Source organism: Sminthopsis crassicaudata, chromosome 3, assembly GCF_048593235.1.
Source record: "Sminthopsis crassicaudata isolate SCR6 chromosome 3, ASM4859323v1, whole genome shotgun sequence".
Taxonomy (NCBI): Eukaryota; Metazoa; Chordata; class Mammalia; order Dasyuromorphia; family Dasyuridae; genus Sminthopsis; species Sminthopsis crassicaudata.
The window spans coordinates 526931396-527075574 of record NC_133619.1 but is presented as its reverse complement, the minus strand read 5'-3'; the positions used below and the strand labels follow the sequence as shown (position 1 = coordinate 527075574).

Below are 144179 nucleotides of genomic sequence, written 5' to 3'. Positions count from 1 at the left end.
ATTCACCTTTTACTTAAAGACCTTAATTGAAAGGTCCTCATTGTCTCTTGAGGCAAAGCATTCTACCTCTGAACAATTTTAATTAGAAATTGGAAAGATTTCCTTCTATCAAACCTACATTTATCTGCTTGATGTTCCTTGATGCCCTCTAGGGCAGGTTTCTGTCTAGATCCTATTCCACTTAAACATCTTCCAAATACTTGAAGATAGCTGTTTGTATCCTCCCCCTTGCCCCTTAGCACATTTTAAAATACATTGCCTCAAAATTTGCTCAAAAATTTTCAGTGGTTTGTTGCTAATTGACTGAAAGGTTATTACAGCAGGGTTTTGTGATATTACAACGGGGCTCCTTATTATTCATTAATGATGCTGCTTTTTGCAATGACAAAGTGTGGAAGGGTGTTATCTGTGCATAAAAGAGTCTTCTGGGGAGAAGGCTCAACAGGATAGGGAGAAAGCAATGGAATGGGGAGGAAAGGAAATGAGCTAAAAGCAAGGCCAGCCTCCTTACAAACTGAGATACTATCATTGATCCAAGATAGGCCTAAGGTCCATGCTATACATGATGCAAGAATTATTCTAGAAACAAAAGTAAGAAAGTGAAAAACCCAGTGAATTACTATCTTGATTCAAGAATCAAGGTTCATGAGACAATGAAAAATGGGCCTAAGGAAAAGGGTTGTGCTAACTAAAGAAAAATTAAAGAAATGAATTCCAACGTGTCTCCCTGGCCTTTAATGGAAGGCCCTCTTAGATCATTTTGGTCTCTGGGAGAAAATCCCATTCATTTGCTTATGTCTAAAGAGAGTTAAAAGTTCATATCTAAAAAAAGAACTCCAGTCACCTATAAAGTGCAATCTATATCAGTCATCTGCTAAAGGTCAAGGGTTTTTATTCTGCTGTAGGATCTTAGTTTTGTTTTGTGTGCATGATATAGAAGTAGAGTAGCTAGGTGACACAGTAGATAGAGCACTGAGTCTAGAGTCAGGTAGATTCATTTTCCTGAGCTCAAATTCAGCCTCAGATACTTACTACCTGTGTGACTCTGGAAAACTCACCTAACCCTGTTTACCTCATTTTCGTCATCTATAAAATGAATTGGAGAAGGAAGTGGAAAACCATTCCAGGATCTCTATCAAGAAAATCCCAAATGGGGAAAAAAGTCAGCAAGACTGAAAATGACTAAACTTCAATAAGGTATAGAGATAGGTAAGGAATTTCCAGGAGAATACCAAATATTCCTGTTTATATGAGACATATAATTTTATCATCTGACATCCCCCCCCCAGGGGACGTCAGAGAGACAGGAAGTAGTTGAGCATAGGCTGCAACATAAAATAAAAGGGAAATTTTGAAGAAGAAAAAATAAAGGATGTTATCAAAAATATATATTCAAGTTATCAAAATAATGCTCCATATGTGTACCATGTGTTCCCTATTCAACTCCATTGACTTCCTTTCACTTCTAGAATAAAATATAAACTCTTCTTTTAGCTTTCAAAGCTCTGCACAATCTGGCTGCAACTTTTCCTTGGGCACTACTCAGTGCACACTATTCCTCCTATTCCTCCTCTCATATTCTGTAGTCCAGTCACACTATCTTCTCTCTTCCTCAGTACAACTTCAACTCTTATGTCTAATATCTTTGCACTGCAATTGCCTCCCATACTTGAAGTGCATTCTCTCCCTATCTCATAGAGTCCTTTTCTTCATCTAAGACCATGTTGAGTGGAGGTCTGGTAGAGGTTTGGTGGGAGTCTTCCAGAACCCCCATACACATGAATAATAGCAGCAGCATCTTCTGGACCTCTTAATCCAGAGATGTTGAGAGGGTAAGACAACAGCTCAAAGAAAGATTACAGGGAAACCTTTCACTAGCAAAAAAAAAAAAAAAAAAAAAAAAAAAAAAGTTGGAAGCAAGAAAAAGCTTAGAATAGTGGCAGAGCCTAACTTTAATATAAAGTTCAATGTCAAGAAATAGAATGAAAAGGTGAGGGGAAAAACAAGGAAACTTACCATAAAAAGCCATGAAAAGCAGGGAAGAACAAGAGATAAACTCAAAAGACAACAATATGAAAACAGCTACAAAGCCTCAAAAACATATTTCAATTGGACCCAAGCCTAACAAGAATTCCTGGATGAGTTTATAAAAGAGATAAGTGTAGAAGAGGGGAAAAAATGGGAAAGGAAATGAGAATGATACAAGAAAATTATGAAAAGAGAATTATAGTTTTTTTTAAGGCACAAGAAAGTACTGAAGAAAATAACACCTTAGAAACAGAATTGGCTTAATAGTAAACACACACACACACACACACACACACACACAAATATTCAGTGAAGAAAAAAAAAAGAATTTATTAAAGAGAAAAGGAGGAACAAAAGTTTACTCAAGAAAATAACTCCTTAAAAATTGGAATTGGACAAATGAAAACTAATTACTTTGTGACATCAAGAAACAATAAAACATGCTTTAAAATATTTTTATTTTTGAATTATTCATAATAAATTTATTGTTTATTATTTATAATAAATACATTATATTGTATTATTTATATAATAAATATATTTATTATTTATAATATTTATTAATAATAAATAAAAATAATAATAAGTTTAAAAATGAAAAAGAATATGATATATGTCATGACAAAAATAAGTGACCTGGAAAATAGATCAAGTAGGGTTAATTTAAGAATTATTAGGCTACTTGAAAGATATGGTCAAAAAAAGAGCAAAGACATTATATTTCAAGAAATTATCAAGGAAAATTGATTTGGTATCTTAGGACCAGAAAACAAAATAGAAATCAAAAGAATCCCACAATCCCCTCCTGAAATAATCCTAAAATTCTGAAATGATCCTAAAATGAAAACTCCCAGAAATATTAAAGCCAAAGTCCAGAAATCCCAGTTCAAAGTGAAAATATTTCAAGCAACTTAGAAAGAAGTAGTTCCAATATTGTGGAGCCATGGTCAGGATCAGCCAAGATTTAATGGCTTCTATGTAAAAGGAGTAGAGGGCTCAGAATATAATACTACAGTGGCCAAAAGAGTTCAGATTACAACCAAGAATCATTTACACAGCAAAACGATATATAATCTTTCAAGGGAAAAATGGAAATTTAATGAAATAGAGGAATTTTAAACATTCCTGATTTTTTTAAAAAAGGAACTGAATTAAAAATCTGATATTCAAATACATGACACAAAAGAAGCATAAAAGGTCTCAATAAAGTTAAACTGTTTATATTCCCATGTGGGAAGATGATATGTGTACCTCCTAAAAAGTTTATCATTATTGGGGCACTTAGAGAAATTTTACATAGATACAAGGCATGGCTATAAGTTATTTATGTTGGAATAATCTCCAAAAACAAAACAAAACAAAACAAAACAAACAAAAAAAAAAAAAAAACAGTTGGAGAGGGGAGAAAGAGGGATGTACTCAAGAAGGGAGAAGAGAATGGCAGAATTTTTTCCCATATAAAAGCACCACTCAAGAACATTTACAATGGAGGGGAAAATGGTAGGGTGTCAGGTGATGCTTGAATTTCACTCTCATAAGAATTGGTTCAATAAAGGAAGACTATGTATACCCACACAGTTGTAGGGACACCTAGGTTCAACCAGGAGTTCACTGTAACTTTTGGTTAGTCATTTACCTTTTCCCTGTTTCGTATTCCTCTCAGGAAAGAAAAACACCTCCTGTTTTATCAAGTATATAGTATAAAATATTTCACTTGCACATCCATTTTCTTCCATTTTGCATTTCTCCTCACCCTAGTGCCCAAGATCACATAGCTAGTAAGTGGCAGAGTGGACCCTGAGCCACACCTCTGAATCCAAGTTCATGTTCTTTGCACTCCATGACAGACAGTTATCACCAGAAATTCTGGCAGTTATCCAAGTTTTCTCTTATGGGGTCGGAGGCATGTTGCCACCTTGGCAGCCATGGAACATTTGCTTCTGTCAGTGTTGGCAATTTTCTCTAGGCAATCAGAGCTGAGGATAGCGTTCCTTGTAGTTGCTTAAGTTGGCTCTGAGGAAATTCAGAAATACCACTCTTGGCAGCCAGGAGTAATTTTCTCTCATAATTCTTCTACATTTATTCCTCTATAGCAATAGAGGGTTTAAAAAAAAAGTGCAGAAGACTGGTAAATAGAGTAATATAAGTAAACATTCTGAGCAAAGAAAAGTGTGGAACATTATTAGTAGTAATGATTAGTAGTAATCATACTTCTGGTCTGTTATAAAACACGATAATAAGATGCAGATAGGTAAGCAAGCAACATGTACCAGGTTATCAATCAAAGTAAGCTGAGGCCAGAATTTTAAGCTCTTGTGAGTATGGCGGGGAGGAGAATGATCTATAGAGTCATTGCAGAACAAGGAGGAAGGAGCAAGGGGTACTTTATGCAATGTACAGGACATTCACCAGGCCACTCCCTGAGCCCCAGAGCCACTTTGGAGAATTACCACTTCACCAGTGCAGATGGTCCATGGGCAAACATTGTGAATTCCATGCTGCCTTTCAGAGGAATGGATGGATCTTAGGCAAACTGACTAGCTGCACCGCTAGTATTTAAATCAGGTTGGGTTTTTAAAAGACAGTAGTTAATGAGCTACTCAAATGACTAATCAGTTTACTTTCTGGAAAGACCTAATGATAATCTGGTCAAATCTTCTATATAATTTACTAATTACTCTCTGACATCTGCTTAAAAACTGTAGGATGGAAAAGAAGTCCTCTTATGGTATCATCTATCATCTGTGAGTCTCTGAAAGATCCCATAAAAAGATAAAACAATAGTTTCATTTGAAAAAGATCTGGAGGCTTTAGAGATTTGAAAGCTCAATATGAGTTAACAAGTGACCTGAGAACCCTAAAAGCTAATACAAGTGTTAGGCTGGCCTTAATAGAGATACTGTACTCAGAACAAGATAAGCCACTGTATTCTGCCATCTTGAGAACTGTATTCAGCTTTAAAGAAGAGCATTGACAAGCTGGCAAGCATCCAGAGGAAAGCAAACAGCTTGCTGACAGTACTGAAAAATCCTACCATAGAAGGATTGGTTGAAGTGCCTGCCCCCAAACTGAAATTACTTTGCATTAATTTTCTATTTCATAGTCACTCCCTGTACAGGATAACAGATCAAGAGATGAAAGAAACTTTACACACCATCTCATCCAAGTCCCTCATTTTAGAGAAAAGATAACTAGTCCAGCAAAAATCTGACATTTTTTTCTGTAATGATTTAATCCCAGAACTTCATAGTCATCCAGAAGCCCACAAGCATAAGAAGAGGGGCTACCACCAGTAAAGATGACAGCACAGGTAGACAAGCCAAAAGCCTCCAAGATCAGAGGTACATATATCCTGCAGAAAACTGTGCCCATAGCACAAAAAAAAAAAAAAAAAAAAAAAAAAAGTGGAGAAATGATGTGGCAAATGTCAGAAAATAGTCTTTGGAAGCCCAGGTGAATAGCAACATTCAGTGTAGCATGACAGCATTCACATCAGCACAGCTCAGGATTCTAGGAACTCCAACATACACAGTATTCTCTCTGGAGATGCCCAAGAAGGCCCTGAAGGCCAGCTTTCAGAACTAAAAGATCCAGAAAAGCTTAATCTTATGAGGTACAAGATAAGAAACCACAGGACCCTAAGTAAAACAATCAGGGCCAACCATGCTAAACAAAATCACAAAAGGAAGCGAAGCTGGCCCTGGCACAAAGCCTCAACTTCAGAAATGAGTGAAAGAAACAACCAAATGAAAGAAAATACTAATCAGAATAAAAAAATATTGTAGATGCAAAGACCTCCTAATGTCCAACTTAGAAAGAGAAAATAGCAAATTATAAGCAGAGATTCAAGGGCCGGGGTAGGGGGAGGGTAAAATGGATATTCTGCAAGAATTTAATAAATACCTAGAAGAAATAAATCAAGATCTTTAAAGTAAATAAAAACTCTAAAGGAAAGAATTTGAAGATGAATTAAGGCTTAGAATATAAAGTAGTAAATTTTCTTTAAGTAATGAGCTCACTGAAAACTAGCCTAGACCAAACATAAATCAATAACTTCATGAGATAACCAAGAAATATTAGAACAAAATCAAAAGGCTGAAAAATAAAAGAACTTAATATCAAAAACAACTGACCTGGAAAATAGATCAAGAAGTCATCATTAGGATCATTGGACTTTCTGAAAACTATGAGTTTCTTTTTTGTTTGTTTGTTTTTTTAAGTTTAGTTACTAGATCTAAATAATAGATGAAAACAAATGAAGGAAACTGAGACCAAAGAGATCATTTGATTTAGCCAAAGTGGCACTGGTAATAAGTGGCAGAAGTGCTGTCACTACCAATAGGATGTAAGCTCCTTGAGGGCAAGCGCTTGTTTATTTTTATCTTTGTTTCATCTATACTCAGGCAGTACACAGAATGCACCTAATAAACACTTATTAAATTGAACGAAATGAGGGTATTTTATTTGGAGGAAAGAAGTCTTAGGAAGAATATTCTTTAGATCCTTTTTTAAATATTGGGACAGCTGATACATGAAATTGAGAGATATGACTTGTCCAGCTTGTTTGGTCACAGGAAACAAAAGTAGGAGCAAAGAGCATAATTTGCAGAGAGGCAGGAAGGAGTAGACTGATTTTCCTTCCAGTCTTCAAGCAAAAGGTTCATGAGTGCTTATTTATTGTAGATGATTTGGGGAAAATACATATTTAATATATAATACATATTTAATAGTAATACATATTTAAGTATGAATTGTCCTTGGTAAGTAGGTGAAGATAACTACCTTCCCAAGACAGCTAGCTGGTACATTAAGTGGTACAAGTGACCTAGAGCTGGGAAGATCTGAGTTCAGATTCTGCTTCAATCACTTACTAGCTATGAGACTCTGGACAAATCCCTTAATTACAGTCTGCCTCAGTTTCCTCAATTATAAAAAATAATGATAATAGTAGCACCTGGGGTGTATTCCAGAGTGGTTGTGAAAATCAAAGTTTTTAGCACTTGGCACATAGTAGATGCTTACTAAATAATTTCTTCCTTCCTCTCCATTCAGACCTAAGATCTTATGAATCCTTCTTTTATATTTTACATCTAACCATGTAAAATATAAAAAAGCTAATTTTTCTCTTTCTTCATCTATTTTATCTACTGCTTCTGTTGGTATCATTTTACAAGGACTTATAGGGCCAATAACTTAGTTTCATAATTCATAGTTCTAATAATGGTAGTTGACCAATCATCAAGAATTCATTCAGATTAATAACAAGTATGACAGAATTTCTTCACTCTGGTATTCTAAAATTGTCATTAACATCTTTAATTTTTCCAACTAAACTGTATCTACTATTTCCCTATAACTATTAACATAAATCTAATTCTATTGAATTACTTGCTGTTTAAATCAATAGCATTTCAACAAACCTTTAGTAAATGTTACTATTTGCAAGTCATTCTACTATATTAGGGAAAGAGGTGGGATGATATATACACCCTGCTCTCAAGGGGTTTACAGTCAAAAAGGTGGTCAGAAGAGAATGAGTGGAGATTAGATAGGCAGAGACATGATTCTTTGATATGGAAGAATAAAATAAATACAAATGACTGGCCCAGGCAATAGTGCTATGAGAAATTTGAGGAAGAACTACTTGCTTTATACCTAGATCATGGGGTAAGGTGAAAGGTTATGGAAGAGTCAGAACCAGGAAATCAACAGAAAATTAGGAGACCAAATGCAAAGCGAAATCAAGATATCTATCTAATTCAGTGTAACTTCCCATCATTTCAGTCCTTTTTTCTTTTAAAACCAAAAAAATAAAAAATAAAAAAATTCCTCATGCTACATTTCTAGACAAGTTGAAGAGACGTAGACCAGATGGATTCCAAACTAGTCAAATGACCAGATTCAAATGTGTAACTATATCAAGTTCAAGAGATCTTCAGTGAAGTAACCCAAGGATTTGTGTCGTTTTAAAAATTTTAATCAGTCTTAGATAAAAAACATAGATCACATGCTAATTTCATTTTTATATAATAAAGTTAGAAGGAATAGCTAACACAATGGATGATGAATTAAGGATGAAAAAAATCTGTCAGACCAATCAGCAGCATTTATGAAGCCCTTGCTACATGCCAGGAACCATGCTAAGTACTACAAATATAAAGAAAAAGCAAAAACTACATTAGAACATCAAACCAAATAGATTAAAATGACATTCAAGTCCTTATCTATTTATCCTACCAGGGATAAATATGAAGTTTAGTTATGGATTCATTTTTAAAATCAACTTAAGTATAAGATTAGGAAGGCAATCTAAGTAGCTGTTTATTTAGGAAAAGACCTAAAGTTTTAGTGGCCTTCAAGTTTGATCTAAGTCAATACTTTGATATAATAGCCAAGGAAACTAACATACCTTAGTCTACATTAGACAACCATAGATCCAAGAAATGAGAGACAATTCCCTGATTTACCTTGTGAGTTATAACACAAGTGGAATATTATGTTCAATTCTGAAAACCACATTTTAGAGGTGGACCATGATAAGCCAGAGAGAAAAATAGCCTGACATAGTATATAGGGCCCAGCCTTGCAACTCAAAAGACATGGTTTGTCTGAGTGACCAGTGACATGATACTTAATCTCTCAAGGTCCCTATCTAAGCTAAGTCAATAAGCTACTGAAGAATTGCCTATCTACATTAGAAGAGAACATTTCAATAATAGGAATTCTCCATACTGATGAAAACACATTTGTACCCCAAAACAAAAAATTACAAGCTGAAAGAGCATCCAGAGAACAACAATCACATTAGTAAGTGGTCTCTAGTTAATGCCATATGAGGATTGTGGTCCATCAATTTAAGGGGAGAGAGAATCCAGACTGATGAAAGTATAGATCCTTAAACTATTAAAATAACAAAATCAAAGAACTTGAGTAACTATGGGATCTGAAGGTTGAGAAAAAGGAACAGTCAAAAGTTACAGATTTGGGTAACAATTTAATAGTTTAGCACTTCCTTCACAAGGTTGTTACAAGAACAAATGAAATAACATGCAAAGTGTTTTTATAAAATTTAAAGTACTGAGTAAATGTTAGCTATTAGGTGAAAAATATGACATCCTCTATTATGATAGACATACCATTTAAATAAAAGAATAGTAAAAATAATAGGTCAATGTCAACTTGAAGGAATATCATTAGTGTAGTTCCCCAGAAATCTGCCCTTGATCTGATTCTATTTCATCAATGATTTATATCTAACATAGTGTAGTGAATATAATAGATATTTAGCAAACATTGGTTGAATGAATTCATAGGTATGGGATTAAACTTCAGGAGTTACACAATGACAAGAAAATGACAGAATAGGACAATAAAATAAGCAGTAGCTGGCTCAGATCTGGACCTTTCTTATTAAAGAAAGTATTGTTAAAACCATGTAATCTCAAAGATACAAATAGGATGCAATTGACAGTATAACAAAGGAAGACAACCACAAGAAAACCACAAGAATGCTAAATTAATAGTAACCAGGTCAAGATAAACTGACACATAGTTATTGCATGTTTAAGTGCACACTAATCATATTATAAATGAAAGTTAACAACAATGAATACGGGAAATCTATCACCAATGCTTGTACTACATTTGAAGAATTGTAACTACAATAGTGAACATCACAGGAGATGAGAGGGACATCTTTTTAAAGATAAAGTATTATGGGAGCAGCTAGGTGGTACTGTAGATAGAACACCAGCACTCAAGTCAGGAGGACCTGAGTTCAAATCTGTCCTCAGACTCTTAATACTTCCTAGCTGTGTGACCCTGGGCAAGTCATTTAACCCCAATTACCTCAGCTAAAAAAGTGTTGTGGGGTTTTTTTGTTTGTTTGTTTTGTTTTGTTTTTTAATATTACTGGGGAAGGGGTAAATTAACTATACAAGTCTAGCAAGAGCCATTAGCCAGATCTATGTAAACTCAAGACTTTGGATAAAAGAATCACAATCTCCATAGATAGGCTAAAATGGTGGACCAAATATAATGGGACAAAAATGAATAGAAAACAATATAAATTCTTAAACAGAGTTTTAGGAACTTTAAATTTTAAGTTTAGCCCAACCTAAACTTTGGTTGAAAAAAATCTATTCTACAAATTCGGAACGAGGAAACATTGCTGGGGAGAAGTTCATGTGAAAAGACCTGGAACTACATGCTCAGTATAAGTCCATTGTGTAACCAAAGGCGGTAAGATCTTAGGCTGCATTAATGGAGACATGTTGACCAAAGTGATAGAGATAACAGCCCTTCTGCACACTGTCCTGAATATCATGTTCCCTTCTCAGAGTCACTTTCAGAAGAATGTTGACTGATTAGAAAAGGTATAGAAGATAATGAACAGGATCATGAGAGTACTGGAAGTTATACCAGGAATAGGTTAAAAGAATAGAGAACCTAAAACACAGAAGATTTTGAAGGAGGAATATCAATTGCTTAAAGTTTTTTCATGGAGAATGAAAGCTGAAATCATTTTTCCTTGGCCCCACAAGGCAAAAATAAGAATAGTAGATTCAAGTTGCATAAAGACAGATTTGAACTCTATATAAGGAGAAAACTCCCTATAATTCAAATTAAGAATGATCTTATTCTCTGTAAGAAATGACCAACAGGAGGAATACAGAGAGTCTTGGAGAGATTTATATCAACTGATGCTGAGTGAAATGAGCAGAACTAGGGGATCATTATACACTTCAACAATGATACTGTACGAGGATGTATTCTGATGGAAGTGGATATCTTCAACATAGAGAAGAGCTAATCCAATTCCAATTGACCAATGATGGACAGAATCAGCTACACCCAGAAAAGGAACATTGGGAAATGAGTGTAAACTGTGAGCATTGGGTTTTTTTTTGTTTTGTTTTTGTTTTGTTTTGTTTTGTTTTGTTTCTCTTCTCAGATTATTTTTACCTTCCAAATACAATCCTTCCTTTGCAACAACACAACAACAAAATTCGGTTCTGCACATATATATTGTACCTAGGATATACTATAAGATATTTAATATGTATGGGAATGCCTGCCATCTAGGGAAGGGGGTGAAGGGAAGGAGGGGAAAAACTCGGAACAGAAGGGAGTACAAGGGATAATGTTGTAAAAAAAAATGTACCTATACATATGTACTGTCAAAGAAAATGTTATAATTATAAAAATTAATAAAAAAATTTTTTAACTAAAATAAATAAATTAATTTAAAAAAAAAGAATGCTCTTATTCAGGAGGCAATAATTTTCCTTGCTGAACATTCTCAAGACAAAACAGAGAATGGTCAAGGGGATGGCTCTTTAGATAACTGACCCCACAGGTTCTGAGATCATTATTTTTGTTGTGGTAGTGGTGGTTGTTTTTATTCTATGAATGATTGCAAGTTCAATCTAAGTAAGCAGTTGTGGTAGCCAATACAATTCATGTAATTGATTTTCTAACTAAATATTTGGTGTAGAACTGAATATTTAGTAAACATCTACTGCATCTATAATGTAGATATAGCTATACTATATCATTGTAAACATCTACATTGGAAATTGTAATACTTACAAAAATATTTTAATAATTGAACAGCTCCTGGCCTCAAGGAAGTTACATTTTACTGGGGATGAAGATCAGGAGACTATGTACACAGATTCACTTGCACAAGGTAGGGACTGAAGGGAGCAGTGCTATGTGACATTTAAAGAGAGAAAGAGAGGGAGATTTACAATAACTGAGAGAATTAAGAAAGCATTCATAGAAGAGGTAACATTTTAGTTAAACCTAAACAGGAAGATAAAGAATCCAAAAAAAGATGATAAGGAAGGAATAAATTCTAGACGTGGGGGACCCAACCACCTGTGCAAATGTATCAAGATGGAAGATAGAATATCAAGTTTAAATAAGTTAGTAATCTGATTTGCCAAGAGATAAGAGAAATCAGCAGATTTTTTTTGGCAATAGTCCCACTGTACACTGACCTTTTCAAAACACATCTATAATATATTTTTTAGTGCTGAATTCTACATTTTAGACATGATAACACTTTAGAAAAGAAAATGATGAAAAGATTCGAAATCATAGGATTACCTGTTGAAAGAATTAGGGATGTTTAGGCTAGAGAAGGGAAGATTTGAGGGCACAGCATATCCTTCTTCAAATATTTAAAAAGTTGTCATGTGAATGGCAAAAAGATTTGTTCTTCTTGGTCCCAGAACTCATAACTGGAAAATGAGTTCAATATAATTTTTTACAATTAAAATTAGCCCAAAATGAACTTGAAGGGGGAGGAGTTAAGTACCCAGCATTAGAAATCTTCAAGGGACTATATAGTGTAGGTGAGATTCATGCTTTTTGTATAAGAGGTTGATCTAGTTTCCTTTTCAAATCAGAACTTTAATAAAGAATGAAAGAAGGCAGAGAATGGACTAGAAAGAGGATGTGGCATGGAGTCACAGGATGTAAGTTCAAATCTTACCTCAGGCATTTACCACTTTAAGTAAATTAAACCTCCCTGAGTCTCAAATTACTCATCTAAAAAATGAGGAGGTTTAGCTAGATGACCTGTAAATTCCCTCCTAGCTCTAGATTCATAATCATAAGATTTCATGATTCTAATAGACTATGTAAGGCAACATACCAGGTTTTATTTAAACTTATAGGGCAACACGTTCTATTGTGGTTGTGATTCACATATGCTTCTATACAGTTTAACAGAGGACTTCACATATAGTATCTCATTTAATCCTCACAAAGGATTTTGTAAGTAGACTAAATATTGTTATCCCCATTTTACAGATGGAGAAACTAAAACATATTATTACCCACAATAATATAGCTCTTAAGTAGTGCTCCTGTAAAAAGATAATGTACTTACTCAGTTCCTTGTCACTTAATGTGACATAATAAATCACTCTCCTAAGTCTTAGATTAAGTGTGGGGTGGGGAGGGAAGGAGGATTGCACAAAAATTATATTTGCATAGACAAAAAAGACTGATCATGTCACAGAGCTCATCTATAAATTATCATTCTATTTGAGAAGAAATGGATTCAAGACCCTGGAAAAAGAATGGAATTCCAGCATATCCCTGAAGAGCAAAATCAAAACCAATCTGTGGCAGAGAATATATTGAGATATTGAGGAAGAGTTATTGGCCCTAGAAGCATCACAGAAAGAAGATCCAAGGAAGATTGAAGAAGAAAAAGTCTCCTTTTCCCCACTTTCTTCTTCTGATTCCTGTTCACTTACAGATACTATAATATAATCTACTATTTTGTTACACAAACATTTCCAGTAAAGTGAATTTTACCTCAACCACAAAGAGTCCAGGGCTTACCCAGAAATAGATGTAAATGTGAAGTTAGGCAGAGAACCTAACCTCAGCTCAAAATTTTTTCTAACTGGAACTTAGATTGTAACTCAACTCACAACTTTTCAACAAAGATAAACTCCCCAAAGTGAAAAAGAAGGAAACACATAAATACTAAGGACCAACATATTGCCACTTAGACTTAAAATGAGGTAATTATTGTTACATATGATATACTCCTATTTTTGACCTCCATGGCCAAGAAGGAAAGTTTAATCCTTTCCCCACATAACAACCTTAAACTTGTTAATCAGTTAATAAGCATTTATTAAGCCCCACTATGTTTCAGGCACTGTGGTAAGCCCTGGAGATGCAAAGGAAAGTAAAAGACCATAACTGTTTTCAGGGAACTCACAATCTAATAATCACAAAAGTCCATTAGCCCATCCACCTGAGTTTTTTTTTTCCTTTCTAGGTTCAACATATTTATTCCTTGAACTGAACCTTGTATTTTCTGAGCCCTAGTCCCTTCACCTAAAACCTTTAGTAGGGTTTGCTATGTTGGGTAGCAAAAGTCCTTCCTTTCATGTCAAATGAAGCCAGAGTAATTGTTGAACATATCTTATCTAAATTACCCATCATTCTCAGTGCTAGGGCATAATATTTTGTTCTACCACAAGGCCTGGAATATTTTCAATTGAATTTAACTCTATGACTTTGTGACATCACTCCTTTTCTACAATATTTTAACTTTTTCAGAAAAGATAACAGGAAAATAAGAAGACAAAATAAAGGCATAGTGGAGTGAAAAGAGCCCTAGACAAGCATCTAGGAACCAGTTTTTCAGTTTACTAGCTATCTGACCTTTGCCAAATCACCTCACCACTCTGGGTTTCTATTCCTTCATTTGTGAAAATGAGAATTTGGAATAAATCATGTCTCCTTTTTGCTTAAAAGAGCATGAAAATGTCTCTAATATGAAAGAGATAAAAAGCCAACCAAAAGACAAAGGAGTATCTATGCCAGGAGTCTCTGACAACTCAATTTTCTGGGCTTCTCCACTTTTGTCTTTATATATCCCTAGCTTCCCAAAAAAAAAAAAAAAAAAAAAAAAACAGAAATTCTCTCTTAGTTCCCTGCCATCTTACCATTCTTCTCTACTCTCTCTTTTTTTCTGCCTTGTTAATCTTTGTGCCTTACTTTCTCCTCATTTTTTTCTTTTTTCTTCCTTTCAGATATTTCTTAGTATAGTAAGCATTTTGCTTTAAAGATTGTCTTCAGCTTGTCTCATCTATTATTTTCCATGCTCTCAATGAAACTGGACAGTCCTTGATTGCAATAGAAATGAGGCTCAGATTCTCAATTAATTTTATAACTCATTCAGGACCCATACTGATTATCTATAATATAAACAGTTTAACTTCATCTTTTGGGAACAAAGTTATATTCATTGCCTACAAATTAGTGTTATGCTCTATTCCTTAGCTATGTAATGCCCAAAAGGCCCTATTAAATGTTAATATTCTTCTCTAATTTTGTCTACGGTAGGTGGTAATTCATTTGTAAATGTTTATTTGGCCTTTTCAAAGTGCTTGGTTACTATCAAGAAAAGAACAAATGATTATAGAAAGCAACCAATCAGCAGAAGAAAAGCCAATAACCATAATTATACAGCTACACTGGTCATCCTATAGAGATTTGCATAGCATCACATAGCTAGTAAGTATCTGAGGCCAGATTTGAATTCATGGAAATGAGTTTTCCAGTGCTCTATCCACTGTGCCACCTAGCTGCCCAATGTCAAATGAAGCCCAGACAATTGTTTGCGTAAAGTTTTTTTGACAAAATGCATTTTAATTAGTCAGAATCATTCCTGGGCAACAGAATCTGTGAGATAAGGAGGTAAGTCAGATAACCTCTGGCCCAATACTAACATTCTATGATATCATGAGAACCTATGATTCTATGATACTTTAACACTTAAAATTGAAGTCATTTTCTGTTTCCTCCCACATTCTTTCATCAAGTCACAGTAAAACTTGAGTTAGTCAGAAAATTTGAGGAAATGAGATATTCTGGTCAATTTCACTTTCTAATTAAGTTAAATATAAGCAGAAAATCTTTATGTCATTGCTTTCCACTAGACATCTTACTGAATTACTATAATTCTTTAAAAAATTAAATAAAAATAATCTGTTAACTTTCCTCTCCAAGGCAAAATCTTGGTAAAGATGATGATGATTGGGGATCTTTGAGTGTGTTATGGTGAATATTGTGAACATTAAGTGTCATGGAACAGTATGACAAATACAAAGGTTTAGTTTGAATTTGCACTGGGTAAGGCAGAAAACAGTGGAGGTTTTTAAAGTCCTTGTCAATTTGTTTTATTTTCATTTGTTTTTTTTTTCCTTTAACAATACAAAAAAAGAAAAATAAAAACAAAAAATTCAAGCAATAGTTTTATTGAGGATTTGTGGGGAAGTAAAACCTCCATAACCAAGCATATAGTTACCATTACTCTGAGTTTCTCTCCTCTTAGTATGCACGCGTAATTCAGCATTTTCCTGAGTATAGATGATTTCCTAATTTAGCATACTGGGAGCTACTCTCCAGCAAAGATTTGATGGAATAGTATCATTCTTTAATGCTTATACTTTTGCTTTCATGATGTCAGTGGAGGAAAAATATTCACCCAATTTGAAATTCATGTGCATTCTTTTTCCTAAGCAGTGATGAAAGGGTTTACTTTTAGTCGTATAGTTTTAGTAATAATGTATAAGGAAAGTGGATGGAGAGGCAGAAAGACTATGGTTCACTGTCACTTCTGACATACGTTAGCCCTGGGCAAGGTACTGGCCTTTCAAGACTCTAGTCAACTCCCCCAAGCTTTCAGTTACAAAGAAGGTTTTGATCTGCATTGGTAGAGGGATTTTCTGTCCTTGGAATTCTCTATTTTGATGAAAATACAGATTTGGCTAAAATGGAAAAAAAGAAGTGGATGAATGATATTCCCACTCTGAAATCCTATTAAAATGAAATGAATACTCTGGAATTATTCTCCCATTATCTTCTGGCCCTCTACCTCAAGGCCTTCTGGATAGCCCTGTGTTGGTATTGTTTTTTTGTTGTTTTTTTTTTTAATTTAATGTTCACAAGTTTCCAAGTGGTTTACTTCCCTCACTGAGAATAGTGATATCAAATTGTCTAACTTAATTAGATTTTTAAATGGATTTTAAAAATATCTATATTAGCCCTGTTGCAAAAGAAACACACACAGTCACATGCAAAAATAAAAATGTTTTTTAAAGTATGATTGAACATGAACTGATGATGAAGTGAGCAGAATCATGAGAGCACTGCATAAATGTAATGTTCTTCTCTAAAATATATTGTTCTCTGGGAGCAGGTTTCTTGGGGGGGCTTCTGGAGGTAGCCTTAGTTTCAGTTCAGTGTAATTATAAGGGCAGCCAAGAGTTAAAGTCCAAATCTTTTATTTTCTCTTTCCAAGTATTGTCTCCTTCCTTGGGCCCGGTTAGCTTTCTTAGAGGCCTACCTCTCTCCTTGGTTCAGAGAGCTCTTGCCTCTAGTCCTTTGTCTCTGCCAGCTTCTGTCTCTGGCTCCCTCTGAATGTCTCCAGCCAGCACAAAGGTGGAAGATGAATCTGTCTCTTCCTCCGAGAGGGGCTTGTCCTTTAGTGGGCTTGTCTTCTCTCACTTCTGAATGTCCTAGACTGAATCCTGATTGAGGCCCCCAGCTTATATATTCTCTCTTAAAAGTGTGAATCTTCTAGAATTCTAATAAGTACTAAGTACATTAGTGAACTAGAGAACTGCTAAGTACTATGCTAAATTAGATAACTGACTTAACACCTTGTAAGAATCCTAACACATATAGTGTAACAACAAGATTATGTGATGTTTAGCTGTGATGGACTTGGATCTTCTTAACAAAACTGATTCAAGACAATTGCAATAGGCTTGGGATGGAAAACGCCATCTGCATCCAGAAAGAGAACTGTAGAGATTGAATGTGGATAGAAGTATTACATTTTTACCTTTTTCTTTTTTCTTTCTTTCCTTCTTTCTATCCTTTCTTCCTTACTTTCTTTCCTGTGTTTTTTCTCCCTTTTGGTCTGATTTTTTTTCTTGGACAACATGAAAAATATGGAAATGTATTTAAAAGACTTGCACATATTTAACCTATTAAAAAAGTATGCTTGAATCTGTATTCAGCACTTATCAGTTCTCTCTCTGGAGATGAATAGCGTTTTTCATCATGGATCCTTTAGAATTGATTTAGATCATTGTCTTGATCAGAGAAAATAAGTCTTTGACAAGTGATCATCTTACTGTGTACAAAGTTCTCTTGGTTCTGATCATTTAACTTAGTTCATATATGTCATCCCAGTTTTTTCTTGAAACCATCCTGCTCATCATTTCTTTTAGCACAACAATATTTCATTACAATCTCCCCAATTGATAAGCATCCCTTCAATTTCTAATTCTTTGTCATTACAAAAAAGAGCTGCCATTAATAATGGGTCCTTTTTTCCCTTTTTAAAAAAACCTCTTTAGGATGCATACATAGTTGTGATATTGCTGGGTCAAAGATTTTGCACAGTTTCTTTTAATTTATTTTTATTGAAGCTTTTTTATTGGGGAAGCTAGGTGGTGCAGTGGATAGAGCAACTGCCCTGTGAAGTCAGGAGACCTGAGTTCAAATATGAAAAAAAAACTTTTTTTATTTTTAAAACATATGCATGGATAATTTTTCAATATTGATCCTTGCAAAATATTGTGTTCCAATTTTCCTCCCTTCTCCCCACTTTCTTTTCTAGATGGTAAGTAATCCAACATATGTTAAACATGGTAAAATATATATCTATATATGTTAAATATAATATATGCATACATATTTATACAATTATCTTACTGCCCAAGAAAAATCAGATCAAAAAAGGAAAAAAATGAGAAAGAAAATAAAATGCAAGCAAACAATAACAAAAAGAGTTGAAAATGCTATGTTGTGATCTATACTCATTTCCCACAGTCCTTTCTCTGTGTATAGATGGCTCTCTTCATCACAAGATCATTGGAACTGGCCTGAATCATCCCATTGTTTAAAAAAAACATATCCATCAGAATTAATCATTGTATAAACTTATTATTTATGCACAGTTCTATAATCCTTTCCAATAAAGTTAGAAATTGTTCTCCAAAATGGTTGAATTAGTTCACAACTCTGTTAATATGTTAGTGTCCACATTTTCCCACATTTCCTCCAGAATTTATATTTCCTTTCTGTCATGCTAGCCAATCAGAGGTGAGAGGTAATATTTCAGAGCTGCTTTAATTTATATTTCTCTAATCAATGGTTATTTATATAATTTTTTCATGTGATATTGATAATTTTGATTGCTTCTTTTGAAAACTGCCTATTTTCTTCAAGTTCACGTAAGTTAGTAGTAGGACTGTTAGGAAAAAACTCACAGAATTCAAATTTTAACAAAATTTCCATTTGTCTGCAGTACCACTTGATACACTGCTACCTACACATTTCATTCAGTGCTTCAAAAATCCATTAGTTTACTGGCATCAATATTCATGATAAAATGAGCCAAGAAGATATGAGTTCAAATCCTGCATTTGATACTTAACTGTGTAACTATGGGCAAGTCACTTAATTTCTCTGAGCCTCAATGTCCTCAATTGCAAATTGGTACTTGTATGGTCTATCTCACAGCAAGTAGCCTGATAGTGGAAAGAAAGCTGTCCTAGAAATGAATTTAAGTTCTTGCTCTGACATATCCCAGGTGTGTGAAGTGAACAAATGACTTTACTCTTCAAATTTTAGGTAGCTTTCTAGAACTAAAAGTTTGTTTCTTACTGAAATAACTAATTCTTTATGACAATAAAATCATGTCATTATTATACCCTTTGTTATTGTTCAGTTGTATCAGTCCTATCATGATCCCATGGACCATTATACACTTTCCAAGGGGTTTTCTTGGCAAAGATGCTGTAATGGATTATCATTTCCTTCTTCAGTGAATTAAGGCAAAGTTAAGTGACTGGCACATAGTCACACAGCTAGGAAGTGTCTGGGGTCAGATTTTAATTCAGTAAGATGAGACTTCCTAACTCCAGGCTCAGTACTCTATCCAATGAACCACCTAGCTACCTCCTATTATCCCCTATCCCACCCCAGTCCTTTGTCTCATACAATTTTTGTCAATTCACATGAGGTAACATGTAAAGTACTTCACAAAGTATCATATAAATGTCAGTCAATGCCTGCTATGTGCCAGACACTGTGATGAGCACAAGAGATACCAAGCAAATGTCAATTATTTTACTATTACTTCCACCATTCCTTCCATCTCTTTGCATACCTTAGTAAATGGTATTCATGGGTTGCTATGACAAAAAAAAAAAAGTCAACTGGCAGCTAAACTTTTGTTAATGAATTTCTGTGAACTTAACTAGGTTAACTTAGACATCAGAAATATGATTCATTGCCCAGCCCATTATCAAATCCCTTCCAGTTTAATATGAATTGGAGCTTCACTGACATTTTTCTTAAGAAGGAAAAAATAGAATTTATCCACACAATAATATGCAATTTAATTTTTACAGCTGCTTAAAATTATATAAAATATAAAACATAACTATTGGTTATATAAACAAGTTTTTAAATATCAGAAAAAATATTATGTTACAGATACATATCTTTTAGAAAATGGACTCAAATGACATATCTTGCAGTACCCGAAGCTATTTGGAAATTCCTGAGGAATGTTTGTTGAAAGTAATTCTAAAGGCAGAAGAAATTTTAACATGATTTTTGACTGCATGTTATACAATAGAGTCAAACTCATTCAAAATCTTTGGAATCAAGGCATCCAGGAAAGAATCAGAGAAAAGAAGAAAAAGTTTATATACAAGAAAGACTTCATTTACCTATATGAATTTGATTTAAAACAATTGTCTTTCCTCTTTCACAAATTCAGTTCCCTTTAAAAAATAAATTTGTTATTCTAATCTTGGCAAATACCAGGAAATGAGAATTCCATATACAAAGAACAGTAAAAAAAAAAAAAAGTGGATCATACGTGAAACCATGAATCTCTATTAAAAACAACTTTTTTCATAGATATAAATACATTGAGGATGTTAGTACCAAAGTTGTCTTGCTTGCTTGCTTTTCTCTGGGAACTTCCACTTTCAAAAAAATACTTTATCAATGTTTCTATAATTAATTTTTTTGTATCACCATCATTCCCCATTCCTATATTTTTAAAACCATTTCCTTTCATCTAATGAGCATGGTCAATTGATCAATTCTAAAAATGTATGTCTTATTCTTTACCATTAGCTTATCAATTCTATGAAAACAAGCTTCCTCATTAATCTTCTGAGGTTATGGCTGATCAATGCATTGACCAATCTTTCAAAGTAGTTTTTCTTCTTAATTTTTAGTCTTTGTGTAAATCATTCTCCTATTCTGTTCTTCTCACTCTGCAACAATTCATAGAAGTGAATCTCTCCATTTTTTTTCTGAATCAATTTCATTATTTACTATGTCACAGTAATATTCCATTACATAATTTTATTACCAGAGTTTGTTTAGTCATTAACCACTGACATTATTTTTTTTGCTGGGGCAATTGGGCTTAAGTGACTTGCCCAGAGACACTACTGACATTATTTTTAAGTTTTATTTTAAAAGTTTTAAGTCACTACCACAAATCAATGAAGTATAAGAATAAAACTTTGGTAGAAGCTACATACATGTGTTTCTATTTTTCTGAGATTAATTAGATAAATACTAAATGTTTATTAAATAATTTAAGATACAGGACACCCTATGATGATATGTCACTAGCAGATAATATTTGAATATGCATCCTTTAGATAATATGTCGTCCTGCCAAGGCAGCTTCATAGAGTTAAGGAAGAAATAATACCAAGAGCACTTACTATAGAATTGAGGGGGCAATAGCTGACTATTGATAAAGTAATAGTGTCAAACTCTGAAATAATTTTCATGTTAAATATTTCCCCAGATACAGTTGGCAGAGTTGTCAATTAGCCTGATCATTCTGGAAAACAATTTGGAATTATGCTTACGGAGTGATTAAAATATCCAGACTTTTGACCCAGAGATTCTATTCTTAGATATATACTAGAAGAAATTCAAAATTAGAAAGGTCCACTTATGTACCAGAATAGTTTATAGTACCCAAAACACTAGGAAAAAAACAGATGCCCACTAATTAGGGAATGGTCAAACAAATAATGGTACATAAATTTAATAAAGTATCATTGTCCATCATGGCAGAGTAGATAAAGAGCTGACCCCCAAACCATGAAGATCTTAATTCAAGGTCTTGCCTGTGACATGTACTAGCTATATGCCCCTGGGTAAGATACTTAACTTCTTAGTCCTCTGGACAAAACCATAAGCTGTAAGACAAAATATGGACTTTCAATAAAAAAATTAATTTCCTCATCTAATAATTCCTGATATTGATGAAATCATAGGTCCAGTCCACATCCCTATAGTTATTGTTCCACAAAAAAACAATGAATATGAAGAATGAATAAAATCATGGGAAGATATATGTTTATGTGTGTTATTTAAACTGATGCAAATTAAGGTAAACAGGACTAGGAAAACAATATATATGATTAAAATAATGTAAAAGGAAAGAACACCACCTACAAAAATGAAACTGAATTCTCTATAATTTTAATGAATAAAGTTTGCCTCTCTCATCTATCATTGCTGCCAGTCTCAGCAGATTTTGCCAAATTGCTTTATTATCTCTCTTCCTTCCTTTTTTCCTGTTCTTTTCTTTGTTGCTGTTATTTTTGTTGTTGTTCTTCTTCTTCTTTGGTAAATTAAATGACTCTCTGGATAAGGAAGGAAGAAAAGATATACTTAGAGGTAAAGATTATGTAAAACAATATACAGCGACAAATCCTTTAATTATAAAATAAATTCCCATTTCTCATGTTTTCCTTCTAACACATATAGAAAGGAATAAAATTCCTTTGGAGAAGATAAAGTCACTTGGCAACTAACATCCCTAGAATTTTGACCACAATAATGACATTCTTATCTTCCCTGTTTTTTAATATGCATCTTTAATTTGTTTCTGCAAGAAATCAAAATTAATTTCTTGTCTCAAAGGAGGAATTGAGCAGACTAATGATCATCACTCTTAAATTGCATTGACAACTTTCTATAATAATCCTGAGGTAAAGGACAAATTACTGTTAAAAAAATAAATAAATAAAATTAAAGCAATGACCCACATTACATTTTTACATTACTGAAAACCTCATTAGCAATTTCATTTGAATAGAGCAAGATTCTTCCTGTAATCACCAGAAAATAACCCATTGTAATCAGTCAGGTTTTCTTCCTATTTTTAGGGCATAAATTTTAAAAAGCTTTGTTTGGAATAAAAAAAAATATGTTTCCACCCAACCCTTAAAAAACCAATTCACCAAAAAAGGTACATTCATAGTCAAAAAGCCTTCTATACCAGCCTATTCAGCAGAATCAAGAATAAAGGCAGAAAGTTGGCAGGTTAACAAATATATTTTAAAGATTTTCTCCAATAGCTAGCTAAGATTTCAGACCATAATATACAGTGAAATAATAGCAATATACAAGCTAATTACGGTGAGAAAGAAAATAAGAAAATGTCTAAAGGGACCAGTGTGAATGCACAGGTTACTCATTGACAGACTTAGGTTTTTAAAAGCATATACAGAAGATGAGATTAGAGGCTGCTAATGAGAGATTATTAAAAAATAACAACAACAACAACATAAAATTATAGGTATTAAGACTGGAAGCAGGAACAGTAAAGCTCAGAAGGAGTTGAAACTGGGTATGAGTATTAAAGCCTACAAAAAAGAAGGTTGATGGAGCTTCTTCTAGCTATTGGGAGAAAGGGATAAACCAAAAAGACAGAATCTGGCTGAGGTTGGATTAGACAATGAAAACAGAAAAGGCGAAGAAATTTTGAGTTTTTATGTAGCTTTTTTAGGAAGGCTGAAATCTTAAGAGGCTATTTACCTGCCACCTAACCATTAAAAAAGACAGGACTTTAAGACAAAGGACTGATTTAGATACTGGTGCTTCAATGGGGCTCCACTACGGGTTTTTTGTTCTTACCTCCATCTCCCTTTCATTTCCTTGTCTGTCACAAAGGATCTTGAGGGTTGAGAAAAATTTGCAACTTCAGATCTAGACATCCTTGGCAAATTATTGAAAAGTATTACAAATTCCTAAAAATTATTTTGAAAAGGGAGTCAGTTGACAATGGAGCTGATTGAAACTAAAGGAGATTTTCTAAGTCATATAGTGATTTGGGACAGAACTATTGCAGAACAGAAGGAAACTAGTTCAAAGAAAGATTAAATTCTGTCTTGTTCTACTTAGCTAGATGTCTATTCTGTGACCCAAAAGAGCTTGACCTTTAGAAGCAAAGATTCTCTTTCTAGACAAGAAATTTGAATACAAAGTCATCTCCCAGCTACCTGGAAATCTGCAAATTCCTTTCTTTGTTGAGAACAGGTGCTAAATCTATCCTTACTCTAATGACTGAGAGTAGGAAGTACTACTTTTCTCACTAAAAGAGATTAATCAGTTTTCAATAAATAACTACGCTAAAAAGATGGCAGTGCTTACTCTTCCTCTTGTGGGAAAATGATAGTACCTCTGCTGAGAGTTTCAGCTACCAAAAACAGATAGTAAAGAGAGGCCCTGCAACAATGTGGAAAGGCAGCAATCATAAAATCAAACAACACCAAATAAATTTCACACACCACCAGATCACCACTAAGCAGAGGCCACATGACAGAGACCACAGGGATATCAGATCCTGAGTCACACTAGATCAGTTGAAGAGATATAAAGATACCACTTAGACACACCAGGAGCCTTATACCTTTGCAGGCACTAACTGTTCTTTCACACATGTCCCTTTACCATCCATTTTCCTACTATGTACTCCTTCCTTCATAATCTTCCCACTAATGGTCTATGCATAACTGGGACTTTGTGGCCCAGGCAAATGGGAAATGTTCTTAGGATATTTTTCTTATTACAATATTTCATTAAAATCTTAGCCTCAAATTAAAATATAGGAGCATTAGAATATTAAAACAAAAATATGGAGTTGGATGAAACCTTAGAGAACATCTTGCCCAATTATCTCATTATATAGACTAGGAAGTTTAAATCCAAAAAAGGAGATATACCCTGTCCAAACTCATCTGGATTGTAAGTGGCAAAACTGAGACTCACATCCAAGACCTCTGGCTTTAAAGTTCAGTCCATTTCTTCTTTTATAGAAAAGGGGAGGTATTTTTGTTAGTCATAGCCTCCTCTTAATAAAAGTAACCACATTAGTGACAGCTTACAAACTATGTTTTTGTTTTTTGTTTGTTTGTTTGTTTGTTTTTAAGTGGATGCAGAACCAAAGAAGACCTTGAACTTGAAGTAAATTTTCTGGAGGTCCAATATGCAGGAAAGGGGTAGGGAGAATGCCTTTACATACTACACTTTTCTCTGTTGAAGAAGGGTGAATAAGATAATTAAAAGATCTAAAAATCTTATCTGACAAGAATCAATTGAAACAAGTAGGAATGTTTAGCATAGGAAAAAATAAAATGTGGAAAGGACCAGTTTGATCAATTAACAAGCATTTATTAGGCTCAAATTAGCATCTCAGGCATTGTTCTGGAGATACAAAAATAAAAAAGCAAGATAGTATCTCCCTTCAAAGAGTAGACATGTTAATAGGAGAAGACAACATATATATATATATATATATATATATATATATATATATATATATATATATATATATATATATATATATATATAGGCTAAGGACAGTAGTTGTTTCCCATTGTTTGAAGGGTTATTTTGTAGAGAGATTTTATTTGTTTTGGTTAGCCAAAATTGAGAACATAGGTGAAAGTCACAAAGAGTTAGATTTAGGTTACTGTATAAGGGAAAACTTTCTAACAATTAGAGCTATCCAAAAGTGGAATGGGCTGCTTTGGGAGGTAATGAGTTATTCTTGATTGTAGGAAGCAAGTATATTCATTCAAAGGTTAAAGGAACATATTGGTTTATATTGTAGATATGATTCTTACTTTTAGATTTAAAGTTAATGGGGATCTCAGAGTTTATCTAGTTTTATTTTCTGGACTGAGAAAGGGTGATCAGAATAAGAATAGATCTCAAAATGTTACCAAAAACATAATTTGTACAAAAAAATTTTGTACCAAAAAAAATAATTTGTACAAGGTTACACAGGAAATAAGTAGCAGAACTGGAATGTGAACCTAGTTCCTTTGACTATAAATAAAACAGTTTTTCTCTGTACCATGTTTCAGGTATATATTAAGATAGATAATCTTGGATTTTCTGAGATTCTGTGATTTTAGGATTTTAGGGCTCTGTGCCCTAGGAATTAATTTTGTTTTTTCACTAGTACTATTCTGAGCATTGGGCAGTGGGAAGATTTGAGGGAAAAGTAAAAGGAAAGTAACAGAATTTTTCAAAGCTCTTGAGAAAAACAGAGGCTATAATTTGTCCCTTTGTGTCAAAAAAAAGAAAAGAAAAGAAAAGAAAAGAAAAAAAAAGAAATCAATCATGAGTCAAACTTCAAAGAAAATAAAGCTATTTTGGTGTCTATTTCCTCCTTAAAACATATATATTGCTCAATTATTATACTATGGATGGTACAAAAAAAACATCAATATCTTAATGCACATAAAACTTTAAACCAATGATTCCCAACTCATTTCATGACAATCCAAAGAGTGTTACAGAAGTGATAAGATGAAATAAATCCATTTAATTTTAAATTCAAATTCAATAAGCATTTATTAAGTATTTACTGTGTACAAAACAATGAAATAGTAAGAACTCAAGATTTGGAAATTAGAAAGGATGATGAGAAGCATCATAAAATAAGAATTTCAATTATTCCTGACTCCTTGAGGAGTAAACTTCATTTACAATGAGTCTATTTGTTATTCCTCTAAATATGGTTTAATCTGTAATCTGACTTAATTTACCTGTAGTTTGATTATCAAAATTTGCTTTTTGTTTAACTTTATAACATTGAAGGAAGCATGGAACTATCTTCTCTTTAATTTTTATGATCTGAAAGGAATACATTAGATTGCAATATGTAGGTGTGTTATTTCTCTATCACTCTGATATATTGTTTTGTATAAGAAGCTTTGTCAGAATCTTTATGAATGTTCAGGTTTTCTATGAAGTCTGATGGCTTTTACCTCCACAATTTCTGTGTTGTGATAAATATGTATTTGGTAGCAGTCATCCAACACATGAACTTAGAGAGAAGATATTTCTCCCATGACAAATTAAGTGAACCATGAAGGAACAGGCAGTGAAATGGGAAAGACTGGAGCTTCCACTTCAGAAATTCTTCAGTGTGCACAAAGGTGCATTCACCTTGGAGAATTCTGAAAGGAAAAAGTCAGTCAAGCCATAAAAACAGATATTCAAAAAGGCAAAAAATAGCATAAAGAGAGGTAAGTCAGTCCTCTATGTGTGTCCTGTGTATTTCTATGTATAGTTCCATATTTTGTTTCTGTTTTCTGTTTCTTGCATTTGAATAATCAGTTTATTGAAACTTTGGGAGCACTCCTCTTTCTCATGAGGATACCATGACTCAGGTCTAAAGCAAGGGCTGGACTGAGAAAGTCTTGGTTTTAACAAACAGGACAAGGTAATTTTCTCCAAAACCTTATGTTTTTCAAACCTCATTTTTGTAGGTAGATAAGCAAAAGACTTCTGTACATGTTATAACTATTGTGTCTGAAACAGCCTGGATTATAATTTAGCAGTAGTTTCTGACCATAGTCCTGGTTCAATGGCTCTAATCTGTTAGATAGTATTGCAGTGGGCTATTAGGGGCTCCCTTTTTTGTCTGATTTTGCGTCATAATTTGTTTGTGATCCTGTAAGAATGCCCTTTTAACATACAGCTCAGTAAATATTGAGGGTTGTCAAAAATCATCTGGGGATCTTGTTTTTTTTCCCATTTACTGCCTCAGTTCTCTATTTTGCAGTGTTGTCATCAACAACAAACAGCAAAGCTTAGACTAATATATAAATATTTATTTTTAGAGTTTTTCAGTGATTGTAGTAAAATGGTTTCAGTGAAGTGGCTTTGGTGACTGCAATTTGATAGAAAAATATGATTATAAAATCATTCTTCTTTTAGGTCTTTTAAATTCTGGTTCTGTTTGTGCTAACAGTACTTGAAGGGCTTGAAAGTAAAGGAATTAGAATTTTAGATAGGTGTTTTTTTTTTCTTTTTAAAATCTCATTGAAAAAAAGAATAATTTAAAAACTCTTTGGAGAAATGCCTGTTAATAATTTGAGATTGCCAATAATCTATCAAATTACTTTTGTAAATAGAAGCCATAGTGATAAATTTGTAATATGGTATTATTTGAGTAAAACAAAATAAAATTCTATCTTTGAAGGATGATTAGAAAGGTGTGCTCCAATTTATGTAGGGAATATAAAATAATAATATCATTATATATAATTTGTATATAATTTCCATATTTTAATAGACCTAAATGGGCCCCAAAAACAGAAAGTTAAGAATATGAAACTGCTACTATAAATCTTTGAAAATGAGCTAACTGAAAAATAGACCCTTTAATTTGGGGTACTGAAAGCTGATGGCCCTTGGAAAAATTGATAATGAATAATACAATTTGTAACTATAGTAATTCCAGATTTTATTTGATTTTTTCCACATAAAACTAAATTATACTGTGGTATCATTTAAAGTGAGCTGTATAGTACTATTTATCTAGTTGAGATACTTGATCCTTCATTATGCAAAATACACTTAATATATGACATTAAGAAACATTTAGAAACTTCATGACTAAGAAGAAAAAAAGAAAAAAAAAGAAATTAATTAGATTGTATTGCTCTTTAAATATGATTAATATGAAATTCCAAACTGATAGCTGATGAAGTGATTTTCTATGTAGATATGTAGATAAATTTCCATATAGATATAAAAATTATAAAATTATATCTGAGTATTTATTGAAATTGCAACTTTGAGTCAACTGGGTCTCAACAGACCCCCCCCCCAATTTACTTTTTTTTTTTTTTTTTTTTTTTTGAAGCTGGGGTTAAGTGACTTGCCCAGGGTCACACAGCTAGGAAGTGTTAAGTGTCTGAGACCAGATTTGAGCTTGGGTCCTCCTGAATTCAAGGCTGGTGCTCTATCCACTGCTCCACCTAGCTACCCCCCCCCCATTTTAAATATTTATTTTTGACTTAGGGATTAAGAAATAAATTTGAATGAACTAATGTTATTTGGCAGACAATATTTACTTATTTTATATATTTTTATTTTATGTTTTAAAAATCCATACCACTATTTATATCATTATCAGGTTTCAATTTTTTTTCTTTTATTGTGATTTTTTGGGAAATCACATAAAGAATTCTATGATTTTGAAAAATAATACCTAAAAGGTGATGTAATCATTTCCTTTTAAAATTGACATCTCTTTTTTAATCTGAATATTGTTAAATTATGAATTAAACTATCAGACAATGTGGTCATAATGTTTAAAACAATAATATTTAATTGGTTATTTTCAGCATTAAAATTGCTAATAATAATTACTTAGTGTTTAAGAAAAATGTAAGAGTTTTTTCTGCAAAGGTTTTTTGAGGCTTGCCATATTCTTCAGCCTTAGTAAGATCATAATATCTTATGAACTTTGTGAAAGAAGTTTCTGAAAGAATGTTTTGAAATTCTAAAATAATGAAGTGATCCAATGAGAAAATAGGATCTCTCACAACTGAATAAGTGCATACAAGTTTGATTCATAAGAAAGGATGCTTATCTAATAAATTATTGGGCTATCGCTCATGAAAATTATAAAATTATATCTGGAGTACTTATTGAAGTTACAACTTTGAGTCAACTGGGTCTCAACAGTCCCCCCATTTTAAATATTTATTTTTGACTTAGGGATTAATATGAAATTACTTAATATATGGATATTGGTCAGCATGGATACTTATAGCAACCAGTGTTCTAGGTTTTGAGTGAACTATCATGTGTTCACTATATTATGGAATTAGAGAATATCATTAATTTATAATGATTAATTGCTGCTCCAGAATGGATTTAAACTGGAAAAGAGAATAAGATAAGTCTTTGTGAGTTCTCATTGCTAACTAATTATTACAACTACATAAGAGAAAAAAATAATGACTAGTCTTAAACTGTGATTACTGAAGCTTGCTGTTTTAGGCACATAGTCTTGGGACCACATTTTGATATTGTTTTGAATTTTGATTTTAGATGTGATTGTCTCAATAGTTTATTTAAACCAATAAATCATTATTTATAGGAAAAATGGCATGTGCTGGTCAATGGGAGTGCAATCTGAGAGGTTCTACAGATGGTATCCAGATATCTGGGCTTGAGAAGGTTGACTTTTGCAAATGTAATGATAGGATTCTCTTGATTCAGTTTCTCCATTGTGCTATTTTCTTTTGGAAACTTTCCACCTAATTAATCCTAAACCTGGCTAGAATACCCTGTGAATAATGTAAAATTTTGCTATGATTGACAATTCAAAATAATAACACAAGAAAAAAAAAAAAAAAGAAAAAGAAAAAGAAAAAGAAAAAGAGGCCTTCGAACCTTCCCTGGAATCAAGACTGATAAAGCTTTTTTTTTTTCTGTTATGCCAATGTCAAGTTGGTCTGTGCCCTTGAAGGAACAGTCTTTATTTTGCTATAATCATATCCCTCCTTCCTTTCAAAGTAAACTATTATCACTAGGTCAGATGAACTATAAAAGCTTGTTGTTGGTTTTTTTTAATGATGGATTTTATTATTTCAATATTCAAAGTAATTCTCTGAGTTACTATATTAGGTTACAATTATGAAAAACTTTATTTTAAAAAAAATTTTATTATAGCTTTTTGTTTAGAAGATATATGCATAGATAATTTTTCAGCATTGACAATTGCAAAACCTTTTGTTCCAACTTTTCCCCTTCTTCCCCCACACCCCTTACCCCAGATGGCAGGTTGATCAATCCATGTTAAATATGTTAAAGTATAAGTTAAATACAACATATGTATACATGTCCAAACAGTTATTTTGCTGAACAAAAAGAATCGGACTTTGAAATAGTGTACAATTAGCCTGTGAAGTATAAAGGGCTAGAATTGAGCAAATGCACTTGGATAATGGAGCACATGAGACTAATTTCCAATTGGACAATTCTCTATTAACATGTTTGAAGGATGACCCTCCCCAACTATTCCGTGCTGGCTGGAATTTGTAAGAATTGACCATATAGGTATCAAGACATTATCTGAGCCATTAAAGAAATTTTGTAAGATTCCTTTAACTTTTTAAAAAATTTTTATAGTATTGTAATTAATTTGCTCATAATTTGTCCCTGTCCAAGTTCACAGAACTATTAATTCTATCCTTAGACTCCTTGGAAATACATAAACCCCAGGTCAATAACCATTGTTTTATTGCAATTCATTGCCTTCTAGACTACCTTCCTGCCTTCCTAGTCCAAGCCTTTCTTTTTTTACAAATGAGGAAAAAAATTAACAATTTAGAGGTAGCATGAGGTAATATACACATAATTGGTATTTAGGATATCAGTGATATTGTGGGGAGGGAAAGGTTCAAGGACTCAGCATTTAATACTCACACTATCTAATTAAAACTTGTCAAGGGGCTGGAACTTGGAGATCCAGTGGGCAGTGTTTCCAGTGCCTGGCTGCAAGGAAGAAGCCTTGGATAGTAAGGGTGGGGGTGAGAGGAAGTCTTCACCAGTTAGGGGGCAATACTCTGAAACTTCCACCATCACCCTAATGTCTCAGTGGTTGGGGTTCCCCCTGCCCTGAAGTAGTCCTTTGCAGCAAGTGGAAGATGCTGTAAAGAGGAGCCTGATCTGTTTAGCCCAAATGGACTTGGCTTCTAGTGTCTTCAAAGAGTCCCTCTGTGCCAGTCAGAGGGGGGCAACTCCAAAGAGGTGCAGCTGAAAGTGGGGTGGGAAAAGAGGCAAGTTCAGGTCACAAGTGATACAAATGATTAGCAGTGAGGAGAGCTTGAGTTGTGGGTGATCAGAGGGTGATCAGAGGTTCATATTATAATACGACTAAACAAGTGCAGACATTTCTAAATAATGCAAAATCCTTTTCTAGAAAGGAGTCCTTTTCCACCTTAGGCTATAAGTGATGGTCCAGAGTTAGGGCAGCTTCCCACCCACTCAGACATTCTTGCTGGAAGGACCATGCAGACCAAATGAACATGGTGGAGGAAGTGGAGATCCCAGAAGCAACGAGAGCAGTATTTTCCCAGACTCCAAATCAAAAGTCCCAGGTGGAACCAGATTGGGTACAAAGCAATTCAAGACCAAGATCAAATGGCAAAGGTGGGGAGGGGTTAAATTGCAGTCAAGTGAGGCTTCCCTACAATTGAAGAATATATGTGGTATGAAGAAGTGTGGCATGTACACAAGGTCATCTGGGCTCATAAAAGCTTTGGGGGGGGGAGGGGAGCGGAGCAGCTAGATGGCACAATGGATAGAGCACTAGCCCTGAAGTCAGGAGGACCTAGGTTCAAATCTGGCCTCAAACACTTACCACATATCCATACTTAATACAGAGTCACACATCCAGGAAGATGTGTGATGCAAAAAAAGAAAGAAAGAGAGTAAGAGAGAAAGGAAGAAAAAGAAAAAAAAAAAAAAAAGAAAGAAAGAGGAAGAAAAGCTTTATCAAGTTGTTCCAAGGTCCTCTTCTCCCTACCCCCCTATTCAGGCGTTCACGGAAGTGTATACTTTTGTCCACAAGACCGCTGTGTCCAAGGAGAGTTGGAGAAAAGGCAGAAAATAGTTCAGATTTCAGTCAAAGGATGGCTATGACCTGATGGATCAATTTTATCAAGTGGAAAGAGGGTCCAAAGGGCTCAAGTAAAGGAGTATTATGACAGCCAAGAGGTGGAGGGAAAACATTAGAGGCTAGAGGATAACATAAAGTTGAATTTATTAACTCTAAAGTGTAGTTTCTAAAGAAAAAAAAAAAAAAAAAAAAAAAACAGAAGCCATAATAGAGAGTAATGAACTGGGAAACCAAGAATATATTAACTATAAGTCAAGATTATAAAGAATAAGTTTGGGATGACATGATGGTATACTTAGAGAACCCCAAAGACTCTGCTAAAAAGCTACTAGAAATAATTCAAAATTTCAGCAAAGTGGCAGGATACAAAATAAATCCACATAAATCCTCGGCATTTTTATATATCACTAACAAAATGCAACAGCAAGAGATACAAAGAGAAATTCCATTCCAAACAAATGTTGAGAGTATAAAATATTTGGGAATCCATCTACCAAAGAAAAGTCAGGAATTATATGAGAAAAATTACAAAACACTTGCCACAAAAATAAAATCAGATTTAAATAATTGGAAAGACATTCAGTGCTCTTGGATAGGCCGAGCGAATATAATAAAGATGACAATACTCCCCAAACTAATCTATTTATTTAGTGCTATACCAATCAGACTCCCAAGAAACTATTTCAATGACCTAGAAAAAATAACAACAAAATTCATATGGAAGAATAAAAGGTCGAGAATTGCAAGGGAACTAATGAAAAAAAACTCAGAGGAAGGTGGTCTAAGTGTACCTGATTTAAAGATATATTACAAAGCAACAGTCACCAAAACCATTTGGTATTGGCTAAGAAATAGACCGGTAGATCAGTGGAACAGATTAGATACAAAGGACAAAAAAAGGGCACATCTATAGCAATCTAATCTTTGACAAACCCAAAGATACCAACATTAGGGATAAAAATTCATTATTCGGAAAAAACTGTTGGGAAAACTGGAAATTAGTATGGCAGAAATTAGATATGGATCCACACTTAACACCATATACCAAGATAAGATCAAAATGGGTCCATGATTTAGGCATAAAGAGGGAGATAATAAATAGATTAGAGGAACAGAGGATAGTCTACCTCTCAGACCTGTGGAGGAGGAAGGAATTTATGACCAGAGGAGAACTAGAGATCATTGTTGATCACAAAATAGAAGATTTTGATTACATCAAACTAAAAAGTTTCTGTACAAATAATACTAATGCAAACAAGATTAGAAGGGAAGTAACAAATTGGGAAAATATTTTTAAAAACAAAGGTTCTGACAAAGGTCTCATTTCCAAAATATATAGAGAACTGACCCTAATTTATAAGAAACCGAACCATTCTCCAATTGATAAATGGTCAAAGGATATGAACAGACAATTCTCAGAGGAAGAAATTGAAACTATATCCACTCACATGAAAGAGTGTTCCACTGATCAGAGAAATGCAAATTAAGACAACTCTGAGATACCACTGCACACCTGTCAGATTGGCTAAGATGACAGGAACAAATAATGATGAATGTTGGAGGGGATGTGGGGAAACTGGGACACTGATACATTGCTGGTGGAGTTGCGAAAGAATCCAGCCATTCTGGAGAGCAATCTGGAATTATGCCCAAAAAGTTATCAAAATGTGCATACCCTTTGACCCAGCAGCGCTACTACTGGGCTTATATCCCAAAGAAATACTAAAGAGCGGAAAGAGACATATATGTGCCAAAATGTTTGTGGCAGCTCTTTTTGTTGTAGCTAGAAACTGGAAGATGAATGGATGTCCATCAGTTGGAGAATGGTTGGGTAAATTGTGGTATATGAAGGTTATGGAATATTATTGCTCGGTAAGAAATGACCAGCAGGAGGAATACAGAGAGGCCTGGAGAGACTTAAACCAACTGATGCTAAGTGAAACGAGCAGAACCAGAAGATCGCTATACACTTCAACAACAATACTGTATGAGGATGTATTCTGATGGAAGTGGAAATCTTCAACATAAAGAAAAACCAACTCACTTCCAGTTGATCAATGATGGACAGAGGTAGATACACCCAGAGAAGAAACACTGGGAGGAGAATGTAAATTGTTAGCACTAATATCTGTCTGCCCAGGTTGCATGTACCTTCGGAATCTAATGTTTATTGTGCAACAAGAAAATGATATTCACACACATGTATTGTATCTAGACTATATTGTAACACATGTAAAATGTATGGGATTGTCTGTCATCGGGGGGAGGGAATAGAGGGTGGGGGGATAATTTGGAAAAATGAATATAAGGGATAATATTATAAAAAATATATATATAATAAAAAATTATTAAGTAAAAAAAAAAAAAAGAATAAGTTTGGGAAGAATGAATTTTCATTTTCTTTCATAGAAAATTGATCAGTAAAGCTTGGTCAACTACCACGGTTATATCTGCTCAATAAATATGCCATCCCCATGAAACATGTCTTTGATGAGGATAGGTAGTAGTGTAGGACTTAGTGTGAAAATGACACTGATAATGCTTACTGGATAGGTAGTCATTCTCTTGAGGTGGTTAAGCCTGACACACCATGGATTGATTAAGCTTAGGACTCTGATTGTACTTCCTTAACTGGTAGAAAGTTCCAAATGCATGATTGATGGGAAATCCTAAAGTACCAAGAGATTAGAACACTATCAAGTGGAAGAGGCTGTCCTTAGCATTCTTCTAACCTATTTAGATAATTACCATCCAATATATCAGGGTCTATTGCTAGGGTCCAAACCAGGGATTCTTAAGTTGCACTCAGGAAACTTTTTTCAAAAATTCTTTTAGAACTTGTATCTCAGTGCAATTTGTTTTCTTTATAATTTCATGTACCTTATTTATTTATGCATTTAAAAAACATTATTCTGAGAGGTCCAGGATACCAAAAAAAAAAAAAAAAAAAAAAAAAAAAAGGTTAAAAACCCCTGAGCTAGACAATATAGCTTTATTTCATTCAGGCATCTAAGAAGTCATGATACTGTGGAAAAGACAAACAATATTGTTAGGAAGATTTTTAGTTATTTCAATCAATGATCAACAGCAAACAAGAGAAACATCTTTAGTAGCTTGCTAAAGGCTCTGCTTTTAGTCTCAGCTAGCTGAAGATCTTTACACAATAATTTGTTAAAACCAATATTATACACTTATCTAATTTGCAAATGGCATAGAGATGGGATAGCTGGGCATCATGTTGTAGCATAGACTCAGAGACTCAGGATTTTAAAAGACCTTCACAGGCTGGAATAATGAACTAAATGTAACCAAATGAAAGTTATTATGGATAAATGTGAACTCTTACATTTGAATTCACAGTGTCAAGTACACAATTACAAGATAAAGAAAAAATGGAAAAAAGAAATTAACATGATAATTGTTGTATATTGGGAGGGAATAGCAAGTTGTACATGGTAAATTTATAGTTTCAGATGCAATCATCTTTTCTATTGTACTGTGGAATGGAAATGATTGTTTTTGTTCCATGAAATGAAAAAATAAATTCTAAAAATTACAAGATAGGATGATACTGAGAAATAACAATTTGTGTGAAAAAATACTTAAGTACTTTGTGATTTACTGAAAGTTCAATATATATCAGCAGTATTATGTGGCAACCAAAAAACTAATGAAATCTTAAACTATATTAATAAGAATCTAGAGGACAAAAAGAGACAGACTGTCATGTAACATTGGGGGCATTGTGTGCAGTCCCAAGCAATATGTTTTAAAAGATATTAAAAAGCACAAATATATGCTGAAGAGGATGACTAAAAATGTAAGAGTATTCAAAATTATGCTGTCCTCTACTTTATGAAGAGCTCTCATGAAGAAGACATTCAATGATTCTCTACGATCTCAAAGGACAAAGTTAGGAACAAAGGGACAAAATTCTATTCAGTAAAAGGAAAAGCTCTAAATGTAATGTGCTTCCTTATGAGCTTCCACATGGATTTAGAGTCAAAAGGGATTTTAGAGGCCATCAAAAGAAGAACTAAAGTTGAAGATTAAATTACTTGCCAAGGATTACACAAGTAACAAGTAGCAAAGGCAAAATTTAAATCCAACTCCTCTGAATCCAAAGCCAGTATTTTCCCACTTCCTTATCATATCACCAATATTAAAATACAAAGGCTGACTGACCATTTAAGAATAATATAGAAGCAAACAGATGGAGGTTATACTATACTAGATTAGAGAATGGACTATATGACTTTTTAAGTTCTTTTCCACTTTAAGATTCTGTGATGATGTAGCTTCCTTATCCTATCATTGTCTTTTTCCTACATTCTTCTTTCTTCCAATCATTGCTATCCCTACTAGGCTAAAAACTGCTTGAAAGTCAAAGATGTTTCTGTTTAATGTTCTTTGTGTAGCAGTTCTTTGTAGACTTTTAAAATAATGGTAATGGAAATGGAAATGATTAGGTCCAGCCAGAAGCAAAGACAGAGTTGGCAATATCCTTTATGTTATTATTTGAAGGGCACAAGAAGGTCTTCATGCCCTAAAATAGTTTTCCTACCAGCCTATCACACTTCCTGGAATTCCAATATGAGAGGGTTATTTCCTTCTAGCAAAGAAGCATCCTCATATTGCAAATACCCCTGAGAGACATATCTGAATTTGCCATCATATCTTAGTGCAGATAAATTTAATCAGATTCTTTCTCTGCAACATCAACCCAAGATGAACATACAGAGAGAGAGACAGACAGAGACAGACACAGACAGAGAAAGAGACAGAGAAAGAGGCAGAGACAGAAAGAGAGAGACAAAGACTGAGACAGAGAGAGACAGAGTAAGAGTAGGGAGAGAGAGAGGAGACTTTTGGAACACACTATATAGAAAGGTTAAACAACACAATAATGAGCTGGTGGATGAAGAGGTGGGGAGCTCTGGAAAATTGAAGGATTTCATTTTCTAAATCTTCCTTAAGCACTGTATATAGTCTAAGTATACTATAGTATAAGTATACTATAGTATAAGACTTCTAAATAGTCTGGTGAAAAGTCCAAAAGCATTTATGATTATGATCAGGAAAGAGTTTTAAGTGTGGCATGATAATCCCTGAGTAGTTTGGGTTTTTTTAGAATTACATCAGGAAAATAGAGTTTAGGAAGTCAGAATGATATAAAGTAACATTGAATTTTAAAATCATTTGTTTAGTGCCTTTATATGCAAAGCACTATATTAACACTAATAGGATATCAAATTTAACTAAGATATGGTTCCATGCGTCTTACATTTTAGGAGAATAAATCACATGCGTAGATTAAGGGGAGGGGATGAGTGGAATATTTTTGGATTAATTATTTCATTTGTGATGGGCATTGATGTGGAAATTCCCTCCAAGGGTAAAGATTGACTATCTTTAGTCTTACTGAGTACTGAGAGTTACCCATGATCATTTAAATTATGTGTATCAGAGGAAAGATTTGAACATAGTACTTCTTTACTCTAATGCCCGTCTTGTGCCCCTTACTGTATCTCAAAATACACTAATACTATTGCATCACCATTTTGGTGTAAATTATAATATATATGGACACATTAAGTACAGTAAAGTGATATGAAGCAAAACTCTACAGAGGGCAGCTAGGTGTACAATGGACTGGAGTCAAGAGGACCTCAGAAATTTGACACTGTGTGACCTTTGAACAAGTCACTTATTCCTTATTGCCTTAAAAAAAAACCCATTATGGAAATGTAATATAAAGAACACTGGACTGGATTTTAGTTGCCCTTTGACCCCTTTGCAATCAAATCTTGAACTATAGTTTCTACATCTGTAAAATGAAACAATTGAGTCAAAATTGCTTCTTAGTTCTTCAGTTATATGCTTTTAATGAAAAAAGAAAAAAAAAAACCTGTCCAAACTCCCTAATTAATTCTTAGATACCCAACTACAAATTGATTTAAGAGGACATAGTACAATATAGCTTCAGGAGGCAGGTGAATCATTGCCCAGAACTGAAGTTTTAAAAATTTACAAGGTCACCTTTTGATCTAGTTAGCCCTAAATTCCTTATTCCCTGATGCCCATTAACATACCCCAAAAGCATAGGTTCAAATTTCATTCCTGTCTATAGGACTGCTTCCATGAAGGGAAAAAAAAAAAGGGAAATATAACATATTTTTATGTACAGCATATGTACAACCAGCTGATGGTAACAATGTGTGCAAACGGAGTGTCTTAATTTGGCAAGTTCTAGGAAGTAGTGAGGGAGTTTTAAGGCAATACCCTGTATTTTATTGTAAAGAGCATTCACCAGGGAAGCTCCTGATCAATTTGATAAATCTTTGCAATCATTTTGATGAAATTTCACGTCCTTTTACCTCTCATAGAGGTAAAACTAAGAGTAACTAGGGTTTACTACCAAGATAGTTATCCAGTAAGTCCCAGGCCAAACCCCACTTGGTCATTGTTTGGGTCCAGATTGACTCAGTTTGAATGTAAATAGCAGTCATTTCTGCTTTGGCCAAAAACCCTGAGGATCTTCCCCTCAGAGATTCATTTTATTTATTTATTTTGATTTTTTTTTTTTGGGGGGGGGGAATCATGTGAAAGAGGAGATTGTTTGCTTTAATTGCTATCTATCCTAAATCATTGAATGGGGGCAGCCTCAGTCACCTGAGACCTATTGAAGACCTTAGCTTTCATCCAGGGCCATTGCCAGTCCTGATCTATATCTGGCCACTAGACCCAGAAAGCTCTGGAGGAGAAAGTGAGACAGGTAGCCTTGCACAATCCTCCCTCACTTAAATCCAATTCATTTGCATGTCATGGCATCCCCTTTCTGATGTCATGGTCCTTGGAGAAGGGCAAACAACAACAACAATTTCTTCCAAGATACTTCCTCCTCAAAACTACTGAGAGTGAAAACTACTGAAGGATGAAATAGGGGCTATGCACTCTTGGAAATATTTCTTTCTCCTTGGTCTAGAAATTCAAAAGGCTCAGTCCTTCTTTACCACCTTTCTTTCCCTCGAGGTTCTCTACTTGGATGGCTCCAATAAATGTGAGAGAATTTCTTCCTTCACACCTCATCTGACAGAAGCAGAAAATGGCAACTTGCAGGAAAACCCATGATGAAGGAGCTATAATTGGCTGCTTTCTCCCTCCTTTTAGTTACATTTTTTGGACTTGAATCAGAAGTGAAAGTTCCTGAGAATGGATTTTAACAGACTTGGAGATGACTTCATGAGTAACCCCAAATTCAAGAGTTCCCAAGTTCTAGAATTTCTGAGGGGAAAAAAAAGATTTTGGGCCAAAAATTCAAAAAGGGAAAAGATTTTCTATATACATCATCTCCCCAAATAGATTGTGAGTTCCCTGAAAGGAGGAACTGTCTTACTTTTCTATTAGCATTCCCAGGGCTCAGAGTTTTCTAAAATGATAGGCACTTAATAAATGTTCTTTTATCCTTAGTTCATTCTTCAATAGCATGAGCCCAGGAAACAAAAGTGAACTCCTAAGAAAGAAGATTGCCAACAGACTACCCTACAGCAGATGTATTAAAGTCATGGAACAGAAGGTAGTAAATGAGGAAGAGGGATAGGAGATCAGGCTTTTTCTAATTTGTCAAGCTATTTCTATTAGTTGTCCAAACAATGGCATTCTCAGGTGAATGCTGAGTTTTTGTTAGCAGCCCCCAATGGGTCTTTATTTTGGGGGGAGTTTAATGGGCTACTGGGTGCTATATATATATATACATATATATATATATATATACATATATATATATATATATATATTTGTATTTTTATTATTATATATCATATCATATATAAACATGTATAAATTTTATATTTATTCATGGGTTTCTTTGAGTTATTTACATATTATAAGTTTCTATAATGGGTGAAATTCTACACCAATATGTACCAGATGTACCAAATATAATAGCATGTATAGGTATAGGTACATTAAATACCTATATTTGCTATTATATTTGGGGAAATGTAGACCTAAGCTAAGCATCATTTTGTTTAGATTCACTGCAGGTAGAAGCAAGTAAAAAAGATAAACTTTTGCAGCCATGCCCCACCCCAGGAGCAAACAGTCTTACAGTCTTACAGTATAAAAGGAGAATAAATTATATGTATAAATAACTAAGATGGGTGAGGGTAATGTCTTTGGATTAATTATTTCACTTGTGATGGGCATTCTTGGTGTGGAAATTCCCTCCAAGGCTGGAGATTAGCTATTTGTCTTTATTTTTTCCTGAGGCAACTGGGGTTAAGTGACTTGCCCAGGGTCACACAGCTAGAAAGTGTTAAGTGTGTGAGGCCACATTTGAACTCAGATCCTCCTGACTTCAGGGCTGGTGCTCTATCCATTGAGCCACCTAGCTGCCCCATAGATATTTGATTACTGAGCACTGAGACTTATTCATTATCACTTAAATAGTATGTGTCAGAGGAAGGATTTGAAAGGACTTCTCTACTCAAGCCCATGTTGTCACCTGTTTTATACCCTAACCCTCCATTTTCAGCTCTGAAAGTGACCAAATCAATACTGCCATCACTCTTTCAAAGGCTGAGTCAGTCAGTTTCTAACGGATCCATTTATTGTCTCTGGGATTTTCAAACCAAAATGATTTTCCTGATCACTAATACCTTATACATATTTCTCTTCTTTTAGATTGTAGGTGTGAAGAAGTTCACTTATATTTATATCCCCCAGCGCATGGCACATAGTTAAGTTCTTGATAAATTATTTTTTGTTGATTCATTTCTTCATTCATTGATTCATCAGAGGTAGCATGACATAGTGAACTTCCATAATGTTGGAAGTTGTGGTTCAAATCCTGTTCTGACACTGTGATCTTTGTGTAGGCATGCTGCCCATGTACCCCAAACACCTTCCAGAACCAAATCACAGCCTGGTGGGAGGACCCTACTAATAACTCTGAGCTCACATACACCCTCAGATACTGAGTAGCTGTGTGATCCTTGACAAAAAATTTTTAAGTTGCTTCAGTTTCCGCATCTGTAAAATGGGGATAATAATAGTCTCTATCTCCCAATTTGGGTGTGAAAATAAAATGAGATAATTTGTAAAATGCTTTACAAACCCAAATGTGCTACAGAAATGTTGACTATAATTACTATTATTAGTTCCCACACTGATAAAATGATCAATTTTTAGTATTACATTAGCCTATGTATATCCTATAGTATAAAGAGTGTTGTAATAGCTTATAAAGGTCATGAAAAGTTAAGAGCATGTTTTGCCATCCACATCTCTACCCCAAAAGTTGATTCCCAACAAAAGATTTATTCAAGAATATTCCTGCTTTTGGCTGCTTTTTTGGGGAAAAAAAACTTCTCTCCATCACCTGTCTTCTCTGAAGACCTTTTTTCTGGTTCATGATCTTTTTTTTTTTCATTTTGTCTTCTGTAAGTCAACAGTATTAACTATAGTACAGGATAATCAGAGTTTCTTTTGCTATACATAATATTTAGCAAAGTGGGAGGGATTTTTAGATACAAATTACACATAATTGAAATAATTTTAAACCCATATTCTTATATTAATTTTTGACACTAAATATTCTCTGTTATTTTACTCCCTTTTCAACTACAGGCCTTTTCTCTAACCTCAGTCCTGAGGATCATCCCTTTCTTCCTTGTGCTAACTACATAATGCTCTCTGGTTCTATCCTCAGGCCAAGGAAGAGTCCCCTCTTCTTGCCATTGAGATCTTTGGAGCAGCCTTCTACCACAATCCCAAGTGCACATTCACTTCCCTTTAGCTTTAAATAGAAACTGTACTTTTTACAGTCACCTGATATGATGAATTTCCCTGTGGTCCCTAGATTTTTTGCCCATACAAAACTTAATGTAGCCTTTCTTTTTTCAGGTTATGGGATTTCAGTTCCTTATTCAATGTCATTGAGAGAGAAAGACAGAGAGAGACAGAGAGACAGAGACAGAGAGAGATAGAGACAAGAGACACAGAGACAGAAAGAGACAGAGAGACAGAGACAAGAGACACAGAGACAGAAAGAGACAGAGAGAGACAGACAGAGACAGACAGAGAGAGTGAGAGAGAGAGACAGAGACAGAGACAGAGAGACAGAGACACAGAGAGAGAGAGACAGAGACAGACAGAGAGAGTGAAAGAGAGAGACAGAGAGACAGAGAGAGAGACAGAGACAAGAGACACAGAGACAAAAAGAGACAGAGAGAGACAGACAGAGACAGAGAGAGTGAGTGAGAGAGAGAGAGAAAGAGAGAGAAAGAGAGAGAAAGAGAGAGAGAGAGAGAGAGAGAGAGAGAGAGAGAGAGAGAGAGAGAGAAATGAATACATGACTAAGCATTTATTTTGGCACTTAATATATGCCAGAGACTATACAAAGTGCTAAGAATACAAATACAAGCAAGTAAGGTAGTCTCTGCCGGAATAAAAGAAGGCAATACATATAGCTAGTGTTGGAAAGAGTGAGAGGAGTAATGACATGGAGTTGTTGGACCTGAGACCAGGAATAAATTAGGGGAAAGCTCACAAATTAGAACCCATTTGATCCTTACAACAATTATGTAAAACAGATGCTAGTGCCTTCATTTTACAGATAAAATTATTTATTCACATTTGTATAATTAGTAAGTGAGGAAAAATTCAAACTCAGATTTTCCTGACTCTGAGTCTAGCATTTCATCTGCTATGCAATTCCTGGAAAATTTTCCTACTAAAGGCTCCACACTTTTTATATCTCTGTATAGTATCATCTTTAGCCCCCTTTAGTCCACATCTTGGATCCCCAAGAGCATGGATCACCACAATTCATGCTGAATGCCAAATAGTCCAATTATTCAGCCTACAGGCTAAACACTTCTACATATTTATAAGGACTTTGGGAGAACAGGGTACTTTTTGCCACAGGATCAGACTTGACCTCAATGGTGCTGAAATAGAGAGTAGAAGAAAGAATGTGAGTGAGCTATTACCACTGTCCAAGTTGATCAGCATTATGCCTAGTAATCAAGTGGATAATAATAGAGTAGAGATAAATTGTTTAATAGTGATTAGCAGGTTAATGTTAGTGATGACTGTGGGAGGCTAAATAAATAGGAAAACAAATGAATTGTTGGAGTCTGTAATTAATTCTTCTTAAAACTGTGCTTCTAAGAACAATATTTTCCCAACTCACCCCCCCTTCAAAAAAAAAAATGGATTGTCTCATGAGATAGTGATTACCCTTCTTACTGGATATGTTCAAACTAAGTCTGATCATGTACTTGCCAAGAAATGTTATAGAGGAAATCAAGATAATTAGAACTCAAGGATTACAAGGTCCCACTTAACTCTGGATTTCTTTTCTATTCTATCTTGTTATTTGTCTCTTTGTTGCCATATGGCACTTTTTATCATGAACTAATTTAAAACAAAAAAAAAACTGCAAAAAAATTCTGAAAAGAAACATTAACCAATAATCCTGTTTCCATCTTGTCTGCTCATGTGAATAGCAGATACTATTGTCCAGATCCTTCTTCCCAGTAAATTAGCCTATGCATTCTTTTCAGAAACTAAATGGAATATCATTAATTTATCTCAGCTTGCCAGTAGGAGAAAGTTGTGAAGAGTGAACAACTATTATCCCCTCAGGCTTATTCTGCCCATGACTCTACTCTCCTGGTATCTTTGAACTGACCTGACATTTTCGATATCCATCCTTGATTACTTCCTTAGCAAGATGTTCTCAGCCCGTGTTCCTGTTATAATCTTTAACACCAATAATCTAGATATTAGCTTATGGAAACATCTTGTCCCTATTGTGGTATCTCACCCTCCTCAATGTCCTCTGTCAACTGCTCCCCTACTGTGAGGACTTGCTTCTATACCTTCCCATTAACCCCCAAATCTCTGCAACTCTGTCACAGGAAATGACAAGAGTATCTGATCTTTACCTTAGCCAGCCTAAGAGATTTTTAAAATTTTATTTAAAAATACATATGTGAAGAAGGAATTTTACTAACTTCCTTTTATGTCACAGAAATGGTGATGATACCTAAATCAGGAAAAGCCAAAACATAAAAAGAAAATTATAGATCAATTTCCATAATTAATATTGATGCAAAAATCTTAAGTAAAATATTAGCAAAGAGATTATATCAACTTGACACCAGATTAATACACTATGATCAAGTAGGATTTATACCAGGAATGCAAGGTCGGTCCAATATCAGGAAAATTATCAGCATAATTGATCATATCAATAACAGAACTAAGAAAAAATTATATGATTATGTCAATAGATTGCAGAGAAAGGTTTTGACAAAATACTGCATCCATTTTTTTTGTCATGAAATTCTGTTTATTTGTGCAGGATTTTTTAATTATAGTTTTTTATTGACAGAACATATGCATGGGTGATTTTTTTTATTCATTTTTCCAAATTATCCCCTCCTTCCCTCCACTCCCTCCCCCCGATGGCAGGTAATCCCATACATTTTACATGTGTTACAATATAACCTAGATACAATATATGTGTATAAATACCATTTTCTTGTTGCATATTAATTATTAGCTTCTGAAGGTATAAGTAACCTGGGTAGATAGACAGTAGTGCTAACAATTTACATTCACTTCCCAGTGTTCCTTCTCTGGGTATAGTTATTTCTGTCCATCATTGATCATCTGGAAGTGAGTTGGATCTTCTTTATGTTGAAGATTTCCACTTCCATCAGAATACATCCTCATACAGAATTGTTGTTGAAGTGTATAGTGATCTTCTGGTTCTGCTCATTTCACTCAGCAACAGTTGATTTAAGTCTCTCCAAGCCTCTCTGTATTCCTCCTGCTGGTCATTTCTTACAGAGCAATAATATTCCATAACTTTCATATACCACAATTTACCCAACCATTCTCCAATTGATGGACATCCATTCAACTTCCAGTTTCTAGCTACAACAAAAAGAGCTGCCACAAACATTTTGGCACATACAGGTCTGCATGGGTGATTTTTTACAACATTGTTGCTTGCACTCACTTCTATTCCAACTTTTCCCTTCCCTTCCTCCATCCCCTCCCCTAGATGGCAGGCAGTCTTATACATGTTAAACATGTTAAAGTATATCCTAGATACAATATGTGTGTGCAGATCTGTACAGTCTCTTGTTGCACAGGAAGAATTGGATTCAGAAGGTAAAAATAACCTGGGAAGAAAAACAAAAATTCAAGTAGTCCGCATTCATTTCCCAGTGTTCCTTCTCTGGGTGTAGCTGATTCTGTCCATCATTGATCAATTGGAACTGAATTGGAACTTGTTGAAGTGTATAACGATCTCCTGGTTCTGCTTATCAAACTGAAGCACTCAGCATCAGTTCATGTAAATATCTCCAAGCCTCTCTATATTCATTTCTTACAGAACAATAATATTCCATAACATTCATATACCATAATTTACCCAACCATTCTCCAATTGATGGGCATCCATTCATTTTCCAGTTTCTAGCCACTACAAAAAGGGCACAGCATCCATTCTTAATAAAAACACCAGAGAGCATAAGAATAAATGGAATTTTCCTTAAAATGATAAGCAAAACTTATCTAAAACCATCAGCAAGCATTATATGTAATGGGAATAAGTTAGAAGCATTCCCAGTAAGATGAGGGGTGAAGCAAGGATGCCTATTATCATCACTATTACTCAAAATTAAAAGTTAGCTTTATCAATAAGAGAAGAAAAAGAAATTGAAAGAATTAGAATAGGCAATGAGGAAACAAAACTATCACCCTTTGCAAATGTTATGATGATATATTTAGAGAATCCTAAAGAATCAATAAAAAAACTACTTGAAACAACTAACAAGTTTAGCAAGTTTGCAGGATATAAAATAAGCCCACATAAATCACTGGCATTTCTATATATTACCAATAAAGCCCAACAGCAAGAGATAAAAAGAGAAATTCCATTTAAAATAATTGTAGTTAACATTAAATATTTGGGAGTCCACATGCCAAGACAAGTCCAAGAACTTTATGAATGCAATTACAAAAAACTTCACACAAATAAAGTCAGATCAAAACAATTGGAAAAATATCGATTGTTCGTGAATAGGTAGAACTAATATAATAAAAATGACAATTCTGCCTAAATTAATTAACCTATTCAATGCCATACCAATCAAACTGCTAAAAATTGTTCTATAGAGCTAGGAAAAATAATAAAATTCATCTGGAAGAACAAAAAGTTAAGAACATCAAGGGGGTTAATAAAAAAAAAATAGAGAGAGGTGACCTATAAAGCAGCAGTCATCAAAACTATTTGGTACTGGCTAATAAGAAGAGTGGTGAATCAATTGAATAGAAAAAGTACACAAGTCACAATAGTCAATGACTACTAATCTAGTATTTGATAAATCAAAGACTCCAGCTTTTGGGAGTCTTTATTATTTGTCAAAAATTGTTGGGAATGGGGGCAGCTAGATGGTGTAGTGGATAGAGCACCACCCCTGAAGTCAAGAGAACCTGAGTTCAAATGTGGTCTCAGACACTTAATAAATCCTAGCTGTGTGACTCTGGGCAAGTCACTTAACCCCAATTGCCTCAGCCAAAAAAAAAAAAACTGCTGGGAAGACTAGAAGATAGTATGGCAAAAATTAGACATAGACCAGAATCTCATACCCTGTACCATGATAAGGTCAAATGGGTTGATGATTTAGACTTAAATGGTTTTACTATAAGCAAATTAGAAGAACAAAGGATAATTTATTTCTCAGATCTTTGGAGAAGGGAGGAATTTGTGGCCAAAGAAGAACTAGAGAAATCATAAAATGCAAAATGATAATTTTAAAGCATTTTATTTTCAAAACATATGCATAGTTTTCAACATTCACCCTTGCAAAACTTTGTGTTCCAATTTTTTTCACCCTCCCTTCCCCCACCCTCCCCTAGACAGCAATTAATCCAATATATTTTAACATGTGCAATTCTTCTATACATATTTCCACAATTATCATGTTGCACAAGAAAGAAATCAGATCAAAAAGGAAAAAATTAGAAAGAAAACAAAATGTAACAAACAACAATAAAAACTCAGTTCTCACAGGCCTCTCACTGAGTGTAGATAGTTCTCTTCATCACAAGACCACTGGAACTGGCTTGAATCACCTCACTGTTGAAAAGAGCCACATGCATCAGAATTGATCATTATATAATCTTGTTGTTTCTTTGATTACATTAATTTTAAAAGTTTTGTACAAACAAAACCAATGCAGCTAAAATTAGAAGGGAAGCAGAAAGCTGAGAAACAATTTTTACAGCCAGTGTTTCTGATTAAAAAGCCTCATTTAAAAAATATATATATAAAAATATAAAATATATAAAAAGCTAAATCAAACTATAAGAATACAAGCCATTCCCCTATTGACAAATGGTCAGAGGATATAAATAGTCATATGAAAAAATATGAAAAATATGAAAAAATTAGAGCCGTTTCTAGTAATATAAAATATTTTATATATATAATATAATATAAAAAATGTTCTAAATCACTATTGATAGAGAAATGCAATTTAAGACAACTCTGAGGTACCACTTCATACCTCTCAGATTGGCTAAGAAGACAAGAAAAAGTTGGAGGGGATGTGGGAAAACTGAGACACTAATGCTGTCCCGTTGTTGGTGGAGATGTGAAGTGATCCAGGCATTTTGGAGAACAATTTGAAACTATGTCCAAAAGAGTATGAGACAGTACATATACTTTGATCATATAATACCATTATTGAGTCTGTATCCCAAAGAAAGCATAAAAGAGGGGAAAGGACTCACATGTGCAAAAATATTTATAGAAGTTTTTTTTTGTAGTGACAAGGAATTGGAAAATGAGTAGAAAATGGGGAATGGCTGAATAAGTTGTGGCATATGAATGTGATGGAATATTAATGTTCTATAAGAAATGATGAGTAGACATTTCAGAAAAGTCTAGAAACACATGAACTAAGGTTGAGTGAAGTGAGCAGAACTAGAAGAATATTGTATATAGTAACAGCAAAATTATGTGATGATCAATTTTGATCTATTTAGCTCTTCTCAACAATACCTTGATCTAAGTAAGACAATTCCAATAAATCTGGAATGGAAAATGACATCTGCATCCAGAGAGAGAATTATGAAGACAGAATGCAAATTTAAGCACACTATTTAAAACTTTTTTTGCTTTTCCTTCCTTGTAGTTTTACCCTCTTGTTTTGATTTTTCTTTTACAACATTACTAATATGGAAATACTTTTAAATGACTACATATGTATAACCTGTATCAGATTGATTGCTGTTTTGGGGAAGAGAAAGGAAGGTAGTCAGGGAGAAAAAAAATTTGGAATTCAAATTAAAAAAATGAAAGTTGAAAGCTATCTTTACATGTAATTTGGAAAATAAAATACTATTGAATAAAAAAGAGAGAAAAAAAATGTTATTCAAAGGACTATTCATCTGGCAAGACTTTATGCTTGACAATCAATTTGTAGTATCCAATCTTGCTAACAAAGTCATCCTATAGGTATTAACCACTGATTGGCAACTGGGTAGAAAGCCACATAGACTCTCCATACTCCATCTCTGAACTTCAAGCATTTTCACTGGCTGTCTTCCATTCCTGAAATTCTCCTTTCTCATCTATACCTCCTGACTTCCCTGGTTTCCTTCAAGTCTCAGATGAAGTCTCTGCTCCTACAAAAAGCCTTTCAGTCCTTCATCTTAAGTAATTTCCTTTTGAGAACATCACCAAAGTGATTTCCCAATTATGGTTACTGGTTAGTTGCTGAGTGGAATAACTGCAATTAAGATGTGATCATGTCCTTTGTGAATTATACAGTTCTATACAACTTGTACATCACCAAAATATACAATATAATATTCAAAAAGTATATTTAATCATCCTTTCAAAAAGTTATTACATCATATGGTTTCCTCCATTAGAATATAAATCCCTTGAGAGCAGACTTTAGATTTTAATATGAATAGATTGAGGAGTTTGAACTAATTTTTGAGCACCAGTCACAGAAGCCCTATTTTTTCTTGCTATTATATGTCTGTAGGCAGCTTTAGTGTGATAGACACTCATTCCTCATAATTATTGGCTGAAGCTGTTGCCTTCCTGTCCTCCACTGTTGAATTATATTGCTTTCTTTGCTATACTAACAAGGAATATTGTTAACCTCATCATACAATGCCCTGGTCAGACCACATTTTTTAAGAGCAACCTTAACAAATTAAGTTAATACAACCAAAGTTTTCATTTTAATTTATGTAATTATTAGTAATTTAGGACATTTTAAAATATAGTTATAAATAGTTTGGATTTCTTCTTTTGAATAGTGCCTATTTATATCTCCAAAGTTCCATCTCACACTCATCAGATTGGCAAAGTTGATTTTACAAAAAAGATTTTTTTTTCTTCTAAATCACTATTGTTCAGAGAAATGAAAATTAACACAACTCTGAGGTCCCACTGTCATATTGGTTAAAATGGCAGGTAAAGATAATGATAAATGTTGGAGGGGATATGGGAAAACAAGTATATTAATACATTGTTGGTGGAGTTGTGAACTGATATAACCATTCTGGAGAGCAATTTGGAACTATGCCCAAAGAGCTATCAAACTGTGCAGATCTTTTGAATTAACAGTGTCTCTAGTGGGCTTGTATCCCAAAGAGATCATTAAAAAAGGAAAAAGATCCCAAATGTGCAAAAATGTTTGTAGCAATCCATTTTGTAGTGGCAAAGAGTTGGAAACTGAATGGATGCCCATCAGTTGGGGAATGGCTGAATAAGTTATGGTATATAAATGTTATGGAATATTATTGTTCATAAGAAATAATCAATAGGAAGATTGAAAAAAGGCTAAGAGAGTGAGTAGAAACAAAAGAACATTGTTACACGTAATAGCAAGATTATGTGATGATCAACTATGATGGACTTGGTTCTATTCAATAATGAGGTGATTCAGACAAATTCCAATAGACTTGTGATGGACAGAACCATCTATATCCAGAAAGAGGACCATGAGGTCTGAATATTGGGTCACAACAACTTTGTTGTTGTTATTGGTCACTTGGCTTTTTTTTTCTTTCTCATTTTTATCTGATTTTTCTTGTGCAGTATGATAATTCTGGAAATATGTTTAGAATTGCATGTGTTTAACTATATTGGATTATTTATTGTCTAAGGAGGGATTTGGGGGAAAAGAAAGGAAAAACTTGGAATACAAGGTTTTTCATGGGTGACTGTTGAAAATTATCTTTACATATATTTTGAAAATAAAGAAAATTATTATTAAAAAACAAAAAAGGAATCAAACCATTCTCCAATTGAAAAATGGTCAAAGGATATGAACAGACAATTCTCAGATGATGAAATTGAAACTATATCCACTTATATGAAAGAGTGTTCCAAATCACTACTGATCAGAGAAATGCAAATTAAGACAACTCTGAGATACCACTACACACCTGTCAGATTGGCTAAGATGACAGGAAAAGATAATGATGAATGTTGGAGGGGATGTGGGAAAACTGGGACACTAATACATTGTTGGTGGAATTGTGAAAGAATCCAGCCATTCTGGAGAGCAATTTGGAACTATGCCCAAAAAGTTATCAAACTGTGCATACCCTTTGATCCAGCATTGCTACTACTGGGCTTATATCCCAAAGAAATACTTAGAAGGGGAAAGGGACCTGTATGTGCCAAAATGTTTGTGGCAGCTCTTTTTGTAGTGGCTAGAAACTGGAAGATGAATGGATGTCCATCAATTGGAGAATGGTTGGGTAAATTATGGTATATGAATGTTATGGAATATTATTGCTCTGTAAGAAATGACCAGCAGGATGAATTCAGAAAGGCTTGGAGAGACTTACATGAACTGATGCTGAGTGAAATGAGCAGAACCAGAAGATCACTATACACTTCAACAACAATACTGTATGAAGATGTATTCTAATGGAAGTGGAAATCTTCAACATAAAGAAGATCCAACTCACTTCCAGTTGATTAATGATGGACAGAAACAACTACACCCAGAGAAGGAACATTGGGAAGTGAATGTAAACTGTTAGCACTGTCTATCTACCCAGGTTACTTATACCTTTGGAATCTAATACTTAGTGTGCAACAAGAAAATTGGATTTACACACATATATTATATCTAGGTTATATTGTAACACATGTAAAGTGTATGGGATTGCCTGTCATCAAGGGGAGGGAGGAGATAATTTGGAAAAATGAATACAAGGGATAATATTATAAAAAAATTACTCATGCATATATACTGTGAAAAAAATTATAAATAATAAAAAATAAACTTAAAAAAAACAAAAAAGGAAATTTTTTAAAAGAAAATGACATGCTGGAGAGGTTATGGAAAAACAGGTTCTTTAAAACACTGTTTGTTGGTAGAGTAGTGAATTGATTCAAGTATTCTGGAAAGCAATTTGTAGCTATGCCCAAAATATTATTAAACTAGTCATACCTTTTAACTCAGCAATGCCACTATTAGATCTTTAAAAGTGATGAAAGAAAGAGGAAAAATATCTCTAGCAGCTCTTTATAACAGTGGCAAAAAAAATTGAAAAATGGCAGGAGGGAAGATCCATCAATTTGTGAATGGCTGAACAAGCTATGGTATAGATATCACAGAATACTATTATAGTAGAAGAAATGATAAAAGGATTGGTTTAGAAAAACTTAGTGAGACTTTTATAAACTGATAGAGTGAAGTGAGAAGAACAAAGAGAATAATTTATGCAAACATTATTATAAAGGCAAACAATTTTGAAAACTTTAGAACTCTGAGCAACACAATAACCAATAACAATTCCAGAGGATTTAGGATGAAATATATTACCCACCTCCTGACAGAGAAGAGATAGGCTCAAAGTGAAGATTAAGTCATATTTTTGTTTGGTTGTGGACCACAAAGAGAATTTGTTTTGACTATATACATTTGTAAAAACACTTTTGTCTTTTATTTACTTTTTAATGGGAATGGGGAGAAGCAGATAAAAATGAGAGGGAGAGAAAATAAGTTTTTGTAATTTTTTAAAAGTTAAACCATTAAAAGAGAGAGAATTGGCCAAGGCTTTCCCTACTATTATCATAAGATAATGACAAGTCAGGAAGGCAAGCCATATACAGTTATAGAGTTGGAACTAAAAGTAATTTCAGAAGGCACCTAATCTAATGATCTCATTTTACAAATGAGGAAACTGAGGCCCAGGAGATTAAGCAACTTTTCTACATCATACAGATAGCAGATCTGAAATTGAAATTCAAGTCCCTTCTGACTCCAAATTGGGTCAGTTTTTCTATCTTGCTTTGTTTCTTCTCTCAATTATTAAAGATTTGCTTCCTTGACACTAATAAGTACTTGTATCAAAGCACTTGCAGGGAGAGCAGTTACAATCAGTGCTTTATGACTTTAGAGAGCAATTCATTTGAAGAGGAGAAAGAAAGAGGGGGCAGAGGGAAACCATTGCTGGTAGTAGTTGGATGGCAGTGGATATCTGTACAGGAAATTAACTGGAGTGTAGCTGTAATGAGGGAAGGAAATTAGCTGTCTAGAAGCTTCCCATTTTAATTACGTGGTAATTATTTTTGCCAACTAGCTACAAAGCTCAGTTGTTTTATGCTATAAAAAAGTGTAAATATAATTAGCACACTCAAAATTTTAGTACCCTTCAGCAAAGCTCCAATGGCTCCAACCTAGTTATAGGTCTAGTTGCCAGAAACCATTATCAAGCTACAAATTGCCTTTTATTGGTTACAGCTCAACAATCTAGAACTTGATAACAGTAAAGCACACTGTCACTATCTTTTTTTGGCTCTTTACTAGGTCAGGTTTTGGGGTTTGATTTTTTTTTGAGTCACAGTACAAATTCTCCCATTTGGACTACAGCATTTTTTCCTACTCATTTCCTATCGTGCTTTTTTTATAAATATACTTATATGACCCTATGAATAAGGTCATCTATTGAAAAGGCAGACATTTAATGACATCTCAAGTCTTAAGAACATTCACCATTTTACATAGATATTTGCTAGCCTATATTTCTTCCCGCTGGCAAAACCTTTATTTCCCAGACACCAAGATAAAGTCACATCATTCTTTATTGTTTGCCTATTATAATTCTCTGCTGGCCTCAGCTATTTTACATACAAGTCTATCTGAAAAATCACTTTAACATGCTCCCAGTGGCTTATGACCAAGTGTAGAAAGGCTGCTGCATTTTGCAATAACTGGAAATGTTTTCTCATTTTGGTGCAAAATAGTTTGACTTTATTAACATTCAATACTTAAAGCAAAGTGCACCTCCGTAGTTTCCAAATGAATGCATATGGCACATTCTTAGCTAGGTTAGCCACAGCAGCTAACTGCCAAACAATTACAATGACTCACAGGAAGATAGAGAGGATGTGCAAGAATCAACGACAGTCACCCATTTTGTCAATAAGCATTGCATGGGAAATATAGTGCCACCGTGCAACTGCAGAAAATGTACCATCAGAAATCACTGAACATCTTAAGAATTTTTTTTTTGCTTGCCAGCTGACTGGTAAACCTCCTGATTCCAATTTCAGTGACATTCTAAGAGAGACACTGAGACTGCGGATACTGAAAATGTCTAGATTGGTCATGCTACCACATCATGTACAGTATTGCTGATCCATTGTGAAATGGCAATTAGATTGCTTTGCTAGGAGAACTCATTTTAAAACATTATAGCTAGTGGACCACAAACATTCCCACAATGACAAAAATAGTCAGGGTACTTAGATACATATGTGTGTGTGTTCAAAGGCTTAAGCATTGAGAATACCTTGAAAAATCTAAGAATAAATAAAATATTTAATGTGCTATTCCTTCCTTATTAAATATTTTATTTTATTGTTTGGGTTATTCATATTATCTACCTTTCAGTGTAATACTATTGACATCTGTAGCATTGCCAAGTATTTAAGGTCAAGGTATTTTATAATACATAAAATTTTTCTATCAATGCTTTTTATGAATAAAATTCATTGACTTTGGTATTACAAACAGGCCCATTTTATATTTCAATAATGTGTTATATATAAAAATAATTTAAAATATTTTAAAAGAGAGCAAGAACCTTTCAATGTGATATTGGTCTGGTGAAAATGCTTAAGTAAGGGGATTTAATGACCTGCTCCCTTTTAACATGAATCTCTCAACAATTTCACAAAGAACAGTGCATTCTATAAAGAAAATGCACGTAGCAGTGGGAGATATGGATCTTAACAATGTATACTCATTGTCCTAGAGAGAATCATTAACTTTTGGGGCTTGAAGAGGCCTGGCATCCTTATTAAAAAATAATAATATTAGCAAAGAATTCTACCTCAGACTTAGAGAATGAAGGCTATCTCCAGAAGATCAAGGGGACCTGAGGCAGGGATGACTACACTGAACACTATGTAGCACTGATGATTAACCCAAGGTTGTTCCTAATTTGAATCCCAGGACTGCTTTGCCTATGTACTGGTACAAAGTATCAGTGTGTCATGTGCCAATACAGAACACTCGCTTCCTGGTTCCAAAGTCCTCCGGAGGCCACAATGTTGGTTTTGGCCCACACTGGCTGTGTCCCCTCATGATATTTGGTCTATAGCACTACTGAGGAAGCACCTCCTATTTTACATGGAGCCAACATTCTCTGTATCCCTCCCATTACCTTTATATTCCTCTTCCAACTTTCATGGCAGAACACACTGACTTGTGAAAAAAGGATACGTGGTTAGTTGCTCCCACACGAACCTGTCCTTCTCTTAAGGAGGCAAAATTCTGACTGAAAAGTTATCCAGAGATGTTGGATTTTCTAAGCCAGATGGTATTCAGAGGATAGCAGCCAGGATACTGAAAAACACTCAACTCAAATGTCTTTTAAGATTCAGTTGAAAGAACTACCAATATTTAACCTGGATCATAGTATCACATATTTGACCTGGGAAAGAACCTTGGAGATCATCTAGTCTACCACCATATTCATTTTTGCAAATGGGAAAACTGAGGATTGGATGATTTAAATCATTTGCTCAACATCATACAAATAGTAAATGGCAGAGATGGAATTTGAAGTCAGGTCCTCTGAATTCAAATTCATTGCTCTTTATTTAAAATCAATACAGTAGCAGTTATCAAGTTGTGGTTTGTCCTTCAAGTAGTTGAAAGAATGTCACCAAGAAATAGTCTGACTCTCTTTGAGCTCCAGTGGATAAAAGTAGGTGCGAAGTAAGAGGAAAAATCCAAATCTGTCTTCACCACTTTTTTGAAAGAACAGTAATATGGTGGAGAACCCACAACCAGAGGAAAAGAGCTAGATTGATAAAAAGCATTGAAATCAAGATACATAGCCTAGAAAAGAGAAAGTGCAAGAAAACAGAGTAGTTTTCTTCAAGAATTTCAAGAACTTGTCACATGGTTCTTGACTCCAGAGCAACATGAGCAATGAATGGAAGATGCAAAGAGAAATGTATGAGGAATAATTTCCTAAAAATTAGAACTAAACGAAAGGGGGAAAGGAGGCTGTGGGCATGATGGGTTCCTGGGGGGATAAAAGTCATCAAAGAGTCATGAGAACACTTATTGAGGAAACTGGACAGGGGATTCTTATTCAGGTATGGATTAGACTAGATATCCTCTATATTCCCTTCCATCACTGAAGATTCTATGATCCTGTAACTCCAAGTCCAATGATCTTTCACTTATTCTCTACTCTTTCCACTTAAAATCTCCATCTTCTCAAACTAAATATACTCCATATTGAGTTTAATTTTGTTGCTTCTAAATCTAGCTCTATTTCTAGTTCCCCCAATGCAACCACCATTCTCATACTTACTTCAGATCAAAACCTGAGAGCTATCATTGACTCCTCCCTCCCTTTCATCTTCAATGTCCATCTTGTATTTTCATGTCTCACTAACAAAATATATGAATTCACATGGATTGGGTTCAATATGGAAGGCTTCTCAATAATTATATCTCTAACTCCAAATATGTAACTGGCATCTGCTTGCCTGATCTTTTGAAATTTAGTCCCCACCCAGAATTTCTCTTAGACCTGGCTTATGTTGCTCCAATGGCTGTTAGGTTCTATGCAAGTATTCAGTATTAGAAAACTTCAAATATAAAATAAGTTGTATTTAATACAATGGAAAACACTAAGAGGGACTTATTACCAAACACATAAATAGCCAGTAACAGCTCTCCTTCCCTTTGCAGTGGATTTCTACTCCCCCAAGAACCTATACAATTTTCCTGATTTGTAATTCTATATTGGTTTCACACACACACACACACACACACACACACACACACACACACACACACAGAGGAAAAAGTCAGAGTTGCTAAAGAATCCGGCAATCTTCACCTCTAGTGAACATCACTTGCCTTATGTGTGTATAAATATATAATATATAAATAAAATGTATAAAATATATCCACATGTATATGTATGTGTTTATGTATATATTTTATATATTTATATATTCCTAGGTATATTGCCCTCTGACCCTAGAAGAGAAAGAGATCAAGGTTTAGAGTAACTCTCCTAGTGACAGGTTCTACCTTTAGTAGGGGCCTTTCTTACAGCATCAGTGAACAGATAGGTCTGGATTATGCCATTATGTCATGTCTTCCTATTTTATTGATCTTTCTTCCCCCCTCACTTTTCTATCTCCCATTCCCCAGTTTGCCTGTGGGCCAAGTTATTGGTCTGCATCTCTATCTGGGGCACTTGTTTCTTCTTCTGGAGAGTGACGTGGTTCCATTTCAGATCTTAATGTGTTTGTCTATCTCCAACTTCCTTTCAATCTTTCTCCTCTGCCACCAGCTCCACAATGTACATTATTCCCTAGAGGAATAGAATGGTTGCCTAGACCTCTCTCCAAAGAATAGAATCCTGTTGGCATCCTTTTGTCCTCTATAATATTCTTTTAAAGGTCAAGGCCAAGAGATATGTTAGCTTGAATCTTTGCTACATTCAAAGCTCCAGGAGAAAATTATGAGGAGAATTTATATCTCATTTAAAGATTTCATGCCTTGTCAAGGGATTTCATACCTAATCAAGGAAATACCAGAGGGAAAAGAATTGACCTTTTTAAGCATGACTACACATATCTGTTACATATCTACAAGCATTTCTTCCTTCACAGTGTCACCTTGGGTGGTTGTTTTGGGTTGGATTTTGGTTTTTCTGTTTTGGTTTGGTTTGGTTTTTGCCCTCCATGAGCGTTGCTACCTGCCTGATTCAAGTACTCAATACTTCACAGCTGATTACACTAAAATCTTAAATGATGTTTCTCCTTCCATTCTCTTCTGATGCCCCTCCTACATCAACTAATCTTCCTGTTCCTCTATTCAAGAATTTATAGCCATTCCCAAATGCCTACTGAATCAAGCCCAACTTCTTAATCTGCATATTAAATTGCCCTCTAAAACAGAGGTTCTTAATCTGTAGTCTCCAGACCCTCAAGAAGTCTGTAGACCTACAAATCTGAATAGGAAAAAAAAAAAATTACATCTTTATTTCACTTATCCCTTCTTGAAATTTAGTATTTCTCTCAACTATGATTTTTTTTTTAAATTCTGACAATAGGACTGTAAAGCAGATTGCAAAGCAGTCTAAACTTGTTCTATAGCAGGGTTTCTTAAACTTTTTTCCATTCACAAACCCTTTTAGTCTGAGAAATTTTTGCACAACTTTGATTATAGAGATAAATAAAATAATTATAAAAATCAAACTCCCAGGTGTGTGTCTCCCTCCCTCCCTCCGTCTCTCTCTCTCTCTCTCTCTCTCTCTCTCTCTCTCTCTCTCTCTCTCTCTCTCTCTCTCTCTCTCTCTCTCTCTCTCTCTCTCTCTCTCTCTCTCTCTCTCTCTCTCTCTCTCTCTCTCCCTCCCTCCCTCCCTTTCTCTTTTAAATCCCTTTTCCTTTCAGTCCTCCAAAATACAATTAAAATCTTATTCTAAATCAAGCTTTCTTGGACTCTTCCATACTCTAGCCCATACTTCTCTTAGTTATTGATACCAAAGAACTTTCTCCTAGTGGCTCTTAACTGAATTCACCTGAATATTTTTATATTATTTTTATTATAGCTTTTTATTTACAAGATATATTTATTGCACAGGTAATTTTATAACATTAACAATTGCCAAACCTTTTGTTCCAATTTTTCCCCTTCTTACCCCCACCCCTTCCCCCAGATGGCAGGTTGACTAATACATGTTAAATATATTAAAGTATAAGGTAAATACAATATATGTATACATGTCCAAACAGTTGTTTTACTGTACAAAAAGAATCGGACTTTGAAATAGTGTACAATTAGCCTGTGAAGGAAATCAAAAATGCAGGTGTACAAAATTAGAGGGATTGGGAATTCTATGTAGTGGTTCATAGTCACCTCCCAGAGTTCTTTCGCTGGGTGCAACTGGTTCAGTTCATTACTGCTCTATTGGAGCTGATCTGTTCATCTCATTGTTGGAGAGGGTCACATCCATCAGAATTGATCATCATATAGTATTGTTGTTGAAGTATACAATGATCTCTTAGTTCTGTTCATTTCACTCAGCATCAGTTCATGTAAGTCTCTCCAGGCCTTTCTGAAATCATCCTATTGGTCATTTCTTACAGAACAATAATATTCCATAACATTCATATACCATAATTTACCCAACCATTCTGCAGTTGATGGGCATCAATTCATTTTCCAGTTTCTGGCCACCACAAAGAGGGATGCCACAAACATTCTTGCACATACAGGTCCCTTTCCCTTCCTTAAGATCTCTTTGGGATATAAGCCCAGTAGCAACGCTGCTGGGTCAAAGGGTATGCACAATTTGATAATTTTTTGAGCATAGTTCCAAATCATTCTCCAGAATGGCTGGATGTATTCACAATTCCACCAACAATGTATCAGTGTTCCTGTTTTCCCACATCCCCTTCAACATTGCACATTATCTTTCCCTGTCATTCTAGCCAATCTGACAGGTGTGTAGTGGTATCTCAGAGTTGTCTTAATTTGCATTTCTCTGATTAATATCACTGAATATTGTAAAAAGGTATTATCTCGTATAGTCCTTGGTTTTATGTATTTAAATATTATTTTAAGAATGACAGTTTAAGGTCCTTGAGGGTGATAATTAGAATTAAAAAATGTTAAAGCTTCTAGGGGTTTTGGATCATCTAAGTCTAAGTCAGAGCTCTCATTCAGCAACTGAGGAAACTGAAGTCCAGAGTCATTAAGTATTATATCCAAGGTCACAGTTAGGACTATGTTATTCATACCCCCAAATCAAGTGTTCCCCCACCCATTGTACCACTTGTGTTGTTGATGGGGTTTCTTTTCATTTCTAAAGTTGGTTTACTCTATATTGGCATATATGTGTCTCTTCCCAAGAGTATCTGGCATCAGTTTGGTGTCTTACACAGATTCAAAGCAAACTTAACATTCTCTCTGATAATCAGGAATCACATCTCCTTCAGACATAACACACAGCATTGAGATGTTCCTCCCCTACCCTCAGATGAAGTTACACTTCTACATATCTATTTATGTAAATGTTGTCTCTCATATTAGAATGCATGCTTCTTGAAGGCAAGAACTGTTTTATTTCTTTCTTTGTATACCCAGAATTTAGCATAGTGGCTAGAATACAGTAAACACTTAATAAATGGTCACTGACTGAAATAGAGAAAGTTAGAATCTCAAGATAAGAGGAGCCAAATTTAATGAGAAAAAATTTAGTAGTAGGAAATGAATTCCATATTTAGTTTCAAAAACTCAACTTCACACATATATATAAAGTGAAGGAGGCTAGACATATGAAAAAGATCTGAGGAGAGTATGAGAAAACTATGATTTGGAAGCCAAAAAAATTTAATACTATCCTAGCTTCCACTAAGAAAGAAAAGCAAGACACCCAAATCATAAAAAGTACTCTGCCTTGATGAGATAACAAGTATATTGTGTTCTGAGTACCACATTTTAGGAAAAATGCTTGAAGCACATTCTTTGGGATGCTTATTTCATCATCCATTCCCTCTGATAAGCTGGGTTCTCTAAAGTTTGTAACATCTCCTTAGAGTTTTAGGGGTAAACATAAGGGACTAAGAGGGTTGCCTTTTTAGTACTACTACCACTGATGTGCTTCATCTCAAGATTTTATCAGTTAAGAATCAATTTAGCCAGCCAGCTTTAAAAACAACTGGTATAAAACACAAAAATAAAAGTCTGTCACATACTGTCTGAAAAGTATATACAGAATAGTGATTTCCGGCTTAAAGAGCAAATTGGGTCTACTACAAATTTATGTTATCTAATATAGACTATACCTTCATGGTCATCAGGCAATCATTCTACTTTTCCCAAATCAAATCAAAAGATAGAGCCTTCTTTCTTCCAGAGCAATCCCCTATCCCCATATTCTCTACATGCACTCTTGATCTCACACTCTCCCATCTATCAGATTCTGTCTCTGTCTCTCTTTGTTTCTCTGTCTCTTTGATTCTCATGTCTTTGTCTCTCCCTTCTTGTCTTCGTCTTTCTGTCTCTCTCTGTCTCTGTCTCTGTCTCTGTGTGTGTGTGTGTGTGTCTCTTATTTCTCTCTCTGTCTCTCTCAGACTCTCCTCTCTTTGTCTCTTTCTCCCTCTCTCTCTGTTTCTGTTTCTGCTTCTTCCTGTTTGTCTGTCTCTGTCTCTCTCTGTGTCTCTCTCTTATCTCTCTATCTCTTTCTCTCTGTTTCTATTTCTGTCTCTGCTTTTCTCTCTGTCTCTGTCTTTCCTTCTCTTTACCTGTGCCTCTTTCTAGTTCTAGCTGTAGCTTTCTTGTTCTCTCAATCTCTCATCATTTTTCTCTCCCTACCTACTGCCTCCTAGTACTTCCTACCCATGTCTCCCAATCCTTTAAAAACTCTCACTTGATGCTACCATCCTTACTAAATCTCATGCCCATATTCCTTCTCCCCCTTTTGAGTAAACTCCTTAACGATCATCTTTAGAAGGTTCCACTTCCTCTCTTCTCACTTAATTCTAAACTCTCTGCAATCTGGCTGTTAACTTCATCATTCAACTGAAACTGTTCTCTCTGAAGGGGGTATGATCTTTTAATTGTCAATATAATGGTATTTTCTCAATCCTTAATCTTAATCTCTCTGCAGCATTTGTCACTGTTGGTCAACCTTTCCTCCTGCACAATCTTTCCTCTCTAGGTTTTTACAACATTGTTCTCTTCTGCTGTCTCCCTGTCCACTGCTCTTCTGTCTCCTTTCCTGGTTCTTCATTTATGTCACTTATACCCATTAATAATAACAAAGTACTTTAAAAATATTATCTCCTTTTATCTTCACAACTACTCTGGGAAGTAAATAGCATTATTCTTCTCACTTTATAGAAGAGGAAACTGAGAGGTTAAATGACTTGCTTAGTCACATGCAGGTTTTGAACTTAAATCTTCCTGATTCCATGTCCAGTACTGCACTGCATTACCTAGCTGCTTCAACTGCCTTATCATCTACTAACTATAAGTGTCCCCTATTACTCTGTTCTGGGAATTTTTCTCTTCCTCTGTACTATTTCACTTGATGATCTCATCAGATACCATGGGTTCATTTATCATCTCTAGGCAGTAGACAGAGTGATGGACCTGGATTAGGAATACTCATCTTCCTTAGTTCAAATTTGGCCTCAGATATTTTACTAGCTTTGTGATCTTAAGCAAGTTTTTTAACTCTGCCTCATTTTTCTCATCCTCTGCCTCATTTTTCTCATCTGTAAATTAGCTGGAGAAGGAAATGGCAAACCATTCCAATATTTTTGCCATCTCCATGACTTTGCACTGGCTGTTCCCCTATGCCTGGAATGCACTCCTTCCTCATCTCTGCTCTCAATTTCCCTAGTTTATTTTGTCTCACCTCAAATGCCTTCTTTCTAGGGGGCCTCAGTCATTAGTGCCTTCTCTCTGAGATTACTTTCCATCTACTGTCTATATCTTATATTTTCATAACATATTGTAAAAATCAGAGAAGGTATTTGTTAAATTTAGCACTTTTTAATTTCAAAAATTAAATGAAGGAGATAGATTGGATTGTCTTTAAAGTCCTTTCAACTTTTAATATATGATTTTATGATCAACTAGGTGAAAAAAGAATGCAAAAACATTTTTATTTTTGTGGGAAAACTTATCAATATGTGATAGTAACTATAGCAAGAAGTAATAAATCAAGGTTCTCTGATAATTTATCTCCATCAGGATAAAATAATTATTCCAGGTAAAATTGTTATTGTCTTACTAAGAAACTACTAAGGAACTGAAGCTTAATAAACAAAATAATTCATATTTTTAAAAATGAAGGTAATCTTTGTAAAATGACAAGGAATTAAAATAGGACATTAGTGAAAGTACCATATATCTGGTATTTGTGCACATTTCCTACTTTCTCTCCTGAATTGGTAGCTCTTTGACATTAGAGATGATGACTTATCTAATAATAATAACTAGCATCTACATAGTGATCCTGTACTAAGTGCTTTACAAGTATCTCATTTGATCCTCACAACAACCTTGCAAAGTAGATGTTAGGGAAACTTCAGCAAAAGAAGTAAGTCATTCAAGTAATAAATGTTTGAGGATGGATTTTAATTTAGGTCTTCCTGATTCCATGCTTTACTATCCTATCCACTTTACTACCTACTTACCTCAGAACCTAGTATTACATGCCCTACATAAAATAGGTTTTTAATAGATGCTTGTTGAATTAATGAATGAAAGAATGAATGACCTAATCATTGGTCAAAAGCCCATACAACTTAAGTATGGCCAACTCCAGTTGGCTCTGATCCATGTATGATGGTATGATAAACCTTGGAAGACAATAAAGATAATTTTATGGATCAAAACTAACCCACACCCTAAAATGTACTTACAGACCAGAGAGAACAGTGGTAATATGTTCCACTGGGAAAGTATCTTTTACTAAATAAGCTGTCCTTGTCAGAACTTGTAAGTTATTTTACTATGTTTCCTAAGCAATCTAGAGTTAAAGTGATAAATGCACAGATTTTCCATCAAGGATTTCATGAGCTAGGAGGGATTGCCAACAACAAATATTATATTCTACATAAAAGATATGTATTTGATAACAACCTCCCCGCCTTAATCGTGTTCTGTCAAGCTAGTTGTATCTTAAAAGTTCTGACCTTCCTTCTTGCCTCAAACCCTCCCATACAGAGGAGTAGAATAAAATGGACAATATAAGTAAAAGCCTCTGGCTTAGGATCAAGGTATGCCATTGTACTTCTTTATCTAAGCAGCATTCAATTCCCAGTATTCAAAAAGCAGATTCAAATCCTATCTCGGATAAACACTGACTAAGAGACTCTGGAAAATCAATCAATCTTTCAATGTGTCTGATTATTTTCTTTCTTTCTTAAAAAATGTCAATAGTATTTTTTTTCTATTTGCATGTAAAGTTAGCTTTTAACATTCATTTTTGTAAGATTCTGATTTTTCCCCTCCCTCTCTTACCTTTGCTCCTTCCCAAGGATGGCAAGCAATCTGATTTAAGTTTTACAAATACAATCTTTCTAAACATAATTCCATATTAATCGTGTGGTGAAAGAAAAATCAGAACAAAAGTTAAAAACCATGAGAAAAAAAGCAAACAAACAAAGAGATGAGAATAGGATGCTTCAATCTGCATTCAGTCTCCATAGTTCTCTCTCTGTTTGGATGACATTTTTCATCCCAAATATATTGAGTTGTCTTGGATTATTGCATTGCTAAGAAGAGGTAAGTCCATCATAGTAACCTTGATGTTGTTGTGTACAATGATCTCCTGGTTCTGTTCACTTCACTCAGCATTAGTTCATCTAAGTTTCCCCAAGCCTCTCTAAAATCCTCCTGCTGGTCATTTCTTACAGGACAATAATATTCCATAACATTCATATTCCATAACTTATTCAGCCATTCTCCAGATGATGGGCATCCACTCAGTTTCCAGTTCCTTGCTATCACAAAAAGAGCTGCTACAAACATTTTTGTATATGTGGGGCCCTTTCCCTCCTTTATGATCTTTTTCAGATACAGACCCAGTATTGATATTGTTGGATAAAAGGGTATGCACAGTTTGATAATCTTTTGGGCTTGGTTCCAAATTGTTCTCCAAAATGTCTGAATAAGTTCACAACTCCACTAACAATGCATTATTGTTTCAGTTTTCCTGCATTCCCTCCAACATTTGTCATTATCTTTTATTCAGTTAATTTTCTAAGATTTTAAGTTGCAAAGAATGTGCTGATCTACACTGGTGAAGGTAATGTCTTCACTGTGAATTGCCAAGACCACTGAATTCACAAGTCCAGTACCAGAAAAGTATTGATTTCACTGACTCACTAGTTTCTTGGACTTTGGACCCTGGCTAGACTCTCTACCCCAGAATCAAGAAAGACCTCATGTAGTAGAGAGCAGTTGATATGAATTTGGAAGGAAACTGGATTATAAGAGATGGAAATAATAAAGAAACACACTTAAAGTATGGGGGATGGCCTGTACAAAGGTCTGGAGAAGAAAAATGAAATATATTCATGATAGTCATTGTATCACCTTGTAATCTCTAACCTTTTTTACTTCTTTTAATTTTTGTAAATTTGACTAATTATTTGCTTGAATGTTTGGTTCCTTCTTGCCTCAGTCCCCAGTATCTGCCAAGTCAGACTTCTGGTCTTGGCCTTTCCCCATCTGAAACCACTGTTTCACTATCCATACTAAAAATAAAACATGCATACTAAGAAAAAAAAAAAAAACCCGTCACATGCTAAATGCTCTCCCTTTCTGGGTTCTATCCCACTCAACAAAACCACAGATAATTGCACTCGTGCTTTGGAATTCCCTGACATACACAGTTCCTGAAACTTTCGATTCCTTTTGTCTACATCTTTACAATATCTGCTGGTTTTATGTGTCTAATGAGAGAATGCAGCATCTACATTCCACCAATAAAGGTAAAGGGTTTTCTGGCACATGATGCTGTACACCGAAAACTTCATAGGTTTCAGGCCATGTAAAATGAATGTGAGCGTTTTGTGCACTGACAGGCATAGTATATGTGAAAAATGGTTCTCTTGCTTCTCAAACCAAAATCACAACGCTTTGCCTTCTAAATTTATCTTTAAAAACCCAAATGTCCTCAAAAATCCATATCAGAACTCTTCTTGGTGTCAAAGAACTAAAAACAAAGCAGAGGCTCTTTCACAGGGAATAACTAAGCAAATTAAAGTATATGAATGAAAAGGAATGTGATTCTATTGTGTGGTAAATGAAGAATTCAGAAAAATACAAAGGAAGACATAGATGAAGTGATACAGAGTAAACTAATCAGAACATTAGGTACAGTATATACAATGGCTATAATAATATAAATAAAAACAACATTGAAAGGGAAATGATATTTCAGAAAGTTGGACTAACTTTGCTCCACAAGGAAAAAAAAAAAAAAAAGTAAACTTATCTCCCTTCTTTCAACAGAGAGATGGAGGTAGAAGGAATAAGCAGTAGGGAAGAGTGGAGTGGGGGGATGGAGGGAAAGGAAAAAGGAAACAAAAAGACTACATATAGTGTTAAATACAGTCATTTCATTCATTGTTTTGCTTAACTGTTTTTATTTGAAGTAAGGCTTCTAAACAAGAACTAGGAGTGGGAAGGGTGTCTGGAAATGACTGATATAAAAACTAAAATCATTAATATAATTATAATGATAACATTTTAAAGTATGCTCCTACCATTAGCAGCTAATCTTGATTTACAGCTAAAGAAATCCTAGATGAGATTGGTCTATGAGCGCACCAAGGCTTTTCTCAATGGAATCCAAAGTTGCTGCTGGGTACAAACTAGAAGCAAATATCACTAGCAAATATGCACGGTTTATGGAGAAAGCATAAAAGGTATTGCCCTACTATATCATAAATTCCATGAGATTAAGCACGTTAACTTTATTTAACTTTGGGCAAATCAATCAATAAACATTATTAAGTCTCTGTTATATGCCTGCCACCATTCTAAACACTTTAGATACAAAAAGAAGCACAAGTTAGTACTTCACCTCAAGGAATTCTATACACAGTCTGTGCTCAGGAAATGTTAAATGAAAGGCTTTGGGAAAAACCCTATCTGTGAAAATCTAGAGGTGTGGTAAGCTTAGTATTGAAAAAAAGAATTATTCTTCAAAATCCTTAGGCCTCCTAAACTTGTTCTTCTCATAGCACTTACATTATTATATAGTGATGCTCTCCAACATCTTCATCTGCTGCTTAGTAATAACTTCCTTTATATTTATTAATCAAAAATGATTCATTAAATACTTACTATGTGCAAAGGATTGTGCAAGATGCTGGGAGAAATTTAAAGATAATTAAGACACACTCCCAAACTTCACAGAGCTTTCAGTTTTGTCAGGGGAGATGGCATATGCAGATATATGATAACTATATAATGTACAATAACTAAAAATAACTATAGTGAAGCATAAAATTAAGAGGGATGAAATATAATCTTTAACTGAAATTACTGTAATTAACAGTATATTCTATTCTCTGATACCTTTTTCTGGTAAGAAAGTCTCTAATTGAGTTGGAGAAAGAGCAATCTAAGTTGCAAATCAGGTGTGAACAATTAGAAGGCACTCCTATTGAATCCATCAAAATTGTAAAGTAGGTATCAATAATTGAATGGCCATATTGGGAACTGTCATGTGTTTGAAAAGTAGTCAGCCCTTAAAATAGCAAACCAGACAGGAATCCTACATTTCAACAGCAAGCCATCCTAAAGGTAGAGCAGCTGATAGAGATAGAATGACTTGGGAGGCAATAAAGAGAAAGATTGAGTCCCCATCTCCTACCCCACTCCCTAACCTTAAGGGTGATCTTGGTAGAATTGAAGAAAGAGAACATATCTCCCATAAAAATCTTCTTCCTCAGGTTAAACATTTCCTGCTTCTCATATTAAATCTTCATATGGCATAAATTCAAGTGCTTTCCCCGTCTTAGTCATCTCCCTCTAAACATCATCCATCTTTATCAATACATTTCCCAAAGTGAGATGACCAGAAATGTACATAATACTCCATTTGCAGTCTTCTTAGGGTTCAGTACAGTGGAATGATCACTTTGTTCTAGGTTTAAGAAACTAAGCACAAGGGTCAGAGTCATATTCAGGTTCTTCTGGTTCGTTTCCAAAGCATTTAACAGAAAATTATCTCTAAATTGTTTTTTCTTTTTTTTTTTTCTTTTTTTTCTTTTTCTTTTCAAAACACACGCATAGCTAGTTTTCAACATTCATCCCTGCAAAATCCCATGTTCTAAATTTTTCCCTCCCTTCCTCCCATCCTCTCCCCTAGCAAGCAATCCAAATCTGTCAAATATGTGCAATTCTTCTATGTATGTTTCCACAACTACCATGTTGCATAAGAAAAATCAGCTCAAAAAGGGAAAAATGAAGGAGAAAACAAAAAGCAAGCAAACAAAAAGAAAAGTGAAAATACTATGCTATTATCCACATTCAGTCCTCACAGTCCTCCTTGTGGATACAGATGGCTCTTTCCATCACAAGTATATTGGAATTTGTCTGAATCACTTCATTATTGAATAGAACCAAGTCCATCACTAGATTGATCATCATATAATCTTGTTTCTATGTATAATGATCTCCTGGTTCTGCTCATTTCACTCAGCATCAGTTCATGTAAGTCTCTCCAGACCTCTCTGATATCATCCTGCTGGTCATTTATTACAAAACAATAATATTCCATAATATTCATATACCACAATTTATTCAGCCATTCTTCAATTGATGGACATCCACTCGGTTTCTACTTTCTTGCCACTACAAAGAGGGATGCCACAAACATTCTTGCACATACAGGTCCCTTTCCCTCCTTTAAGATCTCTTTGGGATGTAAGCCTAGTAGAAACACTGCTGGGTCAAACTGCACTAACTGTACAGTTAAATAACTTTTTGAGCACACTTCCAAATTGTTCTCCAACCAATCTCCAAACTGGTGGATCAGTTCTAATGTATTAGTGTTCCAGTCTTCCCACATCCCCTCCAACATTTGTCATTATCTTTTCCTGTCTAAATTGTTAAGAAAGCAAAACCCTGCATTACAGTGTGCCATATCTTGGTAGAGTTTTGAATACACTGAATGTTAGTGGGATTAAGGCCCCTCAAGTACTTCCATGTCAAATATAAGAAGTCCTAGGCTTGTAGAGTTTCTGCTCTTCTACTAGCTGCCACATATTACTTATACGAACAACTAGGTGAGGGTCCCAGGATGAATCTTTGACAAGAATACAACTTGAAACTTTATTGTTCTGACTTACATAGGAAAAGGAGATTTCACAGTCAGTGTATATGGTATGGTCCATGTATACAGTCAGGAAAGCATAGGTTCAATCACAAATCACTTAATCCCTATTTTCTAGGAAAGTCTCTAAGAATATAAATTGCAGAGAAAGTTCTCAGCCTTAATTGGGAGAGGTTCCCATTGGAGTTCTCTCTATCCAGGTTTTGCTAGAGCCAGCTCGAACTGTCTAGAGAGCCAGATTGTTAAATTTTTCATATGAGCATTTACACTTCAGAAATTGGCAAGTGCTACAAATCAGAGCTTGGTTTATTGTTTTGTTGATTGTAGACTTTAAAAAGTTATGGAAAAATGTAAACAAAGAAGAGAGCTGCTTTTAAAGACCTATCAGCTCAGCTCTGCCTATTCCAATACAATCACAAATGCAGTCTCTATCCTTATACAGAGTAAAAGGTAATTTTTTTAATGTCATTTATTAGTAAAGTCATAATCTTCCCTAGAAGGTTTGAGAGGTCACACAGGTTATGCGTGATTAAAGGCTTTTCATAGCTCTTGATTTGTTTGGGCTGACATTCTACACCTTCGGAGGCCTCAGAAATAGTGGCTGTTACCTGGATTGTAGACCTGCCATGTGCAGTTTCTGCTAAGTAGCTGAAGAATGACAATCTTCCATTCCCTTGGGATGCTTTAGTCATCATAGAGGATGGCTGCCTCGGGTTGGTGTCAATAATTATCTTGGGAATCAATCAATAAATATTTACTAGGTGCCTACAATGTGCCAGGTACTTAGCACAGAAGATAACAAAAGAGACAAATGCCAGTTCTTTCCCTAAAGTTCTTAATCTAATAGGGGAGACAACATATAAACAAACATATACAAAGCAAGCTAAATACAGTGTAAACTGTAAATAATTACCCTAAGGAGGGTACTAGAATTAAGAGGGGTTGGGGAAGGCATCCTATAGAAGGTAGAATCTTGTTGTTTGTCCCTCCTTCTCCAAGAGGATCATGACATCAGGAGGGAAAGGAAGGAGCCTGGCAAGGTCACCTGCTTCACTTTGTTCTTCGGAACATTTGGGTCCAGTGACCACATAGAGATCAAGATGACTAGAAATGGCTGCATGACAGAGACAGAGAGGCAGAGACAGAAACAAAGAAAGAGACAGACAGATAGACAGACAGAGCCAGAGAAAGAGAGAGACAGGGACAGAGAGAGACACACACAGAGAAACAGAGAGACAGAGACAGAGAGAGACAGAGAAAGGAAAGGAGGGAGGGAAGAAGGATCAAAAAAAGGGTAGGGGGAAGAAAGATACAGAGACAGAAAGAGAGACAGACAGAGAAAGAGAGAAACAGAGCCAGAAAGAGACAGACAGAGCCAGAGAGAGAGACAGGGACAGAGAGACAGAGAGACAGAGACAGAGAGAGACAGAGAAAGGAAAGGAGGGAGGGAAGAAGGATCAAAAAAGGGTAGGGGGAAGAAAGAGACAGAGACAGAAAGAGAGACAGACAGAGACAAAGAGAAACAGAGCCAGAAAGAGAGAGACAGAGAAAGAGAAAGAGAGAGACAGGGACAGAGAGAGACACACACAGAGAAACAGAGAGACAGAGACAGAGACAGAGAAAGGAAAGGAGGGAGGGAGGAAGGATCAAAAGAGGGTAGGGAGAAAAAAGAGACAGAGACAGAAAGAGAGACAGAGAAAGAGAAAGACAGAGACAGAGACAGAGAGAAACAGAGACAGAAAGAGAGAGAGACAGAGACAGAGAGAGAGAGACAGAGACAGAGAAAGAGAGAGACAGGGACAGAGAGAGAGCAACAAAGAAACAGAGACCAAGAGAAAGACAGAGAAAGGATGGGAGGAAGGGAGGAAGGAAGAAAAAGAGGGTGGAGAGAGGGGGGTAGGGAGGGAGGAAGAGACAAAGAAAAAGAAAGAGAGAAAGAGACACAGATAGAGAGAAACAGAGAAAGATTATGAGAGACAGAGTGTGTGAGAGAGAGAGAGAGACATGGTCAGACTTGTGCTTTAGAAAAATCAATTTAGTGACTGAATGGAAAATGGACTGGAATTGGAGTGAGGAAATATTTGAAGTAGGCCGACTCAACATCAGGTTATTGTAATAGTCTATGGTGTCAGAGGAGAGACTGGGAGACATTTGAGAGATGCTGCAATTCTGAAGGAGGAAGAGAAAGAGCTTAGTGTTGGGGAAATGACCTAGGAGAGAACTGAGGGATCAAGGATTGGAAGTCATAGTGTGGATGAGGAATAGGGTTATGTAAATGAAGATAGAGCAAGAAATGAAAACCCAATAGATTATTGTTGAATAAGGGAATTTCAGAACTCTTGAACAAAAAAAAAAAGATGTTTTTTGTGATTGATAGCAAGATCAAGAGTATGACCATCTTTGTGGATGGGGAGCTTGAATGATGTTGGAGAAATCATCATCATACAGTTGGAAGAAGGGGGAGAAGAAGGTAGGAAGGCAAAAATTAGTAAGAATTTCTTGCAAAAAAATTCAAAAGAGGGAAAAAGAATTGTTGAAGTTTTAGTAAAGAAACCATAAAGTTATAAGTAACTGTACTTTAAAGAAAATTCCCATTTCTTAACAAGAAAGGCAAAATGATCATCACATGCTGTTCCTCCTCCCATCAAGTCGATATTATCATTGTTAAGAGGTAGTTAAATGATGCAGTGGAGAAGAATTCTGAGTTCAAATTCAGTCTCAAATATTAGAATAGTGATCCTGGGCAGTCATTTAACTCCTGTTTGTCTCAATTTCCTCAATTTTAAAAGGGAGATAACGATAGCAACTACCTCGTAACTACTTTGTTGTGAGATAATGAGATAATATTTGCACAGTGCCTAACACACTGCCTAGTACAGGTATGGCTCCACTCACAATCCCTTCAATTCTCCAGACCAAAGATCTTTTCCTTGGTCTTCATTTCTCTACTTCTCAATACCGCAGTTTTCTCGCCTTTAAAATGATAAAGTAAGATTAGATAGCTTTTAGTCACTTCCTGACCTAGCTCTATGAACCTATAATGCCATTAGTATAATCTTTCCCCTATTCAAATATAAATTCCATCTCGAGGGCATGGATTGCCTCCTCCTTTTATATCTATATCTACATCTGTATCCTCAGCACCAACCACTTAACTAGTCACATTTGTTGTTGAGTCATTTTCATTCATTCTTTTTTTTTTCTTTTTTTCTTTTTCTAAGGCTGGGGTTAAGTGACTTGCCCAGGGTCACACAGCTAGGAAGTGTTAAGTGTCTGAGACCAGATTTGAACTCAGGTCCTCCTGAATTCAGGGCTGGTGCTCTATCCACTGCACCATCTAGCTGCCCCTGTTGAGTCATTTTCAATCCTATTAGGTTCTTTGTGACCCCATCTGGGGTTTTCTTGGCAAAGTACTGGAGTGGTTTGTCATTTCCTTCTCCAACTTGTTTTACAGATAGGAAAAGGGAGGCAAACAGGGTTAAGTGTCTTGTTCAGGGTCACAAAGCTAGAAAGGTACTGAAGCCAGATTTGAACTTAGGAAGAATCATCTTCCTGAATCCTTGCTATATCTATTTTACCACCTGACTACCCCTAACCTGTCACATAGAGGGCATTTAAAATTTTTTTTTATTTATTCATTTACCCAGTCATTCAATTTTACATCACCACTAATGACTATCTAGATCTAGTATCATCTGACCTATATCTTGCCTTCTTTTCCATAAACAGGAGTTCTTTGTCAAATGTTTTGCTAAAACTTAGGCAGAGTGTAATGAAGTTGAATTGGTCTAGAGAGACCATCCAATGGAGCATGCTCCAAATTACCCTGTCCAAAGAAAAGAAAAGAAAATTAAGTTAGTAATTTTGCATGCTCTTTTCTTTGTGAAGCCAGGCTGATTTTGTCATTTTTGCTTCATTATTTACATGTTTATTATCTCTTTAATAATAAATCTTAGAATTTTGCAAAAATGTTGTCAAGCCTATTGATCCTCAGATTTATAATTACATTATTCTTCCCTTAAAAAAAAAAAAAACTGAAACAGCACTTTTCTATTTCTAATACTACTACATTGCTCCTATTCCCCATGATTTTCAAAGGTCAAGAGAATGAGAGCCATTACTAGGGTTGTTGATTATAGGAATGAAAATAATAAAATGGATTTTAGAGATAATCTAGAAGTAGAATCCACTATAAGCCTCATCTCTAAAATGATGGTGTTGAAGAGAACCTTAGAAAATCAACTTAAAAACTAGTTGAAAAGATTTAGCAACTTCAGCAGAGTTGCAGAAGATAAAATAAACCCACAGAAATCATCATTTCTATATACTATCAATAAAACCCAGCAGGAAAAGATAGAAAGAGAAATTTCATCTAAAATAACTGCAAACAATATAAAATATTTGGGAGCCTACCTGCCAACAAAACCCCAGGAATTATATGAACACTATTATAAAACATTTTTCTTGCAAATAAAGACAAATCTAAACAAGTGGAGAAATATTAATGGCTCAGGAATAGGCCAAGCTAGTATCATTTCTATGTTATTTACCTATTCTACCTTATTTACTTATTCAGTGCCATACCATTCAAACTAGCAAAGAATTATTTTATAGAGCTAGAAAAAATAATAACAAAATTCCTCTGGAAGAGCAAAAAGTCAAGAATATCTAGGGAAACAATGAAAAAAAATGTTAAGGAAGATAGCTTCATAGTTCCAGATTTTGAACTATATTATAAATAGGTAATCATCAAAACAATTTGGTACTTGTTAAGAAAGAGAGTGGTGGGTCAGTGGAATAGATTACACAGTAAGAAGTGATTATAGTAATCTAGAGTTTGATAAACCCAAAGATCTAAGATTTTAGGGCAAGAATTCAACATTTGACAAAATTTGGGGGAAAACTAGAAAGCAGTTTAGGAAAATATGCATTACAGATCTAAACCTCATATCAAGATAAGGTTAAGATGGATAAGTGACAACAAGGGTGGTATCATAAGTAAATTAGAGGAACATTGAAAAATGTCAGATCTATAGATAAGGGGAAAGTTTATGACCAAATAAAAGATAGGGTTATAGGAAATAAAATATATAATTTTGAATACATGAAATTAAAAAGCTTTTCCATAAATAACAAATGCAGCCAAAATTTAAGGAAAAGAAGGTTGGATTTCAGGGCAGTGGGAAGAGGGGGGGAGTAGTAGTGAGGGAGATTTGCTTCATGTTTCTTTGACAAAGGGCTTGTTTTTCAAATATATAAAAAATGGAGTCAAATTTATAAAAATAAAAGTCATTCTGCATTTGATAAATGACCAAAGGATATGGACAGTTTTCAAAGGAAGAAATTAAAGCTATATATAGTAACAGCAAAAAATATTCTAATTCAAAATTAGGTTAGAGAAATGCAAATTAAGACAACTCTGAGATACCACCTCATACTTATCAGACTGCCAAAAACGAAAGAAAAGGAAAATGACAAAATACTGGAAGGGATGTTAAAAACATTGGAACAGTAATCCATTGTTGGTAAAGTTGTAAAATGATTCAACCATTCTGGATAACAATTTGAAATTACACCTAAAGGGCTATAAAACTGTGCATTTATCCTTTGATCCAACAATTTCTGTATTCCAAAGAGATCAAAGAAAAAAGAAAAGAACCTATTTGTACAAAAATATTTATAGAAACTTTTTTTTTATGGTTTCAAAGAATTGAAAAATGAGGAGATGCCAAATCAATTAAGAAATGGGTAAACAAGTTATGGCATTATGATTGTGATGGAATATTGATGTTCTATAAGAAATGATGAGCAGGATAGTTTCAGAAAAACCTGGGAAGATTTAAATAAACTGATGAACAGAACCAGATGAGCACAGTAAACAGTAATGTCAATATTGTTAGAAGATAAAATAAACCCACAGAAATCATCATTTCTATATACTATCAATAAAACCCAGCAGGAAAAGATAGAAAGAAAAATTTCATCTAAAATAACTGCAAACAATATAAAATATTTGGGAGCCTACCAGTGCCAACAAAACCCCAGGAATTATATGAACACTATTATAAAACATTTTTCTTGCAAATAAAGACAAATCTAAACAAGTGGAGAAATATTAATGATCGATCAGCTTTTAAAGATATGATTACTCATCAACATAGTGATCTAAGACAATTCCAAAAAATATTAAAAAAAATTCTCCACTTCCAGGGAGAGAACTAATAAACTCTACATGCAGAGTCAAGCATGCTGGGGTTTTTTACTTTCTTTATTCTTATTGTTTTATTTTGTTTGCAACATAGCCAATATGGAAGTATGTTTTGCATGACCTCACATGTAAAATTAAAAACAAATATCTTGCCTTCTGAAGGAGGGAGACATGAAAGAGAAGAGAATTTGGAACTCAAAAAATTTTAAATGATAATTAAAAACATTTTACTTGAAATTGGGAGATATTTAATGAAATAAAAATTTTAGATAAAATTATAGGATTAAATTAATCTCTAAGGCCCATTTTAGTCCTAAATTCTAATATGCTGCGATTCTGTAATTTGGTAGCTAGTTAGATTTGAGAAGTAAGCTAGTTCTTCAACTATGGTCAATTCAAGGTCAAGATGCATAAGCCTAAAATTTTTATCAGAAATAAATTAATGTACTATGAATTGATAATCACAACATTACTATGCTTCTCTAAATGCTATCTTAAAAGCTCTTCACTTAGACAAAATCTTGGCTTGTATCTGTGTAATGAAGGGTTTAATTCTTTCCAGCCCTAAAATACTGTGATGCTATAAAATTCCTTTCCCTACATCTCTTTTCTTTTATGTTAACTAGTATTCAGGTAGGAGAGGGAGGGAAAGAAAATGTTTATTATTATTTCCTACTACTCAATTACAATATATAACATCATATATAAACATGACTTATAAATATTTTCTTTCAAATCTAGTTTAAGATGAATAGTTATGTCATTGTTGTCACAATCTTTTTTTCCTACCGAAAAGAGTAATCTATTTTGGTAATAAATAAGAACTTCATTTACCTAACTACTTTTGGATAATGCTGCTGAAAATTTTTGTGTGGCTATCCTTCAAATTTAACATATCTGAAATCAAACTAATCATCTATACATCTCTAACTGATCTCCTCTACTCCTAACTTTCCTATCTCAATCAATCACCTGTGCTTAAAACGTGATGGATTAGAAAGAATATTTAACTAAAAGACAAGAAATTTGGATTTGGGGTCTGGCGATTTTACTTGCTATCTGCATGCCCCTTGGGCAAATCATTTTAACTCTTAAATCTGTTTCATCATCTGTAAAAATGAGGGAATGTGTTGAGATTTTATCTAAATTCCCATCCAGGTCAAAATTCTATGATCATGCAAAATAATCTTTGATTTATCCTTCAAATCTAACCTCAATAATGAAAGTCCATTTTATCTTTAACATGTTTCCTTCCTGTCATTTTCCAAGATCATCACCTTACTTCAGTTATCACTTTACACTTGGACTATAGAAGTGAATTTTTTAAACTGGTTTCTCTACTTCTAGTGTTTTCTACTTCCAATCTCTGCAGATCATTTTAGATTTATCTGGAGTTTGACCCTACTACCAGACTGATTTTCCCTAAAGCACTCTTTCTGTAAGTCACCTTCCCTGCTCATCAAGTACATCAAGTACCACATCAGTCTGATTTTTAAGGTCTATAATCTGGTTCCATTGTAGTCTTGTTTTTTCCCCTTATTGCTCATTTACATGAACTTTCTACGTCAGATTTGGAAGACTCATTATTATCAGAATGAAGTTGTGGTTTTCCTTCCCCAGTTTTTATTTTTGTCTACATCCATCTTCCAATTCTGAATGACCTCCTTTTTCTCTTTGCCTATTAAAACCTTAGTTACATGTTTTAAGAGTCAGCTTAAATCCCTTCTTCCTTCCCAGACTGTTCCAATCCCAAATAATTTTTTTTCTACAGCCTATTCCACGTATTTGGTCCTTATATGTTACTTAAGTATTATCACTATCTTTTCTAGTCTATACAAGATTTCCCCAGCTAAATTGTAAGGTCTTAAAGTCAGATATCATATCTCATACTTCTTTTTTATTCCCATGAAACCTAGAACCATGATGGACACATCATTGATTTATATTTAAATTCTGTGAAAAAGTTTTAATCTATTCAGAACAATCAATCAATAAGCACATATTAAGCACTATGTGCCAAGTACTGGAGACACAAATACAAAAGTAAGACAGTCCTTGCCTTCAAAGGAACTCACATTCCATTTTATTATTATCATCATGGGCCCCAAAGCAGATTAAAGCTAGTTTTGGGGAGGCTCCATCTCCCTTTCTTTCCCCCCTTTCTCCTTGAGTCCATATTTCCTCATGGTCTTTTTCCTCTTCTCCCATCAAACATACCAGTGGAAAAGAAAATCTCACTAATTAGTTCACACCAAGGAGTAATTGAGTGCTAGAACTTAATGTGTTGCTTCTCACAGGGCATTTTCAAGCTTCAAGTACAAGCTAGCCAGTGGAAAAAGTACTGGGGGCACAGGAGGCAAATATATGTGGCTTCCCAATCTGTGTACGTAGAGGGATATTTCTGGGTTTAACACTATCAGATGAATCAGCCAATTATCAGTTTCTTGCCCTTTTTCTTAAACTCTTCTGTCAAAGCGTTTCTGTTCAGTGATGTTCCTTGTGATGCTCTTCAGATCCCTGTTCACTTCTCCTCCCAAGCCTTACTAAAGGACCATCAGAACTCCTTGTCAGTTACCTAAGATGTTACCACAATTGTGAACCAAGAGAAGGGTTTTGTTTTGTTTTGTTTTGTTTTGTCACGTGTATCATTGGCCAGGTCCAGGAACAATACTGCTATAGCAAGCAGGTTCTATTTCTACTAGAACTCTCCACCTGTCACCTAATAGACAAGCCCAAGGGCATCAGTGGACTGCTCTCAGCATGGTACTCTTATCTATCAGTAATAACTGATAGGCAACAGGCATCGGCCAAAGATGACTGGGAGCTTGCCAGAATACATGGAACGTTGTATTGCTCAATTAGTCATAAAGGCAAAATTGTTGTAGCTCCCAGCAACCCAGAAACCATAAATTCTGCACATTGATCATTTTCATAAATATCACCAATAATGGAAATATGCTTAGGGCAGCCAAATTATATGAAAAGGGGACAGATTCAGGGCTGAACTAAATTTGGCCCAAATGAAAAACCATCTGGCACAAGGCAAGCGATGATTTTTAATAAAAACTGAAAACATGGCCCGTAGCGTTCGTCCTGGGCTATATCTCTATTCCCCAAGAATTCCTGATCCCAGATGTCCCGTGCCTACGGCTTGGAAAGGATAGGAAAACCAGGTGAAAAATCTGCAGCCAGGCAGACTTTGTCAGGCAGAGAAGATGTGAAGCTTTTTGCGAGGTTGACCTAGATTGTGTTGGGTGCCGTACAATGCACAAAAATAGAAAGGCTCGCTCTGTGCCTTTCACTGCGAGAACATTAGGTGCCAAACCTTAGTTCAGTTAGTTATTTTAACTAGCACTTAACTAAGGAAAGAGCAGGATTAACCTAGAACTTGACCTAAATTCTAACAAATTTTAATAAAGACCAATTTCTTGAATGAATTTCCTTGTACTACATTCCCATAGTTATCTTGCAAATGCATTTATTGCCTTTCCTTATTAGCTAATGAATGCCATTTCATAATGTATCTGATGCTTTATCTCTATCTAGGGTATTAAGATACACACTATTATAGATGAAGTATTACACGGTGTTTTGCAGTATTATATGTAGTACAGATGAAGTATTTCTGACGGGTATTTTGGCGCATTATATATGTTATATATTCATGGTGTTTTATACTACGGAACATTAACAGACGGCATTTTAGCATTTTATATATAAGGAGGGACACATGAGGAGTATTCTCTAGAACCAGATGGAGTTCTAACACACAAGGTCTCACACACAGGGTAGAAGTATCTTCGCTTCCCTTTAAGCGGTGACTAGGAGGAATAACCACAAGCGGAATGGGGTGGGGGACGCTGGAGCGCTAGTCTTCTGGTAAATCAGGGCTCGCAGTCTCCCGGCTCCCTCGGCCTCTCTCCCCACCAAGCAATTGACAAACGGCCTGGGGAGAGGGCTTTGGAAGGAGGCTCTAGTTCGTACCTCAGGAGGGGCGGATCGTCGCCTCGGGGAAAGGCGAGACTTGCGCCCGAGGACGCTTCCCCCGCTCTCATTGGGACATCCCGGAGGGAGCCGTATCTCGTGGGGAGGAGGCCGCGGGGGGCGGGGGGAGGTGCTCGGGCGGGAAGGCCCTCCCCAGTGATCCGCACCTGGGAGGCGCGGGCAGCGCCCGGGCCCGGCTCCCCAGAAGTCCCGCTCTCCACGCCTCCCAGGTTTTCCCCCCAGGGCTTGGGGTTTCCTGTTTCAGTTCTTGGTAGTCTCCAGCAGCAGGTGCTGGTTTGCCAACTCTTCCGCTCCGAGGAGGAGGAGGAGGAGGACAAGGAAAGGAGAGAAGGGAAGAGGAGGAGGTGGAGGAAACAGCGGCTGCTGCTGCCGCGGGAGACGGAGAGGGAGCCGCGGAGGAGAACCCCCGCCGTGCTCCGCGCGCCCGGGAGCAGGGGCCGCAGAGGGGTGCGGGCGGAACCCCGGGACTGCTGAGAGCAGAGCTGGGCGGCGGCGGCGGCGGCCCGGGAGGATGTGAAGGGGAGGCGCCGACGGCGCGGCGGCTGAGCCCGGCGCAGCGCAGCGGAGGCCGATCGGCGGCGGGCCGAGGGCAGAGCGGCCACGGCAGAACGGGAGGACCGGCAGGACGTGTGATCGGCTGCAGGCAGGTTGCGCCTCAGATCCTCCTGTGTTTGTGCGCGTGAGGGTGCGTGTGTAAAAGCCGAGGGGGGAGGCGCTGCGGCCGCCGAGTCTCGGCGGTCCCTGCCGGGTTTACTCCTTCCCTCGGGGAAGGGGCCGGGAGCCGGGCTGGGCGGGGCCGCTCCGTGGGAGGCCGGGGCGGGCGTGCGTGCTGGGAGCACGCCGGAGCCGGGGCCGGGCCCGGAGCCGAGCGGGAGCCGGAGCGGGAGCGGCGGCGGGGGCGCGCCCGGGGGCTCCCGGGAGAAGGAAGCGGCTGCCGGTCCGGGCCGCCGGCCACAGCCGCCGTCGCTGCCTCCCTTTTCCAGGCCCCGGAGGGTCTGTGCTCCCCGGAGGTCGAGTTAGTGAGATCCCGAGACGGGAGGCCGAGGCCCCGGGGCGGAGCAGAAAGCCCGGCGGCCCGGGTCCGCCGCTCCCCCCGCCCCCACCAGCTGCGGAGACCCCGAGGAAGGTGAGACGCCGGCAAGCTCCATCTCGGAGAGGGGCGGCCAACATGGAGGTGGCCGGGCCCTAGTCCGCGTCTGGGGGGCGGCCGGGAACGGAGCGGCTGCGGGCAGAGACCTGCTCTTCCCCTGCCCCCCGCCCCTCTGTTAGACAGCGGCGGGAGGGACCACACCCGCTGACCCCAACCCGCCGCCTAGACTCTCCCTACCCAAACGGTCGCCGACTCCGGCTCGGCCCGTCCTACCGTGCCCTGACCCCATTCTTCCTTCCTATCAAACGGTCAGCGTGGCCGACCCGCCCCAACCTACGGAGAGGTCAAGGCTGCGGCCACGGACACCGGCCCGCCAGCCCCTTTAAAAATCCCGCCCGCAGCCTCCCCCACCCCCCGCGAGGGTGATTTTAACTTGGGTTTTCTTCACCTGGGGGCAGAGCGGCGTCTCGGGAATCCCGAGCAGAGGCAGCTCTTCTCTGGCTCCCGGATTGTTCTGGGGGTTTGGGAAAGGAACCCTCCCCCCCAACTCTTCTAGTGTCTCTTCCCTCAGACTGACCTCTGGCCTTAAAAAGGGCCGGGGCCAAGGGCCTCGGGTTCGGAAACGCGCGAAAGTTGCTTTGTGGTGGTGTCTCCTTCTGGCCAGGGCTGTGGGACATTCACCTGTGCATGTTCCCCCGATGTTAATATCAAAGCGTTTGCAGGGTTTTTGAGCAAAGCTTGAACATGTTAAGGCTGGAAAACATCTAAGATGTTAGGGCTTAAGAAACGAGTTCCATTTACAGCTTGGACTGCAGATAATCCCCCTGTTTCTTAACTCCTGGTTGCAGTTCTTCACAAATACTGTGTTTTGTTTTCTGAAATTAGAAGAGGGAGGAAATCTTAGGCAAGATTAGAAAAGCTGTAGTTTTTACGGGAGACGTAGGAATACCTGGAAATGCACGCTTATTCGGCCAGCTTTAGGGTTTTGTCCTTTTTCTGTGTTTAGAGGGAAAATTTATTTGGTGTAATTGGAAATTATTTTTCAGATGAGACTGAAGAAGCTTCCTTTGTGCTTGTCTCATGTACTTATGTATTCTTTGAAAAGAATTTTAAAACCAGACCAAATTAGATTTTTTTTTTTTTAGCATGTGGGTATTAATAAAATAATGCCAAGCTGATAGTCTTTTCATGTTTGTTACCTAGGACTTAAATCATTACATTCTAATGAAAATGATTTAGATTAGGAAAAAAAAAATTTGTGACATTTCTGTTAACTTCTTCCTTACAAGGGTATCCAAATTTTAAGATGTCTTGATTAATTAGATAGGCTTCTTTAAAGATAGATAATTCATGGGAGGGAAAAGCCAAATTTGATGATGCAAAAAGCAGTTGGTTAATAGAAAATGGGTTTCTAAATTGAGCATAAAGGATTGATTTTTTTTTCCCCTCTGGAAATTTCTTATATATGAGAGTTTTGCTTTCTTTATCATTAGTTGAATAAATTCTAATACTGCTTCCAAATTATTCATTTACCATATGACTTTAGACCACCTATCTCTAAAGCACTGTACAAGTGAGAGCTAAAATTCATAGGACATAGTCCCTGTTCTCAAGTAGCTCATAATCTAATAGAAAGGAAAGGATATAAGTTGAGTACACTAGTTATACTGCAAAGCAGTGTAAGGAATTGGTGGGCTCCTACCGTATTTCCTTGTTTCCTTGTCTTCCTCTATCTTCCCTCCCTTCCAGAGTCAAGAGGATGAGGTCCTTCCTTTCTTTCCCCAATAGTGAGGACGGACCTACTTGATCCCCCTTTTCATCCTCTAGGACCTTGTTTGTTCCTACTTTTCTTTTTCATATTGAAATCTTTATGCAATACTGATTCTCCTTTTGCCTATACTTATGTTCAAATCATCTACAATTTTTTCCATTTACCTTTTACTACCAACCTTCTAGAAAGAGTAGTCCATAATTTCTGCCTGTTACTTGATCACTTAATGACTCTTCAGCCTTTGGTTTTACTGTCATTCCCACCATACTACTGGAACTTTTCTCAAAGTCCAATTGGCTGCTTAATTGCCAGATCACATAGTTTTTTTTTGTTTTGTTTTTTTTTTCCTGCAGCATTTGCTGTATTGGTGAATTTCTCTTTGCTGTCTACTAAGACCTTTGGCGTCTTCTCCCTCTTCTCTCTCTCAGCATTCCTTCATAATCTTATTTGTCTTTCCTCTCTGGCTCCCAAAGTGTGGGTTTTCTTCTCAACATTTTCTTGGACCCTCTTTTTTCTCTAAATATATTCTCTCCCTTAATCTCATTCATTCCTATGGCTTCAATCATCACTTTGCAGATGATTCAAATTTTATTTCTAGGCATTATTTCTTCCCTGAACTTTAGTTCCTCACTGTTAGCCATCTGATGGAAAGAAACACAGAAATAAGAATATATATGGAACACATTCATGGAATGATGTGCTATTTGAGTTAACTGGAATGAAGGTACTTATGTAGGAGTAGTAAAGCTGGAAAACAGTAGCCCAGTATGAGGTTATTAATAATTGGAAAAATACAAGTAGGACCTATTGCACTAGTGTCATAAATATTACAGCAAAATCTCATTGTAAAATATTTTTGGCCAGCTGTTCCACATAGGTTATTCCTGGAGAACCATGTAATATGTTGGGCAATGAGTATGTTTATACCAAATGGTATAAAGAGTGCTAGACTTGGGTTGAACATCTAAAGACCTGGACCCTTACTAACTTCCTATCACTTTGGACAAGGAATTTCTCTTTCTGAGCTTTTTTTTTTTTTAATCATCTGTAAAAACAAAGAAGTTGAACTAGAATTTTCTAGAAGTTCCATCTAGCCCAGAAATTACTTGGTGACCCAGAAGTATACCTAAAAAAAAATTAATGTTTAGAAAAAAGCTATTACTCAAGGTTTATAAACCCAAAAAACTCAGGAGGAATTTTAAGAGTCTGGACTTTTTAAAGTCTTCCTTTTTTGGGGGGGTGCATTTTTTGAAGAGGAGAGGGATGATCATAGCTTTCCAGTAATATTTCATTTCTTAGGTCTCAGGCCTCTAGTAGCATCATCACTGTTAATGGGGAATATTACGTATGTTTAAGAAAGTACTTTTTTTTTTTCTCTTAACTTCCACTGTATCCCATGACACATACTTTCTCAGTAACTTGTAATAATGGTGCCAGATATCCAGCCTCTTATTTCCAGAATGGATTCTGGGCATAAAAACACCAATGTTTTCCATTGGTTGGTAGAGTAAGTAGTAGGAGGGAGAAATAACACTCCTAACACCTGGGAATAATATATGTCAAACAATTTCTTATTAAGATAAGGGTAAAACAATGTCTTGAATAAACTCCAAAGACCACACCCTTGGATAAAATATGATCCACATGGCCAACCATGTGACCTGGATGTGCTGTAGTTTAAGCTGGGTTGTTTATAAAAATTTGGCTTATTTGGCCACCTGATTTTAAAACATCAGATGCTTACTTTCTAAAGCAGTGTTCTTAAAAATAATAGCTGGCATAACACTTTAAAAATTCTACATACATTATTTTTACTAGAATTTTCCAAAGCTCTGTGAAGTAAGTATTGCAGGTCTTTCTTTGCTTCCAATTTTACAGATTCAGCAACTGAGGTTTAGAGTCATTAAGTGATTTATGATTACTCAGCCAGTGTCAGATATGAATTTGAACTGTGGTGTTCCTCCTGACTCTCAAGTTCAGCACTCTATTATGCCATGATGTCATTGTTTGCTTTAAAAAAAAAAAATCCTCTCTCCCTCCAAAAATTATCTATTACTGTACATATGGAGCACATTGTGTGTGTGTGTGACATGTACATTTTGGGAAGTGATTCTGATTTTCTTTTGAAGGATGTAAATAATTGGGGAAGAAAGTGGGAGGATGGAAATGAAGAATATCAATCTCTTAAGATAGTAATTCAATTCTATGTGTATTAAATGCCTACTTTGGGCTAGGCACTGAGGATATAAAGACAAAAAAAAGTGTCCTCTGAAAGCTTACATGCTACTAGGGGGGGATACCAGATACACAGATATGTAGTTACAAAAATAAATAGAAATTAGTGGATATGGGCGAGCTCTACTCACATCTGGGAGGATCAGCAAGGGCCTAGTGTAGAAGGTGCAACTGTGATCTCTGTCTAAAAGGGAGCCAGACACTCCTAGAAACTGAGGTCAAGAATGGGAAGGCATTTTAAGAAGGACAGGCTCTTCAAGGAATGATGGTGGATTGCTATAAACCAAAATATAGTGGGGATGGGCCTGAGAGGGGACAAATAATGTAAAATCATCTAAGAAGGATGGACTAGAGCCAGGCTGAGGGTTTAAATGACAGTGGGGAGCCAGAGAATCTTCCTGAGCAGAAGAGGGACACAGTCAGCCCTATGCTAAGGAGTATCAGTTGGGTCTTCCTGATTCTAATCTCCTTTCTCCAATCTGTTTTTCAGTAAGTTGCCAATAAAAAGGCTGTTAGAGTCCAGGGGGAAGGCCTGAACTAGAGGAGTGGTTAGTTTAATGGAATCAAGAGAGAAAATATAAGATGTCAGTTTTACCTCCTCAATAAGTTTTGACAACTGATTGAACATGATGGGGAGAGTTATGATGAGAAAGTGAAGCATCGGGGACAAAGCCAGAATTTCAACCCTGGCTGACTACAAGCAAGTGGCGCTCTAGGCAGAGAGCAGGACATTAGAGAGAAGCCTAGGTTTGGGGAAAGGAATTGCATTTCATTTTGGAGAGATGGAGTTTTGAGTTGTTGCCTTTGGGGGCGTCCAAGTGGAGATGTCTACGAAGGAGTTGGCAGGAAAAAGAAGAGGACTAGATATTCAGGTTTCAGTCATCTGCATCGATGGCAGAATTGAATCTGTGGGACCTGGTGAAATGATTAAGAAAGGATATAGAGAATGAAAGGGAACCAGGACACAGAACAGCTTGAAGGGTAGGGTCAGGGACGAGATTGCAGCTGGTTAAGAAATGAGTGGAGGGGATTAAATCGTTTGGTTGTGGAAGGATTCAAGACTTGAATGATGATGCAGTCAAGAGAATGATTAATTCAGACTACACCTAATTCAAGGTAAAAGTGAAGATTAACTGTTAAATAGTACTTTAAAAGCAATTTTAATTTAAATACTGAACATATTAGTTACAAATGATTATTTGAGTAGTTAGGGAAACAGTGAGTACTAGGAGCTACTATGAGTTTTCTAAGAATAAATAATTTCACTTAACTTTTTTGATGCTGTTTCTATTCTTGCATATTAAAAGAATATTGTATCTGTTGAGTGTGGCTAATAGAAAAACCATTGAAGTTCATGGATATAATAAAATATATCCTTTCCCTCAACAGAGGAGTATGGAATTCTGACCACAAAATCTTGTATAAATGATAGTTGAGTCGGATCACAATATTGGATGTTTTTGATTTTATTTCATTTATTTATTTATTTATTTATTTTTTGGTCACAAGGGAGGGTTTAATATGAAAGAAGGGGAGGGTGCTCTCCCTAAAGTCTAAAAAAAAAAGGTATTATACATATATATTTTTTTTCTTTTCTTTTTTTTAATTTATGAGGCAATTGGGGTTAAATGACTTTCCCAGGGTCAACAGCTAGGAAGTGTTAAGTGAAGCCAGATTTAAATTCAGGTCCTCCTGACTTCAGGGCTGGTTCTCTCACTACTACATTAACTAGCTGCCCCTTAAAATATATTTTTAGAAAATGAAAGAGGAGTATATATAATATACTGTATTTTAGGTTCAAAATTTTAACTTGTGAAGTTATAGGATGCAGACAGACCTGGTTTGAAACTAGTACATGTGAAAAACACCTTGAATGTGTTAAATTATATTAATAGAAGTAAATAAAGGGTCCTGAACAAACTAAGCAAGTGATGATCATTATTCTGGTTAGGCCAGACCATATCTAGAATATTATGTTTAGTTCCAAGCACCATTTAAAGAAGATTATTACTTTAATTTAAAATATGAAACAGAATGATATTGTATAAGCAGAGCACCAGGGAGTACACTTGATATGGACATAAATGTTAGCTTTACATAAAGAAAAGCTTGAACAAGCTGAACTATCCTGAAGTAAAATGAGTTACCTTATACATTAGTGAGGTTAGCTTATTAGACTTTCTCAGGGACATTTTAAAGAGAGGATTCTTTCATGGGATAGGAGATTGAATTAGATGACCATTCATTTCATTTTTAAGATTCTTATTTATTAAAGTCTAGGACTTTCCAAAAAGTAACATGAGTTCTTTATTCCATTAATATTGTGGAAATATATTCTTCTAAAAGATTATGCAACTCAAACTTTAAATGAGATCTATTTTCTACTCTGTTAAATCCTGTTTTACAGTATTTGAAATAGAAGAGTTTAAATGTTGAGGATATTTTCTTGTAATAACAGTGTAATAAAAAATTTTCATTTGCTTTTTGTGGTATGTGATCAAATGACTTGATTGCTGAGACATTTCATTTTTGTCAAAATCTGTTAATTACTAATATTAAAAATACAAATTGCTCTCTTTATACCAAACCATAATTTTTAAAAGAGATCTGTACTAATTTGCTGAATATTCATTTGAGATCAGTTAAAATACGTAACTAATTATTTGAGATGACAAATTTTAAACTACACAATTTTTCTAAGAACTGGCCTACAAAGAAAAAAACAATGCATAAGAATTATCTAGGGACAGAGTTTTCTGTTATTTATGCTAGTCAGGTTATGTAACAAAATTTAGTCAATTGTGTTTTTAAAAATGGTTTTAAATGTGTTTAAGGATCTTAATACATTTCCTCCTTTCCTTTTTGTTTTGTATGTTGTGTTAATACTAAACAATAGACACAAGAAAAATATAGTAGGCTTTCCTTGTAAAAGTTCTTGGATGATTTAAATCTCTGTGATTTGCCATGTAAGGCCTCATGATAGCCTACTGATTGTACTAGCAGATCCCCGAGCCTGGGGTCAGGGAGACCTTCGCTCAACTTTGGCCCCAGATTAAAATATAGTGTCCAGACTAGCTCTCTGGAGGATCTCAGGACCAGCCTTGGTCTTAGTGGAGAAGTGATGAAGGCAAGAGAGCCACAGTGAGGCTAATCAAGTCGTCTTCTCTGTGGCTGAGTTTGTCCCCAGTTTATATGCTCTATTACAATTAAATCAATTCATCATACTGAGTATAAGCTAATCATTATATCACTAGGGAACCATTATTTGTTGAAAGATTAAATCTATCATACTGAACTAGAGAACTATTAATCACCTTGCTCAACTAGATAACCATTATCTTATCAATTCCAATGAGTTAACACCTTGTTGTAAGAAACCTTGCCCCAAGTATATTTCTCCAGAGTTCTGGCTCATTACATATGATTATTAGAAAGTAAACTCTCTGAGATCAAGAACTAATTCACTTTTTATTTGAATCCTCAGCACTTGTATGTGGGTATGTATGTATGTATGTGGGTGCAGGTGCTTTAATAAAATGTTGATTGACCAATTATTTCAGAAAATGTTTCTTGTTGCCTTTGAATGTTAATAAAACTAAATTCATTATTTCCTTTATTTACTCTCCAAGAAGAAAACCTGTGAGCCATTCATCTGTTGAATTGAGTTTTTTCTTTATTTTTCCATTTCATTTATAGTGAGAATATTAGGCTTGATATGGCTCATTTCCTTTGATGTACTCATTGTTCATTGGATCAATCTGAGAATAATCTCATATTTAGAGACCCAAATAGCTAAATTAACATTTTTAAAAATATGTGATTCTTTGTATCTTCTGCCTCCTTTTTTCTATTATTTATTTATTTATTTACTTGTTTATTTATTTGTTTGTTTATTTTTTGGCCGCTACCATCACCCCAGTAGCCAAATGGATCTCTCAAAAAATAGTGCCATTTTATGTTTTACAATGTTTTATAGCCAGCCAATATGCTGGCTATAATTGTAAGTTTTAGAAAAATTAATTTGATGTAAACAACTTCACAAGATGAAGATGATTTACAAGAGTGTTGCAATAATCATCTTGAGACAATGAGTAAAATGCCTAAAAGAAGTCTTTTATATATCTATCTTAGGATGTATTACAATAATATTAATGATTTTGAGGGGGTATACCTATGTTTTTCTGGTGACAAGACTATTACACCTCATTCAGTATTATCGGGGAATGAAGTATTCCACATATTTGAATTTTACAAGTAACAAGTTTATCTCTTTTACCAAAATTTTATTTTAAAAAAATTTTAATTGAATTTTCTAAAATATATAGGGTGATACTTCCCTTAAGTAATTCATTATAATTTGACCTTTCCAGAATTATTAGAATCATCTTTTAAGAGATGAATGTACCTCAAAAGGTCATTTGATTCAGCTCTGCCTGCCTGAAACATAAATTTCCTCTGCAGTATTCTTCAATAAGTGACTGTTCAGCATTTGCTTGAATACTTCCATTAATGAAGAACTTATCTTACAAGGCATCCCATTTCATTTTTTGACAACTCCATTTGTGGACAATATGTGTACCTCTATATAGAGATATACACACATGTGTGTTTTATATATATATGTATTATACGCACATATATTCTTTGATTATTGAACCATCTCTCTCTTTCTCTGTGTCTGTGAATCTCTCTCTTTCCCCCCAACCTTTTCTCCTTTCTTCCCTTCCCAACTTTGGTCCTAGTTCTGTTCTCAAGCTCAAGCAAGAACAAATCTAAATCTGTCTTACAGATAACACCTTAAATATTTATGGACAATGAACCCATCCAGCTTCTCTCCTAGTTTCCTTATGGGCCTCCATCCCAACATTAGTCATTATTTTGTGCTGTGGTATAACAATAGGCCCAGTAATTGCTGAGCTATATGTTGTTTGCCCCTGTGTGAAAGGACCCCATACCACGATGCATTTTTTCTTTTTTATAGTTTTATTTTCTCATCAAGTGTGTGTATGTGTGTGTTACATGTGCCTCTTGCAATTCCTTTCTGCTGTACTGCATGTAAACGAGGAAAAGGATAACCTAACTTGTTAGCATTGTGTCTAATAGAAGAATAGGCTCTGGGTTAAAGGTCTGTGAGACTTTAGAGGATTCATTCTATCACATCTGTTGTATGACCTCCAGTTAAGTGAGATGTCATTATTTTCCTGTCACTAATACCTTGCATTTTTTATAGCTCTTTTAGCTTTTCCAAAGGACTTTCTTCTCCATTATGTCCTGTTAGCTGAGGTAGATGATAAAATTGCTTTGTATTCTCTATCCTCAGTTAATCTCACTAATTTCCTATCCCGATAATGTAGGCTGGTTCTATCTTTATTCTATGACTATCAATCTGTGTCATATCTTGGCTTTCATTTTTATTCCTTATATTATTCTGTGCTTTTGAACTTGCTTGTGAGGAATATCCATCTAGAAGATGGTAAAAAGGAGAGTCATGTTCAGTCAATAAGCATTTATTAAGCATCTCTTGTGTGCCTGACATTTTGCTAAGTGCTAGGGATACAGAGAAAAGTAAAAGATAATGCCGGCTCCCAGGAAGTTTGCAGTCTATGGAGGAAGACAACATGCAAACTACCAGGTAGAGAAAAGCTATATAGAGAATAAATTGGGAATAATCCACAGAGGGAAGGCCCTACAATTAAGAGGAATTGGGAAAGACTTCATATAGAAAGTGGAATTTTAACTGGGACTTGAAAGAATACATAGAAACCTGGAGAAAGGAACATTCTAGGTTTGGGGGATAGATGTTAAAAATGCCTAAAATCAAGAAAAAGATTTTGTCTGACCTCAATCAAGCTTAATCAAGGGCCTTCTAATTTAGCAATTAAAAATTATCATCATTTGAATGGTTTGACTGTAAAATCAACTGGCTTACTCTAAAAACTAAATTTTAGTTACTAATCAGTACATTTTCTTAGAATTAAAAAAAAAATGAACTGTTTAGTTCTTCTGATGTTCCACATTGTTTTGGTATATCCTTTTTTTTTTTTTTTTAAACATCTTGGCTGAAGGCCTCAAAAATTGAGTAGCTACGGTTACACTGTATCTGAGAGTCTCCATTCATTCCTAACTTGTGCTATTACTCCCAACCTCCCACTAGACAAGGAATTCATCTATTTACTTTGAAACCAACCATCACTTTCTGAATTAATAGTGGCCCCATGGACTTTTGTGACTACCTTTTAATTAAAATTTTTTTTCAATAGCTGTGTAAGTTTAGTTTATATTTAAAAGACTTTAAACATGTAATGAATTTGTTCCATTTTGATTTTAAAAAATCAGATTTACTGTTTCTGTTTTTACTTAGATAAAAAAGTACTTACATGATATGGGCTTGGAACATGTTGAAATTAATTTAGCCTTGACATGGAAAGGAAAAAAATATGTAGTGTTAAGTGGGAAAATATTTCCTAACATGGAGATCTATTACTCTCAACCAAAACACTCAAATTAATAGTACCGATTTCAAATCAGCAAATATTATCCACCTCCTGTGTACAATACATTGTGCTAGGGACTAAAGATACAAAGACAAAATTAAAGTAGTTCCATCTCTCAACGTGCTTACATTCTCTTCATCTCAAGTAATTTTTTTTTTTCCTTTTTCCCAGATGTTAATAACACTTAAGACTAGAAGGGCCTTATTTCCGATTTAAATTTTTGAGTATGTAAGCCTTCTTAGCATTTGCAGGGAATTCTCATAGATGTCTGGATGCCTGCTTCTTGGTACGTGTTCATTCCAGTTCCTTGATGCTACTGTGATTGATTAAATGAAATGAGTTCTCTTTGCCTCTTGATACTTTTAGCCTCACATTTGAGATTTATTGTGGGTTTTTTTTTTTTAATCATCACTTAAAAGAATAACTTATATTGACAATATTTGATCCATTACAAAGGGGACAAAGATGTATTTTAGAGTCAATTGGTAATTTAGTCTGTCTTGAAACAAAATGCTATATAGATGGTTTTTGATAGTAAAATTTCATGAAAGAGTATTGTACTTTTAGTCAGAAAAAGACTTTTAGATCTCACCTTTGATGTTGTGCTAGCAAATCTGTCACTTTTAAGCTATGTGCCTCTGGGCAAGTCACTTTATTTCCTCAACTATAAAATGAACTAAATTATTTACTATTTCTTATTCACAAACTATGTTCCTATGATCTGTTGAAATTGGTTCTTCTCTTTTCCCATATGGAAATAGGACTCCGACATAACCAAAATGTACTGATTTTAATTCACTTTTCACCTGTAATACCAACCTGGTACTAGAGCCTTACTCCTCGTCTTAGTTGAACTAAAGAAAATTTCTTTTTTTTCCCCTCTTATAGCAGCTGAAATCTACTGGAATATTTCTCTTTGCTAAATGTCTTCCAGATTTATGCTTGGGAAAGTTGGAAACTGGGCATTTTTCAAGGCATATAATAACAGAATGCCAGTTTTTGCATATCCTTTATTTTATTTTTTTTTTTAAATTAGTCCTCTTGAGTGAAGTGGTAGCTATATATTTAAGCACTTGACTGCATCTCTGCTTCCAAGGTAAAAATTGGCACAAGCTTATTGAAATGGAAGCCTCTACTGTTGTTTCAATTTAAACATATAGCTTGACAGAACAGTTCTTAGACCTATTTAATAGTTGTTTATGGGCTTACATGAATACAGTACCCCCTAGCTGCCATAAGGGATACATAAATTGTGAATTAACAAATAGGTAATGGCAGATTTGGCAGATTTTGAAAGGTTGAGTGAGTTAGATTATAAGTGTACCAATGATATAAATTTAAAATGTTACTAGTGTATCTCAATATGTTTGCCTGCTTTACCCATTTTTAAATAGCTAAAAATTTAAGATATATATTTAAGCCGTATATTTAAAGTTATATCAAGTATATTATGCCAAAATTGATCTTTTAATAATAAAAATCTGTAAAAGTTCAAAAGATTTTTGATTGTTTTCCACATGAAGTTAGAACTGTCAACCAAACTACAAAATGAAAATGCATTCTACATATGTAGAATAGAAAGTTTAGACTTGTTTTTTCCACTTGAAAATGAGGAAAGAACAATTGACCATTAAGTTTGCAACACTAAGGTATGTTTCCTAGTATTTATATTTAATAAATAGATTGTTTCCATCATTTAAAAAGAGAAAAACTTGCATTCTTTTCAACATATATCAAAATATCCATGACTTAATTTTTATAAGGGCAAAAGGAGATAAGAGGATAGCAGTGAGATTACTTTTTCTCCGATAAAGAGAAAGTTTGTTTCCGCTGATCATGCCAGCATAGTTTGCATTGAGTTCATTAACATGTTAAAATTACATGCATGCATACACATCCACACAGCCACAGAAAGATAGACACATAGACAGTAAGCCAGAATTTTTTTTGGGGGGGGGAAGGGAGCTAGGAATCAAAGGGTGTGGTGATGGGAGTCTTTTTTTTTCTGCTGGCTTGATTATATTTCACTTTCTCTTAGAGTAGAAATTAGATTAATAATTAAAAGTTTCCTAATAAAAAGTGACATTTCAGGTTTTCTGGCTCTACATGACTGTTATTTCCATGTCATTTTTCAGAGAAATTTTTGAAACTTTGAAAATTTCAAAGGAAGAATTTTTGAATGTAGAATTTTAGGATTGTGGGTTATCTTAGTTCTGCAATATCCATAATCAGAAAAAAGTTAATAATAATGGTGAAAACTTTGCTTTGTATAGGAAGTACAAAGACATTATCTCATTTCATTCTTACCACAAATTTTTGTGAGGTAGGTTGTGCAAGTATTATCCCCATTTCAATGAGGAAAGTGAGCCCTATTAAGGCTAAGTGACTTGACTGTTATACAGATCACAAATGTCAGATTTTAGGGCAGATTTCACTCAATTCCAGGGGTCACCAAACTATGGCTTTGCATACTTGTTTTGATGTTCCAGCTTCTTGATGTGCCTTTTCTCATCTCTTGCTGTAGAGTGTGACAGCGCGCCTTTGAGTTTGTTGAATCACTGCCTTCTTTTTCTCTTCCCTCTTGTATTCACTAAAGATTCCTGAGTAAATTTAGACAGTTTTATTTATTTATTGAAATGTGGGGGTAGGGAAAACTCTTTGCAAAGCAACCTTTAGACATCACTCTACTGCACCAGGGTTCTTGTCATTTGTGTGAAGCACAGTGCCATTACAAACACCTCACTCCCATCTACCTCCTTTTTGCCTACTTGTTCTTTTGAATGGAACTGAACTGGAATGCTTTTAGGGTCATTCATCTGGGCCCTCATAGCCAGAAGGAATCATATTATCCCTATTTAACTAATGTTCAGCCCACTTGTTACACTGGTTATTCCAAACCTCTTCCCAAACCTCCCACACCAACTCTTCTATGCTCTCAGCTGAAGATCTTGCCTCATATTCTACTGAAAAAGATGGGTGTTATCAAGGGAGAGCATATAGAAAGAAGAGAACAAGACTGAGGTTAGAATTCTGGGAAGAAATGAAAGGAGGAAGAAGTAAGAAAGAAGATAAAATAGAGAAGGAGGGAATAGCCAGTGATACTCTTCTGGAAACCCTGCTATTTGGGAGGCTGGTGGATCTCTAGAACTGCTGGGTATCTCCTAAGCTCAGCATTTATGTGGAAAGTCACCAGATTGGCTAAGAACAGTTGACATGGCCCAGGTCAGAAATGGAGCAAGTCAAGGCCCTCTTGCTGATCAGAATGACACTGGCTGGATTAAGTCCCTGCCTTTCCTACCTAGCCAAGATGGAGAGATCCAGTCTAGAAAAAGATAAATAAAAGGAGGAGGTGGTTCCTCCTGTCAAGCACAGCAAAGATGTATGTAATTATAATAATTCTGAAGCCTTAATTATATGCCTTCTGTTTTGTTAACATAAATATTAAATGTTGTTAAGTGTGTTTTTTCAAATTATTTATTTGATGTGCTATACTAATTAGAAATAGAAAGGGCCTTCTGAACATGATAGGCCAAATATGTAAAGATATATTTAAATGGATTTGCATTAAATGAATTACATAAGTTTTATTTTATTATATGTTTTGTATAACTTAAACATTTTAATTTAATTCTGATATGTAGTCTTTTCACACAATATATAAAATATATGACTCCATAATTTAACTTTTGTGGTCTCTTTTCAAAAAATATGACATAAATAGGAGGGTCCTACATTTCTCCCCAAGGAATATTTGTGGGTTGTTTGTTTGTTTTTTTTTTCTTTAAGAATGATTAATATTGGAGTTTAGTTTTAATCATGTCTTTCATATAATTTATAGCATTTGATTTTGTCAAATGAAACTGGCTCTTAGTGCAATGATTCTTTATTTTTGTTAGTTTATCACTAAAAATGAGCATAATGGGTGGGTAGAGAATTAAAACTTCAATTTAAAAAATATATATGTCTGCATATTTATTCTTTTTTAGTGTATTTATTTTTTATTATAACTTTTTTGTTGACAGTACATATGCATTGGTAATTTTTTACATTCTCCCTTGCACTCACTTCTGTTCTGATTTTTCCCTTCCTTCCCTCCACCCCTTCCCCTAGATGGCAGGCAGTCTTATACATGTTAAACATGTTACAGTATATCCTAGATACAATATAGATGTGCAGAACTGAACAGTTCTCTTGTTGCACAGGAAGAATTGGATTCAGAAAGTAAAAATAACCTGGGAAGAAAAACAAAAATGCAAACACTTTACACTCATTTCCTATTTTCCTTCTCTGGGTATGGCTGATTCTGTCCATCATTGATCAGTTGGAACTGGATTAGCTCTTCTCTTTGTTGAAGATATCCACTTCCATAAGAATACTTCCTCATATAGTATTGTTTTAGAAGTATATAATGATTTCCTGGTTTTGCTCATTTCACTCAGCATCAGTTGATGTAAGTCTCTCCAAGTCTCTCTATATTCTGCTGGTCATTTCTTACAGAGCAATAATATTCCATAACATTCATATACCATAATTTACCCAACCATTCTCCAATTGATGAGCATCCATTCGTTTTCTAATTTCTGGCTACTATGAAAAGAGCTGCCACAAACATTTTGGCACATATGTGTCCCTTTCCCTTCTTTAGTATTTCTTTGGGATATAAGCCCAGTAGTAGCACTGCTGGGTCAAAGGGTATGCACAGTTGATAACTTTTTGGGCATAGTTCCAGATTGCTCTCCAGAATGGTTGGATTCTTTCACAACTCCCAACAATGTATTAGTGTCCCAGTTTTCCCTCATCCCCTCCAACATTCATCATTACTTTTTCCTGTCATCTTAGGCAATCTGACAGGTGTGTAGTGGTATCTCAGAGTTGTCTTAATTTGCATTTCTCTGATCAATAGTGATTTGAAACACTTTCATAGGAGTGGAAATAGTTTCAATTTTATCATCTGTTTGCTTATAGTAACTAATGTGCCACTGAAAATCTTTGCCATTGGTAAAAGTTTTCTTCTCTTCTTGCTTCTCTAAAGTCTGGGGAGCCAGACAATTGAAGCTTGAAAGAAATGCGGAATGGTAAAGAACTGAGGATGATAATCAGGATAAGATGGGGAGAGAAGGGGAATAGCCTAGTTTTAAAATTGACTTTGGACCTCCCTCTTTTTGTTATTACAGTACATAATAGTATGCTAGGTACTTCAAAAAATGCTGGCTGATTTTAAACTTATTTATAATAAGTGACTCTGTGGAATGCTTATGCTTCAGTTTTTCGAAGAACTTAAGTAACATACCAATTTTGGTTAAGTTACATGACAATTCTCATGGCCAAAAGATGGCACTGGAGACTGGAGGAAAATCTGAATTTTTTTTTGAAGGATAGAGAAAGAACATTTGTAAGATTTATACTGGACAGATGAAATTGAAATCAGACATTTTGCATATTAGGCATAATAGGCTTATTGAGCATGTGATGAGTAAAAAATTGCTGTTTTAAGAGGTGATAACATAAGTGAACTGGAAGAGACCTTAGAAATTATCTAGATTAATCTGCATATTTTAATAGATGAAGAAAGTAATAACCATAGGTTTTTGAGTAGCTATTAAGTGTTAGTTAGAAGCAGAGCCAGTCCAGGACTACCTGACTTCTGATTTGATGTCAAAAAAATTATGAATGGAAAAAAATATAAAATTTAATTACATACCAATTAAGTCTTTAGACATAAAATTAGAATCATCAATCTGAGGAACCTGATATAGAAGATGCACCTCTGTTGCTAGCACTTAATTCTTCCTCTCCTGGACTATATTATGTTCACTAATTTGTAAAATGTTTTTTCTTAGTACCTAGCAGTTCATATCTCATATTAGGTCTTTAACAAATATTTATTTAGGAAAGAATGAAGCAAAAAAGCAGTTATTCTATAAATTATTGCAGTGTGTGTGTGGGACCCTTACCTAAATTAAAGTCATAGACTCGAGATAAAAAGCAAAAAAGGATTTATTACGATCTCATGAGAAAGGACAATTCCCAAAAGAAAGGAATGTAAAGCACAAGCTGCAAAACACAAGATTATATAGATCCTAAGGCAGAACCCACCCCATTCTGAGCTTTTCTCCCATTGGCTGAGGAGCCAAAATTTACAGTGTAATTTTTAAAATCTACTACAGAAGCAAAGAATACTAGTCAACCATACTCTCTTTACTTAAATGCTGAAATGCTGATGAAAAGGTTGGATGGGGAATGGGGGCAGGAGAGGAATGTAAGTTTATCTAAGATTATGAACACTTGTAGCTTTTAGCTATAGCTCAACTTGTTATTGAAAAGTCTGAAGTCACAATTAGGGCATAGGTCAAGACCATATTTTATAAGGGGTCTTCACCCAATTTATTCCATTTGTGTAGAAAACCAATTGATTTTATTAGGTCAAAGAAAGCATTTATTGGAGAGTTTATTTTTAAATAATTTATATACTAAGCTTAGTGCCTCTCATTTACTTGGTTTCATATATTTGGAGCATCCTTTTCTCTCCTTTTCTTTGGAGGCAGAGGACCCGATTTCGTCTCCTGTGGCCACATCAGGTAACTTCCCTTGTTCTCAGTTTCCTCATCTGTAAAATGAAATGGCAGCCAAGATATTTTCCTGCTGTAATCCATATCCATAATTATTCACAAAACTCATCTCCTTATCTTTTCATTTAAGTACCTACTTGTCCCACTGGGAATATAAAAATCAGTAAACGAGTTCCCACAGATTAATGGGGAAGACAGTGTACAATCAAATATACAAAGCAAGCTACCTACTGGATGAATGGGAAGTCATTTATAAATGGAAGGGACTGGAACTAAGATGGGTGGGGAAAGCTCCCTGTAGAAAATAGGATGTTTAGTTGTGATTTAAAGGAAGTTTGGAAAGATCTGTAGTTGGAGCAGAAGAGTTCCAGGCACAGAGAACAGCCGGAGAAAATATCTGGAGCTGAGAAATGGTATATATATTTTTGTGAAGCAACCAGGAGATCACTGTCATTATATATAAGACATTAAGATTGGGGGGAATAGGATGTAAGGAAACTGAAAAGATGGCAGCGGAGGTGCTAAGTTATAAGGGGCTTTGAATTTGCCAGACAGAGCAATTTGTCTTTGATCCCAGAGGTTGCTGATAGGATGCCACTAGTCTTTAGGAAAGTCACTTTGGTGATTGAATGGAGGATGGATTGGAGTTGGAGTGGGGGAAGATTTGAGACAGGCAGATTGACTGGCAGCAATAGAGGGTTAGAAGTACCGGAGAAGATAATAAATATGAGCTATTCCAAAGGTGAAATCAACAGGTCTTGGAGCTGGATTGGATATTAGAGGAGTGAGGGTGATGGAAAGATAGTGAAGAATCCAGGATGATTCCTAGATTGTGACCTCCAGAGTCCTAGGAAGGACGATCCTGGGGGAAAGGATGAGTTCCATTTTGGACATGCTGATTTTAAGATGTCTACTAGACAGTGTGTTTGATATATCTGAAAGGCAATTTACCAAGTGAATGGTAAATAGAGGAAGAAGAGAAGAGGATCCTGGGTAGAACTGGGAAGGACACATCTGATTAGAATGTATGATCTGGAGGAGGATCCAGAGAAGGAGCAGTCAGGTAGGAGGAGAGAAAAGAGTGCTATGTAAACCTAGAGAGGAGTATGCAAGAGGAGAAAATAGTGTCGGAAACTGCACGGAAGTCCAAGAATTGAGAAGAGGATTTGACAATTAACAGGTGATAACTTGCAGAGAAGTGATTTGATGGAATAAGATAAGTTGAGAGAAGTGAGAAAAGAGAAAGAGGAGGCATCTCTTGTAAGCAGCCTTTTTGAGGAGTTTAGCTATAAAGGACAGAAGACATATAAGGCAGTAAGTAGTATGGATTGAAGAATCAAGTGAGGGTTTTTCAGGCTAACGAAGACACTGACACAATTATAGACAGTAGGAAAGGAGCCAGTAGAGAGGGAAAATTTGAAAATAAGTGAAAGATTGGGGCAAAGGGGGAGGGGATGTAGTCTGTTGGAGGAAACTGGATGGAATGGGATCATTTGAACAAATGGAGGGTAATCACTGAAAAGATCATCATATAGATGATCTTAATAGCTTTTTTTTTTTATTTTTTGTCATATAACAGTTAAATTAGGAATTTACTTAATTGTTTTCTTTCTCACTGTTCAGTAAATATACTTTTGTGTATTATATGTTTATATTTTGTATATATATGTTTATGTGTGTGTGATCTCCATTGCAAAGATAAAGTTAACCATATAATATGTGTTTGAATTCACTGTTCTGGGATATTCCATGTTGGCTAATCAGTTCTTTAAAAATTACAGAAGGGAGTAAGAGTTTCTAAGATTTCCAGAACTATATATTCTTCAAGAATTTTTATCAATTTCATTATATACTTCAACAACAATAGTACATGATGATCAATTCTGATGGACGTGGCTCTCTTCAAATCAGGGTCCAAATCAGTTCCAATTGATCTGTAATGAACAGAACCAGCTACATCCAGAGAAAAAACACTGGGAAATGAGTATGGACCACAACGTAACATTTCCACTCTTTTTGTTATTGTTTGCTTGTATTTTTGTTTTTTCTTCTCAGGTTATTTTTTACCTTCTTTCTAAATCCAATCTTTCTTGTGCAACAAGATAACTGTATAAATATGTATACACATATTGTACTTAACATATATTTTAATATATTTAGCATGTATGGTACTACCTACAATAGAGGGGAGGGGATGGAGAGGAGGAGGGGAAGAGTTGAAACAAGTTTTTGCAAGGGTCAGTGTTGAAAAATTACCCATGCATATGTTGTGTATATAAAAAGCTATAATAAAAAACAAAAACAAATTTTAATCATTATTATGAGCTTGACTCAAATTGAAACAAGTTTTATTTTATTTATTCCTAGAAGAAAATCCATTGTTTTCTTTGCTAGTATGTTTTCTTGTCATATACTTTTCCCTCTAAAGAAGATTCCATGTATTCTAAGTACTTTTATTTATCCAGGAAACTTTTTTTCTCCAAGTTTCAATTGCTAAATTCACTCCCCAAATAAAGGAAATGAGCAAGCAGCCTTATTTGCAGCCAGTAGATATCCATTCTCCTTCCTTTGTTTTTTAAACATGCTTCAAGGGGAGCCTATAGACCTTGGATTTCCCTATTGCTTCCATTCATGCTTCTTAGGGTATTTTGTTATGTGCTTTGACTTGGAAAGCATAGATCTAAAGGAAGAACCTAGAGGACAATTAGTTCAAACCTCTTAATTTATAGTTAAGGCACTTGAAGCCCAGAGAGGTGAAATAACTCCCTCAGCACCACACAGCTAGTAGGTATCAGAATTAGAATATGAACTCAGGTTTTCTGGCTCCAAAAAAAATTTTTTTTTTCTGTGCTACTAACCCATATATTTGCAGTTTGCTACTAACTTATCTGTTGTCATGAATGATTTTTGAATATCCCCCCAGTCCTTGCAGCTATCATTCCAGGAAGTAACCTTACAGGAGAGAGATCTGCTGTACCTGGGATCACAGATACCTGCCACTGATTGTGTTTTACCCAAATTCAGGCAAGATTACCGAGGATGGGAGCATTTGCCAGGCAGATCAAGTGATAGCCACTACTTCCCAGATTCAGGTAGAAGCACCCCTAGGACTCTTCATCTAAGAGCCCAGAGCTGACATTACTCATCAACTGCCTACCACCTGCTCCCAATCCGGGACGGCAGATTCTCCATATGCGATTTCTCCTTATTTGTGAGCTTCTTGAGAGAAAGAACTACCTGACTCTTTAATTGGTATTCTCAGTGCTTAGCATAATGCTTTATACAGTGTTTATTTATACTTTTTTTCATTTATAGATCTATGGGAATATCAAAAAAATGATCAGCTCTAACATATTGCTTTTGCAATAGTTTAATGATAGTATTAGTTTAATGAATATTATTATTTTTAGAGAATCCCCAAAGACACTGCATCCTATATTTCGATAGTCATAATTACAATAAAGTCCTTCCTTTATGCTTTGCTGAAATCTGCTTCCCTCCATCTGTTGTACTTCTACCCACTATTGCTTGATAAGAAACTAGTTGTTGCAGATAATAACAGCTGAAATTCATGAGAACTCTTAAGTTTGCAGAGTACTTTAAACTCATCTCAGTAAGGTAGGTGCTTTTACTTTTCTTTTATAGATGAAAAAACTGAGGCCTAGGAAAACTAAATTATTTGTCCATCATCACATAACTAATAAGCATCTACTGATAGGATTAAACCCATATCTTTCTGCTTCCACTGTCCTTTCTCCTACTGCATTTACAGTGCTTTTTGGAATTAAATAGATGTCAAAATAAGGACTGTCAGGTTGCTGGAAAACAAAGCAATTTACTTGAGTCCCCTGGTTAAATGGAGCTTCATACTTAAAATCTTTTGGGACAAAAATGTGAGAAAAGGAGCACTCATTCCTTCCTCAGTACCCCCTTTACTCCAGAATACATATTTAGCACTGGAATAACTTGATCACTCAATGATAACTCAATGTGGTTTACTAGAGAACGCAACAAACCCTTTAAAAAAACCAAATGCCAAGAATAAAAGAAAAATTGCAATACTGTGCAGAAGGGAATATTCTCTTTCCTTGATCCCTTTGGGATATTTTTGGTAATTTTAAACCCTTCCACAATAAAACAGATTTTTATGTAATGAATAATAGAAAAATAAATGTCTTTTTTATTAAAAGAAGTGTTGAAATAGTTGTAGAAATCTAATACCATAATTTAAAAAAAAAAAACTGCTAGGAAAGCTCTTTAGTTTTAGCACTTGGGATCTCAGTCTTCTATCAAATAAACTCTTATATGAAGACCTGTCAGATATCTTAAGAGGGTGTTCATATCTCCCCTGTCTTCTCTACACAGCCTTAGTATATTAAGCAGTTATTCTTTTTTTTATTATAGCTTTTTGTTTACAAGATATGCATAATTTTACAGCACTGACAATTGCTAAGCCTTTTGTTCCAGTTTTTCCACTCCTTCCCCCCACCCCCTCCCCCAGATGGCAGGTTGACCAATACATGTTACATATGTTAGAGTATAAATTAAATACAATATATGTATACATGTCCAAACAGTTATTTTGCCGTACAAAAAGAATCGGACTTTGAAATAGTGTACAATTAGCCTGTGAAGGAAATTAAAAATACAGGTGGACAAAAATAGAGGCATCGGGAATTCTATGTAGCGGTTCATAGTCATCTTCCAGAGTTCTTTCACTGGGTGTAGCTGGTTCAGTTCATTACAAGCAGTTATTCTTATGGTATTTCAAGTCTTATATCCTGGTTGTCTTCCTCTGCAGTTCAGCAATGCCTGGCCCTAAGAGTCAGTAGTTAAACAGTACACAGATGTTTTATGACCAGAAAAGATTACAGTGGGCACTATATCTATAGTATTCTGGGCATTATATATTTATTATCACATTAAGTTTTTTGACTGCATAATTGACTGTACTTGCATTCTCCTAAAACTTAAAAGCCAATACACATGGCTATTTGTCCAGCTTTCTTCTATTCTGATTCAATGAGCTTATTATTTTTAACCCAACTATGAGACTTTACATTTCCCCCTATAAAATAAACCCCTTTCTAGTCTTTTATGGTCTTGTCTTAAGCCAACATGATATAGACATGAAAGGCCAAGAGTTTTAAGTCTTTTAACTTCTCAATTCTCTAGGTATCCTTCTAAGACTAAGTTTAAAAGTTACTAACTTGCATTTCTAGAAAGTTTTCTCATCAGAGAATTCCTTCCATCTGGGAATTCTCAGCTTTAGTCTCTGTTCCTATGATCTTTGAGATCCTCATTTTGTCTTCTGGATATCAACCAGCTCTCTCTGTCAGTTTTGTGACAAATTTTATTTTTCTTCAAATAAAGTGGGTGTTTTTTAAAGTGCAGTTTGGGTGTTTCTCTTAAAGACTGTGATTAAAAGATAATTGTGGGAATTAGAATACACACACACACACTCACTACCTAGAGGATAAGCCTTATTTCTTCCTTTGATTAATCTTAAATTAAGAATTATTTGGAGGCTATTCTCCTGATTTTTCAACCATTTTCATTACTTACTTAGTCATTGATAACATTACTGGTTTACCATTTGTCTTTGAAGAACTATTATTTTAACAATATCTTGATACTGAATTTCTCCATTTGTTTCCCCACCACACAAACACAGTCTTATCCTACATTTTGGAAGAATGTATTTCAAGTTATGATGAAGTATTTGATCCTACTGTCTATATTCCTCCTACATTAGGAATGTTGAGAAATGAGTTGTCATGAAAAAGTCATGAAAAAAATGTCATGAAAAAGGTTACTAGATCAGAAAGCTGACACTTGACTACAATGTGTACCTTACACAATCCATCTATTGCATCCAGATTGCTATTAGTAAATTAAAAAAAAAAAAAGTTGGTGCCTACTTTACAATGTAGGAATTACCCAACAAAAATTATTATTTTTCTATTTGGTTAGGAATTTATATAAATTATTATTTTTTCCAATAGAAACAAATTGGTAGACAAAATATCATTAACATAATGGATAAAAAAGGAATAAGTGAAAAATTACCAACAACATAATTTAAAAAAACACATACTAATCTATTTCAAAATGCTTGCCTTCTCGAAAGGAAGGAGTAGAAGAAGGAAGGAGAGAATTTGAAACTCAGAATTTTCTTAAAAAGCATTAAAATTGTTTTTTCCATTTGATTGAGGAAACAAATTAAATTGTATAGTTTTTTTAATGTCTAGAATTCATCTTGTTGAAATACTGTTTATTTAACATTAAAGAGTGATCTATTATTTTGAAGTTATTGTCTGTAAGAATGAAACTAATTACCTAAAGACATGCATTGTAAATTTTCTGATGGTGGTGACAGTAGTGCCTTATGATTCACTTGAATCTTTGAATATTGTATTTTCCAGCTTGATGCAATCAAAACAGTCATGTGCAAACATCTCTAGACCTTTACCATTAATGAGATTTATAGGGTTTGGGGAAACAGTTTGTTTCCTAAATCTATAATGTCCTTGGCTGCCCTATCTTTGTTTAGCAAAAAGATCAAGTTTTTGCTGATTAAGGCACAAAAAAATAAGCCCAAGGATGAATCTTCTGTTTCTTTGTTTCATTTGTAGACTCTGGTATCCTCATTATGGAAATTGCTTTACATAGATTAAATTTCTGTAAGAAATGATGATGCTTGATGAATTTTCTCTCATTTTCAGTATCAGTTGCTTATTTGAATGAGTCTATTGGAACTGTTATAATTGCATATCATATTTTTCCTCTTTCTTCTAGTTTAGTATTTGTTTTGATCTTTGTACTAACAAATTGATGTTCCAACTGCATCCCAAACATTGTGAAATAACTCTCATATTGTAAATAATTATAGCTTTTGTATAATCTTCTCTAAGCCTTTGATTTCTTTAATTTCTTTAATTTAATTTAAATTCCCAAACTTTCTTTTCTTTTTTTTTTTTTTTTTTTATTTAATAGTTTTTATTTACCAGATGAATGCATGGGTAATTTTACAACATTGACAATTGCCAAATCTTTTGTTCTAATTTTTCCCCTTCTCCCCCCACCCCCAGACCAATACATGTTAAATATGTTAGAGTATAAATTAAATACAATATATGTATACATGTCCAAACAGTTGTTTTGCTGTACAAAAAGAATCGGACTTTGAAATAGTGTACAATTAGCCTGTGAAGGAAATAAAAAATGCAGGTGGACAAAAATAGAAAGAAGGATTGGAAATTCTATGTAGTGGTTCATAATCATCTCCCAGAGGTCTTTTGCTGGGTATAGCTGGTTCAGTTCGTTACTGCTCTATTGGAACTGATTTGGTTCCATCTCATTGTTGAAGAGGGCCACATCCATCAGAATCAATCATCATATAGTATTGTTGTTGAAGTATACAACGATCTCCTGGTCCTGCTCATTTCACTCAGCATCAGTTCATGTAAGTCTCTCCAGGCCTTTCTGAAATCATCCTGTTGGTCATTTCTTACAGAACAATAATATTCCATAACATTCATATACCACAGTTTATTCAGCCATTCTCCAATTGAGGGGCATCCATTCAGTTTCCAGTTTCTGGCCACAAACATTCTTGCACATACAGGTCCCTTTCCCTTCTTTAAGATCTCTTTGGGATATAAGCCCAGTAGTAACACTGCTGGGTCAGAGGGTATGCACAGTTTGGTAACTTTTTGAGCATAGTGCCAAATTGCTCTCCAGAATGGCTGGATATATTCACAATTCCACCAACAATGTATCAGTGTCCCTCTTTTCCCACATCCCCTCCAACATTGGTCATTATCATTTCCTGTCATTTTAGCCAATCTCACAGGTGTGTAGTGGTATCTCAGAGTTGTCTTAATTTGCATTTCTCTGATTAATAATTACTTGGAGCATCTTTTCATATGGCTAGAAATAGTTTCGACTTCTTTATCTGAAAATTGTCTGTTCATATCCTTTGACCATTTATCAATTGGAGAATGGCTTGATTTCTTATAAATTAGAGTCAATCTCTATATATTTTGGAAATGAGGTCTTTATCAGAACCTTTGATTGTAAAATTTTTTCCCAGTTTATTGCTTCCCCTTCTAATCTTGTTTGCATATTTTGTGATCAATAATGATCTCTAGTTCTTCTTTGGTCACAAATTCCTTCCTCCTCCACAGGTGTGAGAGGTAAACTATCCTATGTTCCTCCAGTTTATTTTTAATTTCATTCTTCATGCCCAGGTCATGAACCCATTTCGACCTATGAAATATTTCTTACTACCTTTAGTTATATTGTGTAACTTAATCTTACAGTGAGTATGTTTATATGTGTTAGAATATATTACATTAGGATGTACATTCTCTGTATACCTTTTTAAGATTCTGTTTTTACTTTTGTTTAGATCACAACTTTTTAAACTACGATTTGTGGAACCTCAATATTTAATATGGGAGTTGCAAAAGTATGATTTATTATCAGTTTGATTTGAATACTTAATATATTATATAACAATATAATGTAGTAATTTATTATGTCTCATAATTAATGTTATGACATAACATTGTAATTTATTTTGTATATTTATTATTGTATTTTTATATACCTAGGGTCACCTAAAAATGTCAGCAAAAAGGGGTTAAGGTCACTGATAAAGATGTTTGAATAACAAGTCTATTAGTAGGTAACATTACTAGATGTGTTAACAATAGTATGATATCATGTTTTATTGCAAATTTGTTTTATAACTCAAGGGAAAAATTTCAGATAGGTTTGTATTATGTAATTGTGAAATTTGGAAAGATTTGTCATTTCAATTATACTTAGAATAGTTGCCAGCTTGGAAATATCCCTGTTTAAGGAGGAGCCTGGATCATAGTGTTCTAGCTCTAGCCCTTTCATTAATGGAGTGATTTTAGGCAAATCATTTGGGTTCAGTTGCCTCATCTATAAAAAAGGGAGAGTGGAATTTATGATTCAGCTGTTTGAACATTGGAGCCTCTAAGTTCCTGTACACATACACACACAAATATACATATGTGTATCACCATCTATTTTCCCAGAAATGTTCTCCAATTTTTTAAGAAATGTGAGATGGTAAGATGGTGAGATTAGTCTTCTAAAGTAAACTATTTTATTTGGATTTGGGGTGTTCTTTTACCTTATCTGAGGTGTGGGACAGTCGTGTCCACTAAAACAATCAGAGTCAGAGTATGAGGCCAGGAAAAAGTTTCTTTCTTTTTCATGAGAAAGAACACACAATTTTAGAGACACAGGCAGGCAAAGAGCATTCCCTTCCCACCTAACTCTGGGCTCCTTTCTCTTTTGGCTGGAGTTTCTAAAAATGTGATTAAAAAGCCTGAGGCTATAGAGTTTAACTGGGCTGTGCTTCCCATTCAATCCCATCCCTGCCTCCAAGGAGTTTCCATTCTAGAAGGGGAAGATTGCTGTGGAAAACCAGGGGTAAACAATTAAAGATTCTTTCCAAATCTCTGGCCTTCACCCCTGATTACAAAAAAAGTCACTGTCCCCAAGGAGTTTCCATTCTTTTGAGTGAGGTAACCTCCATCTGACCCCTGTGGGTTTCAATTTAATTTGTTTCATTTCTCCAATTTAATTTTTATGCTGTGGAAACCAAATAAATCCATTTCTCAATCTGATATTACTTATTCTCGAATGAATTTTATTATAACACTTGTGTTTTTACAAAAATATAAGGTCATTATCTGTCTTTGGTTGACTCTTGTTGCAATTTTTTTTAAAAATGGAACTAAACAGACCCCTCCCCCCAAAAAAAATTTCTCCCTGGTACTTCTTTGAATATGATTGATATTAGCCAGTTTTACCTATGGGAATGAGGCATTTTGACCTATAGAATGGAATTTAATATTCCACCTTTTTGCAGCCACTTTTTATTTGCCTTGGGTTCCTATTCCATAGCTTTCATTCAAATATGAATTTTATCCTTTAGTTTCTATTTTAATCATTTGATATTTGGTATATTTATAAAGTGCTTTTTTGATCCCTAAACATTCCACATAGCTATCTATGCGCATGTTTATTCAGATCTATAGACGTGAAATAGTCCTTCTTGCAGAAAGCTAAGAGAAAATGTTTGGAGGATAAGGACCTATCTGATGAATAGTCATGGCTGTGAAATAGAAGAGTAAAGATCTTTCTGTAACTGATGCTTATTTAGGAGGAAAGAAGATATTTTAAAGGAAAAATAGAAAGTGTGATTATCTGAGAAAGCAATTTTTTTACATTTGCTCAGCCTTTTTTATTTTTCTTTGCTTGACTATTTCAAATTATTTTCTTTCTAAACTATTCTGATTTCTTGATACTAATTCTATACTCATTCTAGTGTATTCACCGTTGTGTCCTATTGAAGATTCTCTTTTATAAAACCTTTTTCTTAGTCTCATAATGTCTTTAATGTTCAGTAATAAAAACTAAGGCAAAATTTCAAAATCCTCTTAGGGAGAGCAAGAAATTGTCTATTTCTCATCTGTTTCATTTTTCTTCTACATATTTTTATATCAAAATGTCTATTTCTCTTTATGTAATTAATTATATAATAAATTATATAATTTAGAAACCATTTCCTGTATTATAATTATTGTGTTGACTTTTCCCTCTTTGCATTTCAGCATTGTAAATTATAAGAGAGAGCTGTACTAGCCATCTTGTTGGATGAAGGTTTTCTAGCAAAATTTCTACAGCTTTGTTCCTGTAGGCTACATAATCTGCTCATGCTATTATGGCCTTTCACAAATGTGACAAGGGATCCACATTGTTTCTGACTAAGGTTTTTGTTGCCCTTATTGTTCCCAATAGGAAATCTAGGGCACTTGTTTTAAACTTTAATGTGAATACATTTCTCCCCACGTGATCATGATTTAATAAAATGTTAATGACTCGTTTAAAAAAAAAAACTCAAGTTCTTAAGGAAGATGTAAGCAAAATTACTATTAACATAATAGCCATTAAAACCAAGTACCATTAATAGATTTACAACAGAGATAGCACAAATTTCATTTCTAGTATTTTTGTTCTGAAGGTGATATTTATTTAGGATGGGCTCTACATGTAGGCTACTATACTGTTATGAATTTTCGTATACTGTTAGGCCCTATTGAAGGATGAAAACACATTGTATGGGGGAGGAGCAAATTAGGCTATGTGTGAACTGAAGGCCAGTACTTTCCTTGTGGGATTTGTCAATTCTGTTTAATTGGTGAAAGTTCAGGGAAAGACTCTCCCCACCTCCTCACCCTCCTCCTCCAGAAATCGTTCCTCCCCCACCCCTCTTAGATCATATCTTATTTATGTGATCTTTTCCTTTTAAGGGAAATCTGATGAATCTTGTATCCTTATCATTATTTGAAAGTAGTTTAAAAGTCTGATAGATTTTTCAAGTAACTTATATCAAGGAGCAACAGCCACTTATGATAGTTATTTTGATACCCACCTTTGTTTTGCTATTAATAGTATAGACATAGAGATTAGGGATATCACCTTTTGCCTATTGCAACTTTATGGTTCCTTGTATAATATATGAATTTTTATTATTAAGCATTAGTTTTGTTGATTTTTCTCTGTTCTTCCCACCAAATATACATATTCTAAATATGTAAACTTTGGGAAGTTTTATAGTTGTAAAAATAATAAAAATTTTGTTTAATTAAATCTTTAAAAAAATAAGAAGCTTGTTATATCTGCAGTTCCTTGGAATGCTGATAAAATTGGATTTCATCCTGACTACATAGTATAATATTCTAAAATATATACATCTTTATTATTTCATTTTAAAAGATTGGATCTGTAACAAGGTGATGCTGCTTGCAATTGTCACTCATGTTGCATTGAGGAAAGGTCAAGGACTGTGGGACTCAGTAGGACTCAGAAAGAGGGACTGCTGCCCTCTTCCTCCTCCAGATACTTTAATATGCTTAACATTATCCAATACTGGCAACTGAGGTAGTCTAAATACCCCAGCAGGATCTGATTAGCTTTTTCAGATCACTGCCTTTATTTGCTCTTTGCAAAGAAGCTTAATCCACTGCTGAAGATCAGGCTTCCTGCTGGGCTCTTGGGTAGCTTTCTCTTATTCTTTGTATTCACAGTGGCAGGAATTAGTGAGAAGATGCCTCCTCCTTCTGAATTAAAAGTTTTAATGTAGTAACTATAGTAGCTGCACATAAAAGTGAAAAGAAAGCTGAATGAGAAAGTAGAGACAACTAAGAAGTTTCTGGTGTGTGTTTTAAATGAAGCACATACACGCCTCATGTTTGTTTTTATCATCAAATAAATGTATTAATGTAATCAGTGTAGAATATTACTTATAATTTGTTTTGTGTTTAAAAAAAAAGATGTCATTAAATCCAACTACTGTAAATAGATTTTAATTCTTTAAATTCTAATTGATATGTAAGGATTAGTTCAGCAAATTGAACATCTGCCACATATGTAGTGTGTTATTGTGCCAAACTTCCTTAGACAATAAAAGGTTTACATTAGACATAGTCTCTCTCCTCATGGAGCTTACATTTTAGTTTAATTAACTTTGCTAGGCCTAAAAATTGTTCCTCATTGTTCTTAATCTTTACATTGGAAATGCTATTTTTTGACTTAAAGAAAAAAAAAACCCCACCAAAAACAAAAGACTAATGTCTTTTCCCTTAACTCCTTTTTTCTTCATGGGCATATGCAAGATATGAAATTGAAAAACTATATTAACTAAATTGAAAATTAAATAAAATTTAAGAAGCATCCCATGTAAACTTTATGAATCTTAAATTTCTGTGAAAGTAGTCTTGACATTAATTTGATAGTTCCATGACTGTCTCCATTTCCAATTGTTCTCATCACCTTTGCTGCTGCTGTTTGGACTTCTTAAAGACTTTTCTATTTGAGTTGGAGCAGAAACCTCTATGTGTTGTCTTCCTGAAAACGTGATGATCTTGAGAACAGGGGGTGTCTGATCTTACTATCTGTGTACCTGGATCTTAGCACAATGTTCAGTTTTTCAGTCCTGTCCAACTCTTCGTGACCCCATTTGAGGTTTTCTTGGAGACTGAAGTAGCTTTGTATTTCCTTCTCCAGCTCAGTTTCATACAGATGAAGAAACTGAGGCAGAGTTAAGTCACTTGCCCTTGCCCAGGGTCACCCAGCTAGTAAGTGTCTAAGGCAGATTCTTCCAACCCAGAAAAGATGAGTTTCTGACTCCAGGAAGCCCAGCACTCTATCCTCTTCACCACCCCAGCACAGGACAGTGCTTTGTAATTAATGCTTTTTAATTGAATGCTTTGTTGTTTATAGAAATTAGTCAAGGGGGCTTTTATAACTACTTAGAGCAATAAAACATTTTAAAAGACTTTTTGGACTTTTAAAAACTATATCACATACTCATGAGGTAGAAGGGATTTACTCCATGAATAATTGAGCTATTATTATATTACATGCTTAAATCTAATTCAGAATGATTTGTTTTTCTCTTTGGAAATAGTGATTGGGGTCAGATATTGTTTAGGAAATGTGAAAATCATGAATGCATTATTTAGGATCAGATAACTGAAAACTTCGAAACAGTGCAGAAGTTTCTTTTATGAAAGAAGGAAAATTCATTGCATTTATTTCCCTCCTACAACAACACAGTGATGGCTCCCAAACTGGGCAGTATGGGATTTTTAGGGGGGGTGTTAGGAAAATCAATTCATTCCTAGGTTCATTTATACTTTTTCAATAGGAGTGATCTTTTTTATAAAATTGTTTCTTCAATTTGTAGTGCATAACATATAAAATCTTTAAAATCAAAATGTATAAAGTCTTGAACTACCCCTTGTCAGGAAAATGTTTAAGGACTTATTGGCCTTCCTGTCTTTAATTCACATCAGAATAAATAGGGATTGCTTTTTTTTTTCTTTTCATTCTTTTTCTTTTTGGTATTGGTTCAGTTCCTTCCAAGAAGCATGTATTAGGCATGTTCTATATGCAAGGAGCTGAGCTGTATGCTGGGGATACAAAAACAGAAACAAAAAGTAGCCCCTGCCTTCAAGGAGCATCCATCTGCTGACACAAAAGCAAGAAGAATTCAGGATTTTTTTTCCCTTTAGAGAAAACTTTTAAAGAGAATTTTGTTTTAATATTTGAATTCTTACTGCATTTTTTTTTCAAGTACTGTTGTGATAACTAAAAAACTTTCCCTAGAGGAATTAATTTTAGTCAGAATTAGTAGAGATTAGAACTATTATTAATTTTAAAACATCAAAACAACTTTTTAATGAACAATAGTCTCCACAAAGAGACTTCTTTTGGCACCTCATGGTATTTAAATAACAATAATTATTTTTTGTTTTGTTTTGTTTTTTACCTTTACCTTTACCAAAGACAGTTTGTATTTCCTGAGTGAAATTCCATTGAATCTGGTTTATGTATCATTAAGGCAATGTGAAAACTTTCATAGACAACACTCATGTAAAACTGTGTATTAATGCCTTTTAATTCCTTTTTAAAAGCTTATAAATTTTATTATCGTAATTTTATGTTGCCATTTGAAATAGAAAAACTGGGTAATGCTGATTTTAATTAAACTTTTAACAAGTTTTGTTTTTAACTATTTTTGAAAGGAGATGTTCCAAATTTTAATACTGTTTAAAGAGTTTTCATAATGTTAAAGGCTACCCTTTAGTTGAGTGTCTAGTGGGATGGCTGGTTACATTTTTCCCCCAGAAACTTCCTTTATTTTTTCTTAATTTTATTGAATCAAATATTTTATGTATTAGATTTATTTAATGTGATGTTAGATAGGAAGCAAGAAAAGATGTTTTAGGTTTCTTAGCATTTTTATTGTCATATGCATCTCTTTATGGTAGCAACCTGTCTTATTGTATTAGTGATTTATTTATCTTTAAAGCACAGAGTGTATCTAATTGTTTTTGTGGTACATACTTTTTTTTGCAATAAATATGAATATTTTTAGTAACAATAAAGCCTAAACTTTTTTTTGAAACCAGCAACTTTTACTGTTATAAAAAATAATTCCTTTTCTTTGTTTCATGAATTAGAAACAATGAGGGAAAGCTGAAGTCTGCCCAAGCCAGGTGTTTCTTGTTGGCAGCCTGCTCCCTAATGACTCTGGCTCTCATACAGCAGCTGCCTGCTAGTCCTCTTTGTATGGCCTATTGTTACTACACACCCCTCGTTAATACACATGCTGCCCGGGGCAGACCCTGAGAATGACATCAACTTGCTTATCTTAGAAACCTACCAACCTGACGCAGGGTGCTGAGGTTGCCTTGCATCTGCCTAGCCAACTAATTGTGAGCTTTCTGGCTTGCGATTGGCTGCTCTTCCACTCAGTAATAGGTTAAGCAAAGACATTGCCATTCCATCTGTTCAACCATTCATTGTTCTTCTTGCCTGCCTGGAAGTCTGCAGCTAAAATTGGGTTAAGGAGTTACTGTTGAAGCTGATACAGAAACCAATGTCTTTGTGTTTTCCTGCTAACGTGAGTATTTGGACTACTGACTGTTTTTTACATTAAACTTGACTTAACTCTTCAGAATATCATTTCGAAGTCTGGAGAGAATGGTAATAACTACTAATGAATCTAAAAATTTTTCATAGTTTTTATGTTCTTAGAGTGTGTGTTATATGTGTATACAAATGTGTGTACATATGTATATACACACATACCTATAAACACACACATAAATATACATACATAATCTCAAAAATGCCCTAAACTGCATGCCTTTAAAATATCAAGTGTCTATCTTTTGGATTATGTTTTCTAGAGTTACTACACTTTATAAGATATTTTGCAATGTTTTAGAAGTAGCACATGATCAATAGAAATGAACCAAATTAGAAAACTTTAAAAGCTTTGAATTTTAAAATATGACTATCATGCACAGACTAATAACTTTTATTATATATCATTTCTGGGTGCCATAGAAATTCTGATCCAATTTCTCAAATTATTTTCATAATCTCATAGTTTATAATATCCCAGGCCAGGAACCTGGATTTAATTTAGACAAGACTGGCAGTTGGTAGTGGTGCTGGTGGTACTTCAGTGAATGGACTTTAAAATAGTGTAAGGTGGTAACAAACTGTTTTCTAGAACTTCATGGTGACTTTAAAAAGTACTTCATATTAGTCATTCTAGTGTGTGATATGTAATTTTTTTTCTTCAGTAGTATAACTATTAGGTTGGAGAATTTCCAAAATAATTCTCCAAGGGACCTTCTCAAGGGTGGAGGAGAAAAAAACTCAAAAGACTTTCATATATCAATTGGGAGGGAGAGGACATAAAGGGTTAAAAGGAGGTTTCCATTTCTACCACATGCCCTATTGTATGAACATATGCATAAGTCTATTGAAAGTTTTCCGAAGATGGGCAGGCCACCAGTTGCTGGTCTCCTGCAGTTCCAGTAGACATCTGTTGCCCCAGAGCATTAACCAATCTGTTCAATGGGACATCCTCCCTTTGTTAGCTAGAGGGATGCAGACAACAGCACTCAGTGAAATACAATGGTAATTAAATACATAGAAACTACAGCAGTGGGTATTTATTACATATTCATTATTTTTTTTGTATTGTCCTTTTACCATTGCCATTTGGGTCACTAACCAGTGCCTACATTCATGGCATAGCTTTATGTTAAAATGTATGGTTTTAATAAGCCTATAGCATTGATTCATAGTTTGCTTAAAATGTAAGAAAAATGTAAAAAAGCATTTGACTGTAGTTTTATTTGACATATTACAGGTTATATTTTAACAAGTACTTTCTAGAAAATGTGGCTTATTCATTGATAAAGAATTTTAGAACCATAAAAGAATTTTTTGTTAATGTATTTATTGAATGTCAAAAACACTCAACTTTCGATAGTTTCTTATAAAAGATCAGCTTATAAGGATAGATTTTCTTCCTTTAACTTAACCATTTAGCTAATAATAACAATAATAACAATAGCTAGCATTTATATAGCACTTTAATGTTGGCAAACCGTTTTACACATATTACTCCATTTGAATTTCACAATAACCCTGGAAGATAGGTAAATTAAATGACTTATCTAGAATTATGCAGCTAGTAAATGTCTGCACTACACTACAAAAAAGGGTGATTTCTAATACTACTTTAGACCAAATCTGAGGAAACTTGATGTAATAGAGAAGTAGTATAATATATTGATACTTACATTTAGGTGACATATCCAATTTGATTCTAAGGAATTTGTTTCTTAGAAAATAGTATATCAAAGCCAAAATAAGCTCTAGAAATTAAGATTTTTTATATTTCTTTTGAGAAGAGTGTATGTATATATACAAAGTGTGTGTTTAAGCACAGACATGTTTTTTATTTGAGAAATGAAAAATAAGTACTTCTTAAAGAATTGGTGTTGGAGGTGGTCACTCTACATAACCAAATAGGATTTTGTGTTTGTCTAAAAGTATAATCTTTATAGAAATATCTTCAGGATCAAGATTTTAAGGAGGTTTATCTCCTTCCTACTTCGAGCACTGAAAAGCTTTTTTTTTTTTTTAGTCAGTTTTTTTTTTTCATTATAAATTGATTACTCATCTTCAATTGTTTTAAGTATGAATCATTTTCATACAAACTTTTTAAAGTCTCTAGTGATTAGTTATTTTTAGAATTATGTTGCTAGTAAGTATTAGCAACAGGTTCTTTATGATTATAAAATATACTTTATTGGTAATCTTAAATGCCTAACCATTTTTTTTCCACTGGATAATTTTTTAAAATGTATTTGTCTCAAAAGCATGTAGTTTTTGTAGGAATCTGGCATGGTTTCAATATCTATTACATCTGTAAGCTTTATGGAGTGCTAGAAATGAAAGTTTTAAGACACCAGAAACAGAAGACCCTGGCCATTTATCTTAAGAAGTACTGTCTCCTAAAAAATAGATTAAAATTTCTTTAAGTTGATGTAAAATATACATGTAATGCATTTTCCTGATAATTTGACCTAGTTTCCCATGCATGGTCTATTGATTATAATAAGTCTAAAAACTAGTGAGAATTATAAGGTCAGGTTTAATAAATTATGATGCTCTCTTTGTCTTGAGAGAGACACCGTAAAGCTTAAATAATATAGAAAGGAAAGAAGTGAACAATCCAAATTATAGATTGTTAGCTAAATTACAAAGTTCTATCCTATAATAAAATCAACTATGAAAAGTCAAGAATTGTATTACAAAAGAGATGTTCATACCAAAATGTATTTCATTAATAGACTTTGATAAATAAACAACATTTTTAACGTTAAAATCCCAAGTCATGTGCAGTATTACACACCGTATTACCATATATCGCTACAAATCATGCATTACCATAGTTTTAATTGTATAGTAAATTCTATATTAAAAATATGTTTCACCTAGTTTGAAAGGAAAAAAAAGAATTTCAAGTTTCTTCATATTTTATCTTTAGAATGGAGAAATTAGTCATAGAATCAGATTTTGTTAATTTCATTATCAATATAATTTCCTCAAGAGTTTTGCTAGTTAATATGGTATTTTCTATGTTTGAGCAATTTTAAAGGACATTGTGATTAAATGTACAAATTTAATATGATATCAATTATCTTGCTAAATAATATTCTCTGCAACAGCCTTCTTGGTACTTTTTTCATACGCTGATATAGTTTCTAAGAAAAAAACTTCAGTATAACATAAGAATGGCATTTCACAGTATAACACATGGATTGGGGCTGTGATCCTTTATCTTGAAGTGTCCTGATATAGTAGTGCTTGCATCAACCCAAACTTTTCTGGGGAGATCAAAAATGTTGCCTATTAAATATACTTCCTCTAGTCAGAGCAGATTGTGGGGTTTACAGAACAATGATGTCGGAGCTTCCAGATTGGTTTGGCAGCTGCATTGTTCTCAGAGGGTAAACCAGACGCACTTAAGTCCCAGTCTCTTTCATAGGCTTTTGTTCATACCAAATTATACTTTCACTGTGCTAGCATTCATGATGGCATGTTAAAGGAGTGCATCCTAGCAACAAGAGACTGGTTGCTAGGCAGCCTAGCTTCCAATAGGTTTTTCTTGTTTAAGATACTTTTGGTGGGAGCTCTGTGAAGGCCACAGGGCAGGTTTTCCTTTTTAACTGTAACCCATTATGAGGATGCTGTTGTGAATTGTTACTGGCACTATGTTGTCAGTATATTACAGTAGTTAATAAATCACTGAGTATAAAGATTTGCCTTTTGAATTTCTTTGCATTAAATCTAAATTATTTCACCTATGTTCCCATGCCAAATTAAGAAAATTAAATGGGTGAATGTTTATGGTGAGGTATATGCATTACATACATATATGAATATATGTGTATGTATGAATACACACAACACTGTATAATTTATTTTAGACTTAGAAAAACTGTCGGGAACAGTTTGGAGTATTCCTTTTGAATTGAAGAATGGCAAGTTATTTAGTTAAAAAAAAATACTCCCTTCCAAAACTATAAAAGCATAGAAAAATTTTTCTTAAAAATTTAATTGGTTTTTTAAATTAAATTAACAATTGTATTTTTTTCATCTGTACTTGTATTAGTGTGAACCATTTCATTTATAAAGAAACGCTTACTCATTGAGGAGGTTCACAAAGATAGATATGATTGGTTTAAAAAAATTTTAACCACTTACAAAGATAATATATGACTTATTTAAACAAGAAATGTTAAAACAAATTTTTCATTGTGCTCTTCTTTGAGAGATTATTTGAGTCAATATTCTATGACTATCTCAGCTGAAGCATACTTGGTTTTTTTTTGTTTTTTTTTTTTTTTAATCTAAAGTCACTGCCTCACTCATTTAGTAATTTCCTTACTACCAGTACTAGAACACCTTGCTACAGTGAGATGCATGAGAAGGAACTTAAATGTTTGAAAGCAAAAAAAAAAAAAATCCTTTGGGGAAAAAGTAAGAAAAACAATGAATCTCTGAATATTGCTCTGCTTAATTTTCTCCAGTGTAATATAGCAGTAATATTTTCTGCTGTAGAATTCATTTATATACAATACATGCTATTTATCTTGCTCATAGGCTCAATCAGAGAATCATAAGTTCAGAATTAGATGGGACTTCAGAGAACATCTAATCTTAAGATTCTTGTTTTATAGTTGAGAACACTGAAGTATAGATAAGGTAAAAGTTATTTGCCCAAGATTTCACAGATAATGAGCTGGGTTTGAATCCAGGTCTGAACTCCAAAGCCACCCCTCTTTTCTCAGTATATCAGTGATTTTTTTCCCCAAAGTGCAGATCTAACCATGTCATTCCCCTCATCAGTAAAGGTGTGTGACTTCTTGTTATCTCCAAGATTATATGTAAAATCCTCTATTTAATATTTAAAGTTCTACACAACCTGGCCCCTTCCTACCTTTCCAGTCTTGAGTTCTTTTCATATTCTTTTCAATCTAGTTACACAGTCCTACTTGTTCTTTCTCACACGTGAAACTAGTCTTTGCGTTGACCTCTTCCTCACCTCCACCACCCCCTCATATTTCTTAAAAAGAAATCACTTATCAAGCATTTGCTTTTCTGTGTTTCCTGAAAGATACCCCTGTGTTACATAAACACAGTAAAGTAAAACAAATTACAATATCAGTCATGTCCAAAACTGTATTTTTTTTCTGCAATCCATCATCTTTCTTTTATGCTTTGGGGATTGTTCTCAGTCTTCTGCAATCAGAGTTGATCATTTAAGTAAAGGGGGTTTAAAAATAGTTTTAATTTTTTTCTTTTTTATTATACTAATCTTATTATATAAATTGTTCTTCTGGTTCAATTCACTCAATATCAATTCTAAGAATTCTTTCCACAGCTCTTCAAAACCATCTTTTCCCTCATATCTTATAGCATAGTAGTATTCCTTTATATGCCACAGTTTATTCAACCATTCCTCAATTGATGGGTATCCCCTTAATTTCTAAGGTTTTTTTAACCACTACAAATAGCTATTTCTTCTCTGAGATTATCAATTAGCAATGTCTCTTATTTTTATAAATTTTTTTCTTCTGTATCTTAGAAATGAGACTTTTATCAGATAAATTTGCTGGATAAAAATTTCCTCATCTGTTTCCTTTCCAGTCTTAGCTATATATGTGCAGAAACTTATGAATTTTATGTAACTAAATTGTCCCTTTTATCTTCTATGATCCCTTCTGACATTTTTTTGGTCATAAGTTCTTCCCTTATCCATAGAGTCATAAACATCACCTGCATTTCTGCATTATGTCAGTTCCCCCTTTAAAAAAAAAAAAAAAAAGGGCAGGAAGAGAGAATTTAAAATTCCATTTTAAAATAATTATGAAATTTATAAAGTATTTGGAAACCTACTAAAATCCCATACAAGAGTTACATAAATTCATCTATAGAACCCTTTATATTTTTTAAAATTTTATTAAAGCTTTTTATTTACAAAACATATGCATGGGTAATTTTTCAACATTCACACTTAGAAAACTTTCTGTTCCAAATTTTTCCTTTCTTCCCCCCCCCCCCCACTCCCCTATATGGCAAGTAGTTCAATACATATTAAATGTGTTCAAATATATGTTAAATCCAATATACATATACATGTTTATACAGTTATCTTACTCCACAAGAAAAACTCAGATCAAGAAGGAAAAAAAAAGAAACCTGAGAAAGAAAACAAAATGCAAGCAAATATCAATAGAAAGAGTGAGAATGCTAAGTTGTGGTCCATACTCAGTTCCCACAGGCCTCTCTCTGAGTGCAGATGGCTTTCTTCGTCACTGTACTGGCCCGAATCATCTCATTGTTAAAGAGAGCTACGTCCATCAGAATTGATCATTGTATACTCTTGTTGCCATGTATAATGATCTCCTGGTTCTGCTTATTTCACTTTAGCATCAGTTTATGTCAGTCTCTTCTGGCCTCTCTGAAATCATCCTGCTGATCGTTTCTTATAGAACAATAATATTTTGTAATATTCATCTACCACAACTTATTCAGCCATTCTCTGACTGATGGGCATCCATTCAGTTTCCAGTTTCTAGCCACGATGAAAAAGGCTGCCACAAACATTTTTGCACATGTGAATCCCTTTCTTTCCTTTATGATCTCTTTGGGACACAGGCCCAGTAGTAACCCTGCTGAATCAAAGAGTATGCACATTTTGATAACTTTTTGGGCATGGTTCCAAATTGCTCTCCAGAATGACTGGATCCCTTCACAACTCCACCAACAATGCATCAGTGTACCACTTTTCCCACATCCCCTCCAACATTTGTCATTGTCTTTTCTTGTCTTCTTAGTCAATCTGAGGTGTGTAGTGGTATCTCAGAGTTGTCTTAATTTTCATTTCTCCCTACAGAACACTAATTGGAGGAATGTTCGTTGTCTGTGAATAGACTAAAACCACATAATAAAAATTACAACAATATATGTGTGTGTATACAATGTGTGTGTGTGTGTGTGTATTTTTTTTTCCCATTTTTTTCAGTGGCAAACAATTGGATTACTTTTTAAAATTAGAAAAAAATCATAAAATTCAAGATCAGGAATGTCAAGAAAAGTTATAGAAAAAAAACAAGTAGAAAGAAAGGGGGCCTAGCAGTACTAAATCTCAACTGTACTACAAAGCAGTATTTCTCAAAAGAATTTGCTAACTGATTTTAAAAATAGATCGATTAGTGATATAATCAACATACAGCATAAAAAAGCATATAAATAGTAGCCTACAATTAAGTAAACAAATATTTAGCTACAAATCTAATGTCTGGGTTTCTCTAAGTGCCAGTGAAGGAAGTCCTAGCAAGATGGAAAGATGCTTATAAACCTCAATATGTCTTTCAAGCAAAATTTGGAGAATGTTGGACACAAAGTGATTCTTTATTAAAGTCAAAAGAAACTAAATACCTCTAAGGTAAAATATAACCCAGTGGCTTTTAAAACACTTCACAGACTGGGAACAGCTTACTCTTTCAATGTTATTATATATTATTCTTCTTCATTCACTAAATGGACTTTTTTTTTTTTTTTTTTTTTTTTTTTTTGCCATTTCTCACTCACAGTATTCCCACTTTTGTGTAAATTGTATGACATACTTGGAATAAGCTCCTCCTTCACCCCTGCTTCTCAGAACCTAAAGACTCAGCTGAAATTCTACTTTCTTCATCAGATCTTTTCTGGTTCACCCAAGTGCTAGTGCCACTTTTTCCTCAATTAAAAAATTTTACTTTGGTTTTAATTGTGTGTATATATGTTGTTTTCTGCATTTATGGAATGTAATCTCTTTGAGAGAAGGAACTGCATCATTTTTTTCTGATTTCCTAGTACCTTAAGCTCTTAAATATTTCCTCAATTGATAAAGGAATAAAAGTAGTTTATTGGTTGATTGTTGGTTATCCAGTAATTGCAGCTTTCATGAATTATATTAGAAAAATGGGAGGCTTTATTCACTACTTTGATCCCAAAGTGCAATTAAAATGAAGCCTAAAACTTTTTTCATTGTGCATGAATAACCTGAAGGTCACTCCTAAATAGAAGTTTTATTATGTTTGTGAATGACCATCTACCTCTGAATTGAATTAGAAGATTTTAAGCTGCATTTTTATGTGAACTTTCAAGTATGTGAAGGTAGTTGCCTAATATCTCGATTTGGTTTTGTTTCCTTGTTTTTCTTCTAGGAATACAGGGCAGGTTATTTCCAGGAACACAGAAAAAACAGCAAAGTGGAGTCAAGTACATGCAGCAGCTTCATGGGCTTGAAGGATCACTTGGGGCATGACCTAGGCCACCTTTACGTGGAAAGCACTGACACACACATAAGTGCTATTGTACCTTGGTCGATGGTGGAGAAACCAACAATGGATAAAGTTAACTCAAGGAAGGAAGATCCAGAAAAGGTGATCTCTGAATCTACTGGAAGCTCTAGTTGTGACTCAGAAGAAAGCACAAATTCTGATAATGATTCAGAACATGTGGGTGGCGTTGCAGTAGAGCCATGCTTATTAACCAAGACTCATAGACAACTACGTAGATCCCCCTGTTTAGAGTCTCACATATTCAAATGCAGTGAAATCTTGCAAGACCTTAAGATGGAGGAGACACAGACAACACCTAAGGAAGTGAAGAAGCCCCCTGATGTGGTGAAAGAATACCAGGCCAAACTGGAGTTTGCACTTAAGCTAGGTTATTCTGAAGAACAAGTTCAGCTTGTTCTAAATAAACTTGGTACTGATGCTTTAATCAATGATATCTTAGGAGAACTTGTCAAACTTGGAAATAAAAGTGAAACTGATCCAACTGTTAATACAATTAACAGTAGCATAATTAGGGAAACTTCTTCCCTAGAATCTCAGAGGTCTGACTCCCCACTTCAGGAGATTGTGACAGACGATGGTGAGAATCTGAGACCAATAGTTATTGATGGCAGCAATGTGGCAATGAGGTACGTGGGAAATCTTACTTGACTAATTATTGTCAAAGTGGTTTTTTAAAGATATCAGTTTAAATCACTGCTATGCTAGAAATGAAAATTTTGTGAGACTGCAACAATAAAAGGACTCATGTTTTTATATGAGAACTATATAACCATTGAGGAAACCCTATTTCTTGGAAAATAGATTATTTTTTCCTTATGTGAGAAAAAGTTGTAACTATTTTTCGGTTTCCTAATCCATATTTAAGAACTATAGTGAAGGAACAGCATCTTTGGGAACTTGAAAAACTAGAAAAATTTACTACAAACCACTGGTGAAAATGTATATTAATATTTTGATGGCTTGACTTATATAAATTATTTTTGAATTGTTAATTTTAGGTGAATTTGCTTTGAACAGTGAAGTTATTCAATTATTCCTAGTTAAATTGAGAGGTGTCATGCAAAAGTGAGAGTGTTTTGTCATTTTGTGTGTATTTTTTGATTTAAATGGTTAAAAAAAAGTTTAAAATTTTCTTGACTTAAATGAACAGAAGTTTAGTGACTACCAAGTAGAGATTTGGGGAACTCTGAATTAGTCCATAGAAATGCATTTTCAGGGTTAGCTATCATTTAGATACTACTGGCCACCTCAAATCTAAATTAACTTATCAGTTACTTGAATTATTGAAAGTTCACATAAAACTGTAGGCTGTGCCCATAACCTTGTGAATAGAAAATGTACAGCAATTTTCTTCTGTAGTAACAGATTTGGATAGTTTCGCTTAAAAAAAATTAGATGCACAATAATAGACAAAAAAAGAAAGTTTTCTCCAACAGCTAATCGAGGAAGCTAGCCTAATTTTTAACATCCAAAGAAAATGGAAAATATGGATTTATTCTGTATCACCAGAAAAATACTTTGTTAAAGTAAATATCTCAAAATAACTCAGTATTGTAGGAGCATGGGTATTTCTTTCACTGGTATAGATTTCGATCCTGATGGAGGAGTATATTCTCATCATTATGCAGTTCTGAGATCTTCTCTCATCCATTGAAGCCTCAATCAACATGTAAGAAGCTTGCCTTACATTTTTTAGAAAGAGGATTGCATCTGTTTTCCCATGTTCTTGCCACATGACTGGACCATCTCTATATCCAAATATACAAAAAATTTTTTCAAAAATGTCCTTCATATTATTACCTCTTCTGCAAATGTGCCAGAATTCACCTTCACTCACAATATGTTAGTCACAGAACATTGCCTTTTGGTTCATTGGGAAAATAGTATTCCAGTATTCATAACCATGCATTCATTGCCAGAAGGAGATTTGCATTAATAAAAAAAAACAGGGTTTTGTGCTGGGGAGCAGCTTGAGATTGTTGAAAACACTGTGAAATTTACTTAATGAAATCTAATCTACTTTCTTCTTCCCATTCAGTTCTGAGTCCAACTCATTTATTTATCTGCAGTACTTGTCCCAGATGTGTTAAGTCAATTGACTGGCCATTGAAGTACATATTTTTTTTTTTTTTTGGATATCAATTGTTGCCCATTTTCCCCCTCTGTGGATTTTTTGAGGATCTTTTGCTTAATCGTATATCTTTCTTTTTTTTCCATTTTTTTTTAAATTTACAAAACATATGCATTGGTAATTTTTCAACATTGACCCTTGCAAAACTTTCTGTTCCAAATTTTTCCCTCTTTCCCCCCATCCTCTCCCGTAGATATCAGATAGTCCAATACATGTTAAATATGGTAAAATAAATCATTTAATCTTTCAAAATAAAGTCTAATGAGGTTATAAGACTTTATATCAACACAATGTAATCCATTAACACATGTATTATGAGCACTTCACCTTACGTAAGAAATTCGTCTTCCATTTTTGCCTTATACTTGACATCATTGATAAAAATATCTTAGCAAAAAAAAATATATCTCTCAACGCATTTTATGGGTACTTAATAAATTCTTAAGAGATTGCTTTAAGGTTATATTCTACAGAATTCATCTTTTCTGATGGCAGTAGAAATGGGTATCTTGAGTCTCTTTTATCATTCAGTCAGTTATGCATTTAGTTTTAAAGACTTATGGGTGAGTCTGCCTGTTCCCTTATATATTCATTAAGAGTACACTCATATATGTATAAGTAATGCTTATAAAAGATGAGGAAGTAAATAAATGCATCTGCACTTACTAATCTCTTTCCATTGTCTTTTTGTACAGAGTATTATGTGAGTTATTTTCCCCAAATCTTTTGATATTTTGCTTCTTCCTGAGATATTTTGTAAAGATTCCCAAGTGTTTATATTGTTGGTAGCAGGTTTCCTTGCTATGTGCTTGATCTGGTACCAGCAGTCTTCCTTGACTTAATTTTTCACATTGGAGCTAAGGTGTTAGAATCACCTGTCCTTTTTGATAAAAAAAGATACCATTGTGGAGACATGCTCTATTTTCAGTTACTTTTGTGAATGCCATTGGGATGATGTAACCCAACATCAGGGTTTCTGTAGATTTGTTTCTGTGTCTACTGATTATTGTTGTTTTGTGTGGCATAATTGCTTACAATCTTTTACCAGCCTTCTGCATGGAGTTTTGTAAATGAGTTTGTATCGTGAACCAGTATTGTTCTTGGGTGTCTCTTACATACCTACATTAAAATAGATAGATAGATAGATAGATAGATAGATATGTATGTATATATGTGTGTGTGTATGTATATATATACATACATATATATATATATATATATATATATATATATATATATACATTCTCATTAACATATGTCCTTTTAAAATATTTTTGTCTGAGTTTCTCAAACTGCTTTTCAGTTAGTTATTCTTTACTAGTAACCATAAGAAAATGAATAGGTGATAATTTTGAAATAGAACAATGACAATGTATAACTGAAAGGAAGGCCTACTTATAACATTGCATGTCATTTTATCTTAGTAGTAGTCATAGTGGGAATATGGCTGCTTAAATATGAAATCAAATGGTTTTGTTATTCTTTTTTTGAAAGTGGTACTGAAACATTCGTTCTCTCTTTGTACTGTAAGGTCTAATAGTAAATTAATAAACTAAACAATTTTTATTATAAAATTAGTTTTTATTTTCCATGTGATAATGCATCACAGGACATATAGATAGCATCTTAGCATAAAGTATAAATTTCTCCTACAATTATCAGAACTATTATCAAAATTGACTCTCAGAAGTTACTAATAAAACCTAAGTCTAGATTTCATAGATAACTAGAGTAGTTATCTTAACTCAGTTTAGATAATTTTATTTACTTAAATCAACTTAAGTAAACTTTTAGTATAATATAAAGGTGTTGAAAAAGTAGAACTAGAACTATTCATAGGGTTGATAAGAATGTGTTGAACCTTACAATAAAGTTCATTGTGTAAATACTGCAAGTTTCATTACTGTTTGAAGTAATGAAGAGACAGAATCTCAAGGTGATTCATTTAAGTGCACAATGATAAAATACCTAATGAGAATCAGAGGTGGGATTTGAATCCATATTTGCTGATTTGAAGTATACTATCTTTTTCATTATATGAGGTCAGTCTCTTCCCTCTACTTCTCCCCTCCCCTCACCCCCTCAAAAAATGAGCCAAGTAAGGAATGAAAAAATATTCTTAATCATAAGCCTTAATTTTCTAGATGATGAAATTGTGGCCCCAATAAGCTACGCTAACCATCTGTATAATGACCCTGGCCAATTTTAGTCAAGGGCTATAGGTCACTGCTTCCATAAATTATTTCAGATCCCTTCTTGTGACTTGACAGTCACTAGTACCTCTCTCTCCCTTTTCAGTCCATGTAAAAGGAGGACTTTTATTTGCAGTTTACTGAATAATTACATGCTCACCAAATGATGATTTTTATTACTGCCCTGTTGACAAAGAATAGAGGAGAAAGTAGTGGCGTGGTAGACAGTAGCAAAATCCATTCATTCGTTTACTCCTTGGCAAACAGACAAGGTGTGAAGTTGCCATGGTGTCCAGGGAAACCTCATTTTAAATTTCTCAACATGTTCAACCCTGGGTATTTTAAAGAAAAGCCTTTGTAGAATGGAGACTTTGATTGGAGAGGGTAGCACCAGGGCATTTGGTATCTGAGAAGATCAGCAAAGTGACCTCATGGAGATGGGGAGACTTCTGACCCAGTTTCTGCTTTGCAGAAAGGTTTGTGGGGCAGTGGGTGAGCAGTCATCAGGAGTTTAGATTGAAGCTGACTGTGACCCTCACCATTCTAAAGCCATTTATTCATTTGTAAAAGGGAGATTACAAAATCTTTCCTGCTAGAATATTCTTGTTACAGTATATGTGAAAGTACACTAAAGGTGTTAACAGCATTATTATTAATAATATTTTTAAGAGATTCTTCGTGTTGGTGAGACTACCCATCCTTCTTGCTTATAAAGGGCTTTCTTCACAACAGCCTATCAGAGTGTGCTGCAGGGCAGCTAACAGACTCCCAGAAGTCATGACTTCTTGGTGGCACCCGTTTGTTCAGGGATAAGACAGCGGGGGGTTCTCCCATAACAGTTGGTGAGTCAGCGTGCTGTGTGGGCTCCCCCTCCAGGGGTCTCTTGCCCTTGAAGTGCTTGGTCATTCTTACTGTGACAGAAGAGCAGTAACAAATGAGTCTATGTGGTTCGTGGAGAGCTCCAAGCTTCAAGGCGTTCTGTTTTCCCACTAAGTGGCCTTGTTACCTCGGGCAGGTCCAGAGTTTACCTCTGTTCTTCAGTCACCGAGTGACAGTGACCCAGCAGGGAGTGTGGCGCTGTAATGAACCTTCAGAGTCTTCTGGTCTAAGCCTCCCCTCCCATTTTGCCAATGTAGGTAGTGGTGCCGGGATAAGTCATTTATCCAAGGCCACAAGTGGTCAGTGGCAGAGCCAGGATTCACCCAGAGCCTCCCTCTAGCTGGAGCCCTGTCCCCTGCACTATCTGCCTGCTCCCCTCCAGCCTCAGTGACCTGGTTCTGCTGAAGTCTTCTTGAGGATTCTATCAAAATTACCTCTTGCTCTGTATCATTAGAATGATTCTGGGGAACCTTTCAACTCTGTCTTTATACCTATAGTCACTGAAAACTCAGTGATCCCATTTAGCCTGTTAGCTAGAGCCTTTAGTAGATTTGGTTGCCTTTTCACTATAAAGTTCTAATATTTGCTCTTTGAGTAAAATTGCAGTTAGAATATTCCTGGAATGATTTCATAATGGTATTTTGAACTATTAAGATAGTGACTAAATTATCATACACAGAAATGCTTATGTGAACGAATATACTATATCACATTGGCTAGTTGGTCCTATGAGATAAAGATTGAGATAGTGATTTAGAAAAAAAAGTTGCAAAGTAATTTAGACAATGCAAGAGAAACTTCCTAGTGATTAGTGCTATTTCCAAAAGCAGTGTGGGCAGCTTTGAGAGGTGGGTTTTCTCTGAATAATCATTCTTAGTAGAGAGGATTTTTGTTGAAGTATAGGTTGCACTGCATGATCTTTTTGAGAGTGCTTCTAGCTCTGAAATGCTGTTATTTGTGCTGATCATTCTTTGATTGAAACATTTTCTTTTTTGTTACCTAGAATATTGATAAAATTCAGGATACTTTGTTATTGGTAATCTTTACCCATTGGTGTAATTACATTACTGAACAGAAATGAAGTGTATTCATTAAGGGACAGCTAAAAGTGTGTTTCTCTTAAGTAATTTAACTCCACAAGAGAAGGACCTACTCTTAGCAATTCTATGTAGTTATATTTCCGCACTTGTTAACATTAATCATAAATTCAAAATGATGACTCTAAAAGTACCTTAACATGAAAATAAAAATTCTGGGAAATTAAAGATACCCTGGCTTTGTATTCTATTCCATTTTTTTTTTTTTAACAAGGGGAAAATCTTACTGAAAACAAACACTTTGTTATAATTTTTAACATTTTTTTGTGGTTGTCTTGAGTGATGATGGATAAAAACTTATTTTGTCTTTGGAGAGTATCCTTCCTAAAGTTGAAAAACTCTTTTATTAAATTTATCTGTTTCCATTTTTATATACAGTGGACTGTATAAAAAGAGTTTATTATGTTTCCAGCCTCATTTTAGCTTATTATGCTAATTTTAAAATTATTTCGATTATTATGCTATTTTAACTTATTATGCAGGTATACTATGTGCCAAGAACTATTTGTTCACTACTGGGAATACAGTATAAGCAAAGAGAAAGCCAGTTCCTATCCTCAAGGAGATAACATTTTAATAGAAGAGGATAGTATAGGAGGCACAAAATTATAGAGGAGATTGGGGGCTGGGATATATTCACAGAGGTTCAGAGGGTTTGGAGATTCTAGAGCAGAGTTAGGAGGGAAGTGAACATGACTGGCTGGGTTCCTTCTGTAAACGGCAGTCCTGGCAAAAGCTCACCACTCCAAGGAGTGAGAGGAAGGGGCAGAGTCACCTCCAGAGTGAGAAGGCTTTTGGGACAGAGTTAGACAAGGAGCGGGAGAGGAGAGAGTCAGGGAGGAGCCAACAAGAAGTCACTTTCCTTCCTGAACCCCACCTTCTCTCTAACTCCGACCATTGGCCATTCTAACATACTTCCTTCCTCTGGGCATTTAATACTCTTTGGTGTCAACCCTATCACCACTAATTGAAATTCAGTTCAGCAAGCATTTGTGAAGCACTTTTGTGTGCCAGGTGTTTTGCTGGGTGCTAGAGATGCCAAAGGAAAAAGAGAAAAATAGTTTCCTCTCCTCAAAGAGCTTGAGTTCTGCTGAAAATCATGTTTTTCCTTGAAGACTAGTCAAATGCTATCTCTTTCCTTCATCTAGAAGTAATCCCTTCTTATGATAGGTTACTATAATTTACTTATATACTTTTAATGTATTTAATATTTGTGCATTTATCATTCTCTTCTGTTAAATCCTTGAAGGCAAGAGGCTATTTATTTATCTCTTTATAGTCCTCATAGCTTGGCAAAGGAACTTAAATTTAGTAGGGACTTTAAATATGTGTGAACTTTAATGTTTAAAGTGTTCTGAAATAATATCTTTCAGCCATGGGAACAAAGAAGTATTTTCCTGTCGTGGAATAAAATTGGCAGTTGATTGGTTTTTGGAAAGAGGCCACAAAGATATTACAGTGTTTGTTCCTGCCTGGAGAAAAGAGCAGTCAAGACCTGACGCTCTCATCACAGGTAAGCTTTGGTGCAGGGTGGAATTACCAGATCTTATGATGTCATCTGGGTAGGAAACTCCTTCTATTGCTGTAGATGCACCCCCTTAGCCACTTGAGCCTGAGAGATTGAGTAATTTGTTGTGATTGGTCAAACATACACAGCCACATGCCCACCAAGTGCATGGGGGCCAGATCAGTAACTCACCAGTACATGAGGAAGGAAAGATTCATCCTTCTACTCTTACCAGAATTTCAGTGAAAATGGTGAAATAAAAACTGAAAGAGTCAACATGGCATAATGTCTAAAAGAACTGTCTTGAGATGGGAAGACCTTGGTTCAGGCCTTCCTTCTGTGTTAACTAGAGAAGTAAATATTGCTTCATTGTAGACTAATTCTGTAAGATTCCCCTTGAGCCTTTAACCCATGAGAGGTGGCTAATACATTATGCTAACACCTGAAATCTAGCCCCAGAGTCAGGAAACCTGGCTCTTGTCCCACCTAGGGATTCCTGGGGTCATCCCAGAGCCTCATCTGTCCTTTGTGAGAATATACCCCCAATTAACAGCCTATAAATCATTGTGGATTATAGTGGGAGGGCTGTGTGCTGAGGTGCAAAAATGGAAAAGAGCAGTTCTTACCCTCCAGGTGTTTACATACTAATGGGAGAGATGAGGCACAGATTACTGTGATAGTGACAGCAGTAATACAATGTGGTTACCATAAAAATGGAGGGTGGTCTGAGGAGGAGGGCCTGAGTGCCAGTACAAACCTAGAAGGCCTTTTGCAGGGAGGAATGTGACCTGGGAAGCTGGGAGGTAGAAGAGAAGGAAGGGAATGCTCCATGTTTGCAGGCTAGCTAGTGGGTGTGATCTTGGGAGGAATGGAGGGCAGCAAGAACCAAAAAAAAATAGTGATCCAGGGGTCTAGCAGTCTCGGGAGCAATGGGCTACAGATAGCATTAGGAGTAAAGAATGTCCTTGTAAGCTCTTTTCGGCCTCTCCCTTTTTTTCTGCCCTTCCCAATCAGTTTTACTTGTTATGATTGTCTCTTGTCCTGCCTTCATGCAGTCACAAACAAAGCTGAAAAATGTCAAGTGAAGTTGTGTTGTCAAGCACACTCTTTAAAGGATTACCAAGCCCATTTATTTGAGAACCTGCAACTCTGCTTCTGCTTCTCTCCTTGGGAAGCACACTGCTAAAGCATATGAGGAAGCCCATCTTCCATTGTCTTTTGAGATATTTCTTTCCTGCCACTTTTTTCATTGATTCCCTGTTAGTTAGAAAATGGGCAGATTCATACAAGAAAAATAATCCTGACTCCTTGTTCTTATAGGAGATAGCAGTAGTTTTTCCAAAGAAGTGAAAGTGTCTCAACTTGTAGTTTGTCAAATCACATTGTCAAATTATCACTTATTTGTTCCTAAGAAGTAGTAAAAATAAAAGGTTGTGTTTTTATTTCATTTTACATAGTTTAACTTACATAACCTTACAGAAAAGAATTTTAAGTGTAGCTTGACAACTATTTGTCAATCAGAAAGTATTGTTTAAAAAAGATCCTGCTAAAATATTTATACACATACATACATAAATATGTGCATATATGTATATGTGTTTGTATACTATGTATACTCTTGTTACTGAAATTTTGCTTTCTTTTTGCTTCTAGATCAAGAAATCTTACGTAAGTTGGAAAAGGAGAAAATTCTGGTGTTCACTCCATCCCGACGTGTTCAGGGAAGAAGAGTAGTGTGTTATGATGACAGATTTATTGTAAAACTGGCTTTTGAATCTGATGGTATCATTGTGTCCAATGATAACTACAGGGATCTGGCTAATGAAAAGCCAGAATGGAAGAAGTTTATAGATGAACGATTGTTGATGTATTCCTTTGTGAATGACAAGTAAGTAATTGGATTTTTAATCCTATGAACAAAAAACAAAAAATCATGTTAGTATTATTCTGAATTGGGTTTTGAAGTCTTAAAATTAAACTAAAGAAAACAAAAAAACATAGTTAAGTTCAGTCTAATTTGTCCCTCCTTAGCTCAAAATCTGGGCCAACTTTAAGGATGTCAAATTTGTCTTTAAAAAATATTTCAATTAACATTGTATTTACTAAGTTTTATACTTATTAAATTAAATAAACACTACTGTGAGGTCTGTTCTTAACAGATTTCCCCATTTTAGAGCTGAGAAAGTTGAGACATTGTGAAGTCGTTTACCTTGTTCTAACGTCAAACAGTGACAAAGCTAGAATTAGAATTGAGTGTAATTTTCATTCGGTTATGCAGGGTAAAGAATCATACTACATCCTTCTTGACCCCTTTTTGTGAGGGTTAGCCAAGGGAGACATTACAGCATTTTTTCTTAGCTTGTTCTTGATAACAGGGGTATAGGAGGGGTATAGGAGCAAGTGAACAAAAGCAATCTTATATTGGGCCCAAGTTTTAGCTATATCTCGATCAATTTTGACCAAATGTTTTAGTATATTCAATCTTTTTTTGATTTTTATACTCAGTTCTCCCAGGAATTTACTCAGATAAATTCTCCTCCATTCTCTAGTACTAGTACTTAACTGTGATTTGGTAATCCTTAAGTATTCTTATGGGTCAAGCAACTCATTGACTTGATCTCTCCATCATTTTTTTTTTTTTTTACTAGAAAAAGGGACTTACACTTGATAGTTATTTTTTACAATGTTAATATTTGATTTTTTAAAAATGCATGTGATATTCTTCTGAAGACAGATGGGAGTATAAGTTCACTTACATAGGACTATTCTTACACATTTTTCTAAAACTAAAATACATTATTCTGAGCCAAGATATTCTTCAGTTGTATGCTTACAAAACATCAGAGGAGAGAATGAGTAATTGGAAGATTGTATCTCAAATATTATTGGAGCAAAACAAACTTAAATACATCTTAATGATTTAAGTTTGTTTTGCATATGAAAACTGGGCTTCAATTACTAAATATTTGCTTTGCAAAATTTTAAGCAAAATCCAAGTCACATTAAATATTTAATTAAAATCCAATGGAATGACTGAGTTATTATATGAAATAGCTGCATTGGAATTAATATATCCACTTTATTGTTAATTTGAAATTAATTTGAAATCATCATCCTGTATGTTCTAGGTTTATGCCTCCTGATGATCCTCTTGGCAGGCATGGACCAAGCTTGGACAACTTTCTAAGGAAAAAGCCTATTGTTCCAGAACATAAGAAACAGCCATGTCCCTATGGTAACTTGCATTATGTAGATTAACTATTGATCATTATTTTTTATTTTAAAATTATACAGTATAACTTAGAATGTTAACTGTGATGAAAGCTTAAAATTTTTTGTCATCTTGTTTTAGCCTCTCATTGAGTTAATCTCTGGTAGAGAAAGAGATTTATATTTACCAGCTATCTATTTATTAATATGGTTAGTCATAAATAAATTTGCATGAATTTTTGAATATGGTTCCAAAAGTCGAGATGTGTTCCACATGAGATTAGTCTTCACCTTTCTTTTTCCTTTTTGTAAAAATTGGCTTTTATGTTTTTTGTCAAAGTACAACTCAAGTAAACATTATCACATTACAAAGTGGTAGTTTCTGCCTGATGTAAAACCTTACAGGAAGAAAAACAATGTGGTGTGAGAGGAGTGTAGTTATCATAGCCAATCCTGTAGACGTATTTAAATCATCTACTCAAACCAGCCTTCATTACAGAAAAGAATAATGTGTGAATTCAAAGGTGATTTTTCTTCAGAGGAAAGAGGGTGTTTCCTAATATGTAATACATTTCCTTTTTTTCTCTCATATTAAAATTGAATGTACATTTGGATTTTAAAGATCCTTTTTATGCTTTCTAGTTCACTTTGTTTTGCTTTTCCTAGGAAAGAAATGTACCTATGGACACAAGTGCAAATACTATCATCCTGAGAGGGGAAGTCAGCCACAGAGATCTGTAGCTGATGAACTTCGTGCTATGTCTAGAAATACAGCAGCCAAAACTGCAAATGAAGGAGGATTAGTAAAAAGCAACAGTGTTCCTTGTAGCACTAAAACTGACAGTACTTCTGATGTCAAACGTGCTGCTCCAAAGAGGCAATCAGATCCTAGTATAAGAACTCAAGTCTATCAAGACTTAGAGGAAAAGCTTCCCACCAAAAACAAATTGGAAACCAGGTCTGTTCCTTCCTTAGTTAGTATACCATCTTCCTCTGCTGCAAAACCCCAAAGTACCACACCTTTAAGCAATGGCCTTCCGTCTGGAGTTCATTTCCCACCTCAGGATCAGAGACCCCAGGGTCAGTATCCTCCAATGATGATGGCAACCAAAAATCATGGAACGCCAATGCCTTATGAACAGTATCCAAAATGTGATTCACCTGTTGACATTGGATATTATTCCATGTTGAATGCATATTCAAATCTCAGTGTTTCTGGCCCCAGGAGCCCTGAAAGGCGTTTCTCATTAGACACGGATTACAGAATTAGTTCTGTAGCCTCTGACTGCAGTAGTGAAGGGAGCATGAGTTGTGGGAGCAGTGACTCCTATGTGGGTTACAATGACAGGTCATATGTTAGTTCTCCTGACCCACAGCTGGAGGAAAATTTAAAGTGTCAACATATGCACCCACACAGCCGCCTTAATTCCCAGCCCTTCCTACAAAGTTTCCATGATCCCTTAACCAGAGTGCAAAGTTACAGTCACGAAGAACCAAAGCATCATCATAAGCCTCCAGTTCCATACATGGCCGTGCATTTGCAGCATCCAGCTGTGGGGGCTCGGTCCAGTTGCCCTGGCGATTATCCCTCTCCTCAGAATTCGGCACACTCTAAGACCCTACATCTAGGGAGATCTTTAGTGTCTACCAGGATAGATAGCATTTCAGATTCTAGGCTCTATGACAATTCTCCTTCTAGACAAAGAAAACCTTATTCCCGCCAAGAGGGTCTTGGAAACTGGGAGAGACAGAATTATGGCCTTGATGCTTATGGCTATCGTCAGACTTACTCACTGCCTGATAACTCCACCCAGCCATGCTATGAGCCATTCACTTTCCAGAGCTTACCCGAGCAGCAAGACCCGGCATGGAGGGTCCCCTTCTGCGGCCTGCCACAAGATGCTTCGAGGTACCAGGACAGCCGAGAAAAGGTGTACATCAACCTCTGCAACATTTTCCCATCTGACCTTGTGAGAGTTGTTATGAAAAGAAACCCCCACATGACGGATGCTCAGCAACTTGCTGCAGCTATTTTAGTGGAGAAATCGCAGCTAGGTTATTGAGCAACGACGCATCTTTGTGGTGTTGGGTCTTTTTTTCAGCTCAGATGCTGAGGGAGGTTTGCTACAGTAGCATTTGTGATCTCCTTCTCATCAAGGAGGTTCTCTAGTAATCCCTTTATGTGAAATCCTGTATCATGGTATCTGTATGTATAGCCCCATGCGTTGGAAGTATCACGGGATTCTTTTACCTTCAAACTTGACTTTTTTTTTTTTAATGTTTCCTTTTTTTAAAACTATAATCACAACTGGAAATTTTTCCAGGTTGGTTTGATAGATATATCTGTGATCTTTGATAATAATTTTTGGTGCATCAGGGGTTTATATGCAGCACTTTTTAATCCTTGTTTGATGTTTTATTACCTGGGTGTTTGGCTATCATTTGCAAGAAATTACAATACCTTCAGAAAGTTGAGAGCATTTGATTAGATTAGCAAACTTTTGTCAAGCCAATCTTAATTTGAGTCTTCTACAGCTTTTTAAAATTATTTTTATTTGGGGGATGGGGGTGGGGAGTGGGCATTTTTTGTGCTAGAATCATTATTTATAGAAAACAAAGATATAATACAGCACTGACTTTATCTTTTTAAACAAATATAAGTTACCAATTTTTATTGAAATGGGTAACAGTATATTAGAGTGATTTACAAATATGGCACTTTTATTGTTTTTGTTTTTTATTAGTTAAATAGTTGATTTAATATGATCGATTTAAAGGACAGCAGATGCAATCAATGGAAAACAAATTAGTTTCCATTCCTTATGGATGAGGCCAAAAGCCTGAACATTTTTGATTTAGATCTGTGTAATTATCCAGCTCTTTTGTGCTTCTAGACAATAGAAATGGAATTTAAATACTAGATTTCCATTAAGCTGTTTTATGTGTGTGTGTTTCTTTGTACTGACACACGGGAATACTGGATAAAACACCCTTTTACACTATTTACCTATTTTTAAGTGAATCTAATTCTCAATGCAACTTTTATATTTAATATACTGTTCAGTTTTCTTGCTATTTATCAAGGCTGGCCTAAGATGGTTTTATGCATTGAGGATATGCAACATTTATTGATACTGCACTATAGGGATAGTGGTGGAGGAAATGTAAATGGTAACTTAAAGTTTTGTTTGTTTTTTTTGTTTGTTTTTTGTAAGATACTGTATATTTTCTTGAAGGTAGTTTTTTGGCCTGTTGTATTATTAGGGCCTGATTCTTGCCACAATAGAGTAGTTTTAGAAACAGATTAAAGTCTGTTCTAGTTATTAGTAAGGGATATTTCTGGTTTCAAAGTCATGGGTTTTGCTAGCTCCATTTCCATGGGTTAGAAAATAGATTTTGTATTTGGCAGTAGACAGTTGATTGACATGACTTGGACAATTGCATAGAGTTGTAGAATTCTGACTAATGTAATGAGATTATTCAAGTCAGTAGACTTGGAGACAGTGCCATAGTTTGTGATTAACTATTGATTATTCTTCTTGCTGCAATGTGGAGTAAAACCCTGAAAAACCAGAAAGTACCTTTTACTGTTGATACAAATTGTATCTTTTTAACTATAAGAACCATTTTTATTTGTAGATGTAGTTAAAACACAAATGCGTAACTATGATTAGACTTTTGGGCAACATTTTATCCCTTATTTAATTTTTTTTTTTAAAGAAAAGTAGAATTGAGATCTAGAATAGGGTAGAAAAATAAAAGTAACAATTTGTTTAGGTAATTTAAAATGTATGTCTCAATTTTATATAATATATAAGTATCTATTAAAATCACTATTATTGGCATTTTTCTTTCTCCTAAAACTTATCTAGTGTGAACGTAATGAAAAATAAAGGTAAAATGCTGCCTGAAAATAATGCCCAAGCACCTTTGACTAGGATGACATTTTCCCTACTTATGTGACACTGTGTGTTGCATAGAGTAGGATTTGGGTATATTGTAAATGCTTCTCCAAGGCATTGTGCTTATTGACATAGCCAATAATCTGAACCGTGTTCAGCAAACCTAATTCAGGAACGTGTTCTTCTATACAGCTTTTACTGTTGTTTTTGAGGGTGGGATCTGCATTCATCTGTACTCAGTAATAACATAGGTGATGCTACATGAACTCTCCTGAGTGGTGTCTGGGAGACACCTTCTGCACTCATGGAAATATTTATCCTTGAATTTGTCAGTCACTATCTGTAGAACATGTTTTAATGTAGAGGCTGATTCAGTGCCAGTGACAGGGTTATGTATGTAGATGGCTTTTATCTTAGTTTTTTTTTTTTTTTTTTTTAAACAAAACCACACTTTTAAAGTAATACACTATAGTGTAGGCATGGCTTTGGTGTAGCAGTGATTTTATTTGTATTTTCTGTTTTCATTATTCTTTAATTATTAGTCTGTCAGCCAAACTTTCCCAGATTGTTTTGAATATCTTATGAAGTGAAAGATATAGATATATATCAATCACATTTTCATTGTGGTTTCCTGATATTTTAACAGATTGATTTCATATTAATAGCTATTTTAGTTTGGTTGAAACTATAAGAAAGCAAGTGTATAGCCTACAACAATGTCCTGAAAGGAACAGATCTGGACTACCCATGCTGAATTCTTCAATAATAACTAATTGTGAATAAGTTGCAATATTCTCCTATCAAGTGGAGCATTCTTTTTGTATTGAAGCATCAAAGTTATTTTGCAGGGTGTAAGAACAAGGGTTATTTGACAATATTTAATTATTGTCAGTTCTTAATTATCTAAAATGGAGGGGGGGGAGAGGTAGTTCATGAAAATTCCCACCTAACTCAGATTCCCCTCACCAGATTTTCAAGTGACTTAATTAATTGATAAGTGAGATATTTCATGTTTTCTCACTTTCCCTGTCATAACCCTCTATTGGGTATTCCAGAAGTTTTTGTGCAGTTTCAAGCTTTAATAACTAGGAATTCTGGAACACCCTGCAGTGAGGTGCTAACATGAGTAGTGAAATAGCCCAGAGTGTTCACCATGTGGGGAAAGGAGAAGTCTACACTGGTCAGTCATCCCCTGAATAATTGAGAATTGACTGTAACGTGCAATGATGTGCTAGTTCATAGTTTTTATTTTAGTATGTAGGAAGTGTCCAGACCATATAGATTGGCCCTGAACATTTCCTCATTTTTAGTGTATGCTGTGTGCAGTATCATTTTTATGATCTTGATGGAGTTCATTGTAGATCTCAAACATTTGAAGAAGAGACGCACCTGTACAAAATGTTCAGTACTTGTAGAATCTTGAGCTGTGTGTTTTTATGTAAATTCATTAATGAAAAATTATAATATAACTAAAGGAAGTGTGAGTATAGATAATATATATGCATATATATAATAAAGAGAGAGATATATTCTAAAATTAAAGGAGAGAAAAATTTACTATTGATTGCCAAAATTTGTTCTCATTGAGCTATGTGACTTTAAGTGACCAAGTTTGATGAGATTTAAGGCCACTGTTGAAAGAAAAACACTTCTGATTTTGTTCCCATTATTTTTAGAGAATTATTTTGATAATTTTAGCAAAAATTGTAATTTTAAAACAAAGAATGCTTAAAATTTTATCAATTATAAAATAACTATTTAACATGGTTTGTGAGTGTGTATCTATATGTACATATACAGTAATATATGAATATATATATCTTCAAACTAACAAATACACCTCAGACAGAATTTTATAATTCTTACTGGTGGTTTTTGTTTTGTTTTATTTTTGTTTCTTTAAAGACCTCTGACAGTTTTCCTGAATGGAGGAAAACATTACCAGGCTATTTTGTGAAATTTTTTCTAACACACATTTGACTTTCATCATTTTATATGCTTAATATTAATTTCATAATTTATGATCAATTTCCCTGCCCAAGATAAAGATGTTAAATACAAGTAAATTTGTATTTTTCTAGTCACTTCATTCTGTTGCTTTGAGGTCTGACCCTTTGGAAATTTTTGAATGAAATAAGCCACAATAGAGTATTCATATTCCAGACAAAGCCAAGTTGTCATTTTTAATTAATTCTTCAAGGTAAGTGCCAATAAATAAATTGAAAAAAACTACATAGAAGGAAGGAAGATATTGGTGAAAATAGAAAACTTTACACCAAGGCTTTTAGATTGGCACCTGTCTCCAACATGGAAAAAGAAATAAATAATAAGTAAATTGGGCATATAGGACTCTGGATATGCTATTAATAAAAAATAATTATATTTCCAGTGCCACTAAAAAGTACCCAGACCTGTTGTAATTTATGACTTTAGTTTCAACAAGAAGATTTTAATGCAGTTGAAATCATCTCAATTGATTTACTTTCCTCAGCTGGTCATACTGAGTTATCCAATATATTTCAAGTTTGTTTTAGTGTATTTGTTTTTAACTAGCAGAAGTTTCATCACTAAAAGTGCTCTGTGTAGAAATTTCCTAAAAAATACTAAAAATATTTTGGATATTTAAGATATCTTTATAAGCATGCTAGCTTTAATAATGATGAATAGGAGTAGGGTTTTTTTTTTCCTCCTTTGATTTTTAATGGGCCATATGGACCCAATATCCAGCTTTTTAAAAAATCTATTCAGTTTGTTTAATATTTATAGGAACTATGTTAATAAATCACACTCATGTCCTGTTTTATGTTTGCATAAACAGCAGATCTTTATAAAACATTTTTGAGGAAAACAATTCCATTGTTGAAATTGCACATACTCTAGATCTTTAAGATGTGAAAATTGTGACTAGTGTAACTGTAGCTATATTATGAGGTTATATGTGTATTTTTTCCTAAGAAACAAAAGTATAACTAGACTTGTCCCTGTCTAGATCTTTAATATAGACTGTGCTTGTGGTCTTTGGTGAGTGGTGCTCCAATATGGTCATGAGTCATTTTGAGTGCATTAGCACTAAACACATACTAGAAAATGTTCTCATTCACAGTGCTTTATAAATTGTACTACACTGTATGGCATTATTTTCATACAAATATTAAAGTTGCCTATCTATTTAAGTAATAGTTACAAGTGGGTACTGGTACAGAACTTTAGCTTTTAAACAGTGCTATTGATTATTTATATAATGACCATTTAATTATTTTTCCTTTAATATTGTCTGTTATCCTCAATGTTTGCTACTTGTTAAAAACTAATGTTCTTGTTTGTTTAAAGTGTAAAAGACTTTTTTTTCTCTCTAAGTTCATCATTGTTTGGGATCAGAGAATCTATATATTGTAGTTTAGGTAAACACAATTTTTAAAGTTTTTACTTCTTTCAGACAGTGTACTAAATTTCTCCATTATCTGTCCAGGTATTTCAAATGAATAACAAAATGTTGTTCAGTAAAACCTGTGCCACTTTTCATAAAGCAGAATGTATTTCTTGGGAGAAAGTGGTCTTTGTCTTTACAGTGTCCGTGTTGGAGTTAACCCAACTTTGTTAAATGTGCAAATATATGTCAACCACCAAATGTAAAACATTGTGAACAAACACCTACAGAAGGTATAAAATGAAACCTGTTTTGAGTTTGTTGATTTCATTTTATTCCTTCTTTCCCCCCTACCCTAGACATAATTGTGTGCTTAAAATAGAATTTGTTTTTCTCATTCAGATTTCTTTTGATGGTGAAGTGAGTCAAAGGTATTGAGATGAACTGCCTGATAAGCTGGTGTTATTAATTATATTGTTTTACTTAAGATGTTCTGTACTCTTTCTGTGATGGGATATCTCCAAAAAAGCAGTATTTAGATTTAATGAAAATCTTTACCAAACATGTATGTGATTCTGTCATTGACCAAAAAAAAAAAAAAAAAAAAAAATTAAAAAGAAAAAAAAAACATACATTTTCTTTATGTTTGATTTGTTTTTGTTTCTTAAAAAAGTTGCCCTTTCCCATAAAAGTATTTAATGAAATTATTCTTTATAAAATCAGCATAGTGTGTTTGTACTTAATGTAATTTATGATGTTAAAAAGTTCCTTTTAAAGGAATGTATTCACTTACTGGACTGTTTCTTGAGGTCATCACGACTGCCAGTGAAACATGTTGAGAAGAACCAATGGTATCAGAGGACAAAATTGTTTCCTTTCTAGTCTATTGTACATTTTCTCCAATATTCTTTGGTTAACATGTAAGAGGTGATTATAGTCCATACTGAGATTTGTCTTGGGGTAATAGCAATAAATGTCATTATTTGAAAGAAGTACGCCGCTCAATTATCAAATTATTAGGGAAAATTATCTGAGCAGACCTTCAGCAACAGAAATAGAAAGCAGTATTTAACTTGGTGATATTAGGGACTGGTTTCAGTTAGAGTTTGCAGCTTCTGAAGGCAACCAGCCACCATGGTAGAGAGCAAATCTGCAGGCAGCCTTCAGTCCAAGCCTGGTCATCTGGTCTCTGTATTTCTTTTACCCCCCTTCTACTCATTTGGGCCATTATCTGATCTCTTAGCATGTCTCTCAAATAAACAGCCTTGGATTGTGAATCTCTTCCATTAGAATTCTGAAGTAAAAGGCAATAATTGTGTTTCATTGTTTGCCTTTATCCTTATCTATAATAGAGAAAGGCACCAACTTTGATTTTATTAAGATAGAAACACTTCACATGTGTTGTAGGAAAAGAAGTAGAAGTGAGCAGTAAAAGAAGAGCTACAAATAAATTTTTATTGTGGGATGCAAAGCTGTAGCTACTGTCATTCTCAAGTAAAATAGGAAATTTTATCTTTCTAGATGCTATTCCTTGGAATATCTCCCTTCCCTTCTATCTCCATTACATCCTAAGGATTCTTTTCTGATATTTGATCTAAACGCTTTACCCTTTGTCTTTAAACTGGTAACCACCAATACAATATTTCAGAATTCTATTCGACTCCAAGGAATGAAAGGCAAAGGACAATTTTCAGCAATGTATAGTCATTGCCAGTATTTTCCTCTGATTTTTTTTTTTTTTTTGAAGTTTTTTTGTTGGTTTCTTTTTCTGGTGTTTTTTTTTTTTGTTTTGTTTTGTTTTGTTTTTAAGCTCTTCCTAACATCACCCTCCTGGTGTAACGCTGCTGTGTTGAAATCTGCTGTTATTTGTATTCCCAATGCTTCCTTATTTGCACATATTCAATCTGAGATTAAAAATGGAAAAGCTTAATTAGATCATCAAATATATGCCCAACTCAGTTTCCAGGAAGAATAAAACTTCAAGAAAATAAGATAGTGCCACCAGAAGTGTGAAAGAATAGGAAGTACTTAAAAGGTCCCAGCTCACTGATTGCTCATTGCCTTCCCTATGTGATTCCTTTGCCTCCCATACAATTAACTTAAAACTTCCAAGAAAAGAAGTTTTAGAATATAATTATAACATAAATTAACTAAATTCTTGGAGACTCATTCAGACAAATCCTTAGTCATGTACACTTCCCCCCCTTTGTTTTAGTCACTAGATGAAGTTTTCCAGTTTTCATGTCTTTAAATTTTGAAATTGATTCTTATGAATATGCCTTACATTTTCATTTGTTTTCTGATCTAAATAGTTTTTGTTTTCATTTCATCAATTTTGGGGTAGCATTGTTGACACTACATACTGTCAACAATATAAAATGCAGATTGGATATCAACTCTTGCTTATAATGGCCATGCAGCATATAGGAAACACAAATTGTGATCAGTCACCAAGTAGTTACATAACTACCATTCTTTGTAAATTTTTTTGTCTTTAAAAAAAATGCTATATTGAGGAAGGACTTAATATAGCTATGTAAATTAATATGTTGTATAAGAAAAGCTGAAAGAATATACAATGGAAACTAACACATTTTGAGATTTTAAATGTTACAGTTTGAAATAAGCATATAGGTGATTTTTTTAAAACAAAACTTATTTTAAGTATTTAGATTTTGAGGTTCAAGATTGAAGGGGGAAAAAAGTAGTTAAGTTTTTCTTAGCAGAACCTCCATAGCTGATGATAATGGATATTCAGTTATGGTGTTCTTTCTCTTAGATAGACATACAATCTTTAGCCCTGGATGTGTCTTATAAACTGCAGTCCCATCCTACAAAGTAGCCGACTGGATATTGCAATGTAGATCCCTCAAAATCAACTGTCCCAAAGGAAACTCATCTTTTTCCCCCCAAAGACATGCTTTTCCCAGATTTTCTATCTTTGTACTCACTGTCTCATATGTCCGGGATGTTCTCCTTTCCCAATTCTGACTTTTAGAATCCCTGACTTCCCTCAAGAATCAACTTAATTTTATCTTTCAAAGGAGACTTTTCTTAGTCTGTTTCTCTCCCCAACTCCTCCCCAGTTGGCTAATGCATTCCTCTAAGGTTGCCCGTTGTCTACTCTGTGAGTAAATCATATATTTGTATGACTTAAATATATGTGTAATATATAATAATTCAAATGGTTCCTATTAGAATGTAAGATTCTTGAGAAAAGGGAATGTTAATCTGTTTTCCTTTGTACTCTCATTGCTTAGCTTTCAGTGCTTAGAAGTAGTAAGAACACTTAATAAATTAATGTTCATCCTATTTAAGTTAAAAAAAAATACAGCCTATGTATCTCTGCTCCATGATGGAAACTAAGATTGTTTTTTAAAAATGTTACTCATCCTAATATAAAAGTTAAACTCTTTAACCATCTCCAGTCTCTTCCTAAATATACTTTTCCTTGGTCATCTGCTTATTACAGGGTTTTATTTTGCTTGAAAGATGGTGATAATTTTTTAAGATAAAATTTTGATATTTTTATTTCAGCCAAATTTCTCATTATACAGTTCATCCCAACTTTTTCCAATAGAATATCTCTAATAAAAAAGAAAGAAAAATCGCTTAATTACCAATTTATTGACAAAATCTTGACATGAATTTCCTTTTTTTAAATAGTATTTTATTTTTCCAAATACATGCAAAGATCGTTTTCAACATTGATCTTTGTAAAACTTTGATAATATGCCTCTCCAAAAGGCCATGCCATCACATCGCAAGCATTAGCAAAGTCTGATCAAGCTGTAAGAAGTTTGAGTAGTGACCCAACATTATCCCTATCCCAGAACTAGCCAATAAGAGATGAGGAGCTTGCCTAACCAGAAGCTTGGTCTCTGAGGTGATGGAAATCAACCTAACAACCTCTCCTAAGGGATGAGGGGGAGTGTTCAAAGGGAAACCCTCAGTGCTTTATGAAGCTGACACCATAAATGGACCCTGAAGATGTAAAGACCCTGCTGTATTAGTAGAAATATTGATCTTTATGGTTCATCTCCTGTCCAAGAATGAGAAGCTTTTTGGTAGTCTCTAAGCTTCCACAGTAATACAGTCAATTCAGTCAACAAATATTTGTGACTCACTGAAAGCTGGGTTCAGAAATCAAGGCAAAAAAGGAGTTGTTTTTATGGGGAGAAACATTCCAACAATCATGAACATAAAAGATCAATACAGAGTAATTTCAGAGAGAGGACACTAGCAGCTGAAGGGCAGCAAGTTCTGGGCACAAGGAACAACTAATAGAAAATGTGCAGAGATATGGGGTGATAGGTAGAAGGAGCAACAGGGAGGTCAGTGTAGCTGTATCAAAGATTGTGTGGAGGATAGTAAGATAGAAGAATACTGGAAAAGTGGGAGGGGCTCAAGTGATGAGCTTTAAATGCTGGAAGATTTTCTGGTAGAGCAAATAGGTGAGGCAATGGATAGAGCACTGGGCCTGGAGTCAGGAAGACTAGTTTTTCTCAGTTCAAATCCAGCCTCAGCTACTAGCTGGGCAAGTCTCTTGTTTGCTTCAGTTTTCTAATCTGTGAAATGACCTGGAGAAGGAAGTGGCAAATCTCTCCTGCATCTCTGCCAAGAAATTCCAAGAAGAGTTGGGTGTGAATGAACTTCATTGGGGGAGTGGGGAGAGAAGGAAGATGGAGTGTGTGGTGTGGCCATATTTGAGCTTCAGGAAAATCACATAGTTTTGTGGAAGATGGATTGGAAATAAGGGAAACCAGGCAAGGGTCCCAGCCAGAAGAGGCTATTAAAATACTCCAGGTATGAAGTGATGGTGGTAGTTGCAGGAATGGAAAGAAAACCTATATAAGATCTTGTGAAGGTAGAAACAAGACTTGATATGGGACTGATTATGTGAAAA

At 34.9% G+C, this 144179-nt stretch overlaps 1 protein-coding gene across 5 annotated transcripts; it reads left to right on the top strand.

The window, feature by feature from the left end:
* The first annotated feature begins 79496 nt into the window (after positions 1-79496).
* Positions 79497-139442, top strand: ZC3H12C (zinc finger CCCH-type containing 12C). Of its 5 annotated transcripts, none has more exons than XM_074304318.1 (6): positions 79497-79632; positions 120851-121614; positions 128661-128800; positions 130448-130682; positions 131923-132029; positions 132671-139442. In XM_074304318.1, exons 2-6 carry the CDS (start codon positions 120923-120925, stop codon positions 134065-134067), a joined length of 2571 nt encoding a protein of 856 aa, XP_074160419.1. In that variant the 5' UTR covers positions 79497-79632; positions 120851-120922; the 3' UTR covers positions 134068-139442. The 5 variants fall into 5 exon arrangements, with proteins under 5 accessions (XP_074160419.1, XP_074160421.1, XP_074160420.1 ...); XM_074304320.1 differs by having other exon boundaries at positions 79509-79636; XM_074304319.1 differs by having other exon boundaries at positions 79563-79674.
* Positions 139443-144179: the final 4737 nt, after the last annotated feature.

What these genes read in the sequence shown, in the direction of transcription:
- ZC3H12C (XM_074304316.1), top strand. Translation starts at nt 112,642, where the DNA reads ATGTCTTTGTGTTTTCCTGCTAAC. An exon ending in CTTTGTGTTTTCCTGCTAAC is followed by an intron (nt 112,666 to 120,850) that starts GTGAGTATTTGG and finishes TTTTTCTTCTAG; the next exon opens with GAATACAGGGCAGGTTATTT. An exon ending in GAAACAGCCATGTCCCTATG is followed by an intron (nt 132,030 to 132,670) that starts GTAACTTGCATT and finishes TGCTTTTCCTAG; the next exon opens with GAAAGAAATGTACCTATGGA.